Below are 144179 nucleotides of genomic sequence, written 5' to 3'. Positions count from 1 at the left end.
TTTTCAAAATCTAGAAGTGTAGTTGAAAAGATAGTCCCGTATCGAATGATAAAAAGGAAAGAGAAGGGCTTATAAAGCATTACCCTTCTCTACTACTTGTTTGGTTGCACATTGAGTTGAACACATGGGTGAAACGCACCGTCCGCGCGTTGTGGGAATGGGCACATGGTGCTTTTTTAGGCGCACTTTGCATCGTCGCGAGGAGCAATTGGAGCCTTTAATTTTTCCAGATTATATCTCGACATTGGGTTGAACACATGGGTGGAATGCACCGTCCGCGCAATGTGGGGAATGGGCACATGGTGCTTTTTTAGGCGCACATTGCATCGTCGCGAGGAGCAATTGGAGCCTTTAATTTTTTCAGATTAGATCTGGACCGTTGGATCTAGATCAAGACGGATCGGTCAAATGGGTGGGCCGAATGGTTCTGTCGGGTAATTGGCCCAAGGGGCCCAGTGCCGAATGGTTTGGGCTTTGGGTTCGGGCCTAACGATCGGCCCAATGAGCCTTTAATTTTTCCAGATTAGATCTGGACCGTTGGATCTAGATCAAAACGGATCGGTCAGATGGGTGGGCCGAATGGTTCTTTCAGGTAGTCGAACCAAGGGGCCCAGTGCCGAATGGTTTGGGCTTTGGGTTCGGGCCTAACGGTAGGCCCAGCGGGCCCAGTTCTCCAACAGTCAGCGGGTGCAATCCATTGGATTGTGTCCCTTACCCGAACGGTTAAGAGCCCAGGGGTTGCGATCCCCACCGTAGATGGTTGATCTAATGGTTACGGGGTTGGAGGGAGGTTTTACTCAAACCAACAGTCACTCCAGGATCGATCAGGACCGTTCAACAGTGAATGGGTGCAATCTAACGGTCAGAATTCAAACCAATCTGGAAAGTTGCCTTGTAGAAGTGCTTTTCACATTGAAAAGATACCATAGGCTCTATAAAAAGTAGAATTCTTACATTTCAATACAGAATCGAATTAGCATCTTTGTAGTGCATTTTGACAAATCCAATACATACTTCTACATTCTTTCTTAATTCCCCAAGTCTTTTACATAGTGTCTTTTTCTTTTTACTGTTCTAGATACTGTTATTCTGCAGAAACAGTATATGGAAATTTCTCTAAGGCTTGAAATTTCTGAAGGGCATTTCGGGTTTGATTCCGCTAGTGCGAGGCATCATCAAACATTAGTAGGATTTTCCTAATAGGCTTCATTGTATCTTGGAGGCAATTTGCGGATCCCCTTTGCACACTACTGGTGGGGACGAACCTTGTCTTAAGGAAAGTGATATCACGCCTTGAAGCAACACAGTTTTTGTTCTCTCACCGGCAACAAAAACTCTCAAAATCTCCAACACTGGGAACATGATGAGGCGCACAATTTTCCATGGAAAAATACAATAATTATTAGGGGCTTAGAAGTATTTTTTTAATTAGAAGCTTATAAGTTAACATGCAATCTCAACATGAACCACCAGTTGGCTAATCTCAACATGCAATCTACATGTATCCTTATACATGTAGATGAAGCCCATCAACACCTAAGTACAGAATATATGAGGACACCAACATTTAAGATAGGAACTGATTGACTGTTTATTAGAGGGGAATTATCCCATTCAAAAAAAAATAGAGGGAAATTATAGTGAATTTGTGATTACATAAAAAAATTAAATCGAGTGATTTTTTGATGCAATGCCAGTAGACCGATCTACAATTGCACAAAAAAGGGCCAAAATAACTTTGATAAATGCAAAAAAAAAAAAAAAAAAATTGGGATGCTGGTAATTCTGAGGACAGAGTCTTGGGTGATGTTCTTTCATATCTTCTCTTTACCTGTTTGAATTTAATTGTGTAGGTTGCATCGATATTTGCTACCCAAGCCTATCTAAATCAGTGAAATTCCGAGGGCTTCAAAATGGCTAGTTGTAATAAAGGGGAGAAGGAGATGTGTTGCATTAGCACTAGTACAAGTGTTATATTTGTCAAACCTCAGAGAAAGATTTGTGGATTTGCCAAAATATTCTTTTAATTTGTTTTGACATTATAATACGGTTATAACAAGTACTATATTGAAACTTCTAAGTTAAGCAAATACAATGTAAAACCTCAAAAAGAAAAATTCGAACCTCAAAAACTTCTAAGTTAAGCAAATACAATTTTATCGAAGTTACAAAATGAATCAAGGCTCTTTCATACTCCTTCAAGCTCTTATGAAATGCATGTTAAAACCATCCTACTCCATAGAACAGAAAAAAATCCATCAAAGAACACTTTTTTGAAATGATAAGATCTATTAAAACACAGAGGTCAACAGCAAAAAGAAGGACAAGGCTAAAAGAAACAGAGCAACAAAAACAAGGGGGTAAAAAGTCAGAATTTCTAATGCCGATCTATTCACTCCCATCCGTCGCTTGGAATTAGACTGTGTGACCCTCCACCCGATCAAGAATCTCATCCATCAACTCTGAAAATCTACAAGGACGAGTAGATCTCCCATCTAACCATCTAATGATATTGAGGGAATCTCCCTCTACTATAAGATTTACATCGAAGAACAATTAACAGCAAAATGAACTGGCTCAGAATCTCATATAATCACAAACAATTTCTTTAACAAACACAGAAAGCATGCAACAAGAGATCCACAAACAAGCTTAAAAGATTAGGCAATTCAAAGAGAAAATGAAGTGACTCAGAATCTCATACAAACAGAAGCGATTGTTTAACTAACACAAAAGCATAGAACAACAGATACACAAAAAAGGCTTAAAAGATAAAGCAATTCAAAGAGAAAATCCACAAGCATAAGTTTTAAGTAATACAAAACGCATATAACCACAGATTCACAAAAAAGGCTTAAAAGATAAAGCAATTCCAAGGGCACCAAGACTTGAAAGGCACCTCTTCTTCCTTTGGAACTGTCACAATAAGTTCCCCATTCACATAAACAGCACTGGCCAGCTCCGGCCTACTAGACTCTGGAAGCCTAAGCCTCCACAAATCAAATCCAAACTCATCCAAAGGTAATTCAACATCATCATTCTTTCTTATAACAACAACCTTTGTAACACCAGGGTAGATCTCCATTGGGTGGGCCTTTACCCTATCTCCAATATCATCAGTAAAAGCACTGATACAAAAGCCATCAGAATTCTCTTTCACTAACACTTTAGCATCCCATTTGATGGGTAATTCCAATACCTTGCCAAACATGTGATGGGTCCGAACCAGTTTCACTTTTTCCTCAGTCTTGTCAAAAGATTTCTTATCCATGGAGGTCAAGCCCACATCTAGGACCAAGAACTTGTGGGTCTGAGAGAGTTCCTTAGGAGTAACAGGGTGCACCTTCATGGTTTTGTCAGAATCTGATTTCTTAGAATCAAAATCCATTTTTCAACAGAGACGTGAATACAAACACAAAAATCTTCCCTCTCCAACAACTATTTGATGAAAAAAAGAGACACAAAAATTGTTGTCCAAATCGAAGTCTTGATAGATGCAATTTAAACTAAAAAAGTAAGCGCTTGCATAATCTCAGCAGTTTTAAAAAAAAAAAAAAAAGGGAAAATTACATTTACACCCCCTATAGTTTAAAACGTGATAAATACACCCCTGGAGTTTCAATTTGTTTAAGGTAGGCCCCCTCAGCTGAAGGTTCGTCCATAGATTGAAGGGTTAGGATGATCCGATGGAGCTGTTTTTTTGGGCACACCCTATCCATGTCAGGGCCCATCAAATGAACGCTTTGGATCATCCAAATAATGTGGGCCCATACCCGAATCCAAACAATAATCCAATCATTCGGATTGACCAAAAAGCTATGATTGGGCACAGAATTAGATGTAATTTTGAGCTCAATAATAGGTTCGGGGCCTACAAGCGGTTGCCATAATCCAAAAATGACTATTTTTTGGTACTTAAGAGAACAACTGTTGATGATCAATGGTGATAATAGATTCTAGGGTCACACATAGGGACATGTTTGTTCAATCCTGACCGTTGAACCTCTTGAATATTATGAGTCTGCACATGCAATTTCAATCCCATGCCGATCGAAAATCGAAAAATCAATGGTTCAGATTTTGTTGGCAGAACCCTGAAAGAGAATTGACGGATCAAGGGCATAGGATCATCTACCCAAGGTGTTCTCAACACGGTTGGAGGATTCTAACAAATCACCAGCAAAGGAAATGATATTCACACTCCTTTTTAATAATGATATACACACTCCATTTTATCCATAGTAAAGGAAATGATATACACACTCTTTCACAATTTTCGTTCGAAAAATGCTAAAAAGATAATGGTTTTTAGGCTCTTTCCTAACATCCACATTTTGAGTCCGATTGAGCCACATGCACATGATAAAATCCGTTCATCTAATCGCCAGTCAAATGCAATTGAGAGCACCTCGATCGAATTATCTCAAGTCCTTGATCAATCAAGCAGCGTTTAGAGTTCAGCCAATGAAATCTAAACCCTTGATTTTTGTACCATATGTGGGTAACTGATACCTATATGTTATGGAATATAAGAGAAAGTTGTATAAAGAAGTTATTGTAGGGCATTTAGGTTTGTGGGTATGTGTTTTAGAGTAATGGGTGGCAACTATTGACCATGTTATGTAATAGGGTTAGTGGGTAGGGATGTGGCACTACTTTTATTCTTGTATATAAGTTCTTTATTTCAATGAAATTAGTAAAGAAAAGAAAATTAACACCACAGAAGAAACTTTGTTCTAGGAGAGTCATGTTTCTTCTCGATTACGGTTGCCTCGAATCAACCGTCACCTTCTCTTTTCTATCATTTTTCTTTTCTTTATTTGTGTTACGGATGATTAGGCACGTAACAATAACCTCACGATGTTGTACAGGATCAACGACCTCGATTGCACACGTGTCCTATGGGGGGGCTTAGAAATCGGATTCTATATTCTCCCTGTGAGGATAATTTTGTAGTTACTGGCAAAGCCAAGGGCAGTTTTGCTGATATACAGCCAAGGGAGAATCCTGCATGGAAATTTCTAGAAAGAGACAGAGTTGAATGGAAAAAGCATGGATCTTTCTTAGAAAGCTGTGAATGGGGTTTAAGATGTGATCTTTTTGCATATTAGCGCGTGGGTCCACAAATACCCGCCTCTCTCACAGATAAGGGAAGTGATATATCCACCCCTTTTGATTACTTGGGACACCCAGCAGCAGTATATCAATGACTGCATAGGGGGCTGATGTTAGGGGCTCAACCCGAACCCGACGGGTTCAACCCGGAAAAAAGTCTGGTTGGGTTGAGTTCGGGTCGGGTTTGGGTTTGGGTTCGGGTTCAAGTTGAGTTTTCTCAACCCAGTTTGGGTTTGGGTTGGGTTCGGGTTGAGGGCTTGGGCAACCTGACCTGAGTGAACCCGACATTTTTAATAATTTTTTATTTATTTTTAAGCTTAAAATCTCTGGTTGGGTCGGATTGAACTCGGGTTCGGTGGGGTCCAGGTTGGCAAAAAGGGTTCCTTAGGTCGGGTTCGGGTTGAGCAAATGGTTACTCAGGTCAGGTTTGGGTTGGCCTCAACGCGACCCAAATTGACCCGAGGTGCACCCCTAGCACTGATTGCCACGTACACTGCTGGTGGGTGTCCCAACTCCCAAGTGATCAAAAGGAGCGGATATATCACTTCCGTATAAATAATACCCGGGGCCATGATTCTTTCGCCCCACTTCTAACATGATTTGACATTAAAAAAAACACAGATACCACAATTCACCGTTTAACAGTGGTCCGAACTATCCTACAGGGGTGTGAATTTATCATCGCCCTAATACACTCCTTAACTCATCGAAAAAGAAAAAAAATAAAATAATACACGCCTTATCTTTTTTCTTTAAAAGCTATCTTCACCGACGTCTTGTTTACGTGTAGGGATGTGATATATTCGCCCCTTTTCTTCCTTGGGCCACTCTCCTCTAAGTGTATTTATGACTACCGTATCACACTACAACGGGGGAGGGCAATAAAAGAAAAAGGGTGGGAATTTATCAATTCCCTCGAACTATCGTAGTCCTGTTATCTTAAACATGTGATGTCAGATTGTCGGTTCTGGACAGAACCGAGACCAGTTCTGGTCCTTCTGGACGAGACCAAGACCGTGTGGGTCCCTTCATGATCTCCTATAAAATCAACGGATTTCAAATATATGCCCCTTTCCCCTATGGGACCCAAAAATTGTCTCTTGTCATATTGATTGTATAAGTGACTTTTTGCAGTCATGATTCTCATACGTGGAAACTGCCCTTGATATCTAGCATTTCTCCCACTATAAATTTATATGATGGCGCTAGTTTTAAGGTTGATCCCAGACATGTACAGAAGTAGGGCCATCTTCATCATTTCATAAGAAGATAGAGGTTCTGAAAAAAAATTGGTCGGAGCCGAGAAAGAGAGAAAGAGAATAAAACAAGAGGATTTGTTAGCATCCATCGTAGATGGCATTTTCGCAGATGGTCTGTTGCATTTGACAGCAGCCACCTCGTGAATGAAGAAGACAAAATCTGATTAAAAGTAAGCCTCCGTGGCTGCTATCAAATGCAATAGACCATCTGCAATAGACCATCTGAGAAATGCCTTATGCGATGGACGCTAGCAAATCCCTTCTAATTTTCTTCCACCTCCCAAAAACCACATTTTTGATGAAATTTAGTTGGAAGATAAGAGGGAAATTTTCAAAAAGTAGGGTGCCACGTAGGAAAAAAAAGGCAATGATTATATCCCCATGATGTCTAGAAGTCAAATGAAGTTTCAGCCAACCAAGCATGCTTCGGCAATTCATTGGAAGTTCATTAGTGTTTTCAAACGCCAATGATATAACTCCTTGCTTTGAGCAACTATAGTTAAAGAGTTTTATATATAATCACTTCTTTCATCTATGGCCTTTCTCACAAATACACCCCTTATCTGTTGTCTTTAACTAAACAAACAGAATGAATATGCTAAAAAGTCACTTTCATACTCCTTCCTAAAAGGCACTTATCGAGCTCCACTTTTGTCTTGTTTATGTGATCAGATCCTGATCCGTTGATTCTAATGACAACTATTACTCTTAGCAAATGCTGCTAAGAACACATTGATTGGATTATCCTAGGCCTTTGATCCATAAAGCCTTATTTATGTTAAGAAAATATAGCATTCATAATTTCTAAAACATACTGTTTAAAGAAGAGGACAAATGTGACAATGATCGACACAAACAGATGTTTAATTTGCGGACAATAATCCAGACAATAGGTTATGCAAGTACACTGAAGAGGTCATTAACCTTGCTTTTTATAGGACATTCCAACTGTCCAAAAAATCTATGAGCAATGTATATTTGTTTAGAGCTGATATTAAAGGTCCTTTTCAAGTCATTTCTGAATTCTAGATGAGACTTCTGCATAATATTAGAATATTAAGAGTAAGCTTCTCATGAAAATTCCACTTGTTTGTATAGGCATTAAGAGTAAGCTTCTCATGAAAATTCCACTTGTTTGTATAGGCATTAAGAGTAAGCTTCTCATGAAAATTCAACAAATATAAAAGCTAAAAAAAAAAACAATTACGTGGGGTTTCTATTAAATTGAATTTTTAATATATTTGAACGTATGAAATATCACTTATGGGTTAAGGATATTGAAAGAAAATATGGATCTCTACAGAGAAATTGGATTTCAAATGAACCAAAGAAGGAATTTTAACCAAGGTATATGATTTAGAGTGTATTGAGGGGACAGTGATGCAATGGTGCTCGCGGACACTTTGATGCCAACTAAGGAGTGTAAGGTGGTGGGTGAGGTGAAAGAGGGTAGGACAGTGGAAGGTGAAAGGTGAAAGGTGAAAGGTGAAAGGTGAAAGGTGATAGAATGAACAAAATTTGTGCAAAATTCCGTGGCTCTTCAATTGATTCAAATAGTAAACATAGCAAGAAAGTAGAGGAAACATCAATCATTTGTCAAAACTCAAAATCATCGTCTCCAGTAAATGTACATGATGCCCACCTGTTATAGCCATCCAATCATAATATGATGGCCATAAGTTACTCTTCACGAGAAATTATATAGTGGTCGGCCGTGCAGCCCTCAAAAACAGTGGGGCCCACATTTTTGCGTGATCCAAACCGATCATCTGTTGGGCCTTGATGTAGAAAAGGTTTGGCCATAAAATCTTCTCCAGAAGATGTTCCTAACCCTTTGATTTGTGGACGTTTAAAAAGGACGGCAAAGTATAAAAACTCCACAGATCGGGGGCTAGGATCATCCTCTGGAGAAGGTTTTCTAGTCATACCTTAACTATAGGGGTGCAACTTCCATCGGGTTGGATCGAGTTGAGGCCAACCCTAACCCAACCCAACCCGAGCCTCAGGTTGACGATGTCAACCCTAACCCAACCTGCCTTTAAATCTCTTTCACTTTCAACACCATATATGTAACTGCAACTCATCCTTGACTCCATGTCCAAGCAAATTGACCGGCCTGAACCCCCGTATAAGACAGCCCAACTCAACCAAAGTCCAGCGTACGTCTTACAAGAAAGCTACTTGCGCCTCAAGCTGAGCCAAAAGCTTCTCTTTCCTCGAAACCACCCCCCCCCCTCGCATTGCGTCATCGCTGATGGCACCCAAAGATCTTCAGATGAACGGCCTTGTGGAAATACAAGCAATATAATATTTGGATGCATTTCCCGAGAAAAATGCTAAGAATTCACTTGTTAAGCTCCTTCCTGACATACACTCAATGGGCCCTGCTTATGCATTTCCCAGGAATCTATCATCACCATTGATCATGGCTTAAAATTTCGACCGAAATCCGAAATTTCGGTTTTCGGTGGGGCCAAAACCGGTATTTGGCGAAATTTATAATTTTGCAATTTATCAAATTTCGGCCTAAATTTCGGTCTGAAATTTCGGTAATTTCGGTCCGAAATTTCGGTAATTTCGGTCCGAAATTTCGAGAAAATAACATTTTTACTTTTAAAAAAAAAAAACGTTACAAAATTTCAGCCGAAATTTTGAAATTTGTCTCCGGAATTTCGAACGAGAGTACCAAATTTCGGTCGAAATTTCTGTTTTAGGGAAAACCGAAATCGATATTTTAAACCTTGCCATTGATCAGCAATCATTCTCTTGAATACCAAATAGAAGGGGAATAAATCAAATTAATTCTTTTTTACATTATTTTATTTAAGACTAACTGTTAGAAATTTTAAAAGAAAATTTTAAGTTGAAAAGTCAAGATGCTTTTTCCTTTGGGTTTAAAATTTGGAGGGAAGATTCAAATTAAAGTTTCCCCCTCTTGTTTTGAAAGCAAATGTCTTTTGATTGAATGGGGACTTGAACCCAAAACCTTCGAGTGTGTGTATGTATGTTGTGCTCTCTAAACCAATGGCAAATTAATAGTCCCACATTGCTTTGGAAGAAATTTCTTCTCATCCATATAAGATGGAGAGTTGGAGAAAGGCTTGGGCCTTCAAGGGGCTTTAGAATTTGTTGGGTCTTAGGCTTTTAGAAGAGCACAAGCCAATGTGTAAATAACACGCGCGCCTCGCCTCGCCGGGCCGCGGCCCGAGGTTTGGGTACAATAAAGTATATTTTTAGTGCCCAAATCGTATTTAATTTTTCCCATTAAATTTAAATCGGTTTTTAATCTTCCCACGTTTTGGTATTGACACCCCTAATAAGTGTGCAAACCGTTTCATATCCAACAGTCACAAATGTGACTGTTGTGAGATAAACGTTTAAGACACTAATGGTGGTGATTAGTCTCTTCCAACGGTCACTTCCTCATCATCTATAAAAAGGAGAGAACAACACCGTTTGGGACATAGATCTATATACACGAATTCTTATTTTCAAAGGCAACTTCTATTCTATTTTTATCTTCTTCTTCCTTTGATCTTTCTGTGTCTAAGCACTATTCCAAGGTGGTTCTGGGTGTACCAGTCAGCGAGTGCAGGTGGACTGGAGCCAACTTTGGCTGTTTTATCTTGGAGCATCGGTTCGCGGATCCCGGTTGCACCGGTAGGGGGCGGATACGATTCTTAAGGAGAGTGACCAGTGGCACGATTCAGCCTTCTTCTTCTTAATCAAGTTTTGGAGAAACATTTTCTACAAAAGAGATAAGTACTGGTTTAATTTAGATTTCTGATTTCCAACATAAAAAGGTTCTCCTTTCAAGTAATAGTTTTTTCTCCTTTTTCGAGTTCGATTAAGTCATAGATCATACCATAAAATCCAACAAACTTAAGAATCGTAGCAAAACAGATCTGATCTTATGGCTTTTGATAATCCGAACCCATCTTCTGTTCTTCCCATCACTGGTGAGAATTCCAATCCAAGTACGGGTGTTCGCACTCCTGCTGTGAAAAGAATCCTTAATATTGTTCCAGATTTTTTCAAAATCGAACGCCTTACTCGATTGAATTATAAACGGTGGAAACAACAGATCTTCTTTGCTTTACAACAAATTGGGGCTGTTTTTGTTCTTAATCAAAACCTAATGAAGATGATGCTGATTTTGATAGCTGGAATAGTGCCGATTACATCTGCAAAAACCATCTTTTGAATGGGTTATCAAACGAATTATATAATGTTTACTATTCCTATCAACATGCTGCTGATCTTTGGAATGCTTTGGTAACTAAGTATGATTTAGAAGATGCTGGTAATAGGAAATATGTCATAGGAAATTTTCTAGATTTTGCTATGGATGATGTAAAACCTATTTCTGCCCAAATAGATGAATATCAGTTTCTTGTGGGAGAATTAGCTAAGGAAGGTATGAAGTTACATGATACATTCGTGGCTGGTTCTCTCATTGAGAAATTGCCATTGTCTTGGAAAGATTTTAAAATCGGAATGAAACAAAAGACAAAGGAATGAACCTTAGACCAAGTAGTGGTTCGGGTTAAAATAGAAGAGAAAAAAGACTCAAGGACAAGCAACAGAAAGCCAAATAGTATACCTCTAAGGCAAACATAGTTGAAACAAAAAATGATGGGTCTAAAAACTTAAAACCGAAGAAGGAAAAGAATTTCAAGAAAAATGCACCTAAGAAAAAAGGAGTTTGTTTTGAATGTAGAAAACCCGGACACTACAAGAAGGACTGCCGACACCAAAAGACTGGTTCGTCCAGTGCCAAGGTTAATCTAACCGAGGTGGATGTAATTGCAGCAGTTGTGACTGAGGTAAATCTGGTGGAAAATCCAAAGGAGTAGGTTTTTGGATACTGGTGCTACCAAGCACATTTGTGGAGACCGAAACTCCTTCTACAACTACACCATAGTTAAGGAAGGGGATCAAGTTTTCATGGGGAACTCACAGACCTCAAAAGTCATTGGTAAGGGCAAGGTCTTATTGAAGTTAACTTCATGAAAAGTACCTGCACTTCAGGAGGTGCTGCATGTGCCGGATATACGGCGTAACTTGGTGTCTGGTGTGCTCTTGAACAAGAATGGATTGAAGCTCACTTTTGAAGCAGACAAGGCAATCATTAGCAAAAATAATGTGTTTGTAGGAAAGAGCTACAATGCCAATGGTCTGTTTGTACTGAATGTACTTGAAATCTTGAATGAAAAATCATCCTCTTCTTCTGCTTACATAGTTGATTCTTTTGATATTTGGCATGGTAGATTAGGTCATAGAAGTGCACCTTACATTAAAAAACTTTGCAACTTAGGTTTAATAAATGAAAAAATTGAACCTAGTAAAGAAAAATGTGAAATTTGTATTGAAGCAAAATTCACAAAGAAACCTCACTTTAGTGTTGAAAGAAAAATTGAATTATTAGAGCTAATTCATAGTGATCTAGCTGATTTCAGAAATCTTGAATCTAGAGGAGGTAAAAGGTATTATGTAACCTTTATAGATGACTACTCTAGATACACTAAAGTATACCTTCTTAGATCTAAAGATGAGGCTGAAGAAGCCTTTATCAAATATAAAAATGAAGTGGAAAATCAGTTAGATAAAAGAATTAAAAGACTTAGAACAAATAGAGGAACGGAATATTCTATATCTAAGTTCTGTGATGATAATAGTATTATCCATGAAACCACAGCCCCATACCAACCTGAATCAAATGGTATAGCAGAACGGATGAACAGAACCTTAAAGGATATGTTCAATGATATGTTAATAAGTTCTGATTTACCCTTAAACATGTGGGGGAAGCACTTCTGTCAGCTTGCTATCTATATAACAGGATACCTCCAAAGAAGAAGGGTCAAATACTTTATGATTTATGGCATAAAAAGATGTCTAGTTTATCTCACTTGAGAGTTTGGGGTTGCTTGGCGAAGGTTGAAATACCTGAATCTAAGAAAAGAAAACTAGGTCCTAAAACTTGTGAGTGTGTATTCATAGGATATGCTCAAAATAGTACTACCTATAGATTTCTAGTTTTGAAATCAGTTGAAAATATCCTAGAATATAACACTATAATTAAATCTAGGGATGTTGAGTTCTTTGAACATCACTTTCCTACGAAGAAAGAAATTTCTAAAGAACATAGTAATGTTTCAAGAAATCAAACTAAAACTGAAAATGAATTGGACCCTGAGTTTCAAGAACTCAGAAGAAGTAAAAGACAAAGGAAAGAAACAAAGCTAGGAGATGGGATGTTCACCTATCTAATAGATAAAGATCCTGTAACTTACTCTGAAGCTGTAACATCTCCAGATGCTGTATTCTGGAAAGAAGCTATTAAAAGTGAATTAGATTCAATAATAGAAAATCACACTTAGGAATTTGTGGATCTTCCACCTGGAATTAAAGCACTAGATAGCAAATGGAAATTAAATAAAAAAGCTAAGATCTGATGGGACAATTGATAAGTTTAAAGCAAGGCTAGTGGCTAAAGGCTTTAGACAGAAAAAGTAGATAAACTATTTTGACACTTATTCTCTTGTTGCTAGGTTGTCCACCATTAGGATATTATTAGCTATAGCTTCTATTCATAATTTGGTAATACATCAAATGGATGTAAAAACAGCTTTCTTAAATGAAGATTTAGAAGAAGAAATTTACATTAAACGACATGAAGGTTTCATTGTAACTGGACATGAAAATAAAGTTTGTAAGTTAATAAAGTCACTGTATGGCTTGAAACAAGCACTTAAACAGTGGAATGACAAATTTGATAGTGTCTTAATTACAAATGGCTATAAGATTAATGAATCTGACAAGTGTGTTTACAGTAAATTTAATGGTGATAAAGGTGTAATTTTGTGTGTATATGTAGATGATATACTGATTTTGGATACTAGTTTGGACATAGTTAAATCTTCTAAGAGATTTTTAATGTCAAACTTTGAAACTAAAGATATGGGTGAAGCTGATGTAATTCTAGGAATGAAGATCATTAGAAAATAAAATAAAATAATATTGTCACAGTCTCACTATGTAGAGAACTTTCTTAGGAAGTTTGGTCAATATGATAGTTCACCTGCAAAGACACATTTAGATTGTCAGGTTCACCTAAAGAAAAACAAAGGTGATATGGCATCCCAAAAATAATACTCAAGGATTATAGGTTCAGTGTCATATTTGATGAACTGTACTAGACCTGACATAGCACTAGCAGTTGGAAAACTTAGTCAATACACACATAGACCAGGACATGAACACTGACAAGCTTTGACTAGGTTGTTGAGATACCTAAAGGGTACAATGAACTTTGGACTGCATTTTAAGGGGTATCTTTTTTGTCTTGGAAGGCTATTGTCATGCGAATTGGATCTCTGATTCAAGAGATTCAGTGTCTACCAGTGGATATGTATTCACCCTTGGTGGCGGTGTGATTTCTTGGAAATCGGTTAAACACACATGTAGTACAAGTTACACTATGGATGCAGAATTTATAGCCTTAGCCCTAGCAGGAGGTGAAGCCGAATGGCTCAAGAATTTTATGGCAGATGTGCCTTTATGGCTAAGCCCGGTTCCCTCAGTGTCTTTACACTGTGACTGTCAAGCTGCTTTAGCCAAGGCCAAAAGTAAGACCTATAATGGCAAAAGAAGGCATATTCGCCCAAGGCATAATTTGGAGAAGCAATACTTGAGTGAGGGAACAATAGCACTGACTTTGTAAGGTCGGAGAGGAATCTGGCAGATCCTCTAACAAAGCCACAGATAAACAAGGTGGTTTATGAGGCATCACAAGGAATGGGGTTAAAGCTCGTGGCATAAACCATTAGTGATGGACACCCAGCTAATATGAAAGGAGATCCCTGAAATTTGGTTCAATGGGTAGTAACAAGTCACCGGATGGTTTGTTAACACTAACACTGCCTACTCCTAGATGCAAAATGTTGGAAGATAGTGTTCACTGCAAATGAGAAAGGATGAGTTATAGGCTCTTAATCAGTTCATAACCCGTATTGGGTGGTATGTTACTTGCAGTGCATACTTGATGACTGACCTAAGTGAATGTGGAGGTGAGGCCGCTTCCTATGAGAATTTAACAAGTAATTCTCTAGAACATTCATAAGAACCAAGAGGGGAACAAGGCCAAAATATTCCAATACTGTGAATGAATCACCAAGGAATCGATGCTAGGGTGTGGGTGACAAGTTAGTCGGTTACACCTACGAGGAAAGGTTGAAGGAGTCTAACTCTACCCGTACTCGGTAATGTAATCTGTTTATCCTAAATATCAGTTGAAGTCCAAAAGACATGGTATGAATCCACTCTATTTTCTAAAGTGCTCAGATACTTCCGTTTTCAAATTGCAACTATATTTTGAATCTTGTGGGGGATTGTTAGAAATTTTAAAAGAAAATTTTAAGTTGAAAAGTCAAGATGCTTTTTCCTTTGGGTTTAAAATTTGGAGGGAAGATTCAAATTAAAGTTTCCCCCTCTTGTTTTGAAAGCAAATGTCTTTTGATTGAATGGGGGCTTGAACCCAAAACCTTGGAGTGTGTGTATGCATGTTGTGCTCTCTAAACCAAAGGCAAATTAATATTCCCACATCGCTTTGGAAGAAATTTCTTCTCATCCATAAAAGATGGAGAGTTGGAGAAAGGCTTGGGCCTTCAAGGGGCTTTAGAATTTGTTGGGTTTTGGGCTTTTAGAAGAGCACAAGCCAATGTGTAAATAACACACGCGCGCGCGTGCGCCAGGCCGGGCCGTGGCCCGTGGCCCAAGGTCCGGGTTTGGGTATAATAAAGTATCTTTTTAGTGCCCAAATCGTATTTAATTTTTCCCATTAAATTTAAATCGGTTTTTTAATCTTCCAACGTTTTGGTATTGACACCCCTAATAAGTGTGCAAACCGTTTCATATCCAACAGTCATATTTGTAACTGTTGGGAAATAAACGTTTAAGACACTAATGATGGTGATTAATCTCTTCTAACGGCCACTTCCTCATCATCTATAAAAAGGATAGAACAACACCGTTTGGGGCACAGATCTATGTACATGAATTCTGATTTTCAAAGGCAACTTCTGTTCTACTTTTATCATCTTCTTCCTCCGATCTTTCTGTGTCTGAGCACTATTCCAAGGTGATTCTGGGTGGACCAGTCAACGAGTGCACGTGGACGAGCCAACTTTGGCTGTTTTATCTTGGAGCATCAGTTCGAGGATCCCGGTTGCACCGGTAGGGGGCGGATACGATTCTTAAGGAGAGTGACCAGTGGCACGACTCAGCCTTCTTCTTCTTATTCGAGTTTTGGAGAAACATTTTCTACAAAAGAGATAAGTACTGGTTTAATTTAGATTTTTGATTTCCAACAGAAAAAGGTTCTCCTTTCAAGTAATAGTTTTTTCGCCTTTTTCAGGTTCGACTAAGTCACAGATCAGACCATAAAATCCAACACTAAGTCCGTGATCCATCCATCAAGCCTCGGTTAGAGTTCAGCCAACAAAATCTAAGCAATTGATTTTTGCAGGCTACGCACATGTCCAAGGCCACTTAGGGGTCACCTCATGATGTTCCACCGGATCAACGGTTTTGATTGCATGTGTCTCTGTACTTTTGATTGCATGTGTCTCTGTACTCACAAGAAGAAATATGTCATTCACCGGCGTTCACAAAAAACGTCCGTAAATATGTATATTTACTGGCGCATTTTTTTGAAAAAAGTTTTGGGACATTCATGAACGTCAGTATAAAAGGATACACCGACATTTTAATTTAAACGTCGGTACGTTTGCCTGAAACGTCAGTGTAATTCTCACCGACGCTTTCTTTTATATACACCGACGCTTGTGAACGCCGCTGGAAGATATTTTTCTTGTAGCATGTGTGGGGCTCAGAAATTGATTGTTAGCATTTATCCTATTTTCATCCATTTTTGAACTCGAAGTCGGTTATGAAAGATCGAGTCACCAGATGATGACATGGCCAAATCAACAGATGTCTTAGCATTTTATACTTTACTTTTCAGTACCGTTATTTACTTTTCCTGGTTGCAGACTGTCCATTCGAATTAAGGAAGTAATGAATTCATCTTCTTAGGTGAGACTTTCTCTTTAATTCCCTATCCCTTGCATTGGCATTCATCTACGTTATTTTATTAGTTGGTTAATTGAACCGTATATCTCTCCTAAAGTCGTTTGCATTCTGCATGCATATACGTTTTTCATAAGTAGTTCACATTCTTCATGTATCGACGGGTCGTTTGCATTCTGCATTTATCGGCATCCGCACATTTGGCGCCGCATCGCATTGGAAAAAGTCATTTCTATTTGCGTAAAGGCAGTAGAGCCCAAGGAAGAAGTAAGGTTCCCATCTTTTTACAAAAAATGCATGGCCTAACGCCCTTAGCCCTACACTCATCGTGTGATTTTGATTGTAGACCGTTGATCAAGGATGATGAAAATTACTTCTTTTACAAAGTAAATAAGCCATTGATTTAATTCACCCCTCAATCTAGTGATTGAGATCTCTGTTTTACATTAGATATGGCAAGGTGGGCTATGATGATCTTTTAGATCAACGGTCCAGATCACCATCTGAATATGCCAAGTGTGCACCGAGTCATGGGCGTTTAATATCTTACTAGTCATGGGTGGGCTCGCCAGTCGATGGCAGGGCATGTTTTAACCAAAGGGATGAAGGAAGAACAATCCAAGTCTTTCATTTGTTTTCTTTCCATGGAAAATTCTTTTGGAAAATATTTTCCATTGAATTTTTATGTGAATTTTATAAGCTGTAGATTTTTTTAAGTGGGGCTACCAGTTTGCAACAAATGTTTTGATAAGGGGAGGCCCATCATTTTACACCCATGCGCGGGGTCCACCATTTTACATGTTTTGATTATTGTAAGACCCACGCTCTCGACCGAAAACCTTGCATATGGTTGGGCCACCATCTCAACTCATTTTACACCCATGGGTGGCCCACCATCTCAACCCAAATCCCTGCATAGGACGGGCCCACCATTTTATACAATATTTTGATACGGTGGATCCCACCAACTCCACTCAAATTCATGCATGGAGTGGGGCCCACCGTTTTATATTCATGTTTTGCTGGGTGGGTTCTATAATCTCCACCCAAGCCATGCATTGGGTGGGGCCCACCATTTAACACCTCATGTTTTGATGGCATGGGGCCGACTATTTTACACTGCATTGCATTGCATGGGCCAAGAATTCTAGCCTTAGTATTTCATCTTTCATTTTTGGTCCCCCCACCAAACAACCTGATGGCTATTTTCCCACCCCACCCCCACCTCCACCTGATGGCTATTTTCCTACCCTTCAACAGAAATCGTTAACTTTTATGCCTTTGGAGTTACCAACTTCCATCCAATGAAAACTAAGGGCTGGGTATACCATGAGATGAGAGACTGGAACATACTAAGCATCCTTCACTTCTGATCTCTGAATCAACAATATCATTCTTAGAGGCCAAAGATTCTAGTGAAAACAAGGGTTGGGTATCATGAAACTGAAACCAGTCCCAAATAGCAAAAAAAGAGAAAAAAGAAAGAACATTGACAGACAATCTCCAGAAACATTTGCCCATAGTTTTCTCACTCTAAAAGAAAAGAACACAACTCAGGTGGACACTTACAGTTCCCATCAAGGCCAGCGATCAAGTTTGGATCTGTTGAGAAATCCGATGGGCATTATCCGATCCGATCGCACACAAAGAGAAAACCACAAGATGTACACACCGAGTATTTTAATGTGGTTCAGTCTACGGGTGAGAACATGATTTTCCACCTTGAGAAGATAGAATTACAAGGATTGATTAACCATAAACCGTAACCCTTTCTTTGTCAAGCAATCACGACAATAGAACCCCTTCTTACCTTAAGGTGCCATATGGATACGCAGATTTTAGAATCTTGGATTTTCTCAAAATCCTAGATGGGAGACAAGAGAAGAAGGAGAGTGCTTCTCTTTAGAATCTTGGATATAATCCAAGTTTTAGAAACACCCCCCCCCCCCCCCCTCCCCCAGGTGACACCTGACCCCGAGATTTCTAAAACCTGGAAACATAGGATGATCTCCTACTCTCTTGTTGATGGAAAGAAGGACAAGAAATCAGAAAATGAAGATTGGTCTCCGTCTCTCATCTCCCATCTACGATTTTGAGAAAATCCAAGATTCTAAAATCCGCGTATCCAAACGACCCCTAAGAGAAATATCAAGAAAACCAAGAGAAATCAAATCTCTTTTTTCGTACTTTCCTTGGTGTTCCCTAGAGAACAAGTGCCGTCCTAAGCCTCCTCTCTTTTTCTCCTCTTTGTCGTAGGTGAAGAATAATTTATATCATAGGTTTTGCCAAACCCTAAAGAGCCGCCCTTTCTAACTAACAAGGCAACTTACAACAGGATCCCACTTGGGGACTTGTATGTGTAATCAAGGCAGTTGCTACTGTACATGATCCTGACCTGACCCACATGGTCTTAGTCCAATGCTGTGCTGACATCTCATGTGTAAGAAAGGACTGCATGCTGTGCTGACATCTCATGTGTTTAAGAAAGGACTGCAAAAATCCAAGGTTTATCTTTTCTTGGAAGAATTCTGATGAACCTGTGGTCGCCGGTCGGATCAACAAGTCCAATCATATCCACAGGACACATGTGGGTCCCAAAATGTGGCTGTCTTTTTAGCTCGTTTCAAAGAAAATATTTAGGGAGCTTTTTTTCAACTGTAAAGCTTCTAAATTTAGTATTTGACATGGAAGTATGAGTACTTCTATTGACAAAACATGGTTCTCCAAGCAAAAATAAGGAGACACGTGAGATTTCTGGGTTACTGTTTTGGCACAAAGGGAACAAAGAAGAGCCAGTCTTAGATCTGACTAATAGTTATAAAATAGAGCAACATTCTCCTCTCAAGAACAAAGAAAATTGAACACTTGCAGAAAGGTACAACAATCCTCATTCAAGTGGATAGAGAAGAGAAACATCGAAGTTTGACTGACGAAAGCTTGATTAATTGAATTTTCTTTCTCAAATGACACTTCTGATATAATTATTCACAGCAACAATTTTGAAGACAACTTACTATATTGAAAATTTTAAGTTAAGTAAATACAATGTTTTATTTCTATATACTAAACTTACTATTAGGATGGATAAAACTCAAAACATGTAATAAATGTGAACTTCTGCTAGTAGTATTCAGAAAAAACAAACAAAAGAGATCTGAAAGTGTAATGGTGAATCCTGATGTATTGAAGTCTGAAATGTCTATAACACGGGTACTTCACCAATTCAAAAGAAATCTTGTAACATTTCGGAAGTCGAAATCAACATGAGTACATGGAGAGGGAGGAGTTTATCCAATTTGGTCATGAATCAGAACACGTTCAACACTTTTTAATTTATTAATTATGAACTGCAAGATTTTCAACAAGATCAATGACGTGAGACACTAGATTTGCAAAGAATAATTGAAGCACTTGTGTGGGGAATGATATCACGAAGTTCGAGGTGATGAAACTTAAAATCATCCTACTACATAGATAGAACAGCATAGAAGCAAGTAAAACAGGAAAATAAAAGCGTACGCTTCAAAGAACAATTAACAGAAAATGAAGTGACTCAGAATCTCATACAAATACAAGCAATTCTTTAACAAAACACAAAAAGCATATAACAAGATATCCACAAACAGGCTTAAAAGATTAGGCAATTCAAAGAGAAAATAAACTGACTCAGAATCTCACACAATCACAAGCACTTGTATAACCAACACAAAAAGCACATAACAAGAGATCCGCAAAAGCCTTAAATAAAAGATTAGACAATTCAAAGAGATAAAGAACTGCCTCACACCTCAGAAACTTATATAATCACAACTTCACAAGCAATTGTTTAAGTAATACAAAAAGCGCATAACAACAGATCCACAAAAGGCTTAAAAGATTAGGCAATTCAAAGAGAAAATTAACTGACTGAGAATATCATACAAACATAATCGATTGCTTAACCAACACAAAAAGCATATAACAAAAGATCCACAAAAAAGCTTTAAAAGCATATAACAACAGATCCACCAAAAGCCTAAAGATTTAGGCAATTCAAAGAGAAAATGAACTGACTCAGAATCTCATACAATCAGAATCGATTTTTTAACTAACACAAAAAGCATATAACAAAAGATCCTCAAAAAAGCTTAAAAGAGTAGACAACTCAAAGAGAAAATGAACTCCCTCAGAATCTCATATAAGCAAAAGCAATTGTTTAACTAATATTAAATGCATAGAACAACAGATCCACAAAAGGCTTAGAAGATAAAGCAATTCAAAGAGAAAATTAACTGCCTCAGAATCTCATATAATCACAAGAAATTGTTCAACTAATACAAAATGCACATAACCACAGATCCACAAAAAGGCTTAAAAAAGATTAGGCCATTGAAAGAGAAAATGAACTGCCTCAGAATCTTATATAATCACGAGAGCAATTGCTTAAGTTTACTTATATAACAACAGATCCACACAAAATCTTAAAAGATAAAGCAATTCCAAGGGAACCCAGATGGGAAAGGCACCTCTTCTTCCTCACCAGGATCATCTCCCTTTGGGACTGTCACAATAAGTTCCCCATTCACATAAACAGCACTGACCAACTCCGGCCTCGTAGATTCCGGAAGCCGATACCTCCACAAATCAAATACGAATTCATACAATGCCAATTCAATAACACCATTCTCTCTAATAACAATCTTTGTAAACCCAGGATATATCTCAATTGGCACGGCCCGGATCCCATCTCCAAAATCTTAAGGAAAAACAAAGAAGCGAAAAGAATTAGAATTCTCTTCCACAAAGACATCATCCTCCGAATTGATGGGCAATTCCAATACCTTGCCAAACTTGTGCGGGAGTTTCAGAGTTAGTTTTAGAGGGGCAGAAGGGTAATCCTTCATGGTTTTCAAAATCTGATTTGTGAAATAATCAGAATTCTCTTTGATCAAGGGAAATTCCAAGTCCTTGTTGCACATGAGAGAAGTGATGGAGTTTTTCAGGAGAAAAAGTGTATACCTTCTTCATGGGTTTTTTGAAATCCATTTCAGAGACTCATAATCCGATTCCAAAAATGAATTAATAAAAAAAATACACATGCACACATGCAAGGCATCCTCAGGCAATTTCCAAGCAAAATAATCATTTTTCTTCAACTTTATGGTGCTTGGTTGCCAATGTGGCATCGTGTAAGCCTAATGGTTTCTACCTTGGCATTTGTGGACCCCGATCCGAGAGGGGCGGGGGGACGTGCCCCCACGCGAGTCTCGGGATCATCCACGTAAAGGAGAGCCCCACCAAGGAACTCTCGAAAGAGTGCCCCTCACAGCATGAGCGGCGATGTGAAGTGAGATACCTCTCGATTCGGGGACTAGCCCGGATTCAAGACGCACCTTGAGCAAAGAAAGAGTCGCCATCCAAGGAAGTGGGCCCTGGATCCCATGCTGTGCTCTGTCGCAACAGATAACCAGAGATATAAAATAGGGTTCGTGCCTGATGACGAATGGGGAAGGGATTAGGCGCCCCCAATTCGCCCAAGTGCTAGCACCTGGTCTCTTATGCCATTTATTATTAATTTTGAAGAGTTTTGGGAGAAAATCATGCGAAATGGGAACAAATATCCCCGAGATAACGTCTAGCTAATCATGCATGTCTCGGAGATGAATAAGAAGCACACACAAAAAGAAATGAAAGATATGTCGCCTAAGAATAGCTAGATTATGTGTGACATGCCTAATTGGTGTCTAAGTTCTGGTGGGCAAACACATGCATGCTACAGCTAAAGGTATAGGATCTGTACATGAAAGTAAGAAAACACAGCAACACACACAACACAACACGACTCCACACGCGACTCGACACTAACTCGGACCAGGATGGCCATCCATCCTAGCTGCACTACGTATCCCGGCCTCGGGAAGAATCAGAGTCAACGTAGTTCGGCGACCTATGCTAAACTATAATGCCTAACCCTCTAGGACCGCTATCCTAGACTCGATTAACTAGACCTGACTAGTTTTTAAAGCTTCTTGCGATTGCTTAAGTTCAAGTGGATTGTAATTTTTAGGACTCCCTGTATGCCCTAAGTAATGCCAGTGAACCCTACACCCTAGGTGTGACTAGGCTGTGTGTCCTAAGGAAAACCGTGGGCTATCTAAGCGCGTTCTAGTCTAGCCATCGGCTCGACTAAGTGTCTAACCGACCACGACCTGAGGCCTCCTAACTCTAGGGACACTCACACGACCGGACATGACAAAGCAACACAATCAGGACAGACTCCCCACTCTACGACACCCCCAAACGCCTAGGACTGACTCCTAACTCTATGGGAGGATCTTTTGAAAATTGTTGATAAAGTTATTTTGAAGAATTTTTGTAGTTTTGGAAGGTTTTGAAGTTGTGAAAGTTATGAAGTTGTGGGAAATATTTGCAAAATGGTGACTGCACTCAGGGTGCCAGCAGCACGCCTGAGCTGCCTACGTACCCCTCAGCTAGGGATCAAGCCATCCGTAGTTCGGACTGAATTCCTAACTACTCTGCACATGGCTCAAGATTTTTTTAGTTTTTTCGATTTTTAAATGTTTTTGAATTTTCAAGTGTTTTTGAAATATTTTTTTTTTTTGACACAAGAAGACAAATCCTATCATCATGAGGGGAGGACAGACTCCTGAATATCCCGCAAAGGTTGGACAGCATCCTATGCTTTGCGGGGGGGGGGAAGAACAGAAACACGACTCTGCAAGGGTTGGACAGCATCCTATACCTTGCAAGAGCAGATAGAAGAATATGATCTCATAAAGGGTTGGCTAGAATCCTAACCCCTATGATGATAGGACAAGCTTCGGAAAGACTGAAGGACTGACTCCTGTGCTGAAGACTGTTATAATTACTATTTATAATTACTATTCAAAAACTACTATTCACAGTAGGACCCACCAAGTACTATTCATACATCAGCGGGCCCAACACAAGCGGGTCCCACCACCGGCGGGCCCCACACAAGCGGGCCCACATCAGCGGGCCCCACATCAGCGGGTCCCACACAAGCGGGTCCCACATCAGCAGGCCCCACACAAGCGGGTCCTACCACCAGCGGGACCCAACGCAGCGGGAACCATCAATAATTGGAAACGAAATAATAATTAAATATTCCTCCGACGAAAATAATACTTAAATAATATTAATCTAACACCCAACTTGGGTCTCTCTCTCTCTCTCCCAGTTTTCTTCTCACTGTGATGAACCCACCTCGTAAAGAGAGGAGAATAAGAAAAAATAAAAAGAGAAGAAAGAAAACCATCCTAACCTCTATAGATTGGACGGTTAGGATCATCCTAAATATGCTGGGTACAACCAAGAAATTATATGATGAAAAAGCCTTAAAAACACTTGATGGGTGAGCTGGTGTAGGATCAAATATCAAGGATGGGATGAAGGGTAGGTGTTTATAAGGCCCTTATCATATAATTTCTCGGGTACGACCTATTTATGCTGTGGCCTAACAAACTAATGGTGATGGTTTGGACTTTGGACTATTCTACAAAGTGGGCAGCACAACACATTTTGAAAAATACATGACTTCAGTGAACGCAATCACGCACCATATTAAATCTATGTTAGAATATATCAAATTAAATCTGATAAGATGCGGACCTTTTTCGTATTATAATCCAAGTCGAGAGTGGATCTACAGGAACAACCGTCTGATGGGAAACCACTTTCACATTCAGTTCAGAGTTGGATTGTTACGATCCGAATGGATTCATGAATTTTACACTCCAATACTACAAAATCCGGGTTTGAGAGGTGGCCGGAGGCGGAGTTGAGAGGTGGCCGGAGTTGAGATGTGGCAGGAGGTAGAAGTGCAGAACGTGAAAACCCCACCTGCTCTCTCTCTCGTTCTTTCTCTTCCTCTCTCTCTCTCTCTCTCTCTCTCTCTCTCTTTTCTTTTTATTTTGCGATGAATATTGCCAAAACAGAGAGGGAGGTGCAGCGGCTGTGGGGGAGGTAGAAAAATAATTTGGGTTTTTGAAATAGGTTTGGAAAAAGGGCAGAGGGTGGCCGGTGGTGACGGTGGCCGATGGAGAGGAGGGAGGAGAGGATGGCCGGTGGGTTGGATTTATGGGTTTGGGGTTTTTTTTTTTTTTCTTTTTTTCTTGAAATGGGTTTTGGATTTGCAGGAAAAATGCCGAATGATAGAGGTGGTGGTGGTGGTGGGCGGTTTTAATGGAGCTTGGGGTAGATTTTCGAGATGATGATGGGTGGCTGGGGGTTCGATGGTGGTGGCGGCGGGGCGGTTTGCCGGAGAAGATGGAGGAGGAGGTGGTTTTTTTTTCGAAAATGGGGTTTGGGTTTGGGAGGTGTGGTGGTTTTGTGGGTCGCTGAGGGAGGTGGTAGAGGTTTGGGGTGGAGATGGTGGCTGTGGATGGTGGTTCGGCTGTGGAGGAGGAGGAAGGTGGTAGAAAAGAATGGAGGAGGAAGGGGTTGTAGGCTTGCCGGATTCCGGCAAGCTCGCCGGAGAAGAAGGTGGCGGCTGTGAAGTGGTCGGCGGTGGGAGGAAGAACAGAAAAGAAAAAAAAATAAAAATAAAAATGGGGAGAATGAGGGAGATGGCTGAGGTGGGTTTTTGGGAGTGAAGAAGAGGTCGATGTTGATGAAGAGGAAGGTGGAGGTGCTTGGGCTGGCTGGTGGAGCCGAGGGGAGTTGCAGAGGTTGGGGGAGGTGGGTTTGGTAGGGGAGATTGGAGACGAAGAAAAAGAAGGAGAAGGGGGAGGTGGTTGGCCGACGGTGGTGCTCCCTCTGCTTCTCCTTGCTCTCTCTCTTTTTTCCTTTGTTTTTCTTGCCTAAAATGAGCAAAAACTATGTAACCCTAGCTCAAACGAATATATAGAAGGGAAATGATAAATTTGCCTCCCCCTGTTTACTTGGACAGCCCCCCTTAGTGTATTTAAGGTCATTCATTTAGTCAACAGGGGAGGGTCCGAGTAGAAAACATGGTAGAAATAAAGAGAAAGATTCTCTTCTCTCTAAATGATCCTCACCCTTGATTTGATCCAATGGCCAATGAAGCTTGCTTACACCCTAAGTATTATTGGAATTTCCAAAAAAAAGCCCTTCTAAAGATGACAAATCACCATTTTACCAACAAAAATATCTTGCCCCTTTTTTTGGAAAAAAAGGGGGGTGATATCCACACACCCATGCCTTGATAATTCACCCTACCACACCCAACTTTGATCATCACACATACTTCGCCTGTCTTATTCTCCATTTTTCGCCCGATTGCCCTGAAATTTTGCAGGGGGATTCTCGAGAACACTAACAACCTCTTGGGGGATTTGTACCCACAAATGTGCACAACCAGATGCCCAGAACACGAGCCTTCTTCTCATTTCGGTTCCAGCCCCTCAGGGATTCCGAGATTAATTTTGGGACATCTGGGGGACTCGAAATTCGGGAATTCTATTGGATATTCAATTTTGGGGATTTTAGGGCCTTGTCAAAATGGGGTGTCTACAGATGCCCCTCTTTGGCAGAGTGTGCTTGTCGCACGAAAGCCAAAGCCGAGCAGACAACACATTTTGACTGGCCCAAGATTTCAAACGGAAGGGATGCAAGGGGGGGACGAGATGGATCGACGAGACAGATTCTCATCGAGAGGGAATGATAAGATGAATTGACGAGACAGATTCTCGAAAAGAAAACTGAGATGGACTCTCAAGGGGTAGTGAGACAGACTCTCACAAATTGCAGAATGGAATAATTAGACAGCCTCTAATTAAGCTACTCAGGGATTTGGAGATTATAAAGCGGAATGATTAGACAGCATCATGATCAAACCTGATTTAGGATTTGAGAAGACAGCATCTTGACAGATGAACAAGGCGGAATGATTAGACAGCATCATGGTCAAACCTGAATTGGGATCTGAGAAGACAGCATCTTGACAGATGAACATAGCGGAATGATTAGACAGCATCATGATCAAACCTGGATTGGGATCTGAGAAGACAGCATCTTGACAGATGAACGAAGCGGAATGATTAGACAGTTATCATGATCAAACCTGAATTAGGATCTGAGAAGACAGCATCTTGACAGATGAACATGGCGGAATGATTAGACAGCATCATGATCAAACCTGAATTAGGATCTGAGAAGACAGCATCTTGACAGATGAACGAAGCGGAATGATTAGACAGTTATCATGATCAAACCTAAATTGGGATCTGAGAAGACGGCATCTTGACAGATGAACGAAGCGGAATGATTAGACAGTTATCATAATCAAACCTAAATTGGGATCTGGGAAGATAGCATCTTGACAGATCAACATAGCGGAATGATTAGACAGCATCATGATCAAACCTGGATTGGGATCTGAGAAGACAGCATCTTGACAGATGAACAAAGCGGAATGATTAGACAGCATCATGATCAAACCCGAATTGGGATCTGAGAAGACAGCATCTTGACAGATGAACGAAGCGGAATGATTAGACAGTTATCATGATCAAACCTAAATTAGGATCTGAGAAGACAGCATCTTCACAGATGAACAAAGCGGAATGATTAGACAGCATCATGATCAAACCTGAATTAAAAATTTGATTTGAAAAATGCGTTCAAGTTTTCTCAAATCCTGATTCGTTAAAACTGCTATCTCAACCGTCAATGCATGCTAGGTATCTTTTATGGTCTGACTTTCGTCAGGACATAAAAGATGCCCCTAGTAAAATTTCGCTTCCAGTTCAGGAGTCTTAACAGAACTCAAACATATTCAAGCTTTCTTTTATGAAACTCGGGTTACAAAGATTTTGAAGGTACAAGAGACTGACTCTTGCTGAAAGGCCTACCACTTTTATGCCAATTGCAAGGGCTCCGGGCCTCAAAGGCTTTCAAAATGCACAAGAGACTGATTCTGCCTGAAATACTTTCAATTTTCTGCCAGCTATCAGAACTTCAGGTTGCAATGACTTTCAACTTCCAAGCAGACTGATTCCGCTTGACACATCTTCAACCTCCTGCCTGCTGTAGGAATTTCAAATGGGCCTGAGAGCTTGCCGCGCTTCTAGACCATGTATAGGTCATCTCGCCTTCTGGAGATGCGACTTCATTTTCCGGTACCTGATACCCCAGCTTTTGAAAGGATACTGGACCAAACAGGTCATTTTGGGACACACCTGACTCGACTGAGTACATGACTTTGACTTGTCAAAGAATGACCTTGACAACTGCTTGACAAAGGACTTTTTGGTGAATACACGACCGAGTTACAAGACTGACTTTCAGGAAAGACTGAATCTGCTTCTTAATTTGATAATTGTTTTAAGATGGTACAGCTTACCACTCTTGGAACTCTCTGAATACCGTGTTTTAAGGTGATTTCGCCTCTTTCTGGTATTTAGTCATGGTTATTATACCCTTTGGATTGCTCGGTTTTAACCCCTAGCTTAAAGGAATATCAAAGGAAGCCTTGCTGGCGCTATTCAGACCTTGGAAGTGATGCCGATACAGGTACGAAAGTCTTTCCAGCTTCTGAAATTTAGTCCTTTACGAGAAGTCACTGCCATGACCAGACTGCCTTTTGGGTTTTCAATCTGGCGGACCGCTTGCCTTAATTTTTTTTTTTTGCCTGGACTGCCTGCCCTTGCAGGTTTTCCATCCAGCAGGCTCTGCACCCTGATTTTTGCCTAAGCCGCCCTTTCGGGTTTTCAGCTTAGCGGGCGAATGACCCTAACTTTTGCCTAGACCGCCCTTTCGGGTTTTCAGTCTAACAGGTCTAAGACTCCATTATTATTATTTTATTTTATTTTCTGTTTCTCCACAAAACTTTGCCTTATCACACCAGGAGGACTTTTAGGTGGGTTAGGGTTTGAAAGAACTGGATCAGGGTGTTTGCATTGACTGGACCGAATCTGGACCCTTCCAGATAGCCTACGTACCTCCAAAGAGTGAGGATCAGGTCCGCGTAGTTCGCCCATTGGGGACTTTGGGTTGAGATTGTTTTGATTTGACTTCTTTTTCTTCTTTTTGAAAGTTCTCTCCCCCTTTTTTTTTTCTTTTCAACCGTTTTGAAAGATTTGATTTCTTCTTTTCTTTTCTTTCCTTTCAGCAATTTTGAAAGATTTGACCGAACCCGACGTTGTCAAGTTGCCTACGTACCCTGTGGAAAGGGATCAGGTCATGGCGTAGTTCAGGCTTTGCATCTTTTATGGCGTAAGTCATAAAAGATGCCCCTGGTTTGAGGGTGACAAAGAAATTTTGATTTTGCTCATTTGCTCAAAGGGTTTGCAAACGGTCTTTGACTTTTCTCTTTTGTTTTTCAATTGGGTTTTTGGATTTGAAGCTCAGATCGACCAAGGACGGCCTCCTGGTGTCTTAGGCATAATACTTTTTAAGTTGATCAAGGTTTGTGGGTTCTGTTAGTTTTTCACCATTTTGATCAAGGAGTCTGACGGCTTTTCCAGGCAGGACTTCATCGACAATGTAAGGACCCGACCAGTTTGGTCTGAACTTCCCTCGGGGATCATGGACCGGTGCTCTGTAGGATTTCAAAACGAGGTCACCTTTCTGGAGATCTCTGATCTTCACCTTTTTGTTAAAGGCCTTCTCAATTCGACGCTGATACCCCTGGACATGATACAGAGCTCTGAGCCTCTTCTCATCAATCATCTGCAACTCCTGATACCGGGCCCTTGCCCATTCTGATTCTGGCAAACCAGCTTCCATCATTACCCTTAACGAAGGAATTCTCAGCTCAACTGGTAGGACTGCTTCCATCCCATATACTAGTGAATATGGCGTAGCTCCCGTAGAGGCCCTGATCGACGTTCTGTAAGCCCACAAAGCATATGGTAGCTTATTTGACCAGTCCCTGTACGTCTCTGTCATCTTGCTGATGATGGCTTTGATGTTCTTGTTTGCAGCTTCGACGGCTCCATTTGTCTGGGGCCTGTATGGTGAGGACTTGTGATGCTTAATCTTGAACTCCTCACATAGGCGTACCACTTCTTTCTTGAAGTGCGATCCATTGTCTGAGATCAGCTCATGCGGTACCCCATATCTGCAGATGATGTTTGTTCGGATGAATTTGGCAACTGAGGCTGAAGTCAGCGATGCGAACGATGCGGCTTCGATCCACTTAGTGAAGTAATCGATGGCTACCAGGATGTACTCATGCCCACTTGAAGATTTCGGAAACACCTTTCCGATAATATCGATTCCCCAGACTGAAAACGGCCACGGCGAAGTCAGAGAATGTAACTCAGAAGGCGGCACATGAATGAGGTTGGCGTAAACCTGACATTTATGACACTTCTTCACAAATGCGAAGCAGTCAGCTTCCATAGTTGGCCAGTAGTACCCAAGTCTCAGGATCTTTCTCGACAACATCTTTCCGTTCATGTGAGGCCCACAGACTCCTTCATGCGTCTGCTCTATCAGATCAGCTGCTCGATCTTCATCTACACAAAGAAGCTGGATTCCATCAAACGACCTCCTGAAGAGCTCATTGCCGCAGATAATGAAGTTAGCCGCCAACTTCTGGAGAGACCTCCGCTCTTTTCCTGATGCTTCAGGGGGGTGCCCTTGGCCTAGAATGAGATTCTTTATATCAGTGTACCATGGCTTTCCATCTGGACATCGAGCTGCTATCTCTATAGCGTTCACATGCGCTGGAGCCCATTGTAACCGCACTGCTAGAGGCTGAACTTCCATTGATGCAGAGATATCTAACATTGAGGCCAGTGTAGCCAAAGCGTCCGCGAAATGATTTCTTGTCCTCGACAGATGAGTGAATGTAACATTCTTGAATCTCTTGACCAGGGAATCCAGATGCGTGTGATACGGGATCAATCTATCCTCCTTTGTTTTCCATTGACCATTGATCTGACAAATGATCAAGATTGAGTCTCCGAAAACATCTATCTCTTGAATATGCAAAGCCAAAGCTGCTTCGAGACCAGTAATGCACGCCTCATATTCGGCCTCATTGTTGGTACACTTGAACTGCAATTTGATGGATACGGGGATGTACTCTTTCTTCGGAGATATCAACACTGCCCCCACTCCTTGACCTCGGTTGTTCACAGCACCATCAAAATACATCAACCATCTGGTGCTTTGGACCTCCTCTTCTACAGCCATGATCTCTTCATCAGGAAAATCTGCCGTCAGAACGGCATTCTCATCTATAGGCGCATCAGCCAACTGCTCAGCTATCACACGCCCTTTAACTGATTTCTGGGTCACATAGGCAATATCAAATTCAGACAATAGCAGCAACCATCTGGATGTTCGCCCGGTGAGAGCGGGCTTCTCGAACAAGTACTTCAACGGATCCATCCGTGAGAGTAAGAGAACCTTGTTTGATAGCAGGTAATGCCTAAGCCTCTGAGTTGCCCAAACCAGTGCCAGACAAGTCTTTTCCAAGATAGAATATTTGATTTCGTACTCCAGCATCTTCTTGCTGATATAGTAGATAGGCTTTTCTTTCTTCGACTCAGGATCTTGCTGGGCTAACATGCAACCCATAGCTGTGTCGGTGACAGATAGGTACAGCAACAGTGGCTGGTCCGGAATAACTGGCGACAAGACAGGAGGCAAAGTTAGACACTGCTTGACTTTCTCAAATGCTTCCTGACACTCATCATTCCACTTCTTCGGAGAATTTTTCTTTAGCAGCTTGAAGATGGGTTCACATGTCATTGTCAACTGATTTATGAACCTTCTTAGGTACTGAACCTTTCCCAGGAAACTACGGATCTGCCTCTCGGTCCTCGGCGGCTCCATCTCTTGGATTGCTTTGATCTTTTGAGGATCTACCTCGATCCCTCTTTCGCTGACCATGAATCCCAACAACTTCCCTGAAGTGACCCCAAATACACACTTGCTCGGGTTCAAGCGAAGCTTATACTTCCGGATCCTTTCGAAAAACTTCCTCAGGACTACGGCGTGCTCTGGTCGAGTCTTGGATTTAACGATCATGTCATCGACGTAAACCTCGACCTCTTTGTGAATCATGTCATGCAATAAGGTGGTAGCCGCCCTCTGATAGGTTGCCCCTGCATTCTTCAGCCCAAACGGCATCACTTTGTAGCAATATGTTCCCCATGGAGTGGTGAACGCAGTTTTTATCATGTCCTCAGGGGCCATCTTGATCTGATTATATCCGGAAAACCCATCCATAAAGGATAACAAAGCCTGACCAGCTGTATTATCCACCAGGAGATCGATGCTCGGCAAAGGAAAGTCATCCTTGGGACTCGCCTTGTTCAAATCTCTGAAATCCACGCACATTCTGACTTTTCCGTCCTTCTTGGGCACCGGTACTATGTTAGCCAGCCATTCTGGATATTCAACCACTTGAATGAAGCCCGCATCTAACAGCTTCTTGACTTCATCATGGACTTTCAACTCCCATTCTGGTTTTAATTTTCGAAGCTTTTGCTTTTTCGGCTTGGCACCTGGGATTAGGGGAAGACGATGCTGGACGATGTCTTCGCTTAATCCCGGCATGTCATCATAGGACCAAGCAAAAACTTCTTTGTATTCCTTAAGCAAAATGATTAGTTCTTTACGCTCCTCCGGGGATAACGTTTTGCCAATCCGTATTTCCCGGATTAAGGTTTCATCACCTATGTTGACGATTTCAATTTCTTCTTCAAGTGGTTTAGCTCGACGCTGCTCCTCTTGAGTAATCATGTGTTTGATCTCAGGGGGAGTTTCGTCGGCATCCTCATAAGAGGGGGAGTCTTGATCATTGTTATTAGTTTTATCAATTTGAGAAGCAGAAACAGAGTCAGAGACAGGAAGATACTGAAACGAGTCTTTCATTTCATTCATAGAATCAAAATTTACATCATTGATCAATTGGCCCACAGCAGGCTTTACAGTATGCTCAAAAAGAAAGTTTGTATCGTCAACTGAAATGTTGACACCTGACTCAACTGGACTATGTATGGACTTTGCAGTATATTCTATGACGGACTCATCTTCATAGACAGCATCTATACCGGAGGACTCGCCACCCACACCAGGAATGTCTAAGCTTCCTAAGGTACCTGCATCCAAAGAATTGTTAGAAATAACAGACTTTATACTTGACTCGGAAACAGACACATACTCAGAAACTTTAGACTCTTTTGGAGAAACATGACCACACTGAAGAACTAATTGAGGAATGACCTGAGAAGTCCAGTTATCGAGGGGTACCTCAGCTGGGGTAATTCGGCCCTTAGGGTTCAGGAAGCGCGCATCTTCTCCGATCATAGCAATGACCGGTGCCTCAACCTCGAAGAGGGAGTCTAGAAGCTGCGGCTCTAAGTTCTTAGCCCAATCAGATTCCTGCTTTTCGACAGCTACAATCTGTCCATGGAAGTACTCGTCTGGCAATTCGTCAGCGGAGAAGATTTCAAAACCTGGTAACTCTTTCCCAGACTCATCAAACCACGGCTCGGGAAAACCATAGAACGGGCGATCGGCTCCTTCTTTCCTGTACTTACCATTCATCAACAGACTGAACGGTCCCATAGGCAGCTCTAGGCCCCGACGACGCAGCTCTGCCCACTTCAGCATGTACTGCTTTCTTTCCCTGATCTCTTTCTTGGTGGGTTCATATCCTAACCCAAACAAATTGTTTGTGACCTTCAGCTCCGGCCACTCAGTTAAACCTTGCAGACTTCTCCCCAGACCAGTTCCAGGAATATACCCATATTTGCGCATTATTCGGGCTACCTGCGCATTTGCACTGGACATAAACAGAATTTCCTCGTTCATAGCTTCTTCCATAGTAATGGTCGAAACTTCAAGCGAAAACCCAGTTAGACTGACATCTATGGTGCTTGAACCGATCTGCTCTTGGGAAATCTGTCCAACCTCTGGTTCTGGATCCCCTCGAACTGTGATAATTCTGTTATTCTTGACAAACTTGAGTTTCTGATGGACAGTGGAAGGAACCACTCCAACTTTGTGAAGCCAAGGTCGGCCGAGAAGGAGAAAGAAGGAGGTCTTGATATCTAGAACTTGGAATTCTACGTCAAACATTTCACCTCCGATCTCAATTTCGGTGACCAAAGTTCCGATGACGTCTCTCCTGGTCCCATCATAAGCCAGTATCCCCTGCTCTGACGGAATATAATCATCGGGCCCAAACCCCAAGGCAGTAGCGGTGCTCAAAGGACATACATTCAGAGCTGACCCGTTGTCAACCAAAACCTCTGGTACCTTCTTCTTATTGCACACGACGGTGATTCTGAGGGATTTTGTATGATTTTTACCTTCCGGAGTCAGATCTTCATCCGAAAAGGACACGGTCATAGCTGATCTGGCCATAGATACGAGCCCAACCAGCTCATCAGGAGTTATATTCACAGACACCTGTGCTGTATTCAATTCACGAAGTATAACCTGACGATGCTTAGGCGATGACATCAACAGACCCCAGATAGAAACATTAGCTTGGGTCTTCCTAAGCTGCTTCAACAGAATGTCCTCATCTTCCTCAGGACTCAGCCTCTGATTCTGGTTTACAACTGCTCTGGCGATCTCAGCAGGATTCTCTGCTCTCAACTCAGGGGGCTTAAAGAAACGTCCACCACGGGTAACATGGCGAACCTCATCACAGGGATCATTCAACAGAAGCAAATCCTCATCCTCAAGCTTGAGGACGTATGGGACTTCGTTCTTCTCTTCCTCCCCCTCGAATCTGAGGACATAAGGGCATCCAGAGGATTCCCCAACTTCTTGCGTAGAGGACAAGACATAAGGCTCTTCGCGTTTAACTTCTTCATCATCGGATTCCCATCCCAAGATATACGGCTCATCAGAAATAACGGCACATATACGGGAATAGTCCAGGACAACCTCTCCAGTAAGAATGGCAAAGACGTTCGGAGGAGGCATAGCATGCGTCGGCAATGGATTCCTGGTGACATTAGGAAGAGCTTCCACCGCAATTTCTTTTGCCTCGATCTTATCCTGGATCCTATGCCTTAGTGCCATACATCTGTCAGTCAAATGCCCAACACTCTGGTGAAATTCGCAGTACTGATCCCTTCTCCAATATTTCGGGAGAGGATTTGGGGCTTCTCGAGGTTCTAGTAGAGTGATCTTCTTGTCCCTCAACAGCTTTTTGAGAGCCACGGATAGGGAATATGGTAAGGGAGTGAATTGTCTGGGCTCAGTTCTTTCCGGACGAACTCCTCCGGGACCTTCTCTCCTAACTGGACGAGCAGTATTCACATTGTTAACTTCCTTCGGAGGCGCCATAGGCCTTTTTCCCTCTCTGACATCTGAGGTGGAGGCCCTAGTTCTCAGGCCGCCCTTAGCCAATATGTCTTCGATTCTAGTACCGGTCTTGATCAAGTGATCAAAGTCATTGAAGTACTGGATGGACATATGAGGAAAGTAAAAGGGGGAAAGATTCTTGACGGCAATCTTGATAAGATCGTCATCCGGTAACTTGTGGGTCATTTGTGCTGCCTTTCTCCTCCATCGCCGAATGAAGGAAGTAAAGGTCTCATTGGGTCCCTGCTTCAGCGATTTCAAGTCCCTTTTTGTCACGTCAATCCCCTCTTCCATGGAGAATTGCTGGACAAATTTGTTGGCTACACCTTCAAGGGTCCTGCTTTCTTCTGGTTTCAGATGCAAGAACCACTTCTTCGCTGTCCCAGTCAAAGTTCTAGGGAACACCAAAGCAATCTGCTCTGGGGATAAACCGTGCTGCTGCAACAGAGGAATGACTGACTTGAGATGGCTACGAGGGCACCCCATTCCGTCGTATTTGTCAAAGTCTGGCATTTTGAACTTGGGCGGAAGTACGACCCCTGGAGCTATCATGAACTCAGACATATCCAAATTTTTGGGACCTTGGCACTTCATGGTTTCCATATCCCGAGTCAGCTTCTCAATTTGGTCAGCCAATTCCTGTGCTTTATCAGGATTTCCCAGGTTAGGAAGACAGTTCTCTGCTGCGTACTGGCCCTCATCAAAGTCTTCGATTTCAGGCAATACAGCTGGCCTGGGAGAAACAAGAGGAACAGAAGGTATAACTGAAGGCTGCTGATTGGCCGGGTCTTTAGAGGTAGAAAGACGATCATTTTTCAGGAGGGCTATATCATCCTTCATGGCACTCAGCTGAAGAAGAATAGCCTTCATCATCTCATTCGTATCAGGACTGTTGTTACCGGTCCCTTCCATTGATTCAGATGCAAGTGAAATGGGTGAAAGAATTTCTGGACGACCAAGGAGAAGCGGAGCAGGAGAAGTAAAGGATTCTGGGGAAAGAGAAAGTCTATTCAGCCTGGAATCTGAAGACTGACGGGACCAGGCCGATTTTGAATTGGCTTTCTTAGGAGCGATGATGTCCTGCTAAGACTCCTGAATGGAAGTTAATAAGTTAGATTGCACATTTGATAATTGAGATGGAACACTTCACGTAAATTCAAGACGAGAAAAATAGAAAAGAACACATTTTCATTGATCACAAATCAAACTGCAGTTACGATTGATAAAACATGTCACTTTTAATTACAAGTAGATGGAACAAAATGAGTATAATGAAACTTGAAATTAAAATGACAATTGTATGAAAATGGTCTTCAATGCTCCATGATCCGAGCTCTCTTTCCCGCAGGCTCTTCTGGTAACTCCTTTCGATGGACTTTAGATGATAGAGCAAATCTCCTAGCGGTAACCTTGTTTCCCCAAGCAGCTACAATAGACTTTATGAGATCGGGAGTAAGCTTTTCGCAAGGAGGAGGGGTTACAAATCCGGGAGGACATGGACTTCCCGTGATCTGGTAAAGCAGACGAGTGGGAGCATAAAAGGTTGACTTTTCCAAACCCATAAGATACACAAATGGGTGTGGGCAGGTGCTAGTGATAACATGTAAGCATGAATGACTCACCCAGTGAAATTGATCCTTCTCCACGTGTTGCAACCAATTACGCCACTCATCAATGGATTGGGGTTTATTGGCCATTGGTTGCCACGAAAGATGATCCTTGAGGGTGTACTGAAGGGAACTCTGTGGCCGAAGGATGGTGAGTTTTTCACAGAGCCATAAATAAAGTAACTTGACGCACCCATGGAAATTATCCTTCACCTCTTGCCGGGCGATAAGATCCAGCCCAGAGAAGGTTTCTGCTAGCATGAGTGGGACAGGATTCCTTCCTTCACTAATTTGATCGACCACACTCAGTAAGGTCACAGGGGCAATACTGGAGTCTTCACGGACAACGTGACGTGCAAGGACACCAAAGATTAAGGCACTGCGTCTACAATTTTGAAAAAGGGTATCAATAGGGTCAACGTTTTTAGAAAAACGCTCAATGAGGTCATCGAATTGCACGTACGTGTCTTTGAAATAGGGCATAGCATCAACAGTTTGGTTCTCGAAAAGCTTACAGAAAAGGGAACGAGGAGACGCTACACTCGAAGGTTGGATCCAGAGTCCCTCAGGTGGGAGTTCTAATAAGGCGCACCAATCCTCGAATATAGGACAGATTTCAAAGGGACCAAATTGAAAAACATGAAGAATAGGATCCCAGAGTCTTGCAGCTGCTTGAAGAAATTGCCAATTCACACCGGATGCGCTCAAATTATTAAACGTGCTGATGAACCTGTCGGCCGTACTCCACTGTGCACGCTCGCGCGGGAGAGCTCGAATTGACTCACTTATCCAAACCCTCATCACTTTGTTCGACATGATTTAACCTAATCACAGATAGGATAAGATCAGAAGAGAGGGAAGATAACCCTGAATAACGAAATAATAGGGATAATTTTGACCGATCATATGGGAAGGATACAACTGGTGACAATGATTTTGTTCATCAATAATCATAGACTTTCGAATAGATCAGAAAGGTAGACCACGGCCACAAAATGACAGAAGTAGGTCATAGACTGGATCTCAAATCTGATGATGGACATTGACAACTGTATGATCAAGAGGATCGATAATGATAGATCATGGTCATAGAGACAGCGGACAAGCCATCAACCATATCTAAGACAGAGCATGCAAGTAGCGAAAATCTAACCCAATGAGTAATATCCACACACAACACGGATCTATGACACATGAATAGACCATGGCTATGAGAGTGACGAGTATAGACCACTAACCAGGTGACTCTGAAAGAATGTACATATGATTGATTGAACCAGGAATCCCTCACTGGAAAAGAGGGTTCTGATCTAACCAATCGACAAAACGGGACATACCAAAGAGATTTGTACAATCTGAAGACAAAACGACAGATATAGTCTCAACAAAGGTAAAAGAAATACTATCGACTGCATCGAAGGAGTGCAATAGGATGGATCAGACCTGGAACACCTATTGTAAAAAGGTGGCCTGATCTGAACGACCGACTCGACACATAGGGTATGCACAAGAAGATGGCAAAACTGTACATCGACTCAGCGAATAATACATGTACAAAGGAACAAGACCACCGTACACTCAGGAGACAAAACATAGACCATGATCAGGACAAAGACCAGGGAAAATGATTAACCATTTTGAAGACTGAGGAATGAAACTATGTAGCTGATAGTTAGACCAGAAAATTCTATTGATAGACAGACCCTGGTCTAACAGGTTAGCACAAAGACCGATCAGGAAAATAAGGAATCAAGGACTGGACCATGACCATGAAAGGCGGTGAACAAAACCGTCGGCCAGACCCAAACTGAAAGAAGGAATAGACTTTACCTGATGTAATGGATCAGAACAACTCAAACACATGAACCCAACACACCGGGGTGACCGTATGATAAGAGATCACAGGGTAAATCACGATCTAGCTGACAACCGAGCAAGAGTAAGGGTCATCGATCAGGTCTGAAGGAATGCACGACTGCGACAGATACAGAAACCTAATCTAGGAGACATGTCCTAATCTGAGAATAAATATAACACATACACGTACATATATACATACATATCCTAACCAGGGGCACCAGCCCTAACCTGATCTAGCGGAGCCCAGATAATCTTGACTCAAAAGTGCTTGTGAGTGTACTAGAAAACGCGCGGGTAACCACGGTGTGACTTACCCTTCTACACTACATGGGTAGGCTGACTTCTATCCTAGGCTCACATATGCTGGTCGCACATGTTCGTCCTATATGAGTACATATATATAGTGTCCTAGCAAGGGTTCCCTAATTTTGGTTCTAAAGGGAGCAACTAATATATACATACATAATATAATGAAATAAAAGTAGGGCCCAGGCATCTCTGCAGGGTACTATGCTTATGACCATACCCTTGATGTATAATGCCAGCACACCCAGCATTATACAAAGTATGTTCATTGCTCATCGGCTGCTGTAGAACACCAGCACACCCAGTGTCTACGGCTGCAGCTCCGGCGCATAGCTCGGAAATAGATACAACGGTTCCCAACTGGTACGCGTCATATCTATTCCCTGAGGCCAATAATGAAAATAATGAAAGAAATAAAGAATATGACAATGTATGATGTGCAGTGTGTGAATCCCTTGTTTTAGTTACGCACCTACTTGGTGCCCCTGGATTTCTAACGATAAAGTTCCCATTTAACTTGGTTTTGACCCAAATTTCCTCAAAATTAATTAAAAAATGGCATTTTTACAGAGTTAGGCAATGTTTCAAAGATTCCCCAGCAGAGTCGCCAATCTGTGGACCCCGATCCGAGAGGGGCGGGGGGACGTGCCCCCACGCGAGTCTCGGGATCATCCACGTAAAGGAGAGCCCCACCAAGGAACTCTCGAAAGAGTGCCCCTCACAGCATGAGCGGCGATGTGAAGTGAGATACCTCTCGATTCGGGGACTAGCCCGGATTCAAGACGCACCTTGAGCAAAGAAAGAGTCGCCATCCAAGGAAGTGGGCCCTGGATCCCATGCTGTGCTCTGTCGCAACAGATAACCAGAGATATAAAATAGGGTTCGTGCCTGATGACGAATGGGGAAGGGATTAGGCGCCCCCAATTCGCCCAAGTGCTAGCACCTGGTCTCTTATGCCATTTATTATTAATTTTGAAGAGTTTTGGGAGAAAATCATGCGAAATGGGAACAAATATCCCCGAGATAACGTCTAGCTAATCATGCATGTCTCGGAGATGAATAAGAAGCACACACAAAAAGAAATGAAAGATATGTCGCCTAAGAATAGCTAGATTATGTGTGACATGCCTAATTGGTGTCTAAGTTCTGGTGGGCAAACACATGCATGCTACAGCTAAAGGTATAGGATCTGTACATGAAAGTAAGAAAACACAGCAACACACACAACACAACACGACTCCACACGCGACTCGACACTAACTCGGACCAGGATGGCCATCCATCCTAGCTGCACTACGTATCCCGGCCTCGGGAAGAATCAGAGTCAACGTAGTTCGGCGACCTATGCTAAACTATAATGCCTAACCCTCTAGGACCGCTATCCTAGACTCGATTAACTAGACCTGACTAGTTTTTAAAGCTTCTTGCGATTGCTTAAGTTCAAGTGGATTGTAATTTTTAGGACTCCCTGTATGCCCTAAGTAATGCCAGTGAACCCTACACCCTAGGTGTGACTAGGCTGTGTGTCCTAAGGAAAACCGTGGGCTATCTAAGCGCGTTCTAGTCTAGCCATCGGCTCGACTAAGTGTCTAACCGACCACGACCTGAGGCCTCCTAACTCTAGGGACACTCACACGACCGGACATGACAAAGCAACACAATCAGGACAGACTCCCCACTCTACGACACCCCCAAACGCCTAGGACTGACTCCTAACTCTATGGGAGGATCTTTTGAAAATTGTTGATAAAGTTATTTTGAAGAATTTTTGTAGTTTTGGAAGGTTTTGAAGTTGTGAAAGTTATGAAGTTGTGGGAAATATTTGCAAAATGGTGACTGCACTCAGGGTGCCAGCAGCACGCCTGAGCTGCCTACGTACCCCTCAGCTAGGGATCAAGCCATCCGTAGTTCGGACTGAATTCCTAACTACTCTGCACATGGCTCAAGATTTTTTTAGTTTTTTCGATTTTTAAATGTTTTTGAATTTTCAAGTGTTTTTGAAATATTTTTTTTTTTTGACACAAGAAGACAAATCCTATCATCATGAGGGGAGGACAGACTCCTGAATATCCCGCAAAGGTTGGACAGCATCCTATGCTTTGCGGGGGGGGGGGAAGAACAGAAACACGACTCTGCAAGGGTTGGACAGCATCCTATACCTTGCAAGAGCAGATAGAAGAATATGATCTCATAAAGGGTTGGCTAGAATCCTAACCCCTATGATGATAGGACAAGCTTCGGAAAGACTGAAGGACTGACTCCTGTGCTGAAGACTGTTATAATTACTATTTATAATTACTATTCAAAAACTACTATTCACAGTAGGACCCACCAAGTACTATTCATACATCAGCGGGCCCAACACAAGCGGGTCCCACCACCGGCGGGCCCCACACCAGCGGGGTCCCACCACCAGCGGGCCCCACACAAGCGGGCCCACATCAGCGGGCCCCACATCAGCGGGTCCCACACAAGCGGGTCCCACATCAGCAGGCCCCACACAAGCGGGTCCTACCACCAGCGGGACCCAACGCAGCGGGAACCATCAATAATTGGAAACGAAATAATAATTAAATATTCCTCCGACGAAAATAATACTTAAATAATATTAATCTAACACCCAACTTGGGTCTCTCTCTCTCTCTCCCAGTTTTCTTCTCACTGTGATGAACCCACCTCGTAAAGAGAGGAGAATAAGAAAAAATAAAAAGAGAAGAAAGAAAACCATCCTAACCTCTATAGATTGGACGGTTAGGATCATCCTAAATATGCTGGGTACAACCAAGAAATTATATGATGAAAAAGCCTTAAAAACACTTGATGGGTGAGCTGGTGTAGGATCAAATATCAAGGATGGGATGAAGGGTAGGTGTTTATAAGGCCCTTATCATATAATTTCTCGGGTACGACCTATTTATGCTGTGGCCTAACAAACTAATGGTGATGGTTTGGACTTTGGACTATTCTACAAAGTGGGCAGCACAACACATTTTGAAAAATACATGACTTCAGTGAACGCAATCACGCACCATATTAAATCTATGTTAGAATATATCAAATTAAATCTGATAAGATGCGGACCTTTTTCGTATTATAATCCAAGTCGAGAGTGGATCTACAGGAACAACCGTCTGATGGGAAACCACTTTCACATTCAGTTCAGAGTTGGATTGTTACGATCCGAATGGATTCATGAATTTTACACTCCAATACTACAAAATCCGGGTTTGAGAGGTGGCCGGAGGCGGAGTTGAGAGGTGGCCGGAGTTGAGATGTGGCAGGAGGTAGAAGTGCAGAACGTGAAAACCCCACCTGCTCTCTCTCTCGTTCTTTCTCTTCCTCTCTCTCTCTCTCTCTCTCTCTCTCTCTCTCTCTTTTCTTTTTATTTTGCGATGAATATTGCCAAAACAGAGAGGGAGGTGCAGCGGCTGTGGGGGAGGTAGAAAAATAATTTGGGTTTTTGAAATAGGTTTGGAAAAAGGGCAGAGGGTGGCCGGTGGTGACGGTGGCCGATGGAGAGGAGGGAGGAGAGGATGGCCGGTGGGTTGGATTTATGGGTTTGGGGTTTTTTTTTTTTTTCTTTTTTTCTTGAAATGGGTTTTGGATTTGCAGGAAAAATGCCGAATGATAGAGGTGGTGGTGGTGGTGGGCGGTTTTAATGGAGCTTGGGGTAGATTTTCGAGATGATGATGGGTGGCTGGGGGTTCGATGGTGGTGGCGGCGGGGCGGTTTGCCGGAGAAGATGGAGGAGGAGGTGGTTTTTTTTCGAAAATGGGGTTTGGGTTTGGGAGGTGTGGTGGTTTTGTGGGTCGCTGAGGGAGGTGGTAGAGGTTTGGGGTGGAGATGGTGGCTGTGGATGGTGGTTCGGCTGTGGAGGAGGAGGAAGGTGGTAGAAAAGAATGGAGGAGGAAGGGGTTGTAGGCTTGCCGGATTCCGGCAAGCTCGCCGGAGAAGAAGGTGGCGGCTGTGAAGTGGTCGGCGGTGGGAGGAAGAACAGAAAAGAAAAAAAAATAAAAATAAAAATGGGGAGAATGAGGGAGATGGCTGAGGTGGGTTTTTGGGAGTGAAGAAGAGGTCGATGTTGATGAAGAGGAAGGTGGAGGTGCTTGGGCTGGCTGGTGGAGCCGAGGGGAGTTGCAGAGGTTGGGGGAGGTGGGTTTGGTAGGGGAGATTGGAGACGAAGAAAAAGAAGGAGAAGGGGGAGGTGGTTGGCCGACGGTGGTGCTCCCTCTGCTTCTCCTTGCTCTCTCTCTTTTTTCCTTTGTTTTTCTTGCCTAAAATGAGCAAAAACTATGTAACCCTAGCTCAAACGAATATATAGAAGGGAAATGATAAATTTGCCTCCCCCCTGTTTACTTGGACAGCCCCCCTTAGTGTATTTAAGGTCATTCATTTAGTCAACAGGGGAGGGTCCGAGTAGAAAACATGGTAGAAATAAAGAGAAAGATTCTCTTCTCTCTAAATGATCCTCACCCTTGATTTGATCCAATGGCCAATGAAGCTTGCTTACACCCTAAGTATTATTGGAATTTCCAAAAAAAAGCCCTTCTAAAGATGACAAATCACCATTTTACCAACAAAAATATCTTGCCCCTTTTTTTGGAAAAAAAGGGGGGTGATATCCACACACCCATGCCTTGATAATTCACCCTACCACACCCAACTTTGATCATCACACATACTTCGCCTGTCTTATTCTCCATTTTTCGCCCGATTGCCCTGAAATTTTGCAGGGGGATTCTCGAGAACACTAACAACCTCTTGGGGGATTTGTACCCACAAATGTGCACAACCAGATGCCCAGAACACGAGCCTTCTTCTCATTTCGGTTCCAGCCCCTCAGGGATTCCGAGATTAATTTTGGGACATCTGGGGGACTCGAAATTCGGGAATTCTATTGGATATTCAATTTTGGGGATTTTAGGGCCTTGTCAAAATGGGGTGTCTACAGCATTCCCATCTTATTTTGATGATTCCAATACACAAGTGATTTATGCTCACTAATGTGTTTGATTGTCTAAGTTGTAGATCGCATTGGTGCTAAGACAACATTGCTTGGATTGAGGCCAAGAAGATCTCATTGGACCACATCATGAAGGCCAAAGACATCGAAGTCCAAGACAAATGAAGACTTGAAGAATCCATTGAAGATCAAGTTATATTAGATTGTATTAAGATCCAATACTAGTTTAGGATTTTGAAAGGCATAATTAAGTTAATCTTACACACCCTAAAAATGTATAAGTGATTGTCGTTGTGGTGTTCCAACTATGTGGAACCCTCATAACAATCCCAAGTTGGTGTAAAATTGGAAGCCCAAAAACAGAAGTGAAAATCTACTCAACATAGGCTTCTCGGAGCTCCGAGCTCGGAACTCCGAGAAATCCTCGGAGCTCCGAGATTTGGTCCAGTAGACATTTTTCATCTTCTGTTTGTATTCCCAGAACTCCAAGAAAAATTCTCGGAACTCCGAGAACACTAATAACGGTCAGATTTATATCCGTTGATGTTTTCCCCAGAATTAACACTATGCCACCAAACGGTCATATTTGGGTTTTTCTATATATATGGGTATTCCCAACTTCCAAACTATGCATCCTAACACTCTTAAACTTTACTTGAACATTCAAAGAGTGAATCAAAGCTTGATTATGCCTCTCATCTTCTAAGATTAGGATTTGGATCATAGGCTAAATTTGTACATCCTCTACATTTTGTAAACCCTTGTGAGGGATTTTTTGTTCTTTCTTTCTTATCAAGAACGTTGTATCGGGCGAGTGTTCGGAGAAGCGTAGCCCACTCTCCGTGGTGAAGATTGCCACCAAGGTTAAAGGTAATCGGAATTTGTAATCGGCACCGATCTTTGCCGAAGTTAAGAAGATCACATAGTGAAGCCATCAACGGGTTTGGTTGGTGGAGTGGAGTAGGCCTCGCGTTTGGAGGACCAAACCACTTTAAATCTCGGGTGCAATCTCTCTTACTCTTGCTCTTTATTTGCATTTGCATTTTAGATTTAACTTGTGTGCTTGAATTTCTTTTTGATCCCTTAATTTTCAAAATTGGGTTTGAGTTTTCAAAAGAATTAAAACTTGTTAGAAACCTAATTCTTCCCTCCTCATTTGTTACCAATTCAGGACCACCCTTGGAATTTCACATCGAAATCCCCGGAGACTACCAGACAAGAAACATGTGTAATAATTGCATGTCTGGTGACGTGGCATCACAACCATTTTCAAATGAAATAACCTATTGGTGATGTGGCATCACAGCCATTTCCAAATGAAATAACCAAAGGGCGTGTTTGGATCACTGGATTCAGAAATAAGAATATAGTAAAGATGTCGATAGTTGACAATAAAGTGTTTAATACAGTAAGGAACGCCATTATCAAACAAGGGAGTGCAGATATATCATTTCTCATGAAAACTGATTGTGAGCGATGTTTGGCAACAATGAAAGTTTTTATAAAGGAATGTTACTTTGCCAAAGTGGTGAGAAAAGGATAGAAAGAGTGGGAGATGTATGGAACGAACAGCTGGGATTAAATAGTCTAGAGGGTGCAAAGTAGGTTAGACACGTGGAAAAGAAATTTAGTCTCGAAGGGGGCAGGCTAATACGTATTAAACCGCTCCTTGCAAACATGCCAATTTAGCATATGTCAATTTCCAAATGCCTAGTGCTGAAAGGATTGAGCAAATTCAACATCCGTTTCTTTGAGGAGGAAATAATATAAAGAAAGGTATTCCTCTGGTTAAATGGGAGGTTGTCTGTACTCCAATTAAATCAAGAGGGTTGTGTATAAGAAGAATTAAAGAGATGAATATTGCATTGCTAGGAAAGTGGCTTTTGAGGTTTGGTGAGGAAATTTCTCATTTTTTGGTGAAGGTAATAGAAGGGAAATACGGAGCATCGCCAGGTCACTGGAGTTCAGAGGATAGGCTCAGGTCACCTGGAGCAACTTTGTGGAAAGACATAATGAAGTTTAACCGTCTCTTTGTAGCGCGTACTAGATTCAGAGTCTATAAAAGTGACATGATTCTTTTCTAGCTGGATAAATGGGCCTCAGATATACCTCTGAAGGTCTTGTTTCCCGATTTGTATGCCATTGCAATAAAACAAAGAGAGCTTTTGTGAAGGACAATATGGATAGAGGTTCAGAAGGAGTCACGTGGAAGCCTAGATTAGATGCAATTTTTTTGAAAGGGACATGACCTTTATTGCTAGTTTGTTGGAAATACTAGAAGAATGTTACATTAAGCAGGATGGGAAAGACAAAAGGATATGGATATGGAATTCATGGATATGGAATTCATCTGGTGAGTTCTCCGTCAAATCTTTTTACTTTAACCTAATGGTTTGCCCTCCATCTTCCAAGGTTGCTAGAGTTTGTTCATTCCAGGCTCATCTTCGAGTATTTATCTTTGGGTGGGCGGCTCTTCGAAGTAGAATCCAAACAGTCGACTTCCTTCGTAAAAGGAAGATGATCATTGCAGACCATTGTGCCTTATGTATTGATTGTTAGGATCAACCCTCTAATATTAAATCCCTCTATAGATCAGAGAGTTAGGATCAACCTATGGAAATGATTTTTTGGGCACAACCTATTTAGGATGTAGCCCATCTAATGGACGGTTTGGATCACCCTATGGTGCGGGCCATACCATACTTTTTAATAAAGTGAGGAGTGCGATCATCAAAATACGGTAGTGCTGATATCATTTCCCTATTTTAAAACATCATTATTTCCACAATCATGTTGTGCCTTCCAACTGTGATCAAAATTCCAAATATTGCTTCTCAAGTTATGAATATAGTAGGACCACCAGCAGCTCTATTTGTTAAGAATTCGGTCCTTTGTGTTTATATGTTTTAAAAAATATTACAGTGCTTGATACTTATATTATAACAGCCCTGTATGGTAAAGATGAGCGGTGAAAAAGATAAAGTGTGAGGCGCACTTGTTTATTTAGGCACTAAGTGCCTAAATAAAAAAACAAAAAAAAATATGTCGGGTATCTAGTAGGGGTGCAAGTCTGGCCCTGTCAGCCCTGACCCGCCCTGAGCCCGAACAGGGTCAGGGCTAGATTTTCCAACCCTGAGGGTAAGTCAGGGTTCATTTTTTTAGACCTTGACTCAGGTCGGGTCGGGTTCTGGGTTAATGACTCGGGTACCCTAACCTGGCCTGACCCTAAGTTTTCTATTATAGAATTGAACCATCTGTGCATGTTTCTTTTGCTAATGTTTTCTATTATCTTGGATAGATGTTTCTTTAGATTATTATTATTAATTGTCTCTGTTGCCCGTCATGTTATTGAATTCATATTGTCTTATTTTGTTTCCTTTCCCTGTTTGTTGATCATTTTGTTCTATATGATAAGTGGTTGCTTTATTTTTGGCACTCTTAACAGGTATTTGCACTAGGGTCAATTAGGGCCGGCCCTCAGGGCGGGCCAGGGCCAGCACTGAGCCCTGTTGGACGGGCAATGGGTTGAGGTTTTTCGGCCCTGACTCAGGGTCAGGACGGGTCAAGGCCGAGATAATGGGATCCAGGGTTGGGCTAGGGTTTTGAAAAACCCGACCCTGTTGCAGCCCTAGTATCTAGTATATTGAATTTTTAATATATTTGGATGCATGAAATAACACTTATGGGTGAAGGTCATTGAAAGAAAATACGGACCTCTACCAAGAAACTGGATATCAAATGATAAATTCGGTCATGAAGGAGTTAAATGTTAAGACTTGTTTTGATTTGGTTCTGGGACCTTCTTCTCATAGACAAATGTCTCTATTTATAGCTATTCTTGGGCAACGACTCCCCGCTACCCATGTTCTCAAGGAGGGAACTTCAAATAACTGCGAATTTCACACTCCATTCTTCGCACGCTTCCTTCTTCTGAACTACCCACTACTTCATTTCCAACGAAGTGGTATCTGGCATGTTACTTCCTTTGACCCTGCATAACCAGGTCACAATCCAATAATTTGGCCTCTCATGAATGATTTTAAATTCAAAATGGGTGTAAACACTGCTCCATCCTTGGCAATTAATTTCGTATTGGTTTGATGCGATTATGAATCAAGTATAGGCTTCCTATATCTCCTTCCATCATGTGAGAGGATAGGCGAACAACGCAGGGATAGGCTAGCAAGAAATGGAGCCTCTAGGCCGGCTTTAGAATTGTTTGACTTCCTTCTACTTGGATTTGGAATATAACAAGAGATCCGCAAAAGAGCTTAAAAGATTAGACAATTCAAAGAGAAAATGAATTGACTCAGAATCTCATACAAATACAAACAATTCTCCAACACACAACATATAACAAGAGATCCACAAAAGGGCTTATAAGATTGAGCAGTCTCATACAAATACAAGCAATCCTTTAACACACACACACACAACAAGAGATCCATAAAAAGGCTTATAAGATTGTGCAATTCCTAAAGCAGCCAGAATTGAAAGGCGGCACCTCTTCTTCCTTTGGGACTGTCACAATAAGTTCTCCATTCTTATAAACAGCATTGGCAAGCTCCGGCCTGGCCGACGCCGGAAGCCGAAACCTCCAGAAATCGAGCCCCAACTCATCCACTGGCATTTCAACAACATTACTATGTCTTATAACAATCTTTGTAACACCAGGGTAGATCTCAATTGGCTGGGCCCACACGCCTTCTCCAAAATCCTCGGTAGCGAAAATGAACCGAAAGTAATCAGAATGCTCTCTGACCAAGATCTCGGCATCTGATTTAAAGGGCAATTCCAAGACATGGTCGAACATGTGAGTGGAGGACCGAAGGAGTTTCTGAGTTTCAGAATCCATTTCCCCCACACAGAAGAGATTAAATCTAATGAAAAATAAAAAAAAGACACGTAAATCGTCCTTTAAATCAAAATCTTGTTACCATAGAATGAATCCTAACTCAGTACATGCCCGCTATTTAAACAAAAAAATGTCAATGCTCCCCAGTTTTTTTTAATTATTAAAGACCTAGCAGAATAATTTATTAAAGACCTAGAGACCCAGCATTATTAATTATTAATGAGCTAGCAGTTTTAGTTTAATGTTCAACAACAAAGAAAATAAATTATTTGATATTACAGTTGAATGATTGACTCAATTTTTCTGCCAAGAGGGATCCAAAGCAACAATTATAAACAGATGGTTTTGATCAACTGAAGGTAGGGCCCACTGTGACATAATAGCCATCCAATTTGACAAACTAGTCATCCAATTCTATAGCATGCATTGATTGAGTGTGAACTAGACCTGGCAAACAGGCGGGCCGGGCCGGGTCAAAATGACCCCGAAAATTTTACGGGTCACTATGCTTGGACCCGGGCCGCCGGATTTCTGACGTATTATTTTTAAGATTTTTTTTTTTTATATAGGAATTCGCCAGCCACCTTCCCGAGGCTACTTTTCGGCTTGTCGCCCATCCTTTGCTGCAAAGATTGGCAGAAGTACGATTTGCACAAAGGTTGCTAGCAATAAATAATAGCAATATATAATAATCATGCGGGTACTAAGTTTTAAATGAAAAATTACCGGAAAATGGAAGAAAAGTAGAAAAATTACCAAAAAAATGGCAAAAATGTATTAAAATATGACAATTACCAAAAAACTACAAAGAAAATTAAAAAATTATGACAATTACCGGAAAAAAAGGCCAAAATAAAACTTTTGTACGTCTCTACGGGCACCCGCGGGTCAATTTCAAACGGGTCACAGATTGTTACCCGGACCCAGAATTTACAGCGGGCCGGGTGGACCCGCAGGTCCGGGTCACTTTTTGCCAGGTCTAGTGTGAACGTTGAATTTACTCATTTCAAATGCCCATTTGTAAGCCATTCAGGCATTATACAATTCATCTTAGTCCTCTTTGAACTACTCTTTATACTACTTCAGTGGATTTAGCTTCATTTATCATTTAGTTCAGTATTAATTTATGTTTATTCTGTGAAATGAAATTTTAATAAAATAAAGAGTATAAGTGGGTGGACAGTTGAATTTTCTCATTTCAAATGCACATTTGCAAGCCATTAGATTACTTGGATGACACTCCCTTATCTAAATAACCATACTACCCTCGTTTCCTTGTACATTTGTATTGTTGGATGAGGGGCAATATTGTAATTTTTTAGTAGCTCTATTAATTTAACTAGTTGCAGACCCGTGCAATGCACGGGACGATTAATAAATTAGATTGGTTAAGAGATCTTGGAATCCAGATTTTGTAGGGGCACATTCTATATTATCGTAATAGAGAGATGGAGAGAGAGAGAGGGAAAATAGGAAATAAATTAGGCGATCTCACAAAAGGGGGTGTATCCCAACTGTAAAGGGGTAAATATGTTAGCACCCTTAAAAAAAACATTTATATTTATTTTTTTATGCTTGGGACATTGATTATCCAAGATAATTTCTGTCTTATGGACGGTCCAGATCAACAAAAGGTAGGCCCATATGCCTCAATGCGTATTTGGACTTGCTGATTTTTCTCCTGAATATTTATAAAAAAACTCCAAAGTATACGGTGGAAAGAGGGGTTGATTTTCTAAGTTCCTTAAAAAACTACAACTCTCTCTCTCTCTCTCAATTTTTCTTAAAAAGATGTGATTTGGAGATGCAATGGATATCAAGTGTTTAAATGAAATTCTGTAGATTAAAAGCAACATGTATTAGCATAATAATCCAAGTTGTTATTAAAGGGCAATAGATAGTACAAAAAATGGAAGTGAGGCCCCACAAATTGACCATTCAGCCTTTCCCATGCCAATCCATCGGCCACATGGCCATAGTGTTTACCAGCCACATGCAATGCACTTTGGGGGAGATTTTATCAGCACCATGAAAGAAGTAAACCCAAAAGAGGGTATATGAAAAAATGAAAGATAAGAAATAGCATGAACATAAAAAGGGAAAAGAATAAGAAAAATGTAAAAGCCACCATGGCCATAGTGTTTTTTTACCATCTTCTTCAGAGGTCTTCTTCGACAACAAAGATTGGATTTCAAGTTATATAGCAGATCTCCCCACTGTGCAAACAAACAAAACAAACAAGAAAATGAGAGGAAGTGGGAGAGTTGTGGTGAGTCCGAAGAGTTATAAGATGGTATACGGCATTGATTAGGATATAATATTGGGGCATTGATGGGCATTTAAAAAGGCCCCTCCACTGACATTTGTATTAATTTATGTTTATTCTGTAAAATTAAATTTTAATAAAATAAAGAGTACAAGTGTGAACAGTAGAATTTTCTCATTTCAAATGCACATTTGCAATCCATTAGATTACTTGGATGACACTCCCTTATCTAAATAACCATACTACCCTTGTTTCCTTGTACATTTGTTAGGGGTGCTTATTCGGTTTAAACCGAACCGAACCTACCGAATAGTTGGAACTGAACCAATTTTGGTTACAGTAATTCTGGAACCGAAACCGAACCGATTATGAGTGCAACCGAACCGAACCGAAACCGAAAACCGAATTCGGCTTTTCGGTTATTTTACTGAAAATCATCAGATTTCTGTTTTCGGTTTTGGTTTCAGTTCGGTTTTACTTGTAATCTATTTTAGTTTTTAGGTTTCAGAAAAACTGAATTCACTGCATTTTGGTCTTTTCAGGCTTCCAGCATAAAACAAAAAAAGTCTAAATGGTACTTGGGCCTACTATTCAACAAAATCATAGTATTTCTCAAGATTAACTGAATCTTCACCATTTTCAAAACAAGGGTTTTATTGTGTATTACACTATACCTGAGGTAGAGAGATGAAACTATGCAAGACCCAAAGATTGAGAGAGAAAAACTCAGATTGAGAGGAAAAAACCCAAAACTAAAAAACCCAAATCGCTGGCCGTGGGAGCGGAGTTAGAGAACTTGGTGTGGCGGAGATGGGGTCGCCGGAGTCGGAGAGGCGTCGGAACGAACCCAAAAGTGAAAACCCTAGAGAAGAGAAGCAGAGGCTAGAGAGTAGAGAGAAGAGAAAAATAAAAACCCTAGGTTACGGAAGGGTTTGTAAACTTTGTAAAATAACAATGTGTTTTTTACTTGGTACAACCCCTTGTCTAAGTAGTATTGTCTCTCTCTAGTGTAGGGCTGCCTAAGTAAAACAAAAGGGCTGGATATATCATTTTCCTTTAAAAATTAAAAGATGTAAGGGATTTTCTTAATTTCGGATTACAAAACCGATACCAAAAACTGAATTTTTAAAGCCTTAAATACCATTTCGGTTTTTCGGTTAAACCGATTTTTTTTCGTTGGGAACCGAAACCGAAACCGAAAAACTGATATATGGCAATTTCAAAACTGAAACCGAACCATTACGCCCAGAAACCGAACCGAATTTCGGTCGGTTAATTCGGTTTCAACCGATTAATGCACAGCCCTAACATTTGTATTGTTGGATGAGGGGCAATATTGTAATTTTTGAGTAGCTCTATGCCTCTATTAATTTAATAGTGACATTGTTTTCAGGAATAACCTGTTCTCTGGACTAGAGTAATCCTAATTGTTTTCGCACTAATTTTCTTTTTAACTAAGCAAAGAGGGCATTTGAAACATATCAAAGGATTGGGTACAACAAAACATAAAAAATCGTTTCTACTTTGTAGCTGCAAAAACAAAAATTCTTTTACTATTTATTATGTGGGAAATAATATCAGCCCAACCTTGTTTTAATAATTGCACAAACCCAGCTTATATTTCTTTCTTTTGCATCGGCATGTGAGAGCTTTGGGAATTATAATAACCTTTTACTTTAAGAGGAAAGTGTTCCTGAGCTATAGCTCAGATAAGCTTATTTGAGCTATAGAGGAAAGTGTTCCTGAACTATAGCTTAAAAACACATGTGGCCCCACATTTAGTAGGGCTGATTTTTGGTACAAACCCTATCCGTGGAAGGGCCTTCCAAATGAATGCTTTGGATCCCCCAAAAATGTGAGTAGGCCTGATTTACCGTATAAAAGGCAGTTTCGCCCTAAGTGCAAAATAAAGTACAATAAAACTTCGTCTTGTCCCTTACTTTCATTTTTCCAGTTTTGTTCATCTTTGCAAGAAGAAGAAGAATAGGAGGAAGAGGAGTAAGAGGAAGAAAAAGAAGAAAAGAAAGAGGAAGAAGAGAGGGTGAAGAAGGAAAGGAAGAAACGGCACCAGAGAAAATGGTAATCGTCGGACAAAATCGTGTTTGGTCTAAAACCGTCTAACACACGGTCAGTGCACCTAGTGTGGTGTGTGGTGGATGCGGGGGCATGCCAGCGTTAGAGAGGCAAATCAAAACTCAATTTGAGGGATTGATGAACGAAACGTTTCCATCCCTTGGGACTGGATTTCAGGCAATTGAGAAGAAGTGGAGAACGCCATTTCTTCCTCGGGCGACACCAAATGTAGAAATGACTTTTTCTAGTATGACGCGACACCAAATGTTGGGATGTCGATACACACAGAATGTGAACGGGACATCGACACACACCGAATGCGAGTGACTGGATGGAAAACGTCACGCAGAATGAAAACAACTCTCAAGACCAACAGGGTGCTCTATCAACTAACTAATAAAACAACACAAACAAATGCCGGTGCGATGGATAAGGAATTAAAGACGACAGCTCACCTCGAAAGATGAATCCATTGCTCTTTAATCTGCTTGGGTGATCTACAACTGCGAAAAGTAAATGACAATATGAAAAAGTAAATAATTAATAAAAGATAAATGTGAATACATGTTTTGATTTGGTTCTAGGACCTTTTTCTTAGAGACACACGTATTTATTTATAGCTATTCTTGGGTAATCGCTCTCCATTACCCCGTGTTCTCAAGGAGAGAACTTATAATAACTGTGTATTTTAGGCTCCATTCTTCGCATGCTCTCCTGTTCTGAACTATCCACTGCTTCGTTTCCAGCAAAGTGGCATCTAGTGTGTAACTATCTATCTTTGACCTTGCATAACTAGGTCACCATCAAGTAATTCGGCCTCTCAATAATGATTTTAAATTCAAAACGGGTGTAAACACTTCCTCATCCTTGGCGATTTGCTTATTGATTTGATGCGATTATAAATCAAGTAGAGGCTTCCTCCATCTCCTTCCATCATATGTAAGAAGATCGGCGAACTGTGCAACGGATCAGCTAGCAAGAGAAGGAGCATCTAGGCCGGCTTTGGAATTGTTTGACTTCCTTCTACCTTGATTTGGAATTTGCTGCTTTTTTTTGTTTTTTCCTTTTCACTCTTGGGTTGTGGATTGATCATCTCAATCGCTAGGAATGAAAGGACCAAGTTTTGCTATTCTGAATCTTTGTATATTCAGAGGCCGGTTCGCCTAGCAAGTGTGCGGCGCCTGTCACTTGCCCCGAGGGTTCCCGGGTTGGGGGCGTGACAGGGAATCTCTTTAATCTAATTCTTTTTTTTTTTTAAAGCAATTTTTTAACTACACAAAAAGCATAACAAGAGATCCACAAGAAAGCTTAAAAGAATAGACAATTCAAAAAGAAAATGAACTAACTCAATTTCATACAAATACAAACAACTCTTTAACACACACAAAAAGCATATGACTAGAGATCCACAAACAAGCTTAAAAGATTAGGCAATTTAAAGAGAGAATAAACTGAAATCTCACACAAATACGAGTAATTCTCAACACACACACACAAAGCATATAACAAGAGAACCACAAAAACGCTTATAAGATTGAGCAATTGCAAGGGCAGCTATAATGCAAAGGCACCGCTACTTCCTCTGCCCCATCATCATCACCCTTTGGGACTGTCACAATAAGTTCCCCATTCACATAAACAGCACTGGCTAGCTCCGGCCTGGCCGACGGCGGAAGCCGAAACCTCCAGAAATCGCGCCCCAACTCATTCGATGGCACTTCAACAACATTACTCTCTCTTATAACAATCTTTGTAACCCCTGGGCATATCTCAATTGGCTGGGCCGACACACCATCTCCAAAATCATCGGTCGCGAAAATGAAGTGGAAGTAATCAGAATACTCTTTGACCACGATCTCGGCGTCCGATTTGAAGGGCAATTCCAAAACATTTTCGAACATGTGATGGGACCTAAGTAGCTTCTGAGTTTCAGAATCCATTTCCAAATCAAAATCTTGTTACCATAGAACGAACCTCAATAACCCAGAAAATGCTGCTATGTAAAGTAAAAATGTAAACGCTCAGCCGTTTTAATTATTGAAGACCTAGTAGAATTACTTAATAAAGTCCTAGCAGCATTAGTTATTAAAGACCCAGTAGTATTAGTAATTTAAGAGCTTTTTGGGAATTATAATAACCTTTGATAGCTCTTTAAATACTACAAGACAAGATGAGTTGGTGAAACATCAAAACATCGTCGTGCTGACGTGGGACCCACTTCTCAATTGATCTAAACCGTTCATTTTTTGGGCCATAATGTATACAGGCTATTACCCTGCAGATCACCTCTACAGATCGGAGGGTTAGGATCATCATATAGAGATGATCTTCCGGGTACAAACCTATTTATGTTTGGCCCAACAAATGAACGATTTAGATCATCCTGTGAAGTGGGCCTCATTGTACTTTCTGAAAAATACTCGACTTAACTTGCACTCACTATATAAAATCTCAGCAAATCCATTGTAAAAAAAATATACGATTTTATATGGTGTGTGGCCGTATAGTACTTTTCAAAAAAGTATTGTTTGTTCCAAACTATTCATTTGTTGGGCAACAACGTAAATAGGTTGTGCCCAAAATATCATTTCCATAGGACTGTCCTAATCCTTTGATCTATAGAGGGATTGCACATTATGGAGACCTCTATAGATCCGAGGGTTAGGATCTTCCTATGTAAAGGATATTTGGAGCACAACCTATTTACATTGTGGCCCAACAACTGAACAGCTTGGATCATCGTATGGAGTAGGCCGTACGATACTTTTTGAAAAACACTGAGCTATGTGGCCACACATAGGCACTTTATCTATGACTGCAAAGAGGCAGTTGTACATCACATGAGAAGGATTGGAGGGACCTGATTGCCATCGTACATTGCTACTGGGTTTCCCAAGTAATGAAAAGGGGCGCATTTATCATTTCCCCATATTAAAGCTTATGAAAGCTCAAAAGATACATCAATAGTCGATAATAAAGATTGTGTTGTGGAAAATCGGATGGAAAATGACACACTGACATGTGGCAAAGCCCGTGGGAACTAGATGAAGCCACCTGGCGAATTCGAGCGCCTAGTTACTCATGCCTGTTCCGTCTGCCATGAATCAGGAACTTTGGTGGACTGCCGCCCCTCGGCTCTGTCACCACCTCAGCCGATGGAAAAAATTCGAGTTTAATACGGTATTGGTTCAAAAATGAATTGCCTCATAATCTCATATAATCAAAAGCAATTTTTTAACTAATACAAAACCAGCATATAACAAGGGATCCACACAAAACCTTAAAAAGCAATTCCAAGAGCACCCAGAATAAATAAAAAAAGGCACCTCTTATTCCTCTTCTCTATCATCACCAGGATCATCCCCCTTGGGACCCATTTTTAAAACACAACAAATAACAAGAGATCCACAAAAAATCTTAAAAGTTGCAATTCAAAGAGAAAATGAACTGCCTCAGAATGTTATATAATCCACAAGCAACTGTTTAACTAATACAGAAAGCATATAACAAAAGATCCACACAAAACCTTACAAAGCAATTCCAAGAGCAGCCAGAATAAAAGAGGCCCCTCTTATTCTTTTTCTCTATCATCACCAATTCACCAGGATCATCTCCATTTGGGGACTGTCACAATAAGTTCCCCATCTTCATAAACAGCAGTAGCCAGCTCTGGCCTAGTAGACTGTGGAAGCCTAAACCTCCACAAATCAAGCCCAAACTCATCCATTGCCAATTCAAAAACATTACCCCCTTTAATAACAATCTTTGTAACCCCAGGGTATATCCCAATTGGGTGAGCCCAGACCCCATCTCCAATATCATCAGTAAAAACAAAGAAGCGAAAACAATCAGAATTCTCTTCAACAAAGACCTCAGCCTCCGAATTGAAGGGTAATTCCAATACCTTGTCAAACATGTGAGGGGTCCGAATGAGTTTATAAGGACCAATTTTCTCAATGGGATTTGAGGAGTCATCAGAATTCTGTTTGAGCAAGAGGTAGAACTCCGAATTGAGGGGCTGATAGAGTTTATTAGCAGCAACAGGGTGCACCTTCATGGTGGATTTGAAATCCATTTCAGAGACTCAGAATCTGATTTCTGACACAGAGAAAAATACAGAGGAGTAACTCAAAATCTTGATAACCTTAGGACAAATCCTAGGGGAAATATGGGTGCTATTTAAATGAAAAAAAGTCAGCGGTTACAGAATCTTAGAAGTATTAAAAACGGATATATATGGTTTTTCTATTTGCCCTTTTTTTTTAGAAAATATCGGAACTGCCATTCATGTCATATCTGTTGAATTTTCGGTTAGGGAACCATTACCACACCCTACTGTTTTAATAATGCCACCCCTATATCCACTTTGCCATAAATAGTATCTAAGACAAGCTTGGATGAATTTAATGAAAAAGACAAAATCTGTAGAAAAGTGAGCCGGTGCGGCTGCTCTGTACTGCAAAAGTGCCGGAAAATCCTTCCCTCAAAATTCCCTAGCAAATCCCATTAAAGAAAAAGGGATGAGATATATTGGCCCCATTTTTACCTGGGACAGCCCCCTCTAGTGTATTTATTATAATTAGTCTTTTATAGCAGTGGGTCTGCCCAAGTAAAAAAGTGGGTGAATATATCATTTACCATGAAAAATGCTAAGAATACACTTGTGATTAAGCTCCTTCCTAACATACACTCAATGGGCCTTGATTATGCTACTCCTATGTGATCAGTTCCAATGGAAGATCGGCCAAATATCGGGTTGAGAATACCTTCATCGGATGATCCAAGGCCCTTGATCCATCGATCCTCATTCAAGGTTTAGCGAACAAGATCTGAACCATTGATTTTTGTTATTATGTACCTTATGGGATATTCAATCGGCTTGGGATCGAAACCACATGTGCCGAACTCATAATATCGAACAAGTTCAACGGTCATGATTGCACAAACATTTCCCCATGTGTAATCCTAGGATCTATCATCACCATTGATCGACAGTCATTATCTTAATTTCCAAAAAAAACGCGGGAAGTGATAAATCCGTCCCTCTTTTCTTCCCTGGGCCAGCCTCCCCTAGTGTATTTGTAATTCTCTTTTCACACTACATGGGGTGGCCCGGGAAGAAAATGGGGCGAATTTATCATTCCCCATAAAGCGAGTGTCAATATCATTTTCCCATTTAGCTTTCATGGTTGCCGACAAAGAATCTGATTTTGTCGGTGGGAGGGTAATTTTGTAGTTAATAACAAAATCTAGGGGCAGTTTGCTAATTTAGGGCCAAGGGTGGAAGAAAGGTGGATCCTACATGGATCCTTCCTGAAAGGGTTACGTGGAAGAAACGTGGATCCTTCTTAGAAAGGGCTGAATGTTGTGTAAGATGTGACCCTTTTTAGATAGGACAATGATAAATTAGCACCCAGTAGGATAATTCACACCACTATGTGGCATACTCTAACGGTTTTTTACCTTAGAGTACTGCGAATTATCATAGAGAGGGTGAGAATTTATCGTCACTCTTTGGATATTAGCGCGTGAGAGGCAGTTCCACGTCGTTCTCGCCAAATACACTTCTTTTCTTTTGTCTAAGTCACTTTTATGATCTTCTCACATATGGGGCTCCCACTTTTGTTTTCTTGATGTGATCACGTCCGTTGATCCGAATGACAACCATTACACCTATTAATGGTAGTGCCCACCTATGTACGCATGAGATGCTATATGGTGGGGGCCCACCCATGCTATGGGTGGAATGAGGTGCAAAACAATGGGCCCTACCCAATGCATGGGTTTGGGTAGATAGTGGGACCTACCTGACTATGTTGAAATCTGGTTCCTCGACGCAAGGGTTGGTAGAGCTCTAATATGTGTCGTCCTGCACTCACAGAGAAAGCGTTAGGGTCGTGGAGCTATGGCTCCGCAAACCCACTCTGATTCTCAAGTCAGAAATCGGTACCACATGTAGAGCTATATTTGCCCACATAGTTCTATTGCACTGAACCTCTTTACTTTTTGATTTTTTGAGTTGGTAATGGTTTCTTGGATTTTAATTCATGCTGAAAGACTCGAACTTCCATCCTTAACAGTGTCTCTAAATCACAACTCTTTCTTTTCTGTCATTGTGAGGTTGATAACAATCCCTATACTGGAAATTTCTATCAATACGGCATGCATGAAGTTGATGCCAATCATGTATGGTGGCACTCTCATTGGTCCTCTGCTGCTCTTCAGATACATGATATTTATGTGAAAGTTATGAGGTGGAAAAATCACAAATGGGTCCATTTTTTAAATGGATCCAAACCATTAAAAACTAAATCACTGGAATACATGATAAAGTAGTTTCATGGGACATGAATTTAAAGTAGTTTCATGATTGGCATTAGCTTCATGCATGCCGTATTGACAGAAATTTCCAGTATAGAGATTGTTATCAACCTCACAATGACAGAAAAGAAAGAGTTGTGATTTAGAGACACTATTAAGGATGGAAATTCGAGTGTTTCAGCATGAATTAAAATCCAAGAAACCATTACCAACTCAAAAAATCAAAACTAACAAAAAGTAAAGAGGTTCAGTGCAATAAAACTATGTGGGCAAATATAGCCCGAATTTCCACCCATAAAACTTTATGAATGTATAAACTGGAGAAATTATATGGTGAATGCAATGTAGATCGTGCAGGCGGAATGACAGAAGTACCGCCCTTGATATTTGATCCAGCAGCACCACCTTAAAAAGTGCGCAGTTTTTTATCAAATATCAGGGCAGCAGGGGCGGTACTGCCTACACGATCGACATGCGCATTCACCTTTTCCTCTTTAAGTGGGTTGTAAGTGCTTTTTGTGAGTTGTAATAATCATTGACAACTCTTTAAATAATAAAAGACATGATGGCTTAGTGCAATTATCAATACATGGTTGCGTATCATTTCCCTAATTTATTTTATATTATTGAAAAATTCCCCTGTTTTCTAGGAAAATTACACTTGGAATTTTTTTCCACGATTGCTTTTCCTCCCCGGACAAATAGTTGAAATGTTACAATTTCGAAGAAAGTTGGTCGAAACCGTAAACACTCATCGCCGCCCCCTCCCTCCTCCCATGGCTCCCATTAAACCTTGCAAAAAACCACCTTTTCGTAGCTTTTGGCCTGGATTTTGTTGGAAGGACATATGGGTGACACATCTCCAGGCAAGTAGGAGACAACCAAGGAAACATTCCTGGTAGTCTCCTGAGATTTCAATAATATATTGACAACTAAGCAAGGGTTTTATTGATGTGAAACTCAAAAGGAGAGAGAGAGAGAGAGAGAGAGATTGAGATGTTGCAATTTCGATGGAAGTTAGTCTAAACACATTAGCTAGTTATTCATATGCATGTAAAATGGATTTTCTAGCATTTGGTAAGCTAAGGGCGTGTTCGGTAACCATTTAGATAATGGATTCCGGCATTTTTTAGGTGATAAAAATGAAAAGCGTTGAGAATCGAAAAAATCTCATTTGGTGTATCTGAACCGGAAAGCTCGTTTTCAATATTTTAGCGCTTTGCGCGACTTAAAGCTGGGATTCTATGAAGCGACAAAGAGTTGTTTCTATAAATTCTCATCAACCCGATTCCGCCCGTTTCTTGAGGCGAGAATGAGAAGCCTTGCCGAACGAGCCCTAAATTTTGCATGATTACTTTTCCTAGAGGAGAGAGAAAGACACATGGGGAGTCGATTTATCAATTTGGGGAGTCGATTTATCACTCCTCCTTTTTTTTGCATGATTACTTTTCCTCCCAAAACAAAATAGTTGGCATGTCGCAATTTCTAGGAAACTTCGTCTAAAGACTCTAAACTAAATACAGTCATCAACCCCGCCCCCCCTCATCCCCTTCTCTATAAATAAAACGCCGTCATTCCCAATCCCATTTCTCCCCTCCCTTTATTTCCTCACTTAGCCTCTAAGCAATGAAGAAAAAAGAAGAGACCGGAAAACGCTCAGGCGCCATGAAACACATTTTCAAGAAGCTTCATTTCGGAAGCAGTAGTCAAGACCCAAACCGATCTAACGAAATCCCCGCCGTTCAATCCCCTTCTCCTCAATCGCACGGCCCAGAGCATCCCACAGTCTCCAACTCTCCAGCAAGCCCTTCTTCCTCCTCTCCTACTCCCGTCACTACTAATTCTGATCCAAGTGATTATTTCTCATCTGAAGAGGAATTTCAAGTCCAACTCGCGCTTGCAATTAGCGCTTCGAATTCAGATTTTCGTGATCGGGATCAGATCAGGGCTGCCACGATCTTGAGCTTGGATCGTCATCGGATCGATTCGTCGAGACAGGCAGAAGAAGCTGCTGAATTGCTCTCGCGGCGATACTGGGTGAGTTCATTTTTCGATTCTTTGTTATTGAAATTCTTTATGTTTTAGGGTTTTTAATTAGGTTTAAAGATTGAGGATTAGGGTTTTACTGAATTATGGGTTTTGAGGCTTATGGCAGTGAAATGAATGTGAGTCCATTCTTTGATTCTTTAGTTTTGAAATTCTCCATGTTTTAGGGTTTTGAATTGGGGTAAAAGATCTAGGACTAGGGTTTTACTGAATTGTGGGTTTTGAGGTTTATAGGGCAGTGAAATGAATGTGAGTCCATTTTTTTATTCTTTTTTTTTTTTTTTTAATTCTCCATGTTTTAGGGTTTTGAATTAGGTTAAAAGATTGATGACTAGGGTTTTACTGAGTTCTGGGTTTTGGAGGTTTATAGGGTAGTGAAATGAATGTGAATTGGGATTTTTTCATGCAAGTTAGGGTTTGCAAATGGTTTTGGAGTTGAATGTAATTATTTGCAAATTGCTCTCGTGGGTGCTACTGGGTGAGTCTATTCTTTGGTTCTTTATTATTGAAATTCTCCATGTTTTAGGGTTTTTAATTAGGGTAAGGGGTTGTGGACTAGGGTTTCAGTGAATTATGAGTTTTGAGCTTTCTAGGGTAGTGAAATGAATGAGAATTGGGAGAAACTTAGGGCATGTAAATGGTTTTGAGGTTAAATATAATTTTTCGCAAATCGTGGTTATTAATCTCATTTGCAATGCAAATGGGACGTTAAGGCAATTTTGGAAGCCATTAACCAAGATAGGTAAAAGACTATTCTAATTATTTTCTTGTACAATTACCCCACTTTGGATCGATTCCTCTCGGCAAGTGGAAGAAGCCACCAAATTGCTCTCATGATGCTACTGGGTGAGTCCATCTTTCGATTCCGTCTTGGTGAAATTCTCCATGTTTTAGGGTCTTGAATTAGGGTATGTGGTCGTGGAGTAGGGTTTCAGTGAATTATGCGTTTTAAGCTTTCTAAGGTAGTGAAATGAATGCAAATTGGGAGATTTTCAAGCAAATTAGGGCTTGCAACTGGTTTCGGGGTTAAATATAATTATTTGCAAATTGTGGTTATTATAGTGTTATAAATGATATATGTCCTCTTTGGGTACCAGCTTAGGCCCTGTTTGGTTTGCAAGAAAAATGTTTTTGATAGAAAATTTATTCTTGAGAAAATTATTTCTATCAAGGATTTGGAGGGAAATATTATTATAATGGTTACTGGTTAGTTTAGAGGGATATCATCATAATTTGAAAGTCCCTCTAAATAAAAATTGAATATGGTTCTTTCAATTTATCATTTTTTTCTGTAAAAAAAATTAGGAAAATTTAGAAATATTTTTCCTTTCCAATCTTTTCCAAAAAATTCCTGCAATCCAAACAGGGGCTTATGACTTGCAAATGGTTTTGGAGTTAAATATAATTATTTGCAAATTGTGGTTATTATAGTGTTATAAATGACACTTGGCTTATTTGGGTACCACCAAAATGGAGTTTATTTGCAATTAAGATAATTTGAAGTTAATCTTATTTGCAAATGGGACATTAAGGCCACTTTGGAAGCCATTAACTAAGATAGGTAGAAGATTTTTATAACTATTTTCTTGTATATAGGATTATATGCAAATATGACTTTATGCATATAAAAGTTTTTGCCAAAATAAAATTTGCAAATAAGATTATTTTAAGTTAATCTTATCTGCAAACTCTGTTCTAAAAGGCCCGCCTAGGCGCCGCTAAGGCGCTGGGCGCAGAAAAACGCACCGCCTAGGCCCTGGGCGTTTAAAAAAGCGGTCTCACCGCGTGGACGTTATTAGGCGGCCGCCCAGGCGATGAGGCGGCACCTGGGCGTTGAGCGTGAGCCTGGGCGGGGAGGTTTTGAAGACTCAGATGAAGATAGAGTCTTGGTCTTGGAGGGAGAGGACAATGATTGGTGAAGACTGAAGAAGTGCTTGGATTTTAATCTTTTTTTTGTCATGGATTTGTGTTGTATTGTTAAATACTTAAATTATGAAGTACTTTATGCTTAATTTCTTATTATGTTTTTAACTATTTGTTATTATTTAATGTTTAGTGCTTATGCATAAAATGGTTTGGATTGTTATGTATTCAAGTATTTTTATTTTATATAAAAAAATACAAGATATTATGAAAATATATTAATATCTAAAAATAAATAAAAAACGCCTCAAAACGCCTGGGCGCGGCCTGAGCGCTGGGAGGTCAGTCAGCCACCCAGCTCCGCTCAGTGCTTTTTAGAACACTGTCTGCAAAGGGGACAGAAGAGCACTTTGGAAGCCATTATCCCAAGATAGAAGACTTTGATAACTATTTTCTTTTACACAGGATTGTATGCAACTAAGATTTTATGCATATAAAACTTTTCACAAAAAAAAAATTCGAATAAAATAAGACTTTGAAAGCCATGTATAATTTATAATGTTATAAATGATACATGGCTTCTTTCGATACCACCAAAATCTGACTTATTTGCAAATAAGATTATTTTAATTTAATCTTATTTGCAAATGGGACTTTAAGGCCATTTGGGAAGCCATCAACCAAGATAGATAGAAGACTATTATATTTATTTTCTTGTATATATAGGTTGATATGCATATAGAACTTTTTGCAAATAATTTTAGTGGTATCCAAAGAGGCCCATAATGGCCTCCAAAGAGACCATAGTACCACATTTGCAAATGAGATTTAATTAAAATAATCGTATTTGCAAATAAGGACCAAATTTGGTGTCATCCAAAGAGGCCCTTACAGTTACAATTGCTCAATTTATTGTACTTTCTCATATCTGTGATATGCTTTCATTTTCTAAAGGACACTAGTTCCTGCTGTAACAATGCATGGGTATATGAGGTCGTCTAACTGCTACCTGATAAGCCATAATGGAAAACTGGCAAATTTTGCATCCCCATTATAGTGTAACTGAAAATTTGAAATTGCAATTTTCCAGCACTTAAGCAAAGAAATGCCGACCCCAACTAGTTTGGGACAGAGGCTTAGTTGAGTTGAGTTTAAGCAAAGAAATTACTTTAAGAAGCTGATAGTCAATGTAAGAGGGGTAGCTATTGGATTGACTCTGCTCATCTGACCTAAATTTCTGGGTTCCCTTCCCCAGATTGAAAATTCTTCAAGCAACATTTGGCCTGCAATTCTAGGTTTCCACCTTTGAATTTCACCAATCCTGAACGAAAGGAAAAAAAGAAAAGAAACGAATTGGTTTTATTTATCTATACTTACCAGTCTACTTCCATATAAGGAGAAGCTACCGGTGTTTGCTTCATCCAATTTCCATTTGGGAGGAATTAGGCGCCCTTTAAATTTTTGGAACAACGGAGCCTTTAATTTTAATTTCTTCATGATCATTACTGAACAGAACTGAGTTTGAGGAGTTTTCAAGTCTTAAAGCTGATTCCATGGATGCATTTTATTGGGTATAGTAGAGTTCTGCATGTTATTAATAGTGAAGCTTTTATATGCCTATTACTCATTTGTATTTTCTGATCCGATGCTAGTAAGTGATAAGCCTTTATGCTTCTAGGATCTCCATGTGCCGCTTATTGTTGCTTTGCCTTCTGCTTTAATAGAATTATTGAATAACTATATTTGCTAGGAATTCTATCCAATACTTCACCCCAATGTTTGAAGGTTATGAATCTATTCCATGTTGAATTTGCCAGGATTTATGTTGCTGTCTACACAGTGGGGTAATTGTATTTGTTGATTCTAATTTAACCTTCCAATTTTCATTGTTTTTTTTTTTTTTTGGCACTGATGCTGTGATCCCAGGATTACAATGTGCTTGATTATGAGGAGAAGGTGGTGGATGGATTTTACGACATATATGGCCTCTCTACTGATCCTGCAAGCCAAGGAAAAATGCCTTCCCTTGTTGATCTCCAAACAAACATTGGGGATCTTGGCTTTGAAGTTCTTATAGTCAATCGAAAAATCGATCCAGCGCTGGAAGAGTTGGAGCAGGTCGCACACTGCATTGCATTAGACTACCCTGTTTCCAGGGTCGGTCCTTTGGTGCAAAGGGTTGCTGACCTTGTTTCAGAGCATATGGGTGGCCCAGTGAGGGATGCCAATGACATGTTAGCGAGGTGGATGGAAGGAAGTACTCAGTTACGATCGTCTCTCCAAACAAGTTTATTGCCTATTGGATGCTTAAATATTGGTCTATCACGCCACCGTGCCTTACTTTTCAAGGTTAGTCATTACATTGTCATATCAGAATGTTGTGCCCAGAGTCGCAATACTAATATGTCTTCTTTACGCCAATGTCTTGGTTACAACATATGAGTTTCTACTCTGAAACTTCATTATGGGTCTCCATTCTTGTGTTACTATTATCATCTAATTGCCATGTAGCTTGTTGTTGGACATAAAATTTTCAAAAAAAAAGAAGAAAAAAAAAATCCTGAACTCAGATCTTAAGAACCACATCTCGTACACTTTTAACATGAAAATAGTGGCTACCTCTAGACTGCTTTACATGAGAACATGTGCCAACACAAGAGTAAATTTCCTCTAATTAAGAGTATTTATATATTTTGAGTTCACCAAATATTCCCTGGTTATTCTGGTAAAAAAATATTCTGCTTCCAGGCAATTGTATCTTCCCAATTATTCTCTAGATATATGATTATTTAATCTCCTTACATTTTTTTTCCTATTCAAACCAGATACTTAATCTTTCAGTATTTTGTCTCCCCAAGTGCAGGTATTAGCAGATCATGTTGGTATTCCTTGCAGACTGGTTAAAGGAAGTCACTACACTGGCGTTGATGATGATGCGGTTAACATGATAAAGTTGGAGAATGAGAGGTTCTGACTTGTGATTGTTTTTTGTATCCTTCATTTTTTTTTTTAATTCTTTGTTCTGTCTAATTTCTTCTTATCAACACGATACTAGGCCAGAAAAGCAATCATGTAATTGGTTCGAGTTTCTTCAAAGTTAAGCAAGAAATTCTCTCGAGCAATTGATTTCTTTTAAAATTTTCATTGATAATATTCGTATAGCATACAGTGGAATATGGTTGGAATTTCTAAAAAAAATGAATTATCATGATTGGAGCTGTAATGACTATTCGTAAGTGAGAGTTACACGAAGTGTTCATTTGGTGTAGTTCTACGTCAGGGGTAAGAATCTGTAGATTGTAGATCATAAAAAAAAAAAATCCAAACACGAGGCATTCACCTAAAACTTAGAATCTTTCATGCTCCTGGCCCGTTATACTTCGTGATACTTTATTCCAGTTCTATTCATAGTTCACTGGGTGGATCAAATCGAATCATAGAGCTGTCAAATCACAAGTTTCTACTGATTTAATTTTTTGACTGATCTACTGAAATTATTATAGAAGTATTCATAATAGGAAAAAGTAAAACAGAAAGAATTAAAAATACAGAAATAATTAAATAATAAGATAATCAGAAGTCTTTGGAAAACTAAATACACCAAAGTCCATCATTTTCCGATACTTATATAAAACTTGTCCATAATTTTATAAAAGGAAGCACATTAGTATTCATAACTATGTATATTTATGTCTTTCGAATTTGAAAACTTCATATCTGTGTGTGTGTGTTTTCAAATACCTTAATGATAAACACACTTGATTATTTCTTGTATAGGATCAATTTCAGTCCTTAGATCAACCTAAATAAAGCTTAATTTCCACTTTAGAATGCCCCAAAATAAACATAAGTGTGTTTTTGTTCAAATACCTTAACACACTTGATCGTTTCCTGTATAGGATCAATTTCAATCCTTAGATCAGCGTAAATAAAGCCTAATTTGCACTACAGAGTGGTCCAAAATAAACATAAAAGTGTATTACATGTTACTGTCTAGGAACTCCAAGAAAACCAACTTCTAAGTCTACAGAACTTATAAATTAGAATGTGTGCTTGCTAAATTCAATTAGCACTCTTTCTAGTACAAGTTACTAATCCCGGCCCCAAATTACCAGTATCACAACTTGTAACCTTTCCCAAATTCAAAAGACATCAATTTCTTACTTAAAAACACTATTCACATTTTCCTTTCATAGGGCCCTCCAAAACCTACTTAAACTTTACCCATAACTTAAATCAAAATCACTTAAAAGTCTCTCTAAATCATATTAACCAATCCTGCCAGTTTTTATGACAAACGGGACTCTATAGTGCCCATTATTGATGTTAGCATGATGTTTCGGCCGCCTTGGGGCTTACTATTGGATCTTCATCAACCCTCTTTTTCTCCCAAATCATCTTTGCTGGATTATGGGAGTTTTCTTGCATCAATATAGTGCATAAGATGTGCATGATATTAATATCTTAAATGATCACTCATCACTTGGCTATTGTATAGCCAAATGCTTGTCTATTTCACACTCTTTTTAATTATTTTCTATTCACCCCAAACCACTTGCATTGTCAAATATGTGGTGAGGTGTGCAACTGCTTGTGCGGCATATATTCTTCCTTTATAGTTTTATTTATTATCTAAAATGACTCTACACTCCCTAGTCCATACATTTTCTATGTATTTTTCAAAATCTGTATCAGGCACCTCAAATATTCATCTTATTGCAAAGCATGTATCATGTTCAGGTAACACTGATTAAAGACATGTTCTTTTGCCGAATAAAGGGCCATATTTTTTGTTTATATATTTAGGCCCTGTTCGTTTCAGATTGTGATAACCGATGGTGAGGGCCGCATCTGATTATTGGCCCAAACTTAAACATAATTTTTGGCTAATAATCGGTTGGGGCCGTCACCATCGGTTGTCACAATCTGAAACGAACAGGGCCTTAGAGGTTTCCCTTCGTAGTCTCTGGTCTTAATCCAATGCTGTCAAATAGCATTCAGTAATAAATGTCATTTGTTGCAGAAAATGAAGGCAATTATATATGCAAGTTTTATTGCAGAAAAAGAGTTTGTTTATTTTTTCCGAGTATTTTACTCTCGTTATCTGATCAGTAATAAATTTAGATTGATTTCGTCTGTCTTAGTTACTATCTTTTTGTCTTCGTCAACTATTTCATCTTTCTATATTTCTGGAAAACCTTCTTCCTGGTGTTTGCACAAGAGTTCCAGTGTCGGTTGTGCAAGAAACAATTTTCTGCCATTCCATACTCAATCTAATCTGGATCATTAATGCTATATTTTATATTATTCTTTACTTGTAACCATTCTGGTGTTCTCTTCTCTTTGTGCTAAGGATCCTGCATTGTGCTTACTGTATTGTGTTTCTAGTAATTTTTGTATTTTTCTCTCTCAGCTAATCTGTAGCTTTCCATGTCAGGGAGTTTTTGGTCGATCTCATGGCAGCCCCAGGCACTCTTATTCCAGCTGATATTCTGAGTACAATGGATACTCCCTTAAATTCCTATAATCCGATGTTAAGCAAAAACCTAATTCCTCGCACAGCTAATAATTCAGGCACTGATTTATCAAGAACAGAACTGTTAAATGGTGAACGCAAAGGTGAGAATGGAAAGGCCACCATAGGGAACAGCGGAACATTGGAGGGAAAGTCAAGTTTTGAAAAGACACTGTTAACTCCGTCTTTGCCAAGTGCAAGTAATGCAGTAGTGCCTGGAAGTTTTGGAAACAATCCTAACAGAGATTTAAACAGTTATCAGTTCCCATCTTCTACAAGCGCAACTTCTTCCCAGCCAAAAGGTAATCACTCTGTCCCTGCATTTGGGGATAGCGTCAAAGAGAAGGTTAATATAGTGCCATATTCTCAAGATACTGTCGACCCCATAAACCTTTTTGCTGATCTCAACCCATTCCAGATGATTGGAGCCAGAAAAACTGGTGCACAGAACAAGGTGACTGACAATAAAATTAATGAATTTCAGAAGCGCAGAGAGAACATTGCGTCAGGTCCTGGAAGACCCCCTTTGCCATTGAATTGGAAAAATCGTTCTGCTTGCAATGAGGTTCCTAGGGCAAAGCAATATGATTTTGTGGACCGATTACTCCCGAGGGACAACCTAGAAGCCGGAGTTTTTCATCCATCATCATCTTCTCCTTCAAGCTCCGCTACTTCCGAGAAAATCTACCCTGTTCCTAATGTTAATGCGGCTGAGGGTTCTGGTATTTCACACTCTACAGGGGCATATAATGGTGGCGGTGGAAAGAAAAGCACATCAACTGGAATTTTTGGCAGCTATCCATCTGTGGGGGGTGACTCAGTGCCGCCAAATACAGATGAATACAACAAGTTGGTTTATGATAATGGTGGAACTCGAAGGAATAATCCACTTATGTCAGTTCAATCTCCGGAAGAAAAGCAACACGGGGAAGATGATAGAGATGGAGAGGTTTTGCAAAGTAGTCTAGTTAATGAGCTAATGGAACAGCCTAAAAATGTAAATAATAAGCATGATAGAAGAAAATTTACCCATGACAGATTTATGGGGACCTCAATGTTATCAAAGGGTCTCGAAGATTTAAGCTTGTCCCCTCAGGCCGGTCCAAGTAGTCTTGATCCAATGCTAGATGATGTTGCTGAATGGGAAATCCTATGGGAAGACCTTGTTATTGGTGAAAGGATCGGGCTAGGTAATTCTTGTGAACTATGCTTGAAATGCAGGATTACTTGGGTTATCTGCTTTGGATTCTTGCCGTAATCAATTTCTTGGTAGTTGCTACATTATTCTTTAATGATGACCTGTCCTTTTTTCCTAATTCTGAAAAATGACAATTTATTGAAATGTTGAAAAGAGGCAGGGCTTCCATTGGAGCTGCCTTGAGAATGAATTTGGTATGTCACAGGATGATTGGTGACCTGTACACGGACAAATTCATTGACATAGTTCTATTTTCTAGATTTGTATTAACAAGCAATAGACAACACTTCTATGCACTCCCTTGATAAACTGTAACTCTTTTCTAGTGCAAACTTCGTTCTGGTTGATTTCTTCTTTACGTTTCTCTTATTACTAGTTTCAACTCCCATAATATAATATATTAGCTTGTCCAGAGTGATTTGTCATCAATATTAGCCTACTTTTAGAGATTTACTGAACATTGCATTTGGTTTTGTGCATAGGTTCATATGGAGAAGTGTACCACGCTGATTGGAATGGAACGGTAAGTTTCTCTTTTTATTATCTGGTGAAAATTTCTTTCGAGGATATTTTTATCTGTTGAAAATTTCTTTCGAGGATAGTTTTCTTCTACTTAAATAAGAAAAGCATGTTTGGACAAACCTACATTTTCAATTTCTGTTAAACAAAAGAAAGAAGAAAAGAGTACTGTTACTAGGGATATAGATATTTTCAAGGATAGTTTTCATCTACTTAATTAAGAAAAGCACGTTTGGAGAAACCCACATCTTGAATTTCTGTTCACAAAAGAAAGAAGAACAGAGCACTATATAAGGAATATAGAAGGAAGTCACAAGTTATTTATGTATTATCCCTTTCCAAAGTGTCTTTCCTTTGTTCTCTAGGAAAAAATTCTTCTTATGGCCATTTTTAACACAGAAAGTATCTAGGGCCGGGGCCAATCCTTAAGGTTTATTAACTAATAAAGGTCAAAATAAAAAGGATGACTTATAGCCTTGCCTTAAACCCCCAATAAAGAGGAAAGACTAAAAGTAAGGAAGTCACAAGTTATTTATGTATTATCCCTTTCCAAAGTGTCTTTCCTTTGTTCTCTAGGAAAAAATTCTTCTTATGGCCATTTTTAACCCAGAAAGTATCTAGGGCCGGGGCCTATCCTTAAGGTTTATTAACGAATAAAGGTCAAAATAAAAAGGATGACTTATAGCCTTGCCTTAAACCCCCAATAAAGAAGAAAGACTAAAAGTGTCATTTTCCACGAAGATTAGGTAATCCAAAGCATCACATTTAATCGTTCCTCTAGTTGATTTTGGAAGATTATTCCAACACCAAAAAAACTATGTTGAAGTCGCCTCACACGCAATATTAGCCTCAAGAGTCTGCAGCCTAGTTTCCCTCTCTATACTGATGAGTGATCTAAGGCCTAATTTCTGATACCAGGCATTTTATATCTTGCCATTAGTAAAATTGGGCCATAGGGGATTTCATCCTACCCATAAGAAGATTGGCAATCACCATTCAAAAAAAAAAAACCAAAAAGATTGACAATCACTTGATTGTCAGATTAAATCCAAACCTCTGACAATGCTAAAGCCTTGGAATACCTCAGCCCTTCTATTTCTCTTGATCAAGCTTGCGTATTGGAGCACACCATAGAAATGTGAGAAAGCAAAATCATCATAGCTTCTTTGTCTCTGAAGATCTCACCCTTTCCTGATGTGCCTGTGTTACCTTTGAGGCTTTGTCAATATTCAACTTCATCATCATTCCTATAGGCAGGCTTATGAGTCGTAACATTTTGAGCATCTAAACCATAGTTACTAGTGTGGGAAACAAATTTAGGAAGCGAAACGGGAAATGCTGGAAAAAATAGATGGGAAACGAGAAACGGAGAAATGATAGAAAATCGTATGAGAAACGCATTTGGAAACGTTCTAGGAAACGCATTAGAAATGTGTCAAAAACAATAGAGAAACGTTAATGAATACATATGAAAGAAAATATGTGGTTTTGTAATTTGAAATTTGTTAATTTCAAGTTTCTATTTGAATATTTTTTATTTTATCTTATTACAATATATGCTTTTGTTTTCCTTTCTAACATCTATTCCACAATTTTTGGTGTTTTTTTTCCAAAACAATTTTCGTAAGTTTCCCACACGTTTCAATTGTTTTCTACGAGTTTTCTCACACGTTTCACACATGTTTTCCATGTGTTTCCCATGCGTTTCGGAAACATTTCCCTTATTTTTTCATCATGTTTCGGGAACGTTTCCGAAACACGTTTTACGGGAAATGAGTTTGCCACCTGCCCAACGAGTTTCCGGCTACTATGATCTAAGGTCTAAACCAAACTGGGATAGAGCTAAAATATCAATCCAAGTTGGGATAAAGCTTAAGTATCAATCTACGAGCAGTCTTCTCCAAATTTAAATTCCATCAAAAGGGTCTTTAGCCAATCAACAATAGATTTTACCTTCTATCTGCATTCTACACCTTTCCTTCCACAACTCCCAAGTGATGATTGACACATCCACTCTAAGGATGAAACCAGAAGAAGAATTTTGCCGCTTCTTAGATAGACCAAACCACTAATGCAATCTGGTTTGGATGGATTGATACTTGATAAAAGAGATGTCAAAAGCATTGGAAAAATAGTTCCATACACTTTCGGCCATAGTACTGTCCACAAAAAGTTGATTCACATCCACTTCTCTACTTACTTTTGCTGCTTCTTAGATAGACCAAACCATTACTTCAATCTGGTTTGGATGGATTGATACTTGATAACCAAGATGTCAAAAGCATTAGAAAAATAGTTCCATACACTTTGGGCCATAGTATTGTGTTGTCCACAAAAAATTGATCCACATCGTCATCTCTGCTTCAAAGTAGGTAGATTTAGATGCTAGGCTAACATTTTTGTCCTTAATTCTGCTATCCACAAAGATAGCTTTATTAAACACCCTCCACAAAAACTGCTAATCTTAGTAGGCAAATCATTCCATATGAAATGCGACCAAGGTTTTTTATTACCTTTTTGTCGTACTATATTCCAAGATAACTTATTAGAAAACTTTCTCGAGTTTGTAGCAGTCCAAATGTGCTTATCATCTTCATCATGTGTAAAATCCAGATGCTTTAATTCTGTCTATGACTTCCTTAGGGAGTTGGTTCTCAATCTCATTTAGTTTTCATTCTCAGTTAGGTTAGCACCTCTTTCACAATAATCTCCAAATTCATATCATTTACCGATAATGCACCGTCTAACAACAACTGTCTTCCTATCCACTTATCAGTCCAAAGCATAGTTTCTAGAGTGGGAAGCGAGTACGAGAAGTGATGTGAGAAGCGAAAGCGGGAAGCGGGGGTTTGGAAAAGAGAATATTTGGGGAAGCAAAAAGCTCTTAAGAAAGTAAAGAAAAAATGTGTGTGGGAAGCATCATTGAAAGTCAACCTGAAACATTTAAGAAACCTCATTGGAACTGAGCAAGAAGTACATAGAAATAATAGGATTGTAGTACGTTTAGAAAAGAGAATATGCGGGAAGCAAAAGGCTCTAAAGAAAGTAAAGGAAAAATGTGTGTGGGAACCGTCATTGAAAGTCAACCTGAAACATTTTAAGGAGCCTCATTGGAATTGAGCAAGAATTACATGGAAATAATAGGATTGTAGTAGGTTAGAGAGGATTACAAGTAAAAAAAGACTTCGCAACTAATTAGAATTACAAATTTTAGGAATTTACAGTTTCACACGTTTTATTCATGTATATTTAGTGTTAAGCTTTTGGAAAAAGAATCCACATAATTTTCATCTGAAACTTGAAAGGAGTTTATATGCTTTAAGTACACTCTTTCATCATTATCAAAAGGAGAAAACATCCTTTGAGGAAGAATTAAACACCTAAATAGGAAGCATACTCTTAATTAACATGAAATGCCTAGGAATCGTCTGGAAAGCATGCTTCCCCTAAATTTGGGAAGCAAGAAGTTAGCCTCCGAAGCGAGTTTCCTGGGAAGTGAGCTTCCCATCCAACTAGGAAGTTTCCGGTAACTATGGTCCAAAGCAAGGAAGCAGGATTCTTCCCTGGGAGCCTTCGATTCCCGCCACGATTCCCGTTTCGATTCCCGCTTTCGATTCCCGCTCTGGCAACCTTGGTCCAAAGTCCAAACATAGATATCACCTTTTCCCTATGATTTGTGGACACGGACACGAGTGTCGCGTGCCGACACAGACACGGAGTGTCGAACACGACACGGCAAACCCCAAAATTTTTGAAACGGGGACATGGCTAAAATACAAAGTATATATACTTATGATTTTGTAGATACAGATTCATGTGTTAAATTTCGACACGGATTCGAGTTGACTGACATGGCAGCATTTAAAAATCTAAAAATGGTGACACGTATATACATATAAAATTATTGATTAATATCATGATTTGTAACAAGATAAATATGATATTCATTGAACTAACTAATAAATCTTAGAATTAATCAACTATAATCTAAAACAAATATGAGATACAAATAATAACGCGTTAATTTAATCTAGTTCTCTTCCGTACCCAATATACAATGAGAAAGGGAGACCAATATGATACGATGAATATAGTATTGAAAAAAGAGTTTGTTTAGGGTTTTAGGTTTATGAGAGGGGATATAGCAGCAAATATTCGTTAAAGAAGAGCTAAAAGAAGAGTTATAATAAAAGAAGACTTGATAATAAAAGAGGTAAACACAATATTCAATAATAAAACTGAATGTCACACTTGACACGGTACAAAAACATGTCCACGTGCCCACATTAAGTCTTACACTTCTAGCAATACCTTTAAAAAGTGTCCAAAGGAGCGTGGACACGGGTGTCGTGTCGGACTGTGTCGGCAATAAATTCAAAGTGTCAACTAAATCATAGCCTTTTCCAATAAAGCACCTACTATTGCCTTACCCAATCATTCTTTACCTTAAGTATATCTTTCCAAAGTTGTGACGATCCCACCTTTGTCAAAGACATATAATATTGCTCTTTCTTCAAGCACTTTGCTGCAATGAAATAGTTTCATAAAGAAGACTTGTCCTAAAGTTTGTGTGCTGCCTTCAGCCAGTGAGACATAAATTTGATAATGGCTTAGAATTAAGACCTCCTTCATCCTTACTCTTGAACAATTTCTCCCAGGCCACCCAACGGTGTTTATTCCCCTTCTCTGTGGTTCCCCACCAAAAATTTGCAAGGATTCTCTCTATCCTTCTAATAATTGAAATAAAAGGCCTAAGAGCAGAGATATTACTAATATCTATGGGAATTGATGATCGCACATGGTTAAGCATAAGCCTTCCACCATTAGCAAGCAACTTACCTTGCCACACTTCTACTCAACTATGAATTTTATCAACCGACTTATTCAAGATATTCGACCTTCAGTCTACCTTTGTATAATATTTTATAGTACTCTTGAAGGAGAAACTGGTTGACACACTTATGATCCTTCTTAATGTTCTCTAGAGTAATTTCCGATTCATTTTTTTTGAAAAGTGACAATTTCATTGATATTATAAAGGCAATGGGGACCAAGAGTCCCGTCTTGCGTTACAAAATATCAATAAGCCTGGATCGGGCATGCCTAGAACCAGTATGGGTAAAGCTAACAGAACAAATTTACAGCCATTACACATTTTCCTTCATCACACCACTCCCGTGATACCTATCTATTCAAAATTCAACGTCATTATCCCATCACTGACACCACTCCTCCAAATCAGATCTGCATGATTAAGGCCCTAAAATTCATCAGGTCACTCCTATGATTGCGATGCAAAAGCCTCACCAAAAACATTAGGTGAACGACTATGGTCACTCCAACCATAACTGACGGCACCTTCTAACCCAAAAACTCAAGAACCTCTTTACACAAAACCCCAGAAGGACAGACTAAGTGGAAGATTTCTTTAATTCCAGAATTAGGCCTACCACCTCAGAGACAAACACATCCTCATCTAGACTCAAGATTGAGAGATCCTCAACCGATGGGCGTTGCACTTCTGAAGCTTTCTTTCTAGTAATCATCTCCTCTACTTTCTGGATTCCCATCTTCTTGCCCTCCTCCTAGCTAGGCGCCTTAAGGTCCGTTCCTCATCCAATAAGTTGATTAAGAGGGGGTGTTTATGCATAGGGGAGTGTGATTCTTCGATAGTCCATTTACCGGTCAACCAAATGAGAGCTTCTGGTGACTTGGAAGCCTCTTCTTTTAATAATTCCCACTGCTGTTTTAAAACATCCCTGGCAACTTCCTTTGGAGTTGGCGAGTGATTGGATGCAAGATCCTCAGTGTATACTATTCTTTTCAGAACTCTGAGGGAGGTCTCCATCTCAAGTAAATCCACTGGCATCCTTCTCTTTTTGCCAATGGCAGAGGGAGAAAAAGATATCGAGTCGCTTGAACTCTCCATATGAATTCCAGATCCCAAACCCACAGGAAGCCGAAAAAAATTGCCGATCAACAACGTAGCGCCTCTAATTGGATACGAAAGAGGAGTTAATAAACCAATATGAAACTCCCTTCATCATGAAACATCATTGAATGCGCCAAAGTGGCGCTTCCATTTTCTCCATTAATTCATTCGTCAGCCCCAATGCTAATGAGGGGTTGCATGTTCCAATCACCGCTAAACCCAAAAAAGTAAGAAGACTTTCCAACTTCCCATACCCTGAAGTAAATCTATGATACCCGGTTTGTTTATTCTTTCGAACCTATCATTGAATATTTTATTAGAGCTTGGGGTCTTTTCTTGACAAACACCAAAATGAGACAGCAATAGTCCAAGTGTCTAGAAGAAAGACCATCAAAACGTCTTGCTCTTCTGCTGAGAGTGCCACGTGTGAAGGCTCACCCTTTTCCAAGTACGGAACATGATTTCCAATGACGTGATTCAGCCTGGATAGAGGTAGATTGCCCCGCAAGATATTAGCCTAAGATAGGCCATTATCCTGATCTGGTAACCCTGGGTTGAAACTCAGATGTCTTTTCAGCCCAGCCTTGGGTAGCGGGTCTTGCAAAATTCTAAAACTGGCCCTTGAATATTTGAAATTTGAATCTTGCTGAGGGGGATTCAGAAAGTCGGCTAGTCGCCTGGCCTGAAGCTCCAGGGAACGCACAGGCGACCTATTTCCCGTTAGGGCCATCCACAAAGAGTATCTCAGACCGCCTCCAGGCACCAAAAGAGAGCCTCTAGGATCTTGAATGGAGACTCCAACTATGTAATAGTGGTTGGAAATCCATAATTTCACAAAGGGAGGAAATTTCCAGCGAGGAGCAAAAACTTTGGCTGACACAAAGCACATACATTGATTGTGAACTCCGTCCATTTGAGCTTCCATCACCTGCCCAAAAAGGTTTCCCAGGGCCTCAACCGTCGAGGAGGCCCACACGTGTAATGGAATACTATAAAAGCTGACCCACAGTGTCTCAGAGCCTTGGATGTAATCTGGGGACCAATGGGACAGGGACGATAGGGAAAACCCCCCAGTTTCCAATTCCCAGATCCAGAATCCTAGAGGCCATTTCTTCGGATTCAAACACAAAGAGGACCTCGTCAGCGGAAAGCAAGCACGGGCAATCAAGGGATGGAGAGTTCCAAGATTTTTTGGCCCACTCACATAGCTCCTGAAGAGATCCAGAAGAGTCCTTCCTTTTACCCACTAAACATGCCTTTAAGGATTCCGATCTTGTTTGGATCTCCTTACCAGAAATAGAGATCGACAGAGAATCATCATCCACATTAGAAGACAAAATTACCCTAGAGTCAGGCCAAGGATCAGATTCCGGAGTTAACGGGCCTCCAGCCCCTAATGTGGTGGGAGGTAGAAATGAAGGCTTTTGTTTACGATCCAGGTGGCAGCACCGACATTTACTTCGTTGTTTGAAGTTAGAATAATCGCATGACGAGCAAGACCAATCCCCCTGTCTCCACCACCGATCAAGCTTTCTATTTCCGTCTTGAGTCACAGCCACCGGGCGGTAAACTGAAGATGATCTCTTCTTTCTCTGAAAACACCATCGGCATCTAGTCCTCCATTTGAAGTTGTAATAAGCACAGGAAGGGCAGAACCAATCCCCTTGCCTCTGATTTTTTGGTTTCCACCTCTTCTAGTTTCTTCCCGTTTCTCCCGCTCCTCCCTCCGATTTTTTGGTTTCCACCTCAGATGATGCTTTCATCATTCCTACTCCCGGAAAAAATCAAAGATCTCCAAAGCACCCCTACCGATTCCAAACAAGGCTAATCTTAATTTCCGATTCATTAGAAAATGTAATTGTATCCTCTGCAAACAAACTGCGACTCTGTGACTTATAGGGATACATCCTCTAAACATTTCAGCGACTGGAGGCTAGCACTTATCTCCATTCTCTCATTAAGTGTTTTATTCTTCTTCCAAGTTTCTTTTATGACAAAATCTTTTTTTATAAAATCAATTAAACTGGTTTTTAATAACACATTCACAGTTTATTATGCTGGTTTTGGATAAACAAAGCCTTTCCTGTCATGGTCATCATGTTAGACTGACATTAATAATTTTTTCTTGCAAGTATGATTATTGGAGCTACGCAAAGTTGAAGTGCAATCCTTTGATTTTATTTTATTTTGAACAAAAAAATTACTGTGCACATATCCGGTAAGTATGGTAATGATGCTTCTGATTAACTGCTGGTGGTTTGCTTTTGAACTACAGGAAGTTGCAGTGAAGAAGTTCTTAGACCAGGATTTTTCGGGGGATGCCTTAGATGAGTTCAGAAGTGAAGTAAGTAGACACTTTTCGGTTTACATTATATTCTTTTATGAATGACATCTTATTAGAATTATGACTAAATCTTTATATGGTGTTTAATATCAGGTACGAATAATGCGCAGGTTGCGGCATCCAAATGTTGTTCTTTTTATGGGGGCTGTAACTCGTCCTCCTAACCTTTCTATTGTCACTGAATTCCTTCCAAGGTATAACATGTTTTATCTCTTTTACGTCCTCTTAAATTTGGACAGAGTTGCTTATGAAGAAAGTACCCACATGTTTGTATATAACTTAGCAACTTACATTTGTGACAGTGTTTTGTTTCAAGTTACGGTTTGAGAAAACCATCTTGGGATGAAATATGCAAATGTTCTCGACGCTGGAGTTATGGCTCCTTACGTCTCTGCTAGTAGTTAGTGAAATATTTTGAGCTTTGATATTGTGCAGTGACAAGCAATAAGAATGATTTCTAACAAATATTTTTCTCTTGAAAATGTTCTTCTCATAGCTAACAAATCAGGTACTTCATTAGCTTCTCTTATAGCGTGCTAAAGGGAGATATCAATTCCTTTAAATAAAATCAGGGATCTCTTGAATAGTACGAGTAAGTCTAGATGGAACCTGTACTCCGATGCAAAGACCAGATCACATTTATGAGTTACCTTCCAGCCAACACTTGACACCCAATTCACATAGAAATATGTGAACAATATGGATTGCACGAGCTTTGGGTTCAATCAAATTGTTGATATCATTAGTACCAGGACCTTCCAAACATCACCTTTATCATCCTAGCATCCCCCCTATTGTCCCCAGATTTTTCAAAGAATTTCTTGTCAGAGTTAAATTTGTTTCCATTGGGAGAAGGAACCTTTTTGAACATCATGTACTTCAATATTATGAAGGCCTGGGTATTTGAATATTTAATTTTGTAGTTTTCTCTTCTGTTTTAGTTTTAATGTTGAAGATGAGGTCATTAATATAGTTATGTTGGTAATTAAGCTAGCTCTGCCTCTGTAATTGTGTTTTGTTCTCTTTGATAAGCATTTTTCATTTACTTATTAAAATGCATGAAATTTTATTTTTTTTAAATCCAAGGCCCATCTGGTGATTTTCCGTGTTATCCACAATGACTGCATTGCTATTGGGCATAGGACATGTCAACTTCAGAAAAAAAAATATAGATATGGTTTGCGTACTTTTTTTTTTGGAATGATAATGGTTTGCAACTTTGCATACATTTATTACGTGTATTTTCACATAACTTCTTTAATAATTGTAGGTTCTCTTCACCAATTCCTTGGCAAGGGGAATAGATACATAGATTCCATACTGAACTATCTCATGTTTGGGATTTTTCCCTTGGTTAGTCTGGACTTCAGTATAACGGTTGATTGTTTGGGTATTAAATTCTTTGGTGCAGTAAATATCATGGGAATACAAGGTTCTTCTCTTTTATCTTTAACTTTGGATGGTGAAGATGAGTGAGTGCAATGTTAGCTATCAGACAACCATTGCAGGAATTGTAGTGTCCTTATGGTTTTACCCTGGCACTTAAAGTCATTCCCAATATTTAGGCATAAGCTGCCAATGTAATCTTGTTATTCCTTTTTTTTTTTTTTTTCTGAATGATGTTATTCTTTTGTTGCATGTAACTAGCTTTTTTGGTGTTGAGATGTTTGTGAAGGAACCATGACCATTTGAGTTGGATTAGTTTTACAAGAGAAGCCGTTTAATTATTTTATGCCTTTTGAAAAATTAATATTGGTCCCACTACCCGAGCTTCTCAATGGCATCAGCATGCTTGTTATACATGGATAGGACTGTATCCCTCACATGTTTTAAATGTCCATTAATATGTGATAGATTTTGCTACAGTGGTGCACACTGAAAGGGATGCAACCTGGAGTAGACTAATGGCTATGCATTTCCAATTCCCACGAAATCTCTGAGGCGTCGTGCAGTTCTTGGGGGTTTATTACGTTGTAAAATGGATTCAGTAGCAAATTTTAAATTTGCTTATGAGGATTCAATATTTTGAGCTTCAAAATGAATAAAAAAAAGCTCTTATGACTTGACTACATGATTGTTTCTTTTGGTAGTTACCATTGACTCTTTATTCACACTATCCCTGTTCACCAGGCACATAAATGTGCTTTAACATGATCATTCACGATCCCCAATCTTTGGTTGAATTTGTCTAGATTTATCAATTAGGAAACCTTACTAATTTGTTTATTGATCATATCTGCATTTAATCCTTTCACATTGAATGCTTATTTTTTCTTTGTTCGTGAAACTACAGTTTGTTATTTTTTTGGTTGTTATTTCAATAAAGGTTCTGTACCAATGAGAAAAAAGAAGTCGCTTTACTTCTCCATTTCTTCTGATGCGATGTTCAGTTGATGCAGAAGTATATCTTTTTTATTTCCTTCAGTCATCCCCTATAAATAAATATTGACGACTTTTACCTTTAACCGTTGTCTATTTCACTTTCTAGTATCTAACTTCTGTTATTTACAGAGGAAGCTTATATAGAATTCTTCATCGTCCTAATTGTCAAATTGATGAGAAGCGCAGAATCAAGATGGCTCTTGATGTGGTAAGCAATCATCAATCATGTACATCTTTGTTTGGGCTTTAGATGTTTTTACCCTCCTTTTGACACCATTTAAGATCACTTTGTTGTTTTGTAGGCAAAGGGTATGAATTGCTTGCACACTAGCATACCAACAATTGTCCACCGAGATCTCAAATCACCAAATTTATTGGTCGACAAAAATTGGAATGTTAAGGTTTGAAAGCGCAACTAAGGCCTTGAGGACTCTTTTCTTATTTGTTACTTGTAGCCTTCTTTGGGTCAAATCAGAATTTTGAACATCAGTTTTGGTCTGCATGTCTGTCGCCATAGAAATGAAAACATGTTGGGTTTGGTCATAGATTTCAGTGGGAATCCTATAAAATTGCAAAAGTTTATGGAAATGCATGCAAATGATGGGAATTTAAGATGAACTTTAGAAAATGCTAGAATAAGCACAAAGAAACATTTAAAAACTATCAAATAAGCGAGACAACCATCAATAATGGTTTAACAAGATTAAACACCTCTTCAGGTGCTCCTCTTCAGGGGCTCATCTTTCAGCTGAGGTTTGGAATTCCACTGTCCTCCTTCGGTTACGTTTTTCAGTTGGGCTGTGTGTAGTGGGAGGATTCAGACTATTGAATTCCTAAGAAGAAGGGGTATGTGGCTTGTTGATCATTGCTTTCTTTGCTTGGAAGATGGGGAGTCTATTGACCATCTTTTTATTCATTGTAAGGTAGCGAGAGAAATTTGGGGGCTTATATTGAAAAGGTTTGATATTTGTTGGGTTTTCCCAAAATCGGTTCCTGAGTTAATGACGGGTTGGGATTTTGTTCCTTGGAAAAAAAAAGGGAAGGTATTATGGAAGCTTTGCCTTTTAGCTCTGTGGTGGGTTATATGGAAAGAAAGAAACTCGAGTTGTAATACCCGGTTCCAAGTAATAAATTTATATATATATGGTTGTCCTTATCAAATTTAAATCATGGCTATTTGTTTCTAATGGGTGTCGTTACCAAAATTTAGCTTACAAATTTTCTTTGAAAAGGTGTCATTATCAGTTGAATGGTGGGTGGATAAATTAAATGGATGGATGGTTTGGATTAGCATAAATAGCACCTCATAACCCGTATTGCTAGAACATATTATTTTATGAAGCCACTAACCTCATAATTGCTAGAACATCATATTATTTTATGAAGCCACTAACCTCATAACCCCACATCATATTATTTTATGAAGCCACTAACCTCATAACCCCTAAAGTATTGCTAGGACATATTATTTTATTAAGCAACTAACCTCATAACCCCTAAAGTATTGCTAGGACATCTGTATTGTTTGGAAATTAGCTATTTCCTATGCTAATTGGTGGACCTTGTTGCTGTTGGAAATGTTGTGTGACAGCCGTGGTGTTTGGAAATTAGCTATTTCCTATGCTAATTTAGATGATATTCTATTTTTGTTAGTGGTGGCTGACTCATTGTGTTGTACCTTCTAATAAGAGTGCCTCTATAGATGGTATGCAACTATAGAAAACTTCTAGATTGAAAATAAGTGGTCGTGAGTTTGGAGGAGCAAGAACCTTATGACTTTCCCTTCTAAACCAGCTTTTGCAATGGAATTCTTTGCCATTTCTTGACTTGTTCTAAGATCCATATGCTGCTGAAATTCACTTTCCCTTCTAAACCAGCCTTTGCAATGGAATTCTTTGCCATTTCTTGACTTGTTCTAAGATCCATATGCTGCTGAAATTCATCCGGCAGTTCCTTAGTCCAAGAGGACACTTCTCTGATCCATTTGAAGCCCTTGCCGTCCTTCATCATCCGGATTTTGATAAACCTGCAAACGTATTAACAAAGTCACGCTCTTGTTAGTGGATGTTCACAAATTGACTGAAGTTTCCTAATGCCATTGGAGCTCGCCCAAAATAACTCCATCCGTTGGCGAATCGCTAAGATTTTATATGATTTCAACCACGTACTTTACTCCATATTTATCTAAGCTTTAGGAAGATCGCTTTAGGAAGATCTTCTTCGTGGACCTAACCTTGCAAATGAACTTTTGGAGATTTTGCTTGAGGTAGGTGATCCTACCCTATGTCAGTGTATTATCAAATATTTACTTTTTGCTAAGTTGAAAGCTTTCTATTACAATTTTTGCATATCTACTCTCACTTGGAACTTATTTTGGAGAAGATTCTCACTGACTGTTTTGAGCATGTCATTCTAAATAGTTGAATGTCATTATGCATGGTATCCTTTAGTCTTGAAATGTTTCCATTCATATACATAAAAAGATTTATGAAGAACATGATTTTGAAAACTAGAATTCATGAAGCAAACAATTTGAACAGCACTTTGTTTACAATATGGTTTTCATAGATTGGAATGGGGGGAGTCCCCTATGGCTTGAAACGTCTACAAAATTTATAGCATGGAATTACAGACATTAAATTGCTTTTCTCTATATTTGTATACAGTCTTGGTATGGAATGGATTCCGCCAGTAAGGTTGATCTCTGGTGGGAATCTAGTGCCCAACCTACCAGTGGGTGAGTACACTGGACGTGATCACGTAGACCGGTAAATTTTTATCTACCCGTAAGGTTGATCTCGGGTGGCCAGTAGGGAGTCCTCTGGCTATTGATAATATTACATTGAGCGCTTTTGGACCTGTGAGTCCTGCGAACGAGTGTTCGCCTTGGGTTACGCTACTTGCCAATAAGGTTGGAAATTGGCCACAGAGAAGACTGTTAAGCATTTGATTTTTAAGTGAAAAACTGCAAAACCAAGATATATATATTCTTAATCATTAATTTCAAGGCGGAAAACTGCATAACCGAGTGGTTGGAACTTTTTGTAAAAGAATGTATTTTTCTTATGTAGCCTATGTAGAAATGATTTTTTTTGCTTCCTGTCAATTTCTGCATTGGCTAAATTTCTATAGTATGTTACTTCTTTTCCGCACCTGCATTGTTTTCGTTTTCCTATTAGCTGGCTTGGATTTGGAAAACCGGCTGGGCTGTTAGCTCATTATGTGGTTTAACAATTTTCAGATACAGAGGAGCGACTGTAGACTTGCTGAGATCAGACACTTGGATTGGAGCTTAGAAAATTTCTTACTTTCTTTCATTATTCGAGTTAGAGACTTTTGTTACTTTATTAAGGTGATTGTTGTCTAATAAGAAATGTTGGATTTAGACTTATGGACCTATATATGTATTTCATTTGAGCTTTAATTGAGACTAAAATTTCCGCATTTATTAGTTACTCTGATTTTTTAGAATAGTTGATTGTAAAGGAGCCTTGCATGCTTGTGGAGGCAACCCTATGGGCATGCGGCGGCTGTCACGTGTGCCTTACCTCGAATTCTGGGTTCGGGGCGTGACAGTAATTTGGTATGTGTAGACACACCTGTAGGAGGTAGCCTGATTACCGACAGGATTTGTAAGTCGTGTGCAGTGAAGATCGGTGATAGGGAGTTAACCCGCTGATTTGGTAGTCTTGGAGATGAAGGATTTTGATGTTATTCTTGGGATGGATTGGCTGGCTGCTAATCATGCCAGCCTAGACTGTTACAGTAAGTTAGTGACTTTTCAGATGCCAGGACAGCGAGGGTTCAGTTTTATTGGTAGTCCTGTTGGTGCGCCCACCCAAATCATTTCGGCTTGCAAGGCTAGCAGATTATTAAGGAAGGGTTGTGAGGGATTTCTTGCCTCTATATCAGAAGTCAGTCAGGAGGCCCTCAGGCTAGAGGACATCACAATTGTACGAGACTTCCCTGATGTATTCCCTGAAGACTTGCCGGGGTTGCCTCCAGATAGAGAGATCGAGTTCTCCATTGATCTTGTACCTAGCACGGGTCCCATTTCTAAGGCTCCCTATCGAATGGCTCCAGTAGAGCTTAAGGAGTTGAGTGGGCAGTTGCAAGAACTTCTTGATAAGGGGTTGATCAGACCTAGTGTTTCTCCTTGGGGTGCACCAGTGCTATTTGTGAAGAAGAAAGATGGGAGTATGCGGTTGTGCATCGATTATAGAGAGCTAAACAAGGTAACTGTGAGGAATAAGTATCCATTGCCGAGGATTGAGGATCTATTTGATCAGTTACAGGGATCTAAAGTATTCTCTAAGATCGATCTTCGCTCGGGTTACCATCAGTTGAAGATCAAGCCAGAAGATGTGCCCAAGTCAGCTTTCAGGACTAGATATGGACACTACGAGTTCTTAGTGTTGCCATTTGGTTTGACTAACGCACCCGCGGCATTTATGGATTTGATGAATAGGGTGTTCAAGCCATTCTTAGACAGATTTGTAGTAGTGTTCATAGATGACATCCTAATCTACTCAAAGAGCCATGAAGAGCATAAAAAGCACTTGAGGCAGGTGTTGCAGGTATTGAGAGCAGAGCAGCTATATGCGAAATTCAAGAAGTGTGAGTTTTGGCTTGATAGAGTGGCTTTTCTCGCTGGCACACCGGGGTACGGCGTGGTCGGCTTTGATACCAAATTACTGTCACGCCCCGAACCCAGAATTCGAGGTAAGGCACACGTGACAGCCGCCGCATGCCCATAGGGTTGCCTCCACAAGCATGCAAGGCTCCTTTACAATCAACTATTCTAAAAAATCAGAGTAACTAATAAATGCGGAAATTTTAGTCTCAATTAAAGCTCAAATGAAATACATATATAGGTCCATAAGTCTAAATCCAACATTTCTTATTAGACAACAATCACCTTAATAAAGTAACAAAAGTCTCTAACTCGAATAATGAAAGAAAGTAAGAAATTTTCTAAGCTCCAATCCAAGTGTCTGATCTCAGCAAGTCTACAGTCGCTCCTCTGTATCTGAAAATTGTTAAACCACATAATGAGCTAACAGCCCAGCCGGTTTTCCAAATCCAAGCCAGCTAATAGGAAAACGAAAACAATGCAGGTGCAGAAAAGAAGTAACATACTATAGAAATTTAGCCAATGCAGAAATTGACAGGAAGCAAAAAAAATCATTTCTACATAGGCTACATAAGAAAAATACATTCTTTTACAAAAAGTTCCAATCACTCGGTTATGCAGTTTTCCGCCTTGAAATTAATGATTAAGAATATATATATCTTGGTTTTGCAGTTTTCCACTTAAAAATCAAATGCTTAACAGTCTTCTCTGTGGCCAATTTCCAACCTTATTGGCAAGTAGCGTAACCCAAGGCGAACACTCGTTCGCAGGACTCACAGGTCCAAAAGCGCTCAATGTAATATTATCAATAGCCAGAGGACTCCCTACTGGCCACCCGAGATCAACCTTACGGGTAGATAAAAATTTACCGGTCTACGTGATCACGTCCAGTGTACTCACCCACTGGTAGGTTGGGCACTAGATTCCCACCAGAGATCAATCTTACTGGCGGAATCCATTCCATACCAAGACTGTATACAAATATAGAGAAAAGCAATTTAATGTCTGTAATTCCATGCTATAAATTTTGTAGACGTTTCAAGCCATAGGGGACCCCCCCCATTCCAATCTATGAAAACCATATTGTAAACAAAGTGCTGTTCAAATTGTTTGCTTCATGAATTCTAGTTTTCAAAATCATGTTCTTCATAAATCTTTTTATATATATGAATGGAAACATTTCAAGACTAAAGGATACCATGCATAATGACATTCAACTATTTAGAATGACATGCTCAAAACAGTCAGTGAGAATCTTCTCCAAAATAAGTTCCAAGTGAGAGTAGATATGCAAAAATTGTAATAGAAAGCTTTCAACTTAGCAAAAAGTAAATATTTGATAATACACTGACATAGGGTAGGATCACCTACCTCAAGCAAAATCTCCAAAAGTTCATTTGCAAGGTTAGGTCCACGAAGAAGATCTTCCTAAAGCGATCTTCCTAAAGCTTAGATAAATATGGAGTAAAGTACGTGGTTGAAATCATATAAAATCTTAGCGATTCGCCAACGGATGGAGTTATTTTGGGCGAGCTCCAATGGCATTAGGAAACTTCAGTCAATTTGTGAACATCCACTAACAAGAGCGTGACTTTGTTAATACGTTTGCAGGTTTATCAAAATCCGGATGATGAAGGACGGCAAGGGCTTCAAATGGATCAGAGAAGTGTCCTCTTGGACTAAGGAACTGCCGGATGAATTTCAGCAGCATATGGATCTTAGAACAAGTCAAGAAATGGCAAAGAATTCCATTGCAAAGGCTGGTTTAGAAGGGAAAGTGAATTTCAGCAGCATATGGATCTTAGAACAAGTCAAGAAATGGCAAAGAATTCCATTGCAAAAGCTGGTTTAGAAGGGAAAGTCATAAGGTTCTTGCTCCTCCAAACTCACGACCACTTATTTTCAATCTAGAAGTTTTCTATAGTTGCATACCATCTATAGAGGCACTCTTATTAGAAGGTACAACACAATGAGTCAGCCACCACTAACAAAAATAGAATATCATCTAAATTAGCATAGGAAATAGCTAATTTCCAAACACCACGGCTGTCACACAACATTTCCAACAGCAACAAGGTCCACCAATTAGCATAGGAAATAGCTAATTTCCAAACAATACAGATGTCCTAGCAATACTTTAGGGGTTATGAGGTTAGTTGCTTAATAAAATAATATGTCCTAGCAATACTTTAGGGGTTATGAGGTTAGTGGCTTCATAAAATAATATGATGTGGGGTTATGAGGTTAGTGGCTTCATAAAATAATATGATGTTCTAGCAATTATGAGGTTAGTGGCTTCATAAAATAATATGTTCTAGCAATACGGGTTATGAGGTGCTATTTATGCTAATCCAAACCATCCATCCATTTAATTTATCCACCCACCCATTCAACTGATAACGACACATTTTCAAAGAAAATTTGTAAGCTAAATTTTGGTAACGACACCCATTAGAAACAGATAGCCATGATTTAAATTTGATAAGGACAACCATATATATATAAATTTATTACTTGGAACCGGGTATTACATCATACCTCCCCTAAAAGAATTTCGTCCTCGAAATTAACATACCAGGCGCTTGAAAAAGTTGGGGGTACTTCTTCTGCATCTCCTCCTCAAGCTCCCAAGTTGCCTCTCGCTCAGAGTGATTTCTCCACTGTACCTTGACATAGGGAATGGTGCGTCTTCTAAGAACTTGGTCCTTTCGATCAACGATACGCACCGGGTGTTCCTCATATGACAAATCCTCTCTGAGTTGCAAAGGGGCCAATTCTACTACACGGTCCGGGTCCGGGACATACTTCCTCAGCATAGAGACATGGAAGACATTATGCACCCCAGCCAAACTGGGTGGTAGTGCAAGGCGATAGGCAACTGTCCCGACCCTTTTAAGAATTTCGTATGGCCCAACATACTTGGGATTCAACTTTCCTCTAATGCCAAATCTGACCACTCCTTTAGTGGGAGACACCCTCAAGAAAACACGATCTCCAACCTCAAATTCAAGCTCACGCCTCCTGACATCAGCGTAGCTCTTCTGCCTACTTTGTGCTGCTCGGAGACGCTCTCTGATCAATTGAACATTTTCTTCTGCCTGATGCACTAGCTCCGGGCCCAAAATCTGCCTCTCACCAACCTCATCCCAATGGATGGGAGACCTGCACTTTCTACCATAGAGGGCCTCATAAGGGGCCATCTGAATGCTGGATTGGTAGCTATTGTTGTATGCGAACTCCACCAAAGGTAACTGCCGATCCCAAGAACCTCTAAAATCCAAGGCACATGCTCTCAGCATGTCTTCCAATATCTGGATCGTCTGCTCTGACTGGCCATCGGTTTGTGGATGATACGCTGTACTGAAGTTCAACCTAGTTCCCAAAGCCTTATGGAAACTCCTCCAGAACTGAGACACGAACCTCGGGTCTCTGTCAGACACAATCGACACTGGCACTCCATGTAGCCTGACAATCTCCTCCAAGTACCACTCTGCCATCTGATCCAATGTCGAACCCACTCTATAAGCCAAGAAGTGAGCCGACTTAGTCAACCTGTCGACTATAACCCAAATGACATCATTTTTCTTCAATGTCTTTGGCAAACCGGTCACAAAATCCATAGTGATGTGCTCCCATTTCCACTCTGGAATAGGGAGGGGCTCTAACTTCCCGGCAGGTCTCTGATGCTCTATCTTGACCTGCTGGCAGATTATACAACGAGCCACAAACTCTGCAATCTCTCGCTTCATGTTATTCCACCAGAAGATTTCTCTGAGGTCCCTGTACATTTTGGTGCTTCCAGGGTGCACTGAATAACTAGAGCTATGGGCCTCATCCATAATCTCCTTCTTGATATCCGCATCACCAGACACACACAACCGAGTTCCGAACCTCAAGGACCCATCCTCATGGACTCGAAAATCTAATTGGGATCCTGCCTCAACTTCTGCCCTGATCTTATGGAGTCTCTCATCAGTACTCTGAGCAATCTTTATTCTTTCTAACAAAGTGGGCTGAACTCTTAGATTTGCAATTTGCACACCAGGCTCGTGCTGTCTCACCTCAATACTCAACCTCCTCAAGTCCTCAATGATCTGCCTTTGATTAGTTATCAAAGATGCCATCTTACCCTGTGCCTTTCTACTCAAAGCATCTGCTACTACATTAGCCTTCCCTGGATGATAGCTGATGGTCAGGTCATAGTCCTGTAGCAATTCAAGCCATCTCCTCTGACGCATATTTAGCTCCTTTTGCGTGAACAAGTACTTTAGGCTTTTATGGTCAGTGAAGACCTCACATGGCTCCCCATAAAGGTAGTGTCTCCAAATTTTCAATGCAAACACCACTGCTGCTAACTCTAGATCATGCGTCGGATAGTTCTGCTCATATGGCTTCAACTGCCTGGAGGCATAGGCCACTACCTTTCTGTGTTGCATCAACACACAACCCAAACCACTCTTAGAGGCATCACTATATATGGTGAATCCTCCACTCTCAGATGGTATAGTGAGGATTGGGGCCGACACTAACCTTCGCTTCAACTCTTAGAAGCTCTCCTCACACTTATCAGACCATTCAAACTTGGTTCCCTTATGCGTTAGACGGGTCAGTGGTACGGCAATCCGTGAGAATCCCTCTACGAATTTCCTGTAATATCCCGCCAGACCTAAGAAACTGCGAATTTCGGCGACATTAGACGGCCTGCTCCAATCCACTACGGCCTCAATCTTTTGGGGGTCCACAGACACTCCATCCTTAGAAATCACATGCCCCAGAAAAGCCACTCTATCAAGCCAAAACTCACACTTCTTGAATTTCGCATATAGCTGCTCTGCTCTCAATACCTGCAACACCTGCCTCAAGTGCTTTTTATGCTCTTCATGGCTCTTTGAGTAGATTAGGATGTCATCTATGAACACTACTACAAATCTGTCTAAGAATGGCTTGAACACCCTATTCATCAAATCCATAAATGCCGCGGGTGCGTTAGTCAAACCAAATGGCAACACTAAGAACTCGTAGTGTCCATATCTAGTCCTGAAAGCTGACTTGGGCACATCTTCTGGCTTGATCTTCAACTGATGGTAACCCGAGCGAAGATCGATCGTAGAGAATACTTTAGATCCCTGTAACTGATCAAATAGATCCTCGATCCTCGGCAATGGATACTTATTCCTCACAGTTACCTTGTTTAGCTCTCTATAATCGATGCACAACCGCATACTCCCATTTTTCTTCTTCACAAATAGCACTGGTGCACCCCAAGGAGAAACACTAGGTCTGATCAACCCCTTATCAAGAAGTTCTTGCAACTGCCCACTCAACTCCTTAAGCTCTACTGGAGCCATTCGATAGGGAGCCTTAGAAATGGGACCCGTGCTAGGTACAAGATCAATGGAGAACTCGATCTCTCTATCTGGAGGCAACCCCGGCAAGTCTTCAGGGAATACATCAGGGAAGTCTCGTACAATTGTGATGTCCTCTAGCCTGAGGGCCTCCTGACTGACTTCTGATATAGAGGCAAGAAATCCCTCACAACCCTTCCTTAATAATCTGCTAGCCTTGCAAGCCGAAATGATTTGGGTGGGCGCACCAACAGGACTACCAATAAAACTGAACCCTCGCTGTCCTGGCATCTGAAAAGTCACTAACTTACTGTAACAGTCTAGGCTGGCATGATTAGCAGCCAGCCAATCCATCCCAAGAATAACATCAAAATCCTTCATCTCCAAGACTACCAAATCAGCGGGTAACTCCCTATCACCGATCTTCACTGCACACGACTTACAAATCCTGTCGGTAATCAGGCTACCTCCTACAGGTGTGTCTACACATAACTCTACATCTAAAGGCTCATGAACTAATCCATGCTTCACAACAAACCGGGATGATATAAAAGAATGTGAGGCACCCGAATCAAATAATACACATGCATAGACCGAAGCTACTGGAAGGGTACGTGTCATAGGTTAACCCATTCCCACTATTAACTAAGCAAACATCAAAATGCAATACGTTGAAATTTAACCCATTCCCACTATTAACTAAGCAAACATCAAAATGCAATACGTTGAAATTTTAGATAGACATTTATATGAATAAGAATCTCAACAACTAACTAATGCCATACCTGTCATCACTGCATTAGAGGCCATAGCATCCTGCTCGGTTAGTGCATAGACTCGGCTTGGGATCCTCTGCTTCTTATTCCATGCCTGATTCTCTCCTGTGGGCGGGGTTCGCGCCGCTGGGGGTGCCCGATTCTCTCCTGTGGGCGGAACTCGCGCCGCTGGGGGTGCTCCTGAAAACTGAAAATTTCTCTTCCGAGGACAATCTGCTACCTTGTGACCCAACTGGCCACACTCAAAACATGCCCCAGTGACCCATGGGCAATCCTTTTCTGCATGATGTTTCTTGCATTTGGCACACAATCCAGACTCCTGTGTGCTAGACCTCTGTCCAGCACTCAGATGCTGCGGGCGATGGTCGCCTGACCTCTGCTGTGATCCACCTCCCTGGCGGTAGGAATTTGGCCTCTTAGATGGCTCTCCTGAACTCTGGCCATCCTGCTGACCTCCTGCCCCATCCTGCTGACCTCCTGCCCTGAATCTCTTCTTCTGCTGGTCCCTATGCTGTTGGGACCTGATGACTCCTTCCTCAACCTGTAAAGCCTTACTCAACACATCTGCATAGGTTTTAAGCTGGAAATCTTTTACTCGATGCCTGATAGGCTCCCTGAGTCCGTCTTGGAAACGGCGAGCAAGAAGCCCGTCGTCCTCCATGACCGATATGGGTGCAAACATCCCCAATCTCGTAAACTCTGCCTCATAATCTATGACAGATCTGTTCCCTTGCTTTAAATTGAAAAAATCATTTTCCTTCAGAATCCTCACACTATCAGGAAAATATTTGTCATAGAAAGCTGTAGAGAATTCATCCCATGCAATGATAGCGCTCCCCCTGACACGCTTCTCCATCTTCCACCAAGCATCTGCACTTCCTCTAAGCATGAACGTGGCAGCTATTACTTTGTCCGGTGCTGCCATCCCCAGAAATTCAAAGATTTTCTCGGTCTCTTGCAACCATTCATCAGCCACGAGAGGATCAGTGGTCCCTCCAAATGTATTGGCCATCCTCTGAAACTCAGTCATCCTACTCTGCTGACGAGGCTCGACCTGTGGCGGATGATGCTGAGGCTATTGCTGCTGTTGGGTCACCACCCCAACCAAAGTCTCCATCATTCGCTCTAATCGGGGTAACCCTTGCTCTTCCTGATGAGTCCCTCCCTCTGCAGTATGGATGATAGGGGTGGGAGGCTCCTCCTCCTGCGCCGGATTTGGCTGCACTAGAGCCGGTATAGGGTTTCGCTGAAGTCGGGTCGTGCTACGAGCAAGGTCAGTCATTCTCTTGGTACGAGCCATACCTATCCCAACAATAGCAAACACTAGTAAGGCTCTAGGTTATAAAATACCTACATATAATCGGAAGGTAGTAAAAATACAATTTGCCTAAGGTCCTACAGGTTCTTAAACCTATTACTTTGATACCACTTTACTGTCAAAAATACAATTGTAACGACCCGACCCCCCTGCATGATATTGTCCGTTCAAGGCCACTGGGCCCGCCCGGTTTTGTTTTTTTCTCGCAAGGAAAACGCGTCACACAAGTTGGTCCAAGCACGCTACATATAAAGTCCCAAATCCTCCCACCCGTTCCGATGTGGGATCTCACACGAGTCTTTGAGGGAATGGCAAAGTCCTCTTATTGGCGCTTCATGAAAATTATCGCCTTGGCTATTTTTTGGGCGAAAAGTCTCCCGATGTTCAGATTTGTTTCAGCCTTTGATCTTTAGGAGGGTTGACGCATTGTGTGTTTCGAAGGTGTTAGAAGAGTAAAGATTGTTCAAAAATGGGAAGCCCCTCCTGTAGGCTTTTTTAAGATCAATTTTGACTGGATAAATTTTGACGTATCCAGTTTGGGAAACCCGGGTCCAGCTGGGGTTGGAGGTCTTTGTAGAGACTCTCTAGGTTTGGTCTCTTGGGCTTTCTCGGGTCCTATTGGTAGAAGTGATCCATCTAAAGTGGAAGTCAGAGCAGCATATCATGGGATAAAGCATCTGAGTAAAGAGGTGTATGATAGGGTGATAGTGGAAGGTGATTCTTCCAATGTTATTAGTTGGCTTTCGAGGAGAATGGTCCCCCCTTGGAGATTTCTTAGCTACTTTGAGGAGATCTCTGATCTTACTTCGGGCTCTTCAATTGTGTTTAAGCATGTTAGGAGATCAGCTAATGGTGAAGCTGATTCCCTTACTAGATCAGGGGTTCATAGATTGGTGTTGGAGTGGTTTGACTTTCTCCCTCGGTGAGGTGTTTGTTTTGTTGTTTTCTTTGTAATCCTTGAGGACCATCTCGGTTCTCTTTTATCAATATATTGCCATTTCAAAAAAAAAAAAAAAACACCTAATGACATGCGTTTAATGCACATCTAGAAAGCTATCCATTTGTATATAACCTTATATACATGCTTCAAATAAACACAATGTAGGAGAAAAGCCCCTCGATTCATTAAATTAATAAAGTGCCATATAATAAGAGTACAATATAATGATGAAAATTGCATTAAAAAAGAATATAATGATGGAAATTTAAAGGATTTTCTACTAAAAAAAAATTAATGAATCGAGTTGATCGAGCAAGAATAGCTCGCAAATAAAAAATTTGGAAGCTATCTCACAAATAAAAAACTTGGAATCTCTCTCTCTCTCTCTCTCTCTCTCTCTCTATATATATATATATATATATATATATATATATATATATATATATATATATATATATAATACAAAAAAAAATTTGAAAATAAATTATTTCTTATTTTAAATGATTTTCTAACAAAAATGAGTAGATTAATAATTTTTTGAAGTAAAAATATCTACCACGTCAATTTGTAGATCGGGTAAGAAAAACTTACATTTAATAAAATTAAAAGCTAACATGCATATATGGTTAGTTTTTATTTGAAAATATTTCTTTTTCCCAATTTTCAAAACCATAAGTATGTGGAAAGTAAAAAAGTAATATCTATGTGCTAATGCTTCGAATCAAAAGATTGCCATTACTCGTGAGGACCCCACGTGGATTGGGCCCCACTTATTCTTGGATAGTCGTGTTACTTAGGCACTTAAGGTGTCAATCTAAGCGGGATTTCTTAACCTTTTCTAAGGTTTCAATCCTCCATCAACTCCCCCCGGCTTGAAAGAACTTCCCTCTGGCGAGTGATAGGCTTGATACTGTGCTTATAAGCTTGGGTCCAATCTTTGAAAATTTGTCGCAAAAATCCATCTGCTATCTGAAATTGGTTGATTCTTCCCTTTAACCATAACTTTTGATATCCTCCCTGCTTCATCAATAGTACTTCATTACTAAGCATATTATCAATGGTTTTTTTTTGTTTTGTTTGAATGGTGCATATTATCAATGGTATCACTCAGTTGCCTTGTATCGTAATAACTTGTTCATATTGACTTTCTTCCTCATGATACTTGTGATAAATAGTGAGATCTTCAATGTTGAACATTGGGACGATATTCAATTTAGGCTGCAACTCATTTGGCAACTCTTCTAGAATCAAATCTGAAATTTCAGTAAAATCTCTTTTTAATTTTTCTTGTTGTTCGAACGCTACATCTTGTGCCATCGAAACATCACAACCAATCAAAGCAAACATGATCCCTTGATCATGACTAGCTTCTTCAAATGGTGGCTTTGTTAAAATATTTGGCATGCTCTTTGGGAATGGCTGTCCCTTGTGATCCTCTTTCCATTGCTTAAGTAGTTCTACAACCTTGGTGGAGAAAGGAGTAGGTATTGGCATACCCATCCTCTCTGTTCGCGTGTTGATATCCTTGGCAGTTAACCATGGTTGGCCTCTCTATTAGCTCGATGTGAAGAATGCATTTCTTTATAGCGACCTCACTGAGGATGTGTACATTGAGCAACCTCCTGGGTATGTTGCTCAGGGGGAGATGTCTTCCTCAGTTTGTCGTTTGCGGAAATCTCTCTATGGCCTAAAACAATCTCCTAGAGCATGGTTTGGGAGATTCAGTGATGCTATCATGAGGTTTAGCATGAAACAATGTGTCGTTGATCACTCTATTTTTAGTCATCAGTCTGCAGTTGGATGTGTTCTTCTGATAATATATGTTGATGATATTATCATTACTGGGAGTGACACGGTGGGTATACAAAAGTTGAAGGCCCTCTTGCAGAAAGAGTTTTCCACCAAAGATCTGGGTCCCCTGAGGTACTTTCTTGGGATTGAAGTAACCTATTCCAGCAGAGGCCTTTCTCTTTCACAAAGGAATTATGTATTGACTAGATGAGACAGGTTCTCTTAAGGTGAAACCTGCTGTTGTGCCCATGGACCCAACTGTAAAACTTCTTCCAGAGTAAGGAGATTTGTTAGATGGTCTTGGTAGATATAGGAGGTTGGTTAGCAAGCTCATCTATTTCACAGTCACTTGCCCAGACATCTCGTTTGTTGGAGGGGTAGTCAGTCAGTATATGAACTCACCTCATACCTCTCATTGGGTGGCAATGCTTCAAATTATCAGGTACTTAAAAGGTGCTCTAGGGAGAGACCTATTGTTCAAGAAGCATGGTCATGAGAAGATAGAAGGGTGTAGATTGGGCAGGATCTCCAGCAGATAGGAGATCAACAACTGGCCATTCAAAAAAACAAAAAAAAAAACTGGATATTGTAATTTTGTAGGAGTTAACTTGGTGTCATGACGAAGCAAGAAACAAGATGTCATAGCCAAATCCAGTGAAGAAGCGGAATTCAAGCTCATGGCACACACGAGTGGATAACTCATCTGGTTCCGCTATCTTTTGTCAGAGATCGGTCTCGCCCCTTCCTCTCCTTCTCAGTTGTATTGTAATAACAAGGCTGTGATCCACATTGCTACAGATCTGGTCTTCCATGAGCGGACTAAACACATTGAAGTGGATTGCCATTTCATCCGTCAGAGAATCCAGATGGGCGAGATATGCTCAATTTTTACTAGATCAGTGGATCAGCTGGTCGATATGTTTACCAAGCCATTGAGCAAGGCTAAGCCGAGTAACATTTATAACAAGCTAGAAATATATGATATATACATTCCAGCTTGAAGGGGAGTGTTAGAAGTGTATACATGCCTAAGGGCATTAGGCATTATTGTCTTTGCACTATTCTTACATATACATACATAAGTGAGGGGGAGCTAGACCCCTCACTTACTCTTCCTTTCACTCTCTTCTCCTCTTCACCTCTCTCATCAGATGTAAATCAATGAATATTCATCAAAAGTTAATAATCTCTTGAAGTCCTAATGGGCCAATATGCTACTTATTGGGCCTACAATCCGCATCACCCCCATAAGCTAGCATTCCCCCGACGATAAACACGGGAAATATCGAACCCGCGACCATCTGTGTGATACCATCCGTGGATCGTGGTGCTACCAATCTTACCAAAAGCTGTAGCTGATGGAAAGGGCACAACCACTATCTTTATTGAGTAGCACCATCGCAGGACATGCCGGGTTAATCACACTCTGGTGCGGTCTGAGCCCTCCGAGCACAGAGACATCGCTGGCCCCCATAAGACAACACATGCTACTTTGGCATTCCACTGTTGTCTGAAAGATATTGGTTCACAATCATTCTTCCTCTTCCTCTTCATCTTCTTTAGGAGTGGTCAAAATTCTCCTCACAATATGATTGATGTGTGCAAGTCCTCAAGACCATCATCTTCTTGAGTTTCTTCTTAAGGTTCAGTTTGGTTGCTGGTAGTTACCTCGTAGAGTGGTGGTGAATTAAACTTTAAGTAGTCAACAGGGAGGAGACAAGATAAGTAGTCTCCTCATAGTTGCCTCGTAGAGTAGTGGTAACTAGTGTTTGGTTGTCGACCTCATAGAGTAGTGGTAGGGGCTATCATTACCAATATAGAGAGAAGAGAGAAAGAAAGAAATAGAGAAAGAGAGAAAAAGCATCAATCCCAAGATAACTAGTAAAAAACCACCACAAATGGTGGTATGCCACGTGACCGGACAAGGAGGAGACAAGCCAAGTAGTCTCCTGGTACTTTGAAACTCTACATGGAACCAAACAGGACATTTTTCCACGTGGGAGCAAAAAACCACACAAAACCCTTACAGATGCAATCGAATAGGCCCTAATCGTTTGCCTGCCTTTCATTCCCCCCCCCCCCCCCCCTTCCCCCCCACCCACTTGGTTTTGCTTTGGCTTGTTCTCCTTCACTAAAATTACTATATTGTGATGGGCAAGCAAAAATTATCATTGACATCCACATCTTAAACACTCTGTCTTTCTCATCAAATTGGGACGAGTTTGTAACAACCTTACCTGTCGTATTTATGCAGTTTGTTACCTCGAAAAATTGATTAATTCACAGGGGCATCTCGTGTGGTACGTGTAGTTTTTGAGACACTTTGATTAGTAGACTCACCGGCTTGAAAAACAAGTTGTCTAAGCTATGGTTGTTTGAGTTGTACTTAAATTTTAAGCACTAACTAATAAGCCTCGTTTACTCCAACTCCACTCAATATAACTGTCAACAACTCCCTTCGGATCTCCATTTTCAAACATGCCTTATAACGAGAGGCAATTTATATTTCATCCAACGATTGGGCTACAAATACTGAACGTCTGAACACATTGAATATTCTTCCATTGACACGGTCCTGTGCCGACTTAAAATAATTCTTCAAAAATAGTTTCTTCATAATTTGGTGGCAGTATTTTTCACTGAGTTTAGTTTCATCTCTTCCCAGTTCGTGATTAGAGATAAGTCAATCCAGGATAATTGATTTTCGACTCACCACCAAATTCGAGCTTGTCCTTGGAACTTTAGTTTGACACAATGGACCCTTTGATCTTCCAGCAGGTCATACCGGTCTAAATAATCATCCAAGGATGTCACTCAGTCAAAGAAAGATTGTGGATATAGCTTCCCATGAATTTTCTACGTCATTTCGTATTCGTTTTGTAACATCATCACCGGGGCATGTGTATTGATTTGTTCTGTGATCAATAATCCTGGAGAAATTTTCCCTATGGTTGTGCCATAGATTAGGATTGTCACAAACGACTTCCCTCAAAACTGATCCCATCTTTCGTGAGAATTTGTAGATTTCTATTACCTTCTCCTTCATTATCCTTCTCTGGGTTTTCCACGGATAATCCATTCATTGATTCAGCTGGTGCATTAGAATCATTGGTTGATTTATTTCCGTGTCATGCTCTTTCTCTAGCATCTTCTTGATCAGATAATTCCCTCATTTGATGCACAAGTTCCAACAATAACTCATTACATTGGATTTTCTAGAGGCATAAGATTTTCCACTTCGTACTCATCCAAAAAAAAAAAAAAGATTTTCCACTTCGTGTAGACAGTTGTCAACCTATTCTTTGCTACCAAATTGTTGTAGGATAGGCAACAAAAACAAGATCTTAAAAGTAATCCTCACGGAAATAGGGCTCAAGTAGGTAGGATTTCGTATTCAGGAATTGAGGTTTGGATAGGAGAAATTTGGAAATTAGGGTTAGGTTTTGATGGGTTCAAAAGGGGGGGGTTTAAAGTGGCTGGAAAATTGGACAGATTTAGGCTTCACAAAAATATGGGATTACCGGATTAAGGTTTCTAGAAATTTTGAAATATGCAGGAAATTTAATTGATTTAATAGGATTTATAGGATAGATCAATCAATAGGAATTGAAAAACAAAGAAAGGATAGGGCATAACGTCTTACCACATATCATGCCCGACTTGAATTGAGTTCCGCTTTCTAGTGAGGGATTTTGATGGAGTCTCATCACCAAGAGAGAAGCATCACACTTTTCAGAGAAAACTCAGTACTCAAAATTGGAGCAATTTGATTTATATCATCACAATTTTGTTGAACCTAAGGCTTACAGTATTTATAGACTTCTTCACGACTTTGAGCAATTTCATTCATATCATCACAATTTTGTTGTACCTAAGGCTTACAGTATTTATAGACTTCTCCACGACTTTTGGAGACTTCTAGACTTGGACTCCTAGTAATAGATAAACACTTTACATGTGTGTGAATCATGACGTGAATAGTAGAACCCTAACTAAACTTAGCAATAGACACCTAATTAAACTCGATAACATCTAAACACTCTCTTAGCAAACCCCTAAACCTCCAACCAAATAATAGTCCCCCAGATAGAAACCATCTTACCAAACCCCTAAACCTCCTACCAAATAATAGTCCCCCAAATAGAAACTATCTTTGGAAACTTTCCTTATTAAAAATAATTCGTATCATAACTTACAAATAAATAGCTTCTAAAAGACCGTCACTATTGGTATGGTCCCCATGTGCACTGGGCCCCACTTACTATTCGATGGTCATGGGACTTAACTTACCCACTTACAGGTGTCAGTCTAAGCCTGCATTTATAAACCTTTAAAGGTTCGACCCTCCATCAATGTATGAAACCCTATGACTTATACACACCATACAATGGTGTATGTGTATAGAAGCTACTTTCCACACACTCGAGGAGCTTCTTCCCCTCGTTGTTGATGTCAGATAGCAAGCTTTTTTTAATTACCTTTTACATTGGACTTTAATCAAACCTTTCATTGTTCCGTGTACTAGAAGATGCTCCATAGTCCCTTCTAGCCTACAGTTTTTTACGTAGGTAAGCTGGGATCGAACCAATGACCTCTTGGTTGAGGGACACAAAGCCTTTTACCATTGGGCTGGAAGCTCAACCCCTAAAAGTTAGAAGCTTGATGGTCAGTCGTTCTTTTACCGCTAAGCTAAATGCAAGGGTGAACCAAGTTGCAATAGTTATTGAGCCTCAACTTGACACATAACCATCACGCTTGCCAAGCTTCCCCACTCTACTTGGGGATGGAATGGCATAAAGCAGTTTTCCTCCTATCAGATAGAGTGATAGATTGGATAGGTAAAACATCGGTAGGACGATGGACCTCTGAAGGATATAGATAAATCTTCCTCTAATCATCCTGAACAGAGGGCATCCATCCTCTTCAATAGAACAATTTTTGTCATAATCATGAACCGACATCCTCTTTTGAATGGTGGACCTCATCCTCAGCAATGTAGTCATTGCTTTCCACTAACATTATTCAGGGCATCGGCCACAAATTATGAGCCACGAAAACGTAGAGGAAATCAGTGATGGGAAATGTGTTCCTTGGTGATATGAAAGAGAAATCAACAGCCACCATTTTTTGGCTTGGATGCAATGCAACACTGATTAGAACAATCAGGTCGAAACCATTCCTAGGTTTAGCTTCTCGGACCTTTGTCATGTGTACTGTCAATTTTTTGTTACGTATTTTCTGCAGCAGCTGCATTCACCAGAGTCCATAATACCTTGTGGGTTCTTGTCCGCCACTTTCTTTTCTCTAGAACCCGGTTATCGATACAGTTTGGCAATATCTTTAACTGCAGGGATTGATCCCCCCACTACGCGTTTTTTACCAAAAGTTGCTGTTGGATATGTGTTCGATACAGGTCCTAGGATGCAACTGTTGCATTCATGTAATATGGTTTTTTTAGCAAGTTGGATGGCAGTTAATTTTCTGATCTCATCAGTGGGTTCCTAAATCATCAACTGTACTATAAAGATATCAGCTCTAGTTGCTTTTACCATTGTTGGAGGCATTGTAATTTTTTGGTGGAACCAGATATGGTGTATCAAATTTTATTTGGTTTATGCAAATTTACTCTGAGCAAGTGAATTTACTTTCAGAAAGTAATGTGTAATGCAGTTTGTTCTTTGTTCTCTGTGTGTGCCATATCTTGGCAGCAGTTGCTGACTCAAATTTATGCAGGTTTGTGATTTTGGACTGTCACGCTTGAAGCACAATACATTTTTATCATCCAAATCCACTGCTGGAACGGTAAGAAGCAAACCCCATATGCAAATGTCTCTTTTATCAGTTTGTACAAAGAGACGGATGCTTTTTGTCGTGCTTCTCAAACTTCACTATGGCTTCCTTTTCTGAATAAATTTGTTCAAATGTTTTTAGCCTGAATGGATGGCACCGGAGGTTCTGCGAAACGAAAATTCCAATGAAAAGTGAGTTTTTATCACTACCTTCACTTGTTTGGCATAGTTTTGTATCGTATGCTTGTTTATACTTTTTTAGAGTAACATTTTATTGATAAGCCATAATCAAAGTACATCATGGGGACAAGATGTCCCACTTTGTAACAGTAATTACAGCATAATGCATGTTTATACTTTTGATTCATATTGCTGTGGATTGCATTCCTCTGCTGTGTGGACTAAGCCAGGGCTCAATTTGTATGTTCTTTATTGCTTTCCACTAAGTATTTCTGCCATTTGATTACTTTGGTTGGTTTTGGAAAATCAGAACTTGCAACATTGTGATAACCCTCTAGTTTATTAACAAGGTTATGCAAGCCACAACCATTAAAAAAAAGGGTTTTGCAAGCCACAGTTAAGATAGCCTCAAACACTGGTATTAGTATAGGTCTTTACTACCCAGTGGTGAATGAGTTTTGGTATTGCTACTGATTGGGATAACCCTCTAGTTTATTATTCAATGAGGCTCTAACTTCAGCATCAGCTGATTGGGACCTCCCATCGCTACTGATTGCGATCCAATCAGTAATTTATAGCATGAACAACAGTACTTGGGAAACTATGTGTTTTTTAAGTTTAATAATGATACAATTAATTAACTGACCAAGATATTTGCCTTTTCCATTGAAAATACAATCATTTCTATCCTTTTAGATTGTACATAGGATTGAGGGGAAAAGAATTTTCCATCAGCATTGAGGGCGAGCCTTGGTGCAACTGTAAGGTTGCTCCATTGTGACCTGATGGTCACGGTTTCGAGTCAAGGAAACAGCCTCTCTACAAAGCAGGGGTAAGGCTGCCTACATCTAGCCCTCCCCAGACCCTGCAATGGTGGGAGCCTCGTGCACTGGGCCGCCCCCGCCCTTTTTTTATGTGATTCTCTTATTACCAAACCAATTTATGACATCATTACCAAAGGAACTAACACATATTTTCCTTTTGAACTGGTCACTAGTGAGGATCTTCCCATGCAGGACAAAGGGAAGGTGAAACTCAAACTAAAGCAGACTGGCAGCCAGAAAATAGAAACATATAATGAATTGCTGAAGACACATTCTTTTTGTTCATTGATAAAAGCATTACACTTCTATTTTGACTTACTAGATCATTTGCATAACCAACTCCAGATAGTCAAGATAGTCAGATCTCGCAGGCAAAGGAGAGCCAGAGACTGGCCCCTCTTTTGGAGGGGTTCGGACCGGAATTACACCACTCACCAAATGAATGTTATAGTTCTAGGAGAAGCTAGGGAGTCCCAAATATTGGTGAACCTGGTTCCAATCGAGATATGTGAAGATAACCGGTGTGAGACTTAATTGAGAACTTCCCATTTTGCTTTGGGACCAACTTAACTCATCAGAATAATCGCTAAGCAAGAAATAATGATCCTTTAACTTTTCAAATAACAAGAGAAACTCATTTGAGGCTCTAAGTGGCGTGCCCTTTCTTAATATAAGAGTTAATACACACTTTGGCCATCTTTGTACAGTTAATCGGCAATGAGACTCGGGTTGATCAATTTGGCAAACAAGTTTGGAAATACCAAAGAGGCTCTCTGCACCATTTATCAAGTCAAAAATAGGCGTTTGTCCCATCTCCTACCCCAAAAGTAGGTGTTCCTAAACATTATGGTGGTTAGGTTGTTCAAGATTGGGTTTGCATAAATATAGGGAAATTAGGTATTGTCCTGCACCAATTAGGCGATTTTGGAGCTCCCTCCCTAGGTCGATGGAAACCCTAGGGAGGGAAGCGTTTTTCTTCCCTATTTCTTCTCTCTCTCGTTTCGTCTCTCTCTCTCTCTCTCTCTCTCTCTCTCTCTCTCTCTCTCTCTCTCTCTTCTCTTCCGTCTCTCCCTCTCTCTTCTTTTTCTCCCCCATCTCTCGCTGATCTTTCTCTCTTCGATTGATCCCTCTCTCCTTTCCTGATATCTCTCTCTCCCCCTATCTTCTTTTCTTTCACTTTTCTGATCTCTTCTTGTTCTCTCTCTTTCTGTTTTTTCTACTCCCCCCTCTTTCTTCCGCTTTGGTCTCTCCTTCTCTTAGATCTTTCCTATTTTTTGACCTTTCCCTTTCTCTCCCTTGACAGGCAAGGGAGGTGGCGGCCAGATAATGCCCAGAGTTGGGCAGATCTCGCAGGGGATGCAGCAATGGTGGCTGGAGTTGCGAAATGGCCAGATCTGGGTCCGAGTAGGCCGGATTTATTGGGGAAAGGATCGGATCTGGGTTGGGTGGATGGAGAAAGTGGGCCGATGAGTTGTCGGAAGTGGTGGACGTGGTAGGAGTGTGAAAAAGGTGGCCGGATTCGAGGAAAAAAAAAGGAAGAGGTTGGATGTGGAGGGTAAAGATGGGGTTTGACCGAGGTACTAGGTTGGGGCTAGAAGGGTAGGATTAGGCTGAACAATGGTGGACTTTAGGATTAGGTGAAAATAAGTGTAAGATTAGGATTTTAGGTTCTGGTGAAGCTGAAGGGGAAGAAGCTAGGGTAAAAATTAGGGTTTTTGGCTTGGTGGTGTAATGGGGACCCCCTGGAACGAGCGGTGACGCAAGGTGGAGGCCGCCGATGATCGGATTCAATGGATTCGCTATCGTCCACGTTAGAGGCGCACAATAGCTTTAGGCCTTTGAGCGGGATTTTTAAAATTTGAATTAGCCGGCTAGAAAGTGGTGGAGCAGTCTGAGTGACATGGCAGGTTAGAGCTATGATTTGATGGGGTCCATAAATATGGCACTTTCAAACGAGACCATTATGCAATGTAAAGGAAAGAGAGGGAGAAGGCATTTTCAGCTGCGGTAGTGATGAATTCAAAAAGAAAGTGAAATAGGTATTCGGCGGCAGCGCATGGCAGTCTAGAACTCGTTGTAGTGGTTGACCCAGAAGATCATTTCTTGGCTTTTTACTGGTCTAGGAGCATGCTCCTAGCCACCCTTAATTGATTCTATGTAATGCAAGTAGGGACCCCTGGTCCCAAATGTAATCTTCATAGTATCAATGAAATTATCAAATTTAAAAAATAAAAAAAAAAGTATTGTCCTGCATCAAGGAGTTAGTGCGGAAAAAGAGGTTTAGAAGTAGGATCCAAGTGCCATATGATCCTTCTATACGGAGATCAAGGGACTGGAAGTGTCTTCAGTCCAGCTATTTCATTTCCACTACATGTCTCGGTGTCTTGTCGGGTTGGGTGAGTGAAGTTTCTCGTGACTATTTATGTATGGATATTGGAGGAAGAGCTTTGGGCAACAACTTGAATCCTCCTAAAATCACAACCAAAGAGCTTCTGGGGGAGGGTTGTTGAGAAGACGAGGGTGAGCAGCCTTTGACCTGATTGAAACCTTGTATTTGATTAACATATGTGAAGTTGATCTTTCAAGGACATTGTCGATGACCTTTTAGAACTCTTTCAAGGTGGAATACAACTCCTTGGATTTCTTTAAGGTCTGCTTCAGGCCATTTCTATGATATCCATTTAATGCTTAGGGAATGACATCTCACTTTCCCTTGACAAATGTTTGGAAGCTTATACCACGATAGATGCGAGGTGGGCAACGGTGGTAATCTAGAGTTTGCTTGGGGAAGGTTGGGATGCAGCAATGGTGAGGTTCGTGGGGACCATGGATCTCTTGCTGGAACATTTTTGTCATACTAAGAGTGTACATGTGGAAACTGAGCATTTGCTATTTCTTTTAGCATTTTGAACATAGAAGAAGATGAGATTGTAGGAATTGCTTCTAGTTTTTAGCAGGTGAGATGATAGGTTGTGTTGAGGTGAATATCATTGAGGGGACAACCATTTGGTTTCTGATTCGAACAAATCTCTATCCAAGGGAGATACTTACTCTTTACTGAGGGGGCTTAGAAGGATAGAGATAGGAGTGGTGTTTTTTCCTCTGTCCTGAGCATATGTTAAGATGACCATGGGTTGCACTTTCCTGGTCATGACGTGTTTGGATTCTATTTGAGTTCAAGTTGTGGGCCTACTATTACTTCTGGGAGGCCCATAAGGTGTTGAATTGGCATAATCTTATCTACTCGACCGAGTAGAATAACTTTTCCGATATATATACGTGGTTTAAAATTTCGGTTTTGGTAACCGTTTCGGACCCCACCGAAAACCGAAATTTCGGCAAAATCCGAAATTTTGTAATTTGGTTCGAAATCCAGACCGAATTTTCGAAATTGTCCGAAATTCCGAAATTTTGGACTGAAATTTTGTAACACTTTTTTTTAATAAATAATGGCATTTAATCGAAATAATGGCGAAAAATTAAATTTTGGTTTCGGTGCCCACCAAAATCCGGTCGAAATTTAAAACCATGTATATATATATATATATGAGAAAAGTGTTTCTAGTCCGGCCGACTAGAGATCATTCTCTAGTCCGCCACCCAAAAACACATGGGTCCCACATATTTGGGTGATCTAAAGCATTCATTTGATAGGCCTCATCATAGATAGGATGTCCACAAAAAATCAGCTTCATAGGATCTTCTTAACCCTTCGATTTGTGGAGTTAAAAAATGTACAGATTTGTGGCGGTTTATAGCCGTCCATTTTAAGCTCCACAAATCATAGGGTTGGGATGATCCTATGAAGCTAATTTCTTGTGGACACCGTCTCTATGTCAGGGCCCATCAAATGAATGCTTTGCATCACCCAAATATGTGGGACCCATGTGTTTTTGGGTGGCGGACTAGAGAATGATCTCTAGTCGGCCGGACTAGAAACACTTTCCTCTCTCTCTCTCTCTCTCTCTCTCTCTATATATATATATATATATATATATATATGTGTGTGTGTGTGTGTGTGTGAGAGAGAGAGAGAGAGAGAGAAAGAAAAGTGTAGCTACACATACGTGTAGCTAACTTAGCTACACCGACACCTTAAAATACAGTGGGCCCACATTGTTTGGGTGATCCAAACCATTCATTTGATGGGCCCTCACATAGATAGGATGTGCCCAAAAAATCAGCTCCATTGGACAATCCCAACCCTTCAAACTGTGGAGGCAAAAATGGACAGATTTGTGAAAGTTTTTACATGTCCATTTTTGCCTCCACAAATTATAGGGTTGGGATGATCCTATGGAGCTGATTTTTTGGGCACACCCTAACTATGTGAGGGCCCATCAAATGAATGGTTTGCATCACCAAAACAATGTGGGGCCCACTGTATTTTAAGGCGTCGGTGTAGCTAAGTTAGCTACACGTATGTGTAGCTACACTTTTCTCATATATATATATATATATATATATATATAACGAAATTTATTAGAAGCTGAAACCATATAAAACACTAAGCAAATAATGTCAAATTTATGAGCGGATTGATTGGGGTCTTTTCATGGTAGTCATGTTGACTTGTGTCTTGTGCATGTATTCTAAGTGTATGACATCACTATTTTTTCTCAAGTATTGAAATATTCTTGTCACATAGCACCCTGTAACTTTTGTCAGTTGGGTGTATTTCTGATGCATTATGCTTGGGCTGGGCTTTTCCACAGGTGCGATGTCTATAGTTTCGGCGTCATTCTGTGGGAGCTAGCAACATTGAGAATGCCTTGGAGTGGGATGAACCCAATGCAAGTCGTGGGTGCAGTTGGTTTCCAGAATCGCCGGCTCGACATACCAAAAGAAGTTGATCCCTTGGTTGCCAGGATAATATGGGAATGTTGGCAAACGTAAGTAATCCCAAACACTCCCCAGACCCATCCCTACAAAATTCACCTCCAACCTTTTGAAAACTGCCACTAAAAACAAACACACACACACCTGCCTCTTGCTAGTCTTAACAATATGGTCTTGCTTGTGTTTCTTCTTCAGAGATCCAAGCTTGCGACCTTCTTTTGCACAGCTGGCATCTGCTCTTAAGCCACTGCAGCAGCTTGCTATCTCTTCCCATCCGGACACGCAAAGTCCCCCAATGCCACAAGAGATCTCAGTTAATTCTACCCCGTGAGTCCCAGCTTCTCGACTGTGAATAAATAGATAATGCAGTGTTTTTTATTGGGTGAGAAAATTACAAGCTGAAATGTGCTTGGGTCATTGGCTGTTGTGAATTAGTTAAAACCATTTGCCCGTGGGGCGACGATTTTGTACAGGCTTGTCCATGTTTTGAGTGCAGAAAATTGTAATTTTGGGTGTATATGCTGTAAAGGAATCATACATATATAATTTGATGTTGTAAGTTCAATACAGAACTTGGGTATTGTAATACAATGAAAAAAGGCTTCTTTTCTCTTTCCAGGAAATCATACATATGTAATTTGTTTACTGACATTAACTCTGTTCAGAATTTTGTTTTCTGACATTTTCTCTGTTCTTGTTTACAGTATAAAGTGCTACCAGTAGGGTTTATTTTAACAGGATGGATGGCAAACTCTTGCCGGATGTATTGATTGTTTGTCATTTAATCATCCATTCAAGGGTCAAATGACAGGATGGATGCAAGGTCTATATGAAGCTAGCATCACATGTTGATGATGAGAATTTCTTCAGGAATTTTATACCACTAATAAAAGCCATTTGAAACTTTTATATAATCTTCTCCATCACCTCCTTGGCACTTCTTGTTCCAAAATCCATCCCGGGAACTCGAGATGGATGCAATCCTGCAAGGAATCTCCAAGGCCATTGATCGGAAATGCCAGCATCTATGGATTGAATCTCCTCACAGTCAATGCTATAACTGGTAAATTCAGAACCCACTGGAGACAAATTCCAATGCTTTCTATGATCAGAGATCTCCTCGCTAAGATGGAAAAATGGAAAATTTCTCATGTTTGGAGAGAAGCTAATGCTGCTGCCGATTTCTTATCCAAAATTGATTGTCCGGTCAAGGTTCAGAATATTCTTAGTGAAAACCTCCCTGCTGAGCTCATCTCTATTGTAACCCAAGACTCCTTGAGAGTCCCATATATTCGTTTGTAATCCTTTGTTTTTATTTTAATAAATCTGGTCGGGGTCCGCCTAACCCCAGCTTACTTACCAAAAAAAAAAAAAAAACTTCTTGCTCTTGGTAATACCTCGGCTAGGATTTTATACATGCCATGAACTAAGCTTTATCAACCGTTACATCATTTTTATTGGCTCCCAGTACCTCTGAAAGAAAGAAAGCCCCTCCAACTTCGGCCACCAATCGCGTGATCTTTGAAGTATAATTTGGAAAGTTAAGGGATCATAAGTTCTTTAATTCGGTCCTCATCTTCTATTATCTCATCCCCTTGTAATACACAATTTATGGAATTCGTTACTGCTGGCACTTGCTATTCAATGAAAGGTCTATATCAAGTTAGAGGGAAACTTTTTCGTGCAAAGGCAGCCTTAGTAGTTGAAAATACCCCTTATCTTCCTATTTTTATTCATTTATGTCTATTCGTGAGGAGTATCGTTTTAATAAACATTTAATTTTCTTTCTTTTCATTTCGATTCTATCCTTCAACCCTAATCCCCAACTGTATACAATGTAATTAGGAGCTAGGACACCCATTCGAATGGAACTTAACCCAGACTAAATACATGTAGAGCGAAAAAGCACTCCAAAAGGATGTGACTGAGACGGTCCAATTTGAAATGGCTGGTAACCCAGACTCAAAAAACGAGCCAAAATGCACTCCAAAAAGGATCTGACCGATAGGGAATCTGAACAGATCCTGACCGAGACATAAGCAAGGTTTTACATTTCGGCCTAAATGTTAAACCCGAAGCCTTACAACATTTCAACATAAATTTCAAAATTCCGACCGAGGCTGAAATTTCAAACGGTCCGAAATTTAAGAAAAATCCCAAAAAATATGGAATCTTAACATTATTTAATGTTCTCCTGAAATTTCAGCCAAAATTTTAGTACGAGATAAAATATCAATTTATTGGTTCCGTCTGATTTTGCCCGAAATTTCAGTTTCGGTGAGGACTGAAACGCATTCCGAAACCGAAATTTAAAACCTTGGACCTAAGTGGATATTATCCAAATTGGATCCATTGACACCCCTAGAAATCGGGGATTGATCGATATTTTTAAACTCCGCTGAGATTGATCTGGATCACACCTGGACTTCTCTGAATGCAGCATCATTCGTTTTGTGTGTGTGTGTGTGGGGGGGGGGGGGGGGGGGGGCACTTATTGTCATTATTGTTGAGCTGGAGACTCTGGTACAAGAAGAAATACTAACGCAGCCAAGCTAGAAGTTCTTGTAAACGAAATCCAGCATCACACACTTGCCTCTGCATGGCTTTCAGTTTGTGATGGTTACTCTTTTCAGGGAGCTTTGAACCCAAACTTCACAAATGATTGCCAATGCAAAGAAAGAAAGCAAAGGAATTTCCATCCAGGAAGGGAGCTTGGGATTAGTGATATCCCACTCCCTTGCTTGTTCTAGCAACAGCACTCATTTCTTTGATTTACCCGAAATCAGTGGAACATTGTGAACTGATAGTTAAAACAAAATTATGGTCAATTAGAAAACCACAGACCAAAAGATTTTTAATTTTTTCACCCATGGCATCCATAAACAACCAGATGAAATGGTCCCGTCAAGCTTTGTTGCATTGAAGTCATCCATGTACATTGTTAAAACAAGAAGCATTGTCCATTCCCAAACTTTGATTTTGTGTTGGCACACAATTTTTGAATTGGGTGCAACAACAAAGTGCCCCTTTCTTTCCAAAACCCATTTAAGCACCACCAACAAAATTCAGAAGAAAAATCAGTTTCTCATTGCTGTCCTTGCATGGATTTCTTGCAGAAACATATTAAGTGTTAAGAATTTTTTTATTTTTTTTTAATGGTATATTAAGTGTTAAGAATCCTAACAATTCCTGCATTTTTTTTCCCTCTGCATTTCACAACTCATTTTCTTCACAATTATACCTCTGGGTTGCGGGTCCGGTGACGCCGATGGGCTCTTCTGTGATTACGGACACGTCTTTTAGGCGAAGGGCTGATGGTGTCAGGGTGATGAATCTCACCACTGGGTTTTGAGTACCCAAAGATGTAATCTAGAGGGTCTGCAGTAACATCTTCACCTGGGCTTCTCTGAAATAAGAATAATATTGAAGTCAATAAAAAGATAATAGCTACAAAACATAAAATTTCAATAGAGAAATAGAATATTACGAGCAACAGTAGATTGCACAAAATTTAAATATATCTCAAAGAAAATGTAATTTTTTCCCCAAACGAGATTTAAGAAACAAGCTAATCACATGTTTCCTTAAGGGAACAAGAGATGGAAGTCAATCAAAATGTGTCAGTTTTTTTTTTTCCTCTGAAAAGATGATGCTTTATAAATCAAACCAGAGATACCATTCAAAACAAAAAATCAAACTACAGAGAACAATAAAAGAAAAACCACAGCACCTCATGCCGTTATAGAGGCAGGTGCTGTCCAGTTACGTTGGAAGCCCTACTGTCACGGTGCAACTCACTCAAAATCAAAATTTCTTTGATAAAGGGGCTGTCCGTGGTGGCGTAGCACAAAGCTAGTCAGGCCAACCAAGTTTGCACACGCAAAGATCACACAACAATCAAGAACACACACAACAACACAACACAAGGGGCTTTTTAACGTGGTTCGGCCAAATCTCTGCCTACTCCACGAATTTCACTATTGCCATAGTACATACAAAGGGAACTCACAACAGTTGCCTATCTGTTGCCTTTTGTTGTCTTGTTGCCTTAGGCGTTTTGCCCACAAAACGCCCATTACTTTCAAATTTTCACAATCCGTGTGCCTAAGCACTTACAAATGACTAGCCACCATGTGGCATAACAGTTGCCTAACCACCCAGCCATGATTGCATTAAGAAGTCTTCACAATGTCCAAGTGCATGCCAATGCCTGCTGCCATGTGTGCCAAAACCGCCCACCAGTTGCCTATGCTTTGCCTTCCTTGTGCACAAGCCTTTGAACACGACCAAGAAGTGCCTTGGTTTGAATCATACCATTTTCAACAGTTGCCTCCATTTGCAAACACGCCCATGTGTTGCCAAATGTCATGCGCACACTGGTGCCTTGGTTTTGCCTATGCCCACCACTGAGTGCCCACCAGTCCAGTGCCTACGAATCCAATGCCCACCGATCCAGGGCCCAATGATCCAGTGCTCAACCAGTCCAGTGCCCAATGATCCAGTGCCCAACCAGTCCAGTGCCTAATGATCCAGAGCGCACTGATCCAGTGCCCAACCAGTCCACACTTGAGTTAGGTTAGGTTCCCACTAATGCTTACCTGTGCAAGCTATGCATGGCCTACACCTATGCTCTAGGCCATGCCAAAGCTTTGGTCCCATGGGCTTCTTCCCACCTTGATGTTCCAAGTGCACATTAGTAAGGGTGCAAGGTGCCACCACAAGCCAATGTGTGTGCCAACATTTTAAGGGGGTGACAAACCTCCCCCACCTAAACCATCCAACGCCCTCATTGGATCATTTGGTAGGTCCTTCTCATTGATGCTCTCCCTAACCCCAATTTTGTACTCTCTTCACCAAATGCCTTTTTTTTTGTTTGAAAAGTGACATATTTCATTAATATTCAGATAGCATTCGGGAGCAGGAGTCCCAACCTACCGTACAAAATATTAAGGTGAATTGGAACGGACATACCCGAGACCAATTCAAAGTACACAAAATATCCAAAATCACAATAGAACCCAAGCATTCTGTTTCTGTATTCTGCTGAATGCATTCTTCAAAACTTTTATAACCAAATTATAACTATCACTCATCTTTTTTTTTACTGCAAATAGATATAGAACTCCTAAACAAAACTTCTGGAGACTTCAATCTAAACGAATGATCAGACACTACCAAAAACCGCCTTCAAACTAATCAAATCATCAGAACCCACTAAAACTGCATCCAGGAGCTCCAAGATGAGGTAAAAGAAACTACCAATGAGATGAAGCACCCCAAAAGAATCCAGATAGGGTAGCTCAAGCGAAAGAATGAATCTCTCAAGGTATGGCTATAGAAAGTGACAATTTATGGATAGTAGCAAAACAAATCTCAGTGATTTTCATCAATAAAAATGAGTTGTATCTCCCTTTTTCCAACATTTCTCTACCTTTCAATTGTAGATTCCTTCTTCTTCTTTTTCCGTTATCCCTCTTCTCTTGTCCTTCATCCCTTAGCAAAGATTTTTTTTTTCGGGCCGGAAAACCTTTCATTGAGGGTTACTACCCTCGGCCCCTTTTCTTCATCTTTCTTCTCAGTACCGACCTTTCTTAATTCCTTCAAATCTCTAATGGCCATTGACAGAAACATATTTTTTGTGGCTTCCAAATCATCATCAAAACCTATTCCGAAGATATCCTCAATAGCCAACAATTCATCCATTTCATTAGTGGGGATGACACTCTTCTCTTCTGATTCCAGAAAATCTATCAACCTTGAATCCACCTCATGTCTATCCTGTCCCATCCGAGTCCAACTTCCAACCTTACTTCCCGATCCAAAGAATCCCGTGACTCCTGCGGTACATCATCTGAGCAACCCATCAGTTTTTCCAATCGCTCAATCTCTGCCGCTCTCACCTCTTCCCAATGCTGATGACGGGCTCTTCGCTCCTCTTCTAGAGCTTTCCTTAAAGAAAAAAAGTTTATAGATTCTGACAAAGGCCTCTTTTGGGTCGGACTTACCTGAGACCATTAGAAGGCTACCCTTGTTAGCCAATTCTTCAATTGTTTCCATTGTCTCTTCCAGATTCCCATGGAGATTTCCTTAGGCGTAGGACATACTTCTTCCGCCATCGCTTCATCATGTTGTAGAGCCCTAAGGAACTGAAGATCATCTATCTCAAATGTGACCGCGTTCCTTTTCCTAGATGAAGAACCAGATTCGGTTGACATAGAGGCTGAAGGAGTTTTGAAAGGCTTATCAAAATCTTTGAGGCGACTAAAATTATAGGCTAGCTTAGATTTTCTTGGTTCTTCTTTCCTTCGAGAACCCAAGAGGTTTCTTTTAAAAAGAGAAAGATCTCCTTTAGTGGCTAATAGATAGTTCTCGGGACACACACCCCTTCCCTTCTGGCCAACTTTACCTGTCTGAAACGACGAGCCCTTTTTGGGTGGATTGACACGAAACCTATTGATGTGACTATTGGGATCCTTCAAGGCTTTTAAATTACCTTTATTGTTTTTGCTCTTAAAAAGGCAGTTTTTAATCTTAACCGCCTTTTCCACTAATATGGGTTGAAGATTACGACAATCAGAAGTATCTTTCCTGGAAGCTTTTCCAGTGAAGATACTTGGTTTAACTTTTAGGGTCTTCTGACACGGTCCTTCCCCAGGACTGACCACTTTCCCCTTCAATGATGAGGTTCAACTTTTTAGGGCTAATGCCTGCTTCTCCATTCCCAAAGTAGAAGATAATTCAAATTCTGGGACAGAGTTATCCAACGGCTCTTTTGACCTGGGAATGACAAATTTACCCCCAGAGATATCCAGCGGTTCAACCACGGGCAGATCAGTCACCGGCAGAGGGTTATCAAAGACATCTGAAGAAGGGGCCAAAGGAGCGGAATTTCTAACTACTAAAGGATTATTAAAAGACATTAAAGATTCATCCACCATCTTAACTCCAACTGGATAAACCGTAGAATCTACCAGAAGGTTAATAAAAGAAGGCAAACAATTCCACAAAGAGGTTAGAACCTTAACAGAAGCGAATTCCAGGCAGTGGTCATGACTACCCGACATCTGAGTTTCCAGAACTTGACCAAAATGCTGACCCAGAGTCTCCACCGTGGAAAGAGACCATGCATGGAGAGGGATGTTAAAGAACTTAAGTGTCACTGTTCTTGCACCAGTATTTAAAGCAGGTGACCACGGATGGAGGGAAACTAGGTATCCACTCAAAGCATCACCTCCCCGCCGAAGAATAGACGTGGCCTGACTTTGAGACTCAAAGGAAAAGAGGACCGATGAGGGGACTAATGCAAAACGGTTTGCTTAAAAGCAGCATAGCCCATTTCCTCTTCGCCCAAGACCAGACTTCTTCCAATAAGGACCTATTCCTCAAAGAACCTATCAAACAACTTTTTAAAGTTTTCTTCCTATTGTTGATCAGAGCGCTTGGGATAGTGAATACGAGGGTTTTTCATCCACTCTGGATATGTGGTGCTCCTTGTGGATCTCCTTAGGAATCCAAGACTTAGAGGCCAAAACCTTTTTGGTAGACTACGGCCCCAAACATTTTCTGCAGATACGACGAGTCCCATAATTGCTATAGCTACACTTCAAACACCTCCAGTCAGCTAATCTTTGGTTTGGTACTGTCCACCTTCCTCGAGTAGATCCATTTCGAAAGTCAAACCTTCTTGTTATCAAGTCCTGATCCTCCTGGCTTCCTACCGATCAAGGAAAGGATATAGGGGGACACCATGGGAATCTCCCTTTACTCTCCCCTTGACTTACCATGATCAGAGACCTCCGACAGCAGCTGTTAAAAACTCCAGATGAATAGAAAGCTTCCTGAGCTGAGTATCCGCTTTCGACCAGGTCAAGGAACGTTGGGGCCACCCAGTCAAGGCTGGAACCACAAACACACTGATTTGTGAGGGAATCCCGGCCCAACGGGGGGTTCGTCTGCCGACGATTGAAGAACTCTCGAACGGACATCTCTCAGTTGTGGGATTTCACTTAGAAAATCCAGGAACCCTCGTTCCTCTCCTCCCTGAACTCTAATTATTATTATTATTTTTTAAAAAATTGACAAGTTTCATTAATATTTGGCTAGCATTTAGGACCCGAGGTCCCAGCCTGAAGTACAAAATATTAGTATATGATGGCAAGGGCATACCCAAGGCCAAGTCGAAGTAAACAAAAAGTGAATTAGGTCCTTACAACTATTCCATAAACAGGCACATCCCATATACAATTCCACGATAAATACAATAAACTATCATGTTAATGCTGCAAATACCACTTTCCCCGAAAACTTGAACACTTATAGATAAGTGCTGCTTCAGATAAACCTAACTTCTGAATTAAGACCTTAGATATGGACCCCCCAAAATCAAAGCAATGCTAGATAATACCAGTTGAGAGCCTAGGTGAAAGAATGAATCTCTCAAGCCATAGTTGTGAGGTATCTGGGATAGACGAGATTTGCATATTGCTATTCCGTTAGATATGATTACCGGGGTCCAAATTCTTTTTCACCTCGAGGGAGCTACAGAAACCAACGCTTCGAGATCAAACTATTCTCTATTAAAAAAACCCCCCAAAGTAGAATGAAATTCCGAAGAACAAAACCATGCAATATACCAAAAACTCAAACATCTAATTACATTGCTTCTGATCCTCTATTTTCTTTTCTTTTTTTTTCTCTCTTGGTTTTCCTCTCTCTTCCTCCCCTTTACCCATCTACTTTCTTGACCTCCTCCTTTCCTTTTTCCCTCCCTTTTTCCTCTTCTCCTTTTTTTTTCTCTTCCTGGCCAGTAGGCAGTTCATTTAGGGCTACTGCCCTCGGCCCCCTTCTTTTCCTTTTCTATATCCAAACAAGCCTCCCTGTGCTCATTCAAATTCCTTAGTGCCATTGACCTGAACAGATCTTTGGTACCTTCAATATCATCATCACAACCAATACCAAAAACATCTCCCACTGCCATAAGAGCATCCATTTCTTCGTTTTCCTTCGATACCATTGAATCTACTGCCTTCGAAACTTCTTCAAGATCCTTCTCCTCCAGACCCATCCGGGCTCTAACTTCCATACTAACCTCCCTATGAAGGGAATCCCTTAACTCCTGCGGGTCGGTAGCCATGTTCATCTGTAATTCCTCAAGCCGTTCTATTTCGGCAGCCTTGGCTTCCTCCCAATGTAGTCTACGGGCCTTTCTTTCCTTCTCTAAAGCTTTCTGAAAGAAGTCAAATTTATAAACTCTAAAGAAAGCTTTTGTCGGATCCAGTGTTCCTGCTACTTTGAACAAACAGTCCTTATTGGCTAAAGCATCCTTCTTAAATTTCTTCCATTTTCTTTTCTCCTTATCCATAGCTATTTCCTTAGGTGTAGGATTCTCCAATCTCGCCAGTTCTTTTCATCATATTCCAACTCTCTGAGAAGCTGGAGATCTTCAACCTCAAAAGATGTTGCTTTTCTTTTTTCCAGAGGAGGAAGAAGTTAGACATGATAAAGGTTTTCAAAGGGAACGATTTATCAAAGTCTTTCAAAAGAGAGATGAATTTGGAGGCTAAGCGTCCATAGGAGGATCTTTCCTTCCTTCGGAAGCCTAAGAGATCTCTTAAAATACGAAAGGCCACCTTTCATGGCCAATAAATGGTTTTCGGGGACGTGTTCCTCCCCCCAACCGACTTAAGTTTTTTCTTGGATTTGACAGTCCTTTTCTAGCAACACGAATACCTTTGAAGTGATTATACTTTAAAGTATTGACTTTCGAGCCCCCTTTAGTCCTTTCATTCCTGAAAAAATGATTTTTTAATGTAACCTCCTTTATTGCTAATGGAAGTTGTAAAGAAAAGCAATCAGAAACATCCCTTCTGGCGCCTTTCCCAGGATTATTACAAGAGTGGGCTTTAATTGTCTTCTGACACGCCCTTTTCCCATTAACTACAGATTTCCCTTTCAATAATGAAATCTGATCTTTTGGTGATAGTATCACGCTTTCATTTGCAGACGTTGACGAAAATTCAAAACCTAATTCAGTACCATTCAATGGCTCCATACTCCTTGATATTACCAATTTACCCCCAGGGATCATCTGGGGGCCCACCACTGGCGGTTCCTCCCCCGGCGTTGGGCAAGCTTCGACCTCAGGTTCCGGGACCAAAGAGGAGGAATCTTCCCCAGCCAGAGGGCTATGAATGGACATTAATGGTTCTTCCACCATCTTAATTCTTATTGGGTAGGTTACAAAATCTACCATAAGGTTTAAATAAGGTGGTAAACAATGCCATAAGGAAGTTAAAATTTTAGCATAAGCGAATTCCATGCAATGTTCATGATTCCCGTACAACTGGGTCTCAAAAACATGACCAATTTTTTTACCTAAGGCCTCCACCGTAGAAAGAGCCCAAGCATGGAGAGGAATATTATAGAATCTTAACCTCACCGTTCTAGCTCCAGAGTTAACTATCAGAGACCACGGGTGGAGGGATTGGAGAGAACCCCCCAAAACTTCACCGCCCCGCTGCAAAATTGATGAGGCTTGATCCTTGGATTCGAAGCTGAATAGCACCATGGAAGGGGATAAGACAAAAGGTTTTACAAGGAGAGGGAGGGCCCGTTTTTCTTTCGCCCAAGACCATAATTGTTCCAGTAAAAAACCATCCTTCAAATACCCAATCAAACATCTTTCAAGATCCTTCCTTCTATCAATAACCACATCCATGGATACGACCAGTGAAGGGGTTTTATCATCCAACCTTTGATTTTGGTCCGCCATAGATATTTTTGGGACTTAAGTGCGCGTCTTCACACCCAGAATGCTGACATTTAGGGGTGTAAACGAGCCGAGCCGAGCCGAGCTTGGCCAGGCTCGGCTCGGCTCGTTAAGCTCACAAGTGAGGCTCGGCTCGGTCCGGCTCGCGAGCCTTACCGAGCTCGGGTTATATTATGTTCACACCCCTCATCTTCCCTGGACAGCCCTACTAGTGTAATTTGACTACTTTTTTTACACTATGGAGGGTGGTCCTAGTAACGAATGGGGTTCCAAAAATGAAGTGACATATTTTGCCCCCCCCCCCTTTCACTCCATGGACAACCCTTTTAATGTATATATTAATATATAATATATATTTAAATATATTAAATTCTTAACGAGCCGAGCTGAGCCGAGCCTGGCCTAACTCGGGCTCGGCTCGTTAAGGATTCGAGCCGAGCTTTTTTCGAGCGAGCTTCCGAGCCCGAGCCAAAATTGACACCCTTACTGACATTTGATTTGAAACATTTTCTGCAAATTTTTCGCAAGCCAAAGTTGAAGTATTTACAATACAAGCATTTCCAATCACTGGCGCCATGCTTGGAGTCGGTTCTCTTGCCATGATCAGACCCATTTTTAAATTCCAACCTCCTATTCATCGAACCCAGATCCTCCTGGCTCCCAAGAGATCTGGAGTAAGGTCTTTGGGGAATCCATGAGGAATTCCGATTCACCCCTTGACTAAGGAAGATCAAGGATCTTTGGCAACAGCTTTTAGAGATGTTAAGCGTACAAAAAGCTTCCTGAGTTGAATAACCACAATCCATAAGATCTAGATACGTCGGGGCTACCCATTCTAAGTTACAATCACAAGTACAGTGATCTAGAAGGTCGAACCCAATCAGAAGCTGAACACATTGCCCATGAGTTGCTTGCCGGCAATTGAAAAAATCCCGGACAGAGATCTCTCTGTACTAAATCTCTAATTATCTAAATCACATCCTGTTTATTCATTCCAATAACTTCCCAAAACTAAATCTGAGCTCTCTGTTTTTTCAGTCCAAGCCATTTCCAGTTTTCCTAATTACAATGAGGTACCTAAAACTGAACTTAAAACTCTTTGGAGAGAATTTCCTATTTTTTCAGTCACTCTTCTCCAAATGCCTTTACCAACACTTGTTTCTTTTTATGCCCCACTTCCTTTGTTAATGTGGTTGAAATGGCCTCCTTCCTTAGCCCATCCTCCACCCTGATAACTAAGCACCTTTCAACCACCTCCCTTTTGACTTCAACAACCAGCACAAAACATGGACTTTGCACCTCCATTACAAAAATCCCCCTCAAGTAAGGCATCAGACATACATTGGCTTGCACAAAGAAATCCAAGCCAAGAATGACTTCAAAGTCATCCAACAGAATCACAAAGAAATCAACAACACCTTTCCCCACACTTAGAGGAACCTTTCTAACCACTCCTTGCACGGATTTTGCCTCTGAATTCACCGCCTTAATGCGACTCCCATCACTGGTTAACCTCAAACCCAGCAATTGCACCATTTTTTCAGAAACAAAATTATGTGTTGCTCCACTATCAACCATTGTATGGACCAACACTCTGTTAACTCTTGCTTCTACAAACATCAGACCCTGTTTTTGCCATTCTCTTTGGATCGCATTGAGAAGTTGGAGTGGATTAACACGGGTTGTTTCACTAGAAGCACCTTCGTTCTCCGCAACTAAGGCACCCCCAATTGCTCATTCTTTGGACAATTTCGGGCTTGATGAGGACCATCACAAATGTAGCACCCAAACTTCTTAGTGACTGAAGTCTTTTCTACTTGCACTTCTTTGGCAGGCTTCCCTTCCTCCTGAATTTGGCCTTGACCTTCTTCTTTGCTTTGGACTTTCTCTTCCCATCTTCGCTAGAAGAATCATCACTAGAATTATCTACTGGTTTCTTGTAGTCTGTCAAGGCATCTACTATTGCAATTGCCGCAGGCAAGTCCTTCACACCTTGCCTTCTTAACTCCGCTTGAGCCCACCCTTGTAACCCACTCATAAAGTTGAACAATCTGTGTCACGCCCCGACCCCACTGTGTAGATATTGTCCGATCTGGGTCATCTACCCTCCCCAGTTTTGTTTTCCAGCAGCACTAACTGTGCCTGACCCACTCCGCGGGGCCCGACCCTTGGAGATTCTGAAAACGCGTCTACACAGGGAGAGGGGGAATCCACATATATAGCCCAGTAACTTTTCCTCCCTTTCCGATGTGGGATCTTTCAATCCACCCCCTTAGGGCCCAGCATCCTGGTTGGCACATCGTACTGGATGGGAGGCCCTGCTCTGATATCGTTATGTCACGCCCCGACCCTACTGTGTAGATATTGTCCGGTTCTGGGTCATCTACCCTTCCCGGTTTTGTTTTCCAGGAGCACTAACGGTGCCCGACCCACTTTGCGGGCCCCGCCCCTTGGAGATGCTGAAAACGCGTCTACGCAGGGAGAGGGGGAATCCACATATATAGCCCAGTAAGTTTTCCTCCCTTTTCGATGTGGGATCTTTCAATCCACCCCCTTAGGGCCCAGCATCCTCGTTGGCACATCGTACTAGATGGGAGGACCTGCTCTGATACCATATTTGTAACGCCACAACCAACCGTGTAGATATTGTCCGGGTCTAGGCCGCAGCCCTCCCCGGTTTTAAAACGCGTCTACACAGGGAATGGGGGTCTACAACATATAACCCAGGAACTTTCTCTCTCCGCTTCCGATGTGGGACTATTACAATCCACCCCCCTTAAAGGGCCCAGCGAGGACGCTGACACATCGTACTATAGGAGGTCCGGCTCTGATACCATATTTCTAACGCCCTGACCATCTATGTAGATATTGTCCGGTTCTAGATCCCCATGCGTCTTCTGCGGAAAAACAAAATCAGGGAGGGTTGCGGCCTAGAACCGAACAATATCTACATGGATGGTCGGGGCGTTACAAAAATGATATCAGAGCCGTACCTCCTCTAGTACGATGTGCCAGCGAGGACGCTGGACCCTTTAAGGGGGGTGGATTGTAATAGTCCCACATCGGAAGCAGAGCGAGAAAGTTCCTGGGTTATATGTTGTATACACCCATTCCCTATGTAGACGCGTTTTAAAACCGGGGAGGGCTGCGGCCTAGAACCGGACAATATCTACACGGTTGGTCGGGGCGTTACAGTATGTCCTCCGACATATTTTTAATGTCCAACATCAAGCAGGAAAACTACTTCACGTACTCCCGCACGCTACTAGTGTGTTTAAGTTTCCTCAAGGCATTTCTTGCAACCCACGTTGCATTGCTAAGAAGGAATTGATCCTTCATTTCCTTCACCAACTCGTCCCATGTTGTGATTAGAGGACTCTTGTCTGTGATCTTGTGCGCCACCATACTTTTGCATCTCCCGTAAGATACATACTTGTGAACTCCACCTTGTCCACACCCAGTGTGCGAACCGCCTTGAAATAGTGGTTCATGTCCCATAGAAAATTCTCCAACTCTTTGGCAAAACGAACTCCAGAAAAAGGTTTTGGTTCTGGAACTTTGGCCCTTTGGCTGCCGCTTTCACTCCCACCAACATGGCCCAACATTGCTTGTTTCAACAAGGCAATCTCTTCTTCTTGCACTTGTAGGTGTTGCTCACAAGTGGCTAACAAGGCACTGCAGTCCCGAACACCGTCGATGCTACAGCCCTTAAAAGCCTTCTTGAGAGTCTCCATCTCCATAACAAGTGTAGAAACTTGTTGCAACAACACCATGTTTGAGTCTCCATCCAGTAAGCAAACCAATTCCTCCAACCTTTAAACCCTATCCTTTAATTGCTCCATAGCAGATCCGCCCGCCATTTCCTTCGAACTTTCTGCTCTGATACCAAGATGTCACGGTCCAACTCACTCAAAATCAAAATTTCTTTGATAAAGGGGCTATCCGTGATGGCCTAGCACAAAGCTAGTCAGGCCAACCAAGTTTGCACATACAAAGATCACACAACAACACAACACAAGGGACTTTTTAACGTGGTTCGGCCAAATCTCTGCCTACTCCACGAATTTCACCATTGCCATAGTACATACAAAGGGAACTCACAACAGTTGCCTATCTGTTGCCTTTCGTTGTCTTGTTGCCTTAGGCGTTTTGCCCACAAAACGCCCATTACATTTTTCACAATCTGTGTGCCCAAGCACTTACAAATGATAAGCCACCATGTGACATAGCAGTTGCCTAACCACCCAGTCATGATTGCCTTAAGAAGTCTTCACAATGTGCAAGTGCATGCCAATGCCTTGCTGCCATGTGTGTCAAAACCGCCCACCTAGGGGTGCAAGTTTGGCCCTGTCAACCCTGACCCGCCCTGAGCCCGAACAGGGTCTGGGCTGGATTTTCCAACCCTGAGGGCGGGTCAGGGTTCATTTTTTAGGCCTTGACTCAGGGTCGGGTCGGGTCGGGTTCAGGGTTAATACCTCGGGTCAACCTGACACGGCCCGACCCTAAGTTTTCTATTATAGAATTGAACCATCTATGCATGTTTCTTTTGCTAATGTTTTCTATTATCTTGGATTGATGTTTCTATAGATTATTATTATTAATTGTCTCTGCTGCCCGTCATGATGCTGAATTCGTAGTTCTATTTTGTTCCCTTTCTCTGTTTATTGATCATTTTGTTCTATATGATATGTGGTTGCTTTATTTTTGGCACTCTTAACTGGTATTTGCACTAGGGTCAATCAGGGCCAATCAGGGCGGGCCAGGGCCGCGCTGAGCCCTGTAGGGCGGGCAATGGGTTGAGGTTTTTCGGCCCTGACTCAGGGTCAGGAAGGGTCAGGGCCGAGATAATGGGATCCAAGGTTGGGCTAGGGTTTTGAAAAACCCGACCCAACCCGACCCTGTTGCACCCCTACACCCACCAGTTGCTTATGCTTTGCCTTCCTTGTGCACAAGCCTTCGAACACGACCAAGCAGTGCCTTGGTTTGAATCATAACAGTTTGCAACCGTTGCCTCCATGTGCAAACACGCCCATGTGTTGACAAATGTCATGAGCACACTGGTGCCTTGGTTTTGCCTATGCCCACCATTAAGTGCCCACCAGTCCAGTGCCTACGAATCCAATGCCCACCGATCCAGTGCCCAATGATCCAGTGCCCACCAATCCAGTGCTCAACTAGTCCAGAGCCCAATGATCCAGTGCCCAACCAGTCCAGTGCCCAATGATCCAGTGCCCAACTAGTCCAGTGCCCAACCAGTCCACACTTGAGTTAGGTTAGGTTCCCACTAATGCTTGCCTGTGCAAGCTATGCATAGCCCACACCTATGCTCTAGGCCAAGCCATGCCAAAGCTTTGGTCCCATGGCCTTCTTCCCACCTTGATGTTCCAAGTGCACATTGGTAAGGGTGCAAGGTGCCACCACAAGCCAATGCGTGTGCCAACATTTTAAGAGGGTGACACCCACCAAGTCAGTTCTTCCCAAGGTAAACAGCCACACCGTTAGCCTTTCTCAAGATGAAGATTGAAGAAACATCCATCTCCCTACACATCTCAAAATTTTCATAGAGAATGTGAGAGAATTTCCACAGCCCAGCACACAGCCTCATATACTATCCCGGCTTTTATGTAATGGGGGTACAGATTAACCCATTTTGGGGGACGTCTTGTCCCTTGTAATTTTCATCGTGTGGAATAAAGTTGTTACCTTTTTTTAAAATATATATATTTAGTGAATTCGCTTCAACCCGGAAGCCCACCCAGCCAGCCAATAGCACCCAGAACTCCATCTCGAAAAAGTCATGATGGGCCCGGAAAATGCAGGAATGACCCTCCTCTCATTCCGAAATACACTTCCTATGTCGGCCAGACCCAGGTTGCCACTGAAGAAATCATTGAGGTTCAGTGTAGCAGTGTTGAAAGTAGGAAAAAATTACTTCTCTATCTTTTCTCTCGCCCTAAATTTCATAATCACATTCCAATTTCTAATAAGGTCAAGGGTGGATGATATCCCAAGAATCCCTTCCTAACCAATACTAAAGACATCACCCTGTTCTTAATTTCAAACATAATTTCCTTGATGATTAACTTCAAACATAATTTCAAACTTGTTTTTCCCTTGCTGGCACTGGACCTTTTCCATATCCGGTCCAATTTTCCTGACCATTTGTCCTCCCTCAATAAGACATTAAAGGACATCGCCATCAAGGTACCAACTGCATCAGACTTTCAAATGTATTTATCTTCTTCCACATGAGTAATGCAAACTCCTTCCAATAAAGAAAGCAAAAATACTTGTGAAGCCTTCCAAACTCCTATATTACACCCTTCCCAAACCACCTGCCCTCTCGCCCCTTCCCTTCTCTCATAAAAAAGGGCGGCGGCCCAGTGCACGAGGCTCCAGCCACTGCGGGGTCTGGGGAGGGCTAGTGTATGCAGCCTTACCCCTGCTTTGCAGAGACTCGAACCCCTGACCACCAGGTCACAACGGAGCAACCTTACCATTGCGCCAAGACTTGCCCTCCCTTCCCTTCTCTCATATCAATAAAAAAAATTCACCTATCTCCCACCAACCTATATAGGCACGAGAAAGCTTCGCACAATGGAACCAGGCCGAACCACCTATCTTACCCTCCCACCCTAATTCTAATCCTAGCTAGTAACTCCTTCCTCGCTTGACTAATCTCAACTACGTACCAATCTAACATCAACGCCCACCCCACCCTTCCCCATATTTTTCCGCAACGATTCTTCTCCAGCCTTCCTCTTCCCATTACCACAAGAAATCCCTCCAAAGCTTCTGCGTTGTCCATTCTCTTCACCACCCCTTTGGGATTAGAGACGAAAGACATAAAATATTTGGTAAGTTGGACAAAGCAGCATTGATTAAGGAAAGCGGCCGCCAAATGACCGAAGACTTTTTCCACCCAGCCAACTTCTTTATTTGTTTAAGAACCAACACCCACGTCGATTTGTATGGGACATTGAAACCTAATAGAAGGCCAACAAACATCATGGGGAGCATCTCCCTCCTACACCTAAAGCGATCAGCATGCGTAACTCTCCCATCTTAGTGATTAATGCCTACCGTAACACTCTTAGTAACATTGATTTCCAACCCCAACATACCCTCAAACATCTACAGCATCAACTTCATGTTGTCAATCTTTCTTTCTAGATAGGGATCATTGATCCTACAACATTACTTCAAGTAGTTACAAAGGGTTGATCACTATCTACCTCTTCATTTGCTGATCTCCTTCGATGCTCTATTTTAGGCCGAAGCGACCTTATGAGGTCAAGAGTTTCCACTATTAGATCTTGGAGACGTCATGGCCCCTTTGAAGTACCTGAAGCCCAAGCCACCGCATTTGTGGAGTCCCCTTCTACTATTAGTGGCCCTAGATTGTTCTCCAATGCCCATCGCAGTCCAAAGAGAAGAGCCTTGATTTCCGCCTCATTCGCGTCACAAATCCCGACCGGGCCCAAAAAGGTCATTATGGTAGTTTGTTTATCGTCCCTAATTAGCCCCCCTATACCTGCTTTTCCCGAGTTCCCAAGAGAATTACAATCAAAACTAAGTTTGAGCCACCCAGATGGTGGAGCCATCCATTTAGGTTTAGGTTTGGTTCAGATCTCTTTATCCCAAATGATAGACCACCAATTCCTTACCAGGTCTCCCACCCCATAGGGTATTCTCCTTTTAATCTTGGCCCACGAGATAAGTTCCACCTTGATGTCTGTCGACAACCATCCAAGGGTCTTCAAAGATACGTCTGTTCCACTCCTTCCATATGTTACAAACAATAGCATAGGGGAAGATGGACCAAAGCAACTTTACCAATTTCCCAAAATGGAATGCCTGGCCAGTTAGTCAAAAGAGAACTTATAGACCTCGGAGAGACCTATTTCATTCCAAAGGCATCAATTGCCCTCATAATTGGTAGGAGAAAGGACAATGTAACATCAGATGGTCCAATGTCTCTTCTTTTTTACGACAGAGGACGCAAATACTTTTTTTTTTCATGGGTAAAGGAGGACACAAATACTTGCAAGACTGAAGTGTCTTTTCTTTAGTCGATTGCAAGTATTGATTTTCCGATGCACCAAAGTCCACGCCAGTGACTTCCATATACGCCTCTCATCCGATTCATGGTCTGCATTTAAAACCTTAAAGAAAGACCTGGCCGTGAACTCACCATTTTGCTTTGCTGACCATATTCGTTCGTCATCTAAGAACTTGGAGCAATATACTGATTCTAACTGTGAAAGAAGATGTTGGAGATCCAGTATTTCCATATCATTAAGGTCTCTTTGTAATCAAATGTCCCAGAAGCCTTTACCCGACTGATTCATGTTGTCAATCTATTGGAACAAGTTTCAACAAATGAGTGTACCGTCCGCAAATTCCAGGTGGGAGATTCTACTTGCCCTACCCCCAATTTCCACAGCTTCAGGAAACCATTTTCGACACCCCTTTTGAAAATTATTCTCCATTTCACCAACCATCGTGAAAATGAGAGGAGACAAAGGATCTCCCTGACAGATATCCCTCAAACTGACAAAAACCAAGCAGGGTTTCGTTCACCGTAAGGATAAATAAGGTTCCTAATGCACTTCCCCATCCACCCCCACCTCTCCCCAAAAGTCAATTTCCTCAATGGAATCTCAGTAATCACAGTATACATAACAATATGCTTTCTCTGTGTCAATTCTGCACCCCACCCCGGCCAAATCTTCTTTTCAAGGATTCTAAACATTCATTGGAAATCAACACCCGTCTAGGATCAGCCTATCCCAACAAAAGCCCCTTGGTAAAGAGAGATCAAGCTGCACATGCATTCTCTTATATGGAGAGCTAATGTCTTGAGTCTTGACTATGAACTTGTAAAAACTTCTGACCAAAATTCCAACCATTGGCATCCTACCCAGTCTAAAGCATAATGGAATTGTGATCGGATATTGATCGAGGGAGTCCCCATTGACGAATATCCTCAAATTGAAGGTCCCAATCTGTCAAGACAAGGAATCTGTACAGACAAGCCATCACTGCGGTTGCTTGACCACATGTACTTCACTTCTACTAGTAGAAAGTCAGTCATCTCTTGTTGGTTGATCAAGTCATTGAACTCTTGCAATCATGGATAATATAATAGTATTGAAATACCCACCCAGAAAGCAAGGGAGATCACACCACCTTCATGTCATCTAGGATCAGCCTATCCCAACAAAAGCCCCTTGGTAATGACAGATCAAGCTGCACATGCATTCTCTTATATGGAGAGCTAATGTCTTGAGTATTGACTACGATCTTGTAAAAACTTCTGACCAAAATTCCAACCATTGCCATCCTACCCAATCTAAAACATAATGGAATTGTGGTCGGATATTGATCGAGGGACTCCCCATTGATGAATATCCTCAAATTGAAGGTCCCAATCTGTCAAGACAAGGAATCTGTACAGACAAGCCATCACTGCGGTTGCCTGAGCACATGTACTTCACTTCTACAAGTAGAAAGTCAGTCATCTCTTGTTGGTTGATCAAGTCATTGAACGCTTGCAATCATGTATAATATAATAGTATTGAAATACCCACGCAGAAAGCAAGGGAGATCACACCACCTTCATGTCATCTAGGATCAGCCTATCCCAACAAAAGCCCCTTGGTAATGAGAGATCAAGCTGCACATGCATTCTCTTATATGGAGAGCTAATGTCTGAGTCTTGACTATGATCTTGTAAAAACTTCTGACCAAAATTCCAACCATTGCCATCCAACCAGTCTAAAGCATAATGGAATTGTGGTCGGATATTGATCGAAGGAGTCCCCATTGACGAATATCCTCAAATTGAAGGTCCCAATCTGTCAAGACAAGGAATCTGTACAGACAAGCCATCACTGCGGTTGCTTGACCACATGTACTTCACTTCTGCAAGTAGAAAGTCAGTCATCTCTTGTTGGTTGATCAAGTCATTGAACGCTTGCAATCATGGATAATATAATAGTATTGAAATACCCACCCAGAAAGCAAGGGAGATCACACTACCTTCATGTCATCTAGCTACTGGCTTAGGCTAGCCTTACACCTCGGATTGAATGATCCATTAATCGCTGTCAACAAACATTTGAACCTGCCACTATCCATACTCAAGATGACTGAAGTAGAAAACTAATCAAATTTGTCTCCCTCTTTCTTCAGCAATTCAGAATTCTACATCACAATCAATCTGTCTGTTGATCCGATAGCCGGTACACCAATCATGTCACACTGCTTATTGTTAGGACATTATTTTCATTGTAATATGTTGTCTATGTTAAAATACAGCAAAGGCAGTCTTTTGTCTACTTAGGCATTTCACACACATTTCTCCACTCTTAGTTGGAAGAGTAGGGTTCAGTCGACTAGTCATAGGATTCCTAGTGGCTTGGCTGAACTAGGCAGGCATTTGTTAGTATCGCCTCGCTGAGAACAATGGGGCATCTTCTTGACCGTCAGCATCAATCAAAAGGCGTCATCAACAATGAGGATGTGAAGGGAAATCGACTCCAGGATTTGAAATCGAAGCCCATTGATGTATTGAGCACTCGCTTGTTGTCATCTTCAACCAATACATTACAGGATATAAGGAGATGGAAGTCTTTCATGTATTCCCTCACGGATCGAGCTCCTTGCTTAAGGCCGACTAGTCTCTCCCTGGTATAGTGTGGCACTAAAATAAGATGGCATGCATTTACATTTCATCTTTTTTTTATCAGTACATTTCATTGCTTCGATTATATAAAAAAATAAACTAATAACTATGGCCAAAAGAAGTCTAGAAGGGATACTAGGATGACTGTGAGGGTTATGTGTAGAACGTAGGCTTAAGGTGGGTAACAAGGGTCCATTGTTCAAGGCAAACAAAGTGCTGTAAAGTATCCAGATGTAGGTAACCTATAAGAGAAGAAAGAGAAGTGGATATGGAGAAGAAAATGGGTTAATCTTAGCCAACACAAGGAGAAATGAAGGAAAGAATAATCAAGATCAGAGAGAACATGATTAAGATTAAGAAAAGGGGCTAATCTCAGCCAAGACAAAGAGAGATGAAGGAAAGAATAAGGGTCCATTGGTCAAGGCAAACAAAGCGCTGTAAAGTATCCAGATGTAGGAAACCTATAAGAGAAGAAAGAGAAGTAGATATGGAAAAGGAAATGGGCTAATCTTAGCCAAGACAAGGAGAAATGAAGGAAAGAATAATGAAGAGAAAGGAGGAGAAAGGAAGATCAAAATCAAGAAAAGAAAGGAGATCAAGATCCAGAAAGATCAAAATCAAGATCAAGAAAAAATCTAGACTAAGATCAAAAAGAGAAAGGAAGAAAGGAGATCAAGATCTAGAAAAGATCAGGATCAAGAAAACAGGGAATGAAGATTACACGGGAGAAAATATAAGGGGCAAAGGGTAACAATTTATAAACCCAACATAAGAGTGGAGTGGAAAGGGGAGAAAGCGAATGCCAGGAAATGGAATGAATGTAGGAGAGAGGAGAGGTGAGGAGAGAAGTTAACTTGAAAGAGTGAACTTGAAAGAGTTGAGTACTCAAGTATGTTAGAAAGAAAAAGGATGCATAGTAAGAAAGTTTGAATTTTATCAGGTTCTGGCTCGACTTTTTGACTACTCAATTGAGCTTTCTGATTATTTGATTGCTTTTTCATGTAATTGACCAATCATTCCAAAAAAAGTTGCCCCCAAACGACATCGAGGTCTTGAAAGAGTTGGCTTGACTCCATAGTCCTTCAAGTACTAGATCAAGTCTTTAAACACAAGAAATGACATTCTTATTAAGGTTGATTTGCCTGTACAGTGAAAACCAGATTACTTACAGTAAATTGCTTAGGCTCCAATCTTGGCTGGTCATTGTAGTTGTCATCATGAGTTCTCTGAGCAACATTATCTCCAAAGATATTCCGACGACGCCACCTTGATAAGGGCTGATCTGGATTTAAATCATCGAACACTTTTTCGGAGTAGAAATGCTTGCTGACAACCTGCATTCTCCAAGGATCATCCCGATTCTTTGTCAATAATCTGTTACAAAATTTACCCATTATGTTACCCATGCTTTAGGTGTAAAATCAATAACAGAAGACCCATACAAGCACAAAGACACCTTCACCTTCGTATGTTACATAATAAATATCTGCATCTGTAAGGTGAACTACTACTACCCATGATTAAGGTGAGACCTAACTTCACTGCCACGGACCACGGTGCCAAATGTTCTAATGTAAATTTGTAATATTTCTTTGTTATTGAAAAGTAGAAAATATGCTAAACTACAACTATCGTGGGAATGATACATAAACATTCAAAATTCCATCTCTGACAGAATAATTAGATAATCCCACAGAAGAAAGCAATTAAAAGCATATATATACACAGAACTTTATTCGGATTTCTGAAATAGAATTCAAGATATTGAATGAATATCTAAATAGTACTGTATAATGCAAGTAACACCTCTTTTTTGTTGAAAAATGTCTTGTCAACTACAATTAGATACAGGGTTCAGATTTGGATTTTGATACTGCCATCAGGTATCGTAAGGTTCTGCTTACCAAAACATATTAGACATATATGGTCTGGACATAACTGTGGATGAGTACTTTGCTAAAATGTTAGTTCTACTCCAGTAACAAGAATTTGAACCATGAAAATGTTGAGCTTGTATGGTGTCACGTTTTGAGGGGGCTTTTGTATCCCAAGGAAGATCTAAATAAGACAAGGTTCAGTTCAAAAGAATAGCCAGAACTTTAAATAATTTACTGACAGGCAACATTGGCATGTAAATAATATAAATATCAATTATTACCTATTCTATTTTGGTAGGTAATTATTACCATTTCAATATCATCTGCATAGCCCAAAAAACACAAGTCTGAAGTTATGGCTGAGAACCTACAAGTTTGCCAACATCCTCTGCATTCGACTTCCATCCAATGCAAGAATGTGATCTAGGGACGAATTCAAAGACCTGTCAAATCTCCACATTCCTGAGAGAATAGCAGCTCCTGCAAAATTGATTGAACTACTCAAGCTATCAAATGGCATTCCTAATGACATTCAAAAAGCCTAAAACTCATGGTAAAGAAAAAGAAAATTCTTCCCTGTGGGAATTTTCTGCTTGTTGATTTAGGCTAAGAAGGTGCTATAGTCAATATATGCTCCAGTTACATATCCAATAGTCTTGCTAGAACAAAAGGATAGCTATCAAGTTTATCGTGTTGAATAATGGGTAAACATAGTAAAGAGCACATTCTTTGTAAAATGGCACTATTTTCTTCAAGAGCATTACACTGTGTTCCATTCATAAGAATTAGGATATTACCACATTAACCTTTTCCTTGTCCTCTAGTGATATTTTATATTCTTTTGGATATGATTTAACAAGTTATACTTTTTGCATATTATTGACATTATGTCAAGCATGCAAATGTCTATGCCTATGTTATATTCAAACTCCCTAAGTCGCAAATGAAAAGCAGTGGTTATTAACTCACCTCCAGAATAGTTGAATCTCTGTCCATATGTAAGCCTCTGTGTCGCTGCCAGGCAAAAGGAGGATTTAGCAGAAAAATATCATAAAATTCAGAACTAAAACTACAAAGAAATAAACAACAAAATAACCATGCATTTACAAGATACAAAACAAAATTTCTTGTATGAAATAAAATATGCAATCAAGAGCCAAACATACCTAAAGCATCGTAAATACAGGAAATTAAATCATGAGAATATTTTGAAGTACATGTAGAAACTTATTTGTATGGATCCAAGCACAGAGAACCTTATAAAGGTCAGAAGTAATATTGAACATTAAATCCAAAGTGCAGAGTAGTGAACAACAAAATAGGCACACGTCCAGAACGTTTTCCCCATGTTTCCTGAACGTTTCCCACGCGTTTCATGCATTTTTTAAATTCAAATCGTTTTCATTTTGGAAACGCGTTTCCCACCTTCCCCATGCATTTCCTGCAACAGCCCTCTTCTTCTCAATCTGACAGTAGCGGAAACTCTTATGGAGGAAACAAGAAATGGAACAACAACAAGAGTGATAACCGCAGTAACAATAACAGCAATGCCAGTCGTCGTGATGATGACGTTAATGATTGCACCCGCTTGAAGGAGCTTGTCAAAAACAATCCCAACAACAACCAACACCAACAGCGAGGCAAAATGATCACAGTCGTCATATTCAGAATGCCAACCATGGGCAAAGCAAAATCAAAGCCAGAACCAAGTCAGAAAACCAAACAAGACCCTCGTAATTACAGAACGATGGGAATAACAAGCGACCTCTCTGCCAATTCACGCCATCGATGCCAGATCCTTTCATTACTATTGGACAAAGGCCATGTTCAGCTCCTGACATCAAAGCCAGTGCTAGCACTGTCCCGCCTTACTGGAACATGTTGGCCTATTGTGCTTTCCATCATGGTTCAGGGCATCTTACTTAATAACTAAAAATGGAATTCTTAAGCACAAGATCCAGCCCTGGAAAAATGACTGTGCCTCAAGAGGATGCTCCATCAAACCCAATAAAAAAACATGGGGAATTTCAAGGACTCCCTACCTCCGCACAGGTCTGTTGCTTCAGCAACCCTAGATGCCCTGGAATATGAATGATAGAATCCATGACGTCATATTAGAGGGCATATAAGGTAAAAGCATGGTTTTAAATTTCGGTTTCGGCTAAAATTTCGGACTTATCCGAAACTGAAATTTCAGCCGAAATCCCGAAATTTGGTATTGCCCATCGAAATGCCTATTTTTTGGGATGAAATTTCGACTGAAATTTCGTTAATTTTGTTTGAAATTCTTCAACGGAATAAAATATTACTATTTAAATACAAATTTCACCGAAATTTAGCAAATTTCGGTTTCGGTACGTTTCGGTTTCGGTCCTCACCGAAATCCGAAATTTCGGATTTCGGTCGAAATTTAAAACCATGGGTAAAAGCAATATAAAGATAGTTAACCTTGGAATATGTAATGCTTCAGAGTTTAGGAAAATTAAAATAGAAACTGCATGTTCTCAGTTTCTAGGATCAATATTAATTAGTTTGAGCATCAGATCTTAATTCATATAAGTTCCCCAAAAAGCAGAGAGTAGATGACTTAGTCTCTGCCCAACATCCATGTCAGGACTTGTAACACTTTAGCCTATAATTCAGTTTTAATGTGAGGACTTCATCAATAGGTACCGATATGTTACTCTTAAAAGTTAAAATATCAATGGCCACCACGGCAAGTACATGTTTCATTGGTTGCCCATGTGACAGCTTGAAATGACAAAATGCATCACGCTTTGTACTGCCAATATATTCTTCTTGGGATGCAAATCCCAATACAGAGTCTGACAATTGCTAGCTGCTTCAGACATTAAAATTTCATTTTTCTACTTCAGATTGCTATTAAGAGTTCTAATTTAGCTTTCTCCAGAACTAGTTGCTTCTAACACGAAAGAAACCATCCAATTTTCCAATGGGCAGTATAATTTCACATCACAAGAGCAGCTGTACAGCCCGAAGATAAACCACAATCGTAGGTTTCTCTCTTCACATAGGGGGACACAGAATAGATCTAGCGCCAAAGGTAAAGGGACACCTGTACACATCTGAGGTATGACCTATCCATAACAATTGGAAGGAGAATGACCTGTTCAGGTCCTTGAATCAGCAACAACTGGAGGGTGTCATGTAACTTTGAAGGATCTAGTCCAAAATGATTAGCCACCTTGAATCCTTCCTTACGCAATAACTTGTCGAGATAAGGAGCTAAGCATTCCTAATCTTATATAAGAATATATTAGCAAGAAAAAAAACAAAAAGCTAAGGATGTATATACTATCTACTACAATCATCAAGAAGGATTTCAAGGAAAGTACAGGTCAAGGAGTTAATTTCAATATATAAATTTGTAATTCTGGCAAAAAAGTATTGGAAATATACAAATGGATCAAATCCCTCAGTTAAGTTGGAGCAAGAAGAGACTAAAATGGTAATAGGCACAATAACAAAAATATAAGTAACAAAAATATTCCAATAATGAAATCAGTTGTAGTAAAATAAGTCCTAAAATTAACATTTTAAGAAACCCAACACAGCTATGTGTGTATGTATGGATGATAGATAAGCATGGGTTAAATATGAGAAAAAAGTACCTGCCCACACAATACCTGACGCAACGCAGGCGCCAATTGTAAAATCCCTAATTGCTCTTCCCTTACATGTTCGAAGAACATTCTCCTCTTCAAGTGTCAGTTTATCCTGTGAGTGTATATAAAACATGCATTACAGGTGATATACTGGCAACATCATTTGCAATTCTCAACTTAAAATCCCTAATAACTATCCACAGTCCTGACGTGATCAGATGTGAGACAAAAGTTTGTTGCTCAAATGTTTTAACCCATGCTACTGAAAAACAGCACAATTCGAACAAAACTTGTCACAAGTCCAGACTGAAAATAGCACCGAAGGGAGGCTCGAGCAGTGATAACAATAAGGAAACAGGTCCCAGAATGAGAATTGGCTTTGCCTGGAGTACTGTAATTTTGCCAGCATGATGTCACTATTATTACATCATGATAACATCAGGAGGCAGTCCAAGCCACCTTAGTTTGACCTAAATTTTCAAAAGAGGGGTCGTTTTATGTAGAGAAGATTTTAGGCATTTTTTGAATGTTATTACAATGATTTTGAGGGTTTCTAAAAACAAGAAGTTGCAGAAGTAGTTAGAAACTTAGAATAGAAATTGGTGGAAGATTAGGAACAGAAACCAGAATTAAAAGACAGTTGGAAGAAAAATACTAGAAAGGGATTGAAGAGAAATCGAAGAAATTTATAGACATTTTAGTGGCACTGCTTTGTGTTGGACTTTGTTGTAGCGGTAAACATTTTTAGCTACTTGAAATTGTTCTAGAGCACTAAAATGGGAGAATTGGTTAGATTTAAAAAGTAGAAGTAATAGAAAAGACAATTGAACTTTTACAGTTCCTCCCCCCCCCGCCTTCTAAATTTCTAAATTTCAACTTTTGATGTTTGAGCTTAGAGAATCCAGGTCTAGGGGGATTTCCTCATGTGCACGATAGCAATGTTACATGGCCGTTGTCGAGTCCTAAAGGGTGAAAGACTCGTATGAGGAGGATGTGTTTGGCCCTTAAAAATGGAATCCTTCCCTTCGACAGTGCTTGGCCCTTAAGATGGAATCCTCCCCTTCGACCTCTATGTCCTTGATTCTTTGGTTATTGAAGGAGATTGATTCACTAACACTATCTGATGGGTTAAGGATAGAAACGGCTTCCCTTGGAGATTTACCAACACTCTCGAGGAATTGTTGGATCGTATTGAGGGCCATCCAATCACTTTTCAGAATTATTTTTGGTCAGCCAATTATGAGGCAGACTCCCTTGCTCGGAGTGGTGTTTATAGGAATTTTCTGGTTGTTGGGGACCATTTCCCTTTTGATGCGCCCATTCAGGTGGGATGTTTTCTTTTTCTTTGTCCCTTTCTTCTTCCTTGTTTTCTGCTGACCAAATTGGACATGGTTTGTTCTTTAGCTTTTAAATAAAGATTTCCATCATTCAAATAAGGTAAAATAGAGAAGGGACGTTGAATCATCATAGGAGTAAGCATTTGTTAGAGGATTATTTATATATGTTTACCTCAGCTCTTAAGAACTTTGTTAAGTCAACTTTGAATATTGGAGTAAAAAATTGCACTGTATGGCTTCTAGTTGGTTAATTCATTCAATTAGGATTTATTTATGCACTGTTTCGTTCTTGTTTAGTGACTTTATTATAGTTCTTTGATATATTGGATTGTATCATCGTAGCAAGTCTGTATCCAAGTGGGCTTGTCAAAATTTGAGAAATCTGCAACTTTTGACTCATATCAGTGGTGGGCATAGTCATAGATGGAATCAATCTTTGAGAGAGAAGAAATTGATCATTGTGGATAAAGAGATGCTGAAATCCAGCTTCGTCGATGTTGATTTGATCATTGATGTGAAAATTCAATCCAAGTAGATATTTGGGTCATGACGAAATAATTATGGATCTCATAACTCCCAAGAACCCACCTCCAACTCGTGCTCCATGTGAAGAGCCATTTGAGGAGGATATTCCATCCCGTCGCAGATGAGACTATTATCGAGCCATAGACTACGGGAGAAGATCAAGAAGTTTAGTTTAAAGGTGAAATTCTCAAACTTGATAGACATCTTCATCCAATCAATTCATTCATTGGTTGATGACGGAATAGAAATTTATCCAGCATCAATAAACACGTCGGGTTTGTGGGATCAACTCCAATTGACTTGATCATCAAGAAAAATGCAAGATCAGCAACTAGAAGAAGATGGAAAAGAAGTTGAAGAAAAAATATCCTCCTACCAACTATTCACAAATACTATTCTAAAGGTATCAAACTTTGAAGAAAGGAGGAAAGGTTTTTACTATATACCAACACAGTCAAGGCATTTCATCAAGGGTGAATAGACCTAGGTCCATCATATAGGATCTTGTGGCTTACACCATTTTGACACTAGGCAATCACCGTGTCACTTAGTGACCACCCGAAGCTCAGGGGATTGCCCTAACTCGAGGCAGATATTTACACTCCAAGGATATATAGAGCACCGTGTTCTCCTCCCAATGAGAATGATTTATAGGGCATTCACTCCCTCACAAAAAAATTCCTTCCAGTATTAGAGATCAATTGAATTCCATTATTGTCATTCTTTTATTAAGAGATAACCAGAAGCATACCAAAAGCAAAAGAAAGAGGGATAGAATCGATCCCTTCGCAAGGGAAGCAACAAAAAGTAAAGCAAAAAATGATTTAAAATGAAGTAATACTAGATCCAACCCGAATATCCTCCCTGTCCACCCCTATCTCTAGCCAAAACATCAGTATGCCATTGGCACGTGTGAGAGACGCTTATAACTCTTCAGATAGATATTCTAGGCACTTATATGAGGCCCAAGCAATAGTGTTCAACCTTTGGCTTTGAATGATATAGAATTTAATTGTACAGGCAACCACTCCAAGTTGGAATCCTTGGCTTTGAAAATGTGATCATTTTACACCCTACGTCATCAAAAAACAAAACAAAAAAATGTGATCATTTTGTTCCTTACAAATGCCCCACAAAAATGCAAAAAAGTCGATTTTCCAAAGCGTAAGTCTGACCAAGAGAGGTTAAGTCCTAACCATTAATAAGGTCCCCACATTTCTTGTGAACACCCACTGAGCCCTAAAACACTTTAGAACAGCACCACAAACCAAGAAGACCATCATACAATGGATAAAGAATTAAAGATGTGACTAGCAGATTCTTCCACTTCTCTACAATTGCACCTATTTAACAATCTAACTTTCGCCCCAAAACACTTTAGAACAGCGCCACAAACCAAGAAGACCATCATCCAATGGATAAAGATGTGACAAGTAGATTCGTCCGCTTCTCTACAATTGCACCTATTTGACAATCTAACTGTCTTGGTCTCCTTCAATGATCAAAAGTACTAATGTTTTCGACAATAGCAATCCAACAAAAAATCGTCGCATGAGAAGGAACTGGGTCAATAAAAACAATGAGAGTACTGTCACCATCAACACGAGTCATGGAAGCAAAAAAAGGATCACATTGGAAAGTTGCTCATAGAGTCCCATGTACAACATCTTTTGTTCTTCTCCAAGGAGAAATATAAGTGTTATCCAACCTACTTAAAAGATCAAAGAAAATATCCATTTCCTCATTTTTAAGATTTCTTATAAACGTCCACACCTAATCGATCTAGTTGCTCACTGGATTGTAGCAATTTGAGATCTGAGCATCCTTGTTGGAGACCAAAGCATTAAGACATGGAATATCTGCAAGAGCGAAGAATCACCCATACAGGGTTCTTCCCAAAATCCGACTCCTAGCCTTTTCCAACACTATAACCAATAACCAACAAGAATGTGCGCACCACACACCTTGATCTACAAACTCCCTAACAATAGCGATTGTGATGATTAATGAAGTCCTACTCATTTAGATCAGGAGATTATCAGTCTATAATGACATTTTGTCAAAGAGAATATCTTTTCTCCCCAAATCCACTTGCCCAAAAGGGCCCACTTTCTTCATTTCTTGATGGGATGCTTTATTTTCTTATTGTCCTCCTTTCCTTCTCATAAAAAGTCTCTTGGCAACTTTTCAATTCCTTATGCAAAAAAATCAAAATGTTGAAGAGAGACATAAAGTACATTAGAAGGTTAGCGAGCAATCCTTACAAGTATAATGTGTCCCCCAAAAGAAAAATATTTCTTCTTCATATATTCAATTTTTCTCTTCGTAAAGAGAGACTTATTATTATGTAATAATATATTTGTTAGATAAAACAGGGGAATGCATCCTCTACCTGGATTCACGTGTGAAAACGGCGGGCCTTCCCACCGTTCTTCTTAACGGAACATCTTTCAATAATTAAGGCCAACAAGCTCGTTGAAAGCATCCCCAACCCCAAGGGAAGACCAAGATAGAAGACAAGAAGGACATATGGCTTAATTGTGAGCTCAAAAACCTTGTGATGCTCCACAAATATACAAGAAGGGAAATTTTAGCCATATTGATCCTACAGCCAAAACATCACCTCAAACCACCTTAGAATACCGCAGAGACTACATACTTCATCATCATTGTTGTGACCAAAGATCAGCACATTGTTGCATATGCCAAGTGAGACATCAAGGGATATTACCGCTAACTTTAAATTCTTCAATCAGACCACAATTGATGCAGGACAATACCTAATTTAGGAAAAATCCTACACTCCTAGTGGGATTGAGACTTTAGGACAATTTAGGGCTTATGCGAAAAACTAAAAGAACACTTAACAACTTACCTAGGGCCGAATTAACGCCTAATTAATCTATGGGAAGCAGCAATAATGAGACTTAAATAGCATAAATAATTGTAAAGATTGTAATTAAGCATGAACTAAACCTAATACAAATCAATCAAAGCGATAAGGATTCGTAAGAAGAATTGATAATAGAAAGATTAGTCTTAAACTAGGCCTACGCCAACCAATTAAAGAACTAAAAGCTAATGCAAGTACCAATGAAATAGATGTCACACAAGCATGAAAATAATAATATCCAATGAAGAAAAACAAAAAAAAATGTCCAGCAGCAGTAGAAGGCTCAAAACGGTCCAGTTTTGGGTTATAGGGGTATTTTGGTAATTTAGCGGATCTGGGATTTTTGTTTAATACTGCTGTCCAAATCTTAGATTAAGGTTTAGAAGGTAAAAGAAAGGTTAATCTAGGATTTAGGCTCTGATTTGATGGTAGGTTTAGGCTAGGGATTTTTAAAAAGGGTTTCCAGGCTTGAAAAGGGTGTGAATTTTCAATTGGCTGCAAAAGGGGTTTAAAGTTAGTGTTCTTGGGTGTTTAGGCTGAGGTTTAATCATAAAAACAATCCTTCAAAATCTCATAACAAGATCTTGGAGAACAAGGGAGATTTATGGATTTGGGGTTTTCTAGTTTTAGGGTTCAAGAACAAAGAAAATAGAAAATCTGATTTACTAACCTTATTTGTAAGGGTGTCAGTTTAGGCTTGGGCTCGGCTCGGCATGGGCTCGGCTCGAATCATTAACAAGCGGAGCCGAGCCGTCTCGTTAAGCTTAACGAGCCGAGCCCGAGCTAGGCCAGGCTCGGCTCGGCTCGTAGGCTCGTTAAGAACTTAATATATATAAAATTATAAATATAAATATATGAAGTGAGCCTACGTGGCCGTGTAGAGAAGCTATCTACTCCTCCCCGTTTTATTAACGCTGGGGCAAAATAGACTGTCGGATGGCTTCATTTTCAGCCGTTTGATGAAAAGCAAAGTTAGGTTGAAAAAAAAACATTTCTAAACCCTTGACAGAAAGAAAAAATAGGCGCTTTCTCTCTCGCGAAGAAGCTTTGTCTCTTCTCTCCACCTCTCACCTATCTCTACTCTCCACCTCTCTTCCTCATAAAAGAAGCTTCATCTTCTTCCTCTCGGCAGCGTACCAGGTATGATTCTTCCCCTCGTTTCATTTTTTCTTGTTTTTTTGTGAAAACCACTAAACCAGTTGATTAGGGTTCGAACCTACTGGTTCATTAGGGTTCGAACCAGCAAATAGAACCCTAATCATCTGGAGGAAAACGGGTTCTTTTTCTTTACGTTTGATTTGTTTTTGTTTTGAAAACCCTAATAGAACCATCTTCTTTGATTATTTTTTTGGTTGTCAAAAAAATACCCTAATCGAACCAGTAGAATCGAACCATCTTCTTTGATTTTTTAGGGTATATACGATTCTTCATGATTCACCCCCATTCTGTCGTGATTTTATATCAAAATTGAAAATTTGAAACAGGTCACAACTGCATTCAGGGTTTTTAGGGAAAAAAAATTCAACAAATGAGCTCGGTAAGGCTCGTGAGCCTGGCTAAGCCAAGCCCGAGCTGGGTTATCGTGCTTAACGAGCCAAGCCGAGCTGGGCCAAGCTCGGCTCGGCTCGTTTACACCCCTACTTGTTTGTGTTGATTTGATTGAAGAAATAGATGAGAATAGATGAAAGGAGATTAGAGAAGAATGGTTCCAAGGCACCAAGAGGAGAAGTGAAGAAGTCCAAGCCACAATAGCTCTCACAAAAAAATTCTCAATTCTATTCAATATTCAAAAGTCTCTACATTGCTTTCATAAGATATATTTATAAGAAAAGAAACCCTAGAAGATAACTTAAAGTTAAAAACTAATCTCAACCATTCATCTAATCTAAAGCAAAGCTAAATAAAGATAAAAACTTACCTAAAATAGTAATCCCGTAATAAACCTATACCACTTTCTTAAAACACTCATAACTTGCTCAAATCACATCTAAATCATGTGATCTTGGGCCCATTAGATAGGGAATTGAAAACCCTTTCTAATAATACCAAAAACACGTCAAACGGATGAGATTTGATGCCTAAAAAGTAGGGTACAAATAAAATGACGAAAATAGAAAGTAAATAATAAAAAAAAGATGGCAATGTCTGTGACTCATGCTAGAGTCTCCGCCATCAGTCTCGTCCATGTCTACGGTTGTAAACCTTGAATCCACGCCCATTGTTGATGTCCCCATCAACAATCCTCGCCGCGCATGAAAACTTGGCTTAAAGGTTTCCCAGTGATCATGAAAAGAGGTATCACCTTACATGATCACTATAGAGATATTACAAAAAATGTTGATCCCTTCTCGAGTCATGGTCTTCGCGTCATGGTCTTATAGAGGGAGAGTCCGTTTCTTTCTGCTACACTTTCGCTAGTTTGGAAGGAAAGAAACAGCAGAGACTTTAAGAGGATATCAAAGAGTCGTCATAGTATCTTTTTTTGAATGATAAAGAATATTCGTAGTATCCAACAACAAATTTTCTCCATTGTTTCCTGTTGGGCAGCAACTCTTCCCATATTTACAGTTTCTCAGTAAATCTCTTCCAATAGGTCTTGAGAGGAGATCTGCATGAGATGTTGCAAAAAGGAATGTCCGCGTCCTAGATGGAATCTTCTTATCCGGGCTTCCTGAAATTGAATTTCGATGATTTTATTCAAGGGAATTCGTGCTCGACAACAGTTGGTGGCCTCCTGATGAACTCTGAGAGCCAGGATGGATGATATTTTTTTGGCCTTACTAGCGAGAAGGATTCCAATGAGGCTGTGGTGCAGGCAATGCTATGTGAGATTCTTCTCGCTCGCAGGTTGTTGTTGGATTTTTTGTTGGTTGAGGGTGATTACATTAACGTTATTAGGTGAGTTAGGGATGATGTCAACTGCCATTGAAGAAATTCTTGACATAGTTGGGGATCATTCTATAATTTTTCAGCACATTCATCGATCAGCCAATAGTGAAGCGAACATTGTTCATTCGGTGGATGAGCGTAGGGAGCTTGAGACTTTTGACCATCTTCCCCTGAGGCTCTATTCATATTTTGACGTTGTTTCTTTCTTCTTCCATTCTCCTTTTTAGTGATGTTTGTTGACCACATCAGTCTTGCTTGTTGGCTCATTTAAATAAATTTTCATCATTCAAAAAAAAAAAATACTCGATCCCTTCTCCTTCACTTTCATGTTTATAAATTCGTTGGCCACAAGAACACCATCAAGAATTCATATGCCTTTGATAAACAAACCTCAGAAAGACAACAACTTTGAACATTCATACTTAGGCAAGTTTTCATTTTTTCCCCTTAATGTATGCGTCATTCTTTTTTTTTGTTCTTTCATTCATCTTTTATCTATGTCCAGGTAAGATCTAAGATACCAAAAGCTATATGTTTCTGTTCTACTCTTTCATTTTATTTTATATTTTGCAAAGGACTTATCAACATGATTCGGAACTCACAATTGTCAGCATCAAGATCAAAAACTCCAGGCTGGAGATATAGTTATTTTATTTCCAACTAGAAAGGGAAGTTCCATAGAATGTGTTGATTTTGTTACTAAAGAGGGTCTTTCAGCATAAATCACACCATGTCATTTCGTGGGAAAACACCTGCAATTGTCCAACCACCCAAGGTATTCTTTGATAAACCCCATATCCAATGACCCTAGGGGTGTAAACGAGCCGAGCTTGGCCCAGCTCGGCTCGGCTAGTTAAGCTAAAAAATGCGGCTCGGGCTAGAACCAGGCTCGAGCTCGGCTCGGTTCCGCCAGGCTCGCGAGCCTTAACGAGCTTGGGTTATATTAAGGTCAATGATATATTCACACCCCTCATCTTCCCCGGACAGCCCTATCTAGTGTAATTTGACTACTCTTTTTACACCACGGGGGCTGGTCCAAGTAACAAATGGGGTACCAAAAAAGAAGTGACATATTTTGCCTTCCCCTTTCACTGCCTGGGCAACCCTTTTAGTATATAAACTAATATATAATATATATATTTAAATATATTAAATCCTTCACGAGCCTTAACGAGCCGAGCCAAAATTGACACCCTTAAATGACCCACAACCACCAAAAAATTGCAAAATGCATCAAATCAAACGCCTATCTTTAAACATGTCCAACCAACCACCCTGGAAATCCTAACGACCTACATTATCGATTGGTTTTTCTGTTACAAAAGAGGTCTAGATGCCATGATGGCTTTTAAAACAGTTGTTCAAAAAACCCTTTAGACTTATAACTAAAAAGAAACCCTTAAATAATTGTTCAATTCAAATTTTTGAATGTCATCCTTCTAATTTCAAAATCGAGAAATATTCTTAGGTTAAAGCTTAGTTTCATGGAAAAATCATCAAACAAGCGTAGAATTCTCGATAATAACAATTGAAAAACAACCGAAAGAGAGGAGATTAAAAATGACCATCTATTTAGCATTCTGGTTTCCAAATTAATAAATGGTGTGAGATGAGAATAGAAACAAGAGATGTAGAGAGAGAGAGAGAGAAGAAGAAGAAACCCTAGAAATACCTTGCTGGATCTGAGGATAGTTTCTAATTCGGCCAACGCGTCTCCCATTTTTTGCACGGCGCCCTGTGTTTGGAAGAAGGGGAAAAGATAACACTATTCTATTATCTTAAGTTCTTAACTACTTTAACTGAGATAGTCCTGTCCTAATTTATTTGGACAACCCATGGACACGTGGCATCTTATTGGGTGATTGAAACCGTCGATATGGTGGGCCACCATGAGGATAATTATTGCTCTAGATCTCATCCGTTAGATAAAGGGGTGCAAGACTCAAGAGACTAAAGTTTTCTTCCGTTTGGTTGCTGGAATTTTTTTGGTTCTCGGGATTTTTGTGGAACAAAAAACTTCCTGGGAGATTGGTGGAAAAAAAATCTCCATGGAAGTATCCCGGTAAAATATCCTATGTTTGGTTAACCGGACTATGGTGGGAAAAAAAATGCTTTATTTGGTTACTTGAACTGTTGGGAAGAAAAAAAATTCTTCTACAAGCTTATTTTTGGTTCCTGGGATTATTTTGGTTCCTGTGAGTTTTTTTTTTTTTTTTTTTTTCCTTTCATGCGGTTACGTGTGGGCTTATTTTGGTTCCTGGGATTATTTTGGGCCCACCAACCAAACGTGGGCTTCCTGCAGAAATTCCACAAAAGTCCCAAGCAACATCTCTCTCTCTCTCTGAAAGTAAGATCC

At 40.5% G+C, this 144179-nt stretch overlaps 6 protein-coding genes across 7 annotated transcripts; 1 reads left to right on the top strand and 5 right to left on the bottom strand.

Annotated features, from left to right (window-relative positions):
• Positions 1-32272: 32272 nt before the first annotated feature.
• Positions 32273-35573, bottom strand: LOC143888037 (uncharacterized). Its single transcript, XM_077392322.1, has 3 exons — positions 35323-35573; positions 32634-34791; positions 32273-32509 (listed from the first exon to the last, which is right to left on the bottom strand). Exons 1-3 carry the CDS (start codon positions 35571-35573, stop codon positions 32501-32503), a joined length of 2418 nt encoding a protein of 805 aa, XP_077248437.1. The 3' UTR covers positions 32273-32500.
• Positions 35574-47925: 12352 nt separating this feature from the next.
• LOC143888035 (uncharacterized) lies at positions 47926-48324 on the bottom strand. The gene has a single exon (XM_077392321.1). It carries the CDS (start codon positions 48322-48324, stop codon positions 47926-47928), a length of 399 nt encoding a protein of 132 aa, XP_077248436.1.
• Positions 48325-54189: 5865 nt separating this feature from the next.
• Positions 54190-54603, bottom strand: LOC143888032 (uncharacterized). Its single transcript, XM_077392320.1, has one exon. The coding sequence runs from the start codon at positions 54601-54603 to the stop codon at positions 54190-54192; it is 414 nt and encodes a 137-aa protein (XP_077248435.1).
• Positions 54604-56270: 1667 nt separating this feature from the next.
• On the bottom strand, positions 56271-56738 carry LOC143888031 (17.4 kDa class I heat shock protein-like). Its single transcript, XM_077392319.1, has one exon. The coding sequence runs from the start codon at positions 56736-56738 to the stop codon at positions 56271-56273; it is 468 nt and encodes a 155-aa protein (XP_077248434.1).
• Positions 56739-60533: 3795 nt separating this feature from the next.
• On the top strand, positions 60534-107869 carry EDR1 (Protein kinase superfamily protein). Its single transcript, XM_077391606.1, has 13 exons — positions 60534-61021; positions 64820-65242; positions 65757-65860; positions 68331-69598; positions 70089-70129; positions 78333-78401; positions 78495-78595; positions 80913-80991; positions 81086-81184; positions 101320-101388; positions 101518-101567; positions 107095-107271; positions 107414-107869. Exons 1-13 carry the CDS (start codon positions 60611-60613, stop codon positions 107547-107549), a joined length of 3027 nt encoding a protein of 1008 aa, XP_077247721.1. The 5' UTR covers positions 60534-60610; the 3' UTR covers positions 107550-107869.
• A 2238-nt stretch (positions 107870-110107) lies between these two features.
• On the bottom strand, positions 110108-143630 carry LOC143887009 (uncharacterized). Of its 2 annotated transcripts, none has more exons than XM_077391134.1 (6): positions 143496-143630; positions 134186-134291; positions 131523-131567; positions 130925-131033; positions 129846-130050; positions 110108-110624 (listed from the first exon to the last, which is right to left on the bottom strand). In XM_077391134.1, the coding sequence occupies exons 1-6, from the start codon at positions 143541-143543 to the stop codon at positions 110454-110456; spliced, it is 684 nt and encodes a 227-aa protein (XP_077247249.1). In that variant the 5' UTR covers positions 143544-143630; the 3' UTR covers positions 110108-110453. The 2 variants fall into 2 exon arrangements, with proteins under 2 accessions (XP_077247249.1, XP_077247251.1); XM_077391136.1 differs by having other exon boundaries at positions 134201-134291.
• Between the last annotated feature and the right edge of the window lie 549 nt (positions 143631-144179).

The sequence above is a fragment of the Tasmannia lanceolata genome, unplaced genomic scaffold (genome assembly GCF_043159265.1).
Source record: "Tasmannia lanceolata isolate RefF3 unplaced genomic scaffold, GAP_Taslan_0.1 ptg000012l, whole genome shotgun sequence".
In the NCBI taxonomy this organism is placed as follows: domain Eukaryota; kingdom Viridiplantae; phylum Streptophyta; class Magnoliopsida; order Canellales; family Winteraceae; genus Tasmannia; species Tasmannia lanceolata.
This window is presented reverse-complemented; position numbering and strand designations above follow the sequence as displayed.

Coding starts and splice junctions, on each gene's coding strand:
- LOC143887009 (XM_077391134.1), bottom strand. CDS start 143,543: ATGGGAGACGCGTTGGCCGAATTAGAAACTATCCTCAGATCCAGCAAG. Junction 134,292..143,495: donor CTATCCTCAGATCCAGCAAG/GTATTTCTAGGG, acceptor ATACACTCACAG/GATAAACTGACACTTGAAGA. Junction 130,051..130,924: donor CAGAGGATGTTGGCAAACTT/GTAGGTTCTCAG, acceptor ATTTTGTAACAG/ATTATTGACAAAGAATCGGG.
- LOC143888037 (XM_077392322.1), bottom strand. CDS start 35,573: ATGAAGGATGATATAGCCCTCCTGAAAAATGATCGTCTTTCTACCTCT. Junction 34,792..35,322: donor CGGGATATGGAAACCATGAA/GTGCCAAGGTCC, acceptor GACCGGTACTAG/AATCGAAGACATATTGGCTA.
- EDR1 (XM_077391606.1), top strand. CDS start 60,611: ATGAAGAAAAAAGAAGAGACCGGAAAACGCTCAGGCGCCATGAAACAC. Junction 61,022..64,819: donor TGCTCTCGCGGCGATACTGG/GTGAGTTCATTT, acceptor CTGTGATCCCAG/GATTACAATGTGCTTGATTA. Junction 80,992..81,085: donor TCAAGATGGCTCTTGATGTG/GTAAGCAATCAT, acceptor GTTGTTTTGTAG/GCAAAGGGTATGAATTGCTT.
- LOC143888035 (XM_077392321.1), bottom strand. CDS start 48,324: ATGGATTCTGAAACTCAGAAACTCCTTCGGTCCTCCACTCACATGTTC.
- LOC143888032 (XM_077392320.1), bottom strand. CDS start 54,603: ATGGATTCTGAAACTCAGAAGCTACTTAGGTCCCATCACATGTTCGAA.
- LOC143888031 (XM_077392319.1), bottom strand. CDS start 56,738: ATGGATTTCAAATCCACCATGAAGGTGCACCCTGTTGCTGCTAATAAA.